At 48.0% G+C, this 143,169-nt stretch overlaps 2 protein-coding genes and 1 pseudogene across 5 annotated transcripts; 2 read left to right on the forward strand and 1 right to left on the reverse strand.

The window, feature by feature from the left end:
• The first annotated feature begins 283 nt into the window (after window positions 1-283).
• On the forward strand, window positions 284-50,119 carry USP42 (ubiquitin specific peptidase 42). Of its 4 annotated transcripts, XM_061153692.1 has the most exons (19): window positions 10,799-10,868; window positions 14,421-14,474; window positions 14,861-15,110; window positions 17,050-17,250; window positions 30,591-30,701; window positions 32,403-32,505; window positions 33,219-33,286; window positions 33,980-34,050; window positions 35,048-35,130; window positions 36,561-36,672; window positions 37,391-37,531; window positions 37,719-37,819; window positions 38,877-39,030; window positions 40,747-41,463; window positions 41,596-41,690; window positions 43,264-44,730; window positions 45,992-46,293; window positions 48,158-48,202; window positions 48,997-50,119. In XM_061153692.1, the coding sequence occupies exons 3-18, from the start codon at window positions 14,870-14,872 to the stop codon at window positions 48,163-48,165; spliced, it is 3,975 nt and encodes a 1,324-aa protein (XP_061009675.1). In that variant the 5' UTR covers window positions 10,799-10,868; window positions 14,421-14,474; window positions 14,861-14,869; the 3' UTR covers window positions 48,166-48,202; window positions 48,997-50,119. The 4 variants fall into 4 exon arrangements, with proteins under 4 accessions (XP_061009677.1, XP_061009676.1, XP_061009675.1 ...); XM_061153694.1 differs by lacking the exons at window positions 10,799-10,868; window positions 14,421-14,474 and adding an exon at window positions 284-380; XM_061153693.1 differs by lacking the exon at window positions 14,421-14,474 and having other exon boundaries at window positions 10,789-10,868.
• A 2,719-nt stretch (window positions 50,120-52,838) lies between these two features.
• CYTH3 (cytohesin 3) lies at window positions 52,839-115,086 on the reverse strand. Its single transcript, XM_061153746.1, has 13 exons — window positions 114,988-115,086; window positions 66,579-66,661; window positions 65,009-65,073; window positions 64,531-64,597; window positions 61,286-61,404; window positions 59,241-59,321; window positions 58,389-58,501; window positions 58,147-58,295; window positions 57,796-57,907; window positions 53,921-53,997; window positions 53,766-53,837; window positions 53,533-53,687; window positions 52,839-53,252 (listed from the first exon to the last, which is right to left on the reverse strand). Exons 1-13 carry the CDS (start codon window positions 115,022-115,024, stop codon window positions 53,180-53,182), a joined length of 1,203 nt encoding a protein of 400 aa, XP_061009729.1. The 5' UTR covers window positions 115,025-115,086; the 3' UTR covers window positions 52,839-53,179.
• A 4,296-nt stretch (window positions 115,087-119,382) lies between these two features.
• LOC133063252 (protein FRG1-like) lies at window positions 119,383-126,548 on the forward strand (annotated as a pseudogene).
• Window positions 126,549-143,169: the final 16,621 nt, after the last annotated feature.

A 143,169-nucleotide genomic window follows, 5' to 3' on the forward strand; every position in this document is an offset into this window, starting at 1 on the left:
AAGACTTCACCCTCCAATGCAGGGGGTATGGGTTTGATACCTGGTCAGGGAGCTGAGATCCCACATACCTCAAGGCCAAAAAACCAAAACATAAAAAAAATCAATAATATTGTAACAAATTTAATAATGATTTTAAAAATGATCCACATCAGAAAAAAAAAAAAAAAACGACAACTTAAAAAAATAACCTTGCTTAATGCTCATCCTTCCTCTTTGCTCCTAGGAGGCTGATATTCCTCCCAGCTCTGACGGACATCACTCAGGTCAGACACTCTGATCCTGTTGGGAGTGTCGGTTCCTTAGCCTTTGACCATTAGAACCTCCCTAACAGGAAGATTTCTTCTAAAAGTATATAATTTGTCTCTTCAACACTCACTGAGGTGAGTTGGACATTCTTCCTCCTTTCTCCCCATTTCTTCCCCTTGTCCCTCTCCTTCAAGCCTGCAGTGTCCTAAGAATATAAATGTTGGGTACGTATGGTAAAGTTGGTGCAGCCACAGAAGGAAATGAGAACAAGACGAAAGAAAGTTGATTATACTCACAGGTCCCAGAGCAGGGTCACCGCATGCCATGCAGGGGCAAAGGAAAGCATCAGGTTTTAGTTAAGTGGCACAAGACAGGAGTGAGGGGAAAGCCTGAGCCAGACCTTGATTGAGGTTTTAACGGGAGAAGCAAGATACAGCAGAGTGAGCGGTTTAGGATTGGCTTGTTGGGATAATTCTGGAAGACTTTGCCATAGGGGTATCTCAAGATTTCCCTGGTGGCTCAGACGGTAAAGCATCTGCTTGCAATGCGGGAGACCTGGGTTCAATCCCTGGTTCAGGAAGATCCCCTGGAGAAGGAAATGGCAACCCACTCCAGTACTCTTGCCTGGAAAATCCTGTGGACAGAGGAGCCTGGTGGGCTACATTCCATGGAGTTGCAAAGAGTCTGACTGAGTGACTTCACTATCTCAAGTTGCCTGGTAGCTGGCCCTGGGGTGATTTAGGGGACAGGAAATACTGACTCCTGTGTGAGAGTGAGATAAGGAAGAGGTGAGGTCTTTAAGCTTGGGACGGGTTGGTTTGCATGGGTTAATTGAACTCTGCTATCTCTATGAATTGGGTAGCTCTGGGACAGTCTCTCCTGGACAGCAAGCTTTTTAAGAGGTCAAAGCGTCATAAAATACAGAAAATAAGAGCACGTGATCCATCAGTGCAGATCTGGTTGCTTCTGCCCAGAATGCTCCCCAGCCCCAGCCTCCACTTCAGCCGACTTCCAGTTACTATCCCTCAGGTCTGTAACGAAATGTTGACTCGTTGCATTTGTACATGTCCTAGGACCTCCCACCCTTTGTTAGTTTGTTTGAGCCCCACCATAACAAAGCGCCAAGAGTGGGTGGCTTAAACAACAAATGAGCGTTCTCATAGTTCAGGAGGCTGAACGACCAAGGTCATGGACCACAGGGAAAAAAACCAAAAGATATCCATAATAACCTAAGCTGGTAAAGAATCCGCCTGCAGTATGGGAGACCTGGGTTCGATCCCTGGGTTGGGAAGATCCCCTGGAGAAGGGAATGGTGACCCACTCCAGTATTCTGGCCTGGAGAATTCCATGGACTGTATAGTCTGTCAGGTTACAAAGAGATGGACACAGCTGAGAGACTTTAACTTTCACATCTGGGATCTTAATTGCCTGACCAGGGACTGAACCTGCTCCCCCTGCATTGAAAGTGTGGAGTCTTAACCACTGGACCACCAAGGGAGTCCCCACACTGCCCCATTTTATAAGGATGACTGTTCCTGGATTACAGTCCAATTCAAGGATCTCACATTAACTAGATTACCTTTACAGAGACCCTATCTCCAAATAAGGTCATATTCTCAGGTGGTGGGAATGATAACATGAATGTGTTGCAGGAAGGGGGACCCCTTCCAGGGCCCAAAACTGGGCTCTTTTCTAACACTCGGAAATGAATTGTCTGAGGAGACACATCTGCTGACAAAGCAAGAGACTTTATTGGGAAAGGGCGCCCGGGTGGATAGCATGGGGGTAAGGGAACCCAGGAGAACTGCTCTGTCTCATGGCTTGCAGTCTCGGTTTTATGGTGATAGGATTAGTTTCCGGGTTGTCCTTAGCCAATCACTCTGACTCAGAGTGCTTCCTGGTGGTGCACGCCTTGTTCAGCCAAGATGGATGCCAGAGAGAAGGATTCTGGGAGGTGGTCGGACAGGTGGTGTCTCCTTTTGACCTTTCCTGAACTCTTCTGGTTGGGGGAGGTTCATTAGTTCCCTGTTCCTTACCAGGACCACCTGTCCTAACACAACTCATGCAAATGGTTACTATGTTGCCTGGCTAGGGTGGGTGGTTTCAATCAGTGTGCTTCCTATAACAAATGTATCTACTGTGTGTTGGGGGGGAACACACTTTAACCTAAAACACTCCCCTCACAGCTTTCTCTTCATCCTACTATGTTAGTGCCTCCCACTGGGCACTTCATAGCACTTTATCCATCTCCCACGCACGCTACATCCATCTCCCATGTGTGCTAAGTCACTTCAGTCATGTCCAACTCTTTGCAACCCTATGATCTGTAGCCAGCCAGGCTCCTCTGTCCATAGGACTCTCCAGGCAAGAATACTGGAGTGGGTTGCCATGCCCTCTTCCAAGGGATCTTCCCGACTCAGGGATTGAACCCATGTCTCTTACATCTACCACTAGCAGCATCTGGGAAATGCCTCCATCTCCCATAGCATTTAGCATACCTTCATTCTAGATGTTGCATTTTTGAAGCCAATTTCCCTTTCTCCCTCCAAGTCCCCTCCCCATAAAAGCACAGTGAAAACCCCATCAACACAAGCACTGTTTATGTGTCTCTTAGTCATTTTTCTCTGTATGATGTACACCCTATGATGCTCAGTGGGTACTCAATGGAAAATTGATGAATGAATGAAAGTGTGAACTGTTTGGAGGGGAAGGTGGCCCATGTAAATAACTATACTCATAAATTAATGTGTTTGTTGCCTGGAGAACATTTAAATCATTTTTACTAATTTCCAGAAGTAATCCTCTTGGGATGCATGACATTATGCTTGTAACTTAATTAAAAGGATGTATACATTTGCCCTGTAAGCAATTTATTATGTTCCAGAAAGAATCCCCTTGGAATCAATTTCATCACAGTTGCAATCTAATTTGAGATACATGATACTTATTCAATATTGTGTTATAACTGCATTCAGCAAGTATCACTCAGTTATGTTTGATCATGTTCTTCATATAAGCACTAAAGTTATTTATTATTATTTGCTATTTTGTTTCCTCTACTGTGATGAAAGTCACTGCTTCAAGCATTTCTAAGTTGTTACTGTTAAGACTTAGAGACCAATTGACTTTACATACCTATCTTTTTTAATCAGCCAACCTTTTATATTCTAATTGGGTTTCCATTGATTGTATTGACTCTTCTCTCTCATCTTATTTTTATTCTTGTTTTTGTTTTACATTGGTCCAAAAAAAAAAAAAAAAAAAAAACAAGAACTATATTAATCATCATGGTAATAATACACACTATGGTTTTGTTCAAACATAAGATGTTGTTAACATATCTTTGTTGACCAGCCAACCAGCTCCACCTTTATTTCATAGTAAACATGTTTTCACAACTATTTCTCCTCCCTCATTTGAAACCTGAGGTCATTACATCACAGTCCTTTTCTCTGTCTTCACCTTCTGACTTTTGTGTCATTCCTTTATGTTCATGGAAGGCTGCAGTCCCCGACTCTGTTTCAGCCATCCTTCTCCTCAGTCAGAATTATTACTCCCAACTTCACCATCTGTATGGATGACAAAGTCACCTTGATATATAGTTTGCACCATTTTTCAAAGAGAAGGGGGGGAAATGGAATAATAGAAGAACCAAGAGACTGGTGAACTCTCTGAAGAATTCCCTCCTCTGTTCCCCTGATCGTGTTTCCTGTATTTCCCACATGTAACATCACTTCTATATTATGCCCAAACAAAATTGGCATTAAAAAAAGAAACTCTTAAGAGTGACGTCAGCAAAAATGGTACAGTATGAACCTCAAGGGGCCGACTCTAACACTGAAAATCCTGCCAAAAAACTGTCAGAATCACCCTTATCAAAGCTCCAGAAGACAGTCAAAGGTTTTCAACAACTAAACAAATGCTTAGTGGTGGTCCAGAGACCAAGACTCCAGGTTCCCAATGCAGAGGGGCCAGGTTCTAGTCGTGGCGAGGGGGCCACTCTAGCTGCAGTGCACAGGTTTCTCACTGCAGTGGTTTCTCTTGTTGCTGAGCGTGGGCTGGAGGGCTCCCCGGGCTCTAGATCACAGGCTCAATAATTGTGACGAGCACCGGATTAGTTGCTCCGAGGCATGTGGGATCTTCCCAGATCAGAGAAAAGCCCATGTAGCCACAGAGACCCAACACAGCCAAAAATAAATAAAATTACTTAAAACAATTACTAGTATGATCATTGGTAAACTCCCCTGAGACTTGAGTCTACTGTCAGCGTTGACTGTCATTCTTCTTAAAAAAAAAAAAAAGTATTTATTATTTATCTTGGCTGCTCCAGGTCTTCGTTGGGGCATGCAGGATGTTTAGTTGGAGCATATGAACTCTTCGTTGCGGCATTCAGGAACTAGTTCCCTGACCAGGGATTGAACCCCAGCCCTCTACATTGGGAGCACAGTCTTGGCCACTGGACCACCAAGGAGGTTCCCTGATTGTCGTTCTTCAAGTCAGAAAAATGCTGAGCCTGGTGGTAGCCTCTTCCTTTGACATCCTCCACTTTGTTCAGCTGTGAATTGTTTCTTTCAAATGCATATCAAGGTGAATTACACATTCCATCTTCCTTTCCTCGCTTGATTTTCTTTACCATCTCTGTCTTGGCGTCTCTGTGTCCAAGTCTTCAAGTCACCTTGCTTATTGCCACTCAGCCCTCAGGCTTCAATCTCTCTGTACTTTCTGCAGGAAAACTGAAAGTTGCCCAGTCATGTCCGACTCTTTGCAACCCCATGGACTATACAATCCATGGAATTCTCTAGGCCAGAATACTGGAGTGGGTAGCCTGTCCCTTCTCCAGGGGATCTTCCCAACCCAGGAATCGAAGCGGGGTCTCCTGCGTTGCAGGCAGATTCTTTACCAACTGAGCCCCAGGGGAGCCCACTCTGAACTCCGCCTCCCAGTTACCCATGCCCTTCCTCCGAGCTGTTATTTTCTCCCACTCTTCTCTTCTGGAAAATTGTCCTTAATTGCTTAGCTGTTTCATATAAACATCCTGAAAGTTACTGAAGGCAGGGACAGTTTGGACTAACTCATCATTTCTCTTTCCCTGACTTCCAAAATAGATACCTTTATCTTTGGTTACTTAGGTGGATATTTGCTGAATGAATGCAAGTGTCAACTGTCTCAGGAGAAAGGAGCTAGACACAGCTAAGTGTTGAATGTGTGAACCAGTGGCTTTATTGCCCAGGTGAACATTCAGAACGTTATAGTGCGTGTCACGGGAGTCCTTTCAGAAGGCACTGCATTTGTACACTTACTTTATTTTTTTGTACATTTATTTTAATCTTTATATTACAGGCACTTTATTAAGTTCTGGAGAAAAATCTCGTTGGATCAATTGTTTGTTTAGTTGCTAAGTTGTGTCCAACTCTTTTGCGACCCCATCGGACTGTAGCCCACCAGGCTCTTCTCTCCATGGGATTTCCCTGGCAAGAATATTGGAGTGGGTTGCCATTTCTTTCTGCAAGGGATCCTCCGACCCAAGGATTGAACCGGAATCTCTCGCATTGGTATGCAGGTTCTTTCCCACCGAGCCCCCAGGGAAGCCCTATTCTTAAAATTTTTACAAACTGAAGTGTGTCTCTTCATTTAGATAGTCTTCCTTTGGGTCTTGCATGTTTTTCAAGCTTATTATTTATTCTTTAGTATTTTGTTTGGCTCTTGAGATTTTTTTCTATTTTCCTAATTTGGATATTGCTATATATAGATTTCAGGCTCCCCAGGTGGCACTGGTGATAAAGAACCTGCCTGCCAATGCTGGAGACAGAAGAGATGCAGGTTCGATCCCTGGGTCAGGAAGATCCCCTAGAGGAGGGCCACCCCCTCCAGTATTCTCACCTGGAGAATCCCATGGACAGAGGAGCCTGGCGGGCTACAGTCCATTTGGTGCAGAGTCAGACATGACTGAAGCCACTTGGCATGCACACACGCATATATAGATTTCAGTTGACTTTTTTATTGTGGTAAAATATATATAAGATTTATCATTTTAACCATTTTCAAGTGTATAGTTCAATGGCATTAAGAAAATGCACATGCAATTGACTTTTTAAATAGTCATATTAATCAGTCACTTTTCTGAAAACTCTTCAATGGGTCGTATGTATTTTCTCTTTTTCCCTAAAAAGAAGTATAACATGCTAATGAGAATAAGGTTGTCTCCACTCGAATACAAATATCTTGCTTTGATGGTGGGGAGGGGCAGACTTCCAGAACCATGTTTAATCATTGTTTAGGATAGTATGCATTCTTTTTTAAAAAAATGTCTTAATATTTTTGGCTGTGTTGCGTCTTACAGTTGTGGCGCATGGGCATAGTTGGCCCGAGGCATGTGGGATGGAACCTGAGTCCTCTGCACTGAAAGTCTGTCTTAACCACTGGACCAGGGAAGTGCCAGTGAGGCCCAATTTTAGTGATGGGTCTAGCAGCCAGGTGGGGCTTTGGGGCAGAGCCTGGAGAGCTCATGGTCCTGTGGGGTGCCTGTCTCCTTCCAGGCTTCCGTGTGGTCTTCAGGTTGTGGGGTGGGATGGGAGCGGGGCCTCTCCTACAGGCCCCAGAGCTTCAGACGAGTCTGAGGTTCTACTGCTTTATTAGGGTTTCATCCTTAGTCTCGGGGTCCCACCTCTTCCTTATCAGAGCCCTGACTGTGCTGTTGGTGAGTAACCATGACTAAGGAGTTGACCATTTCTAAAGTTCGGCTCCTTTTTAAAAAAATTATTTTTAATTTATTTATGGCTGTGCTGGGTCTTCGTTGCTGTGTGAAGGCTTTCTCTAGTTGCGGTGCCCCAGCTCCTCATTGCAGTGGCTTCTCTTGTTGCAGAGCAGGGCTTTAGAGCGCGGGCCTCAGTAGCTGTGGAACACGGGCGTAGCTGTCCTGCAGCACGCGGAGTCTGCCCGGACCAGGGATCGAACCTGTGTCTCCTGTTCTGGCAGGCAGATCCTCAACCACTGGACCACCAGGGAAGTCCCGAAGTTTTAGCTCCTTTTCAGTGAGCCTGAGCTTGGTCCTCAGAACTGTCTGCCCTTCTGGCTTTGCTGCATATTGATAAGAGATTGCCTGGAGGCAGTGGTTTTGCCTCTTTGAAGCATCAGTGGCCACCTAATTTCAGCTTTAAAAAATTTCCCCCACGTCCTCAAACACCAGAGAGATTGAATAAGCCAATGCACCCCCATCTACCACTCCCCAATCCAGCTCCCCCAAGATAATGGTCATCACATAGCTGTCAGCATCATAGCAAGCACCTGAAATCCTATCCTTAGGCTCTGCTTCTTAGGACCATTCCGGGTACTAACTCTCTTAAGCTGGGCCACTGAGAAGCAAGACTTGAGACAGAATTCCAATGCCTGCGTTACATGGAGAGAGTGTTCTGGGGAGAAAAGGAATGGCAGAAGGAGAGTCAGGAAAAGGAGTTAGGTAAGGATGCAGCCTCAGAGGGAGATGAGCTTGCTTCTGATTTCATTGGCTCCAGAATGTCAACTGCATCATCAGGGCTGGTCACAAGGTCAAGGTCTTTCTGAAGCCACAGGAGGTGAGCTATTGGCGTAGACTGAAAGGGGGAGGTGTGTGGGCTTAACGTGCCCAGGAGACAGCCCCGCATCAGCCAGGAACAGCTGTCAGAAGTGGCTAGCTCTGCGTTCGTAGCAGCCAACACACAGAGCAGCTAGGCGCCTCAGCCAGGCAAGGGGATCGAGATGGGGCATTGGCAGTGCCCGCCACAGGCTCCCTTGGTGTCCAGAGGTCCTTGGAAAACCTAGTTGATCCCTTTCGGGCACCGTTTGCTCTTTGATCACGTGATCACCTGGACTCGGAGGCAGAGCACTCGGTGTCACTTTCTGTGTGTGCGCTCAGTCGTATCCGGCTCTTTGCGACCCCATGGACTGTAGCCCACCAGGCTCCTCTATCCATGGGATTCTCCAGGCAAGAGTACTGGAGTGGGCTGCCATTTCCTACTCTAGGGGATCTTCCTGACACAGGGATTGAACTCAAGTCTCCTGCACTGGCAGGCAGAGATGTTAACCACTGAGCCACCTGGGAAGCCCCTGGTGTCAGTTCACCTCTGGCGTAAAGACAGCGTTGGTCGAGGCAACTAGCTGAGTAATTTGTGTAGGTCCCACAGCTTGTAAGAACGGAGGCAGAGTCAAATTTTCTTCCAGCAGTATTCACTTTGGGTTGAACTCTGGCCTGGAGGAAAATGAGTTTCTGTGGCAAAAGCCAAAGACCCAGCTGTTTGAAGGCAGGGACTTCCTAACATCCTTTGTCAACTTCTGCACTTATGTCATAGGTTTGCTACAGTAAGTGGCCCTGAAATTCTTTAGAGGAAGAGGGCCTCTGTGTTTGTTTTCAAGGCATGGAGGAAGGAGGAGGTAGGAGAGGGCCATGGGACAACCCCGCCTCTCAAAAACATTCTGTTCTAGATAGAGAATGCCAAGGGATTAAAAAAAAAAATCCCTGGGGTGAAAGAGGATAAGATGGTGGGATGGCATCACCGACTCAATAGACATGAGTTTGAGCAAACTCCTGGAGATAGTGAAGGACAGGGAAGCCTGGCATGCTGCAGTCCATGGGGTCACAAAGAGTCAGACACGACTGAACGACTGAACAACAATTCTACTATATTAAGAGGTTTGTGGCAGGGGCAGTTTGTCAATAGGATGTGAAATGGAAGATGAAAGTCGAACCCAGACTTCTCATGTGGCTTCCAAAGAAAGGATTTCTAAATAATCACAAAGCTCAGGTGACTATTAGGCACTTGACTCCTTAATTCCTTTTCCTTCTGTATTTAATCACCTGAAAGTCATTTGGAAAAGGCAAGCAAATTACTGGCTCCATCCCTATGGCTGTTCTGTTCTTACAAATCTCTTAATAGTGTTGCCAGGACTGTGCAGGTGAAATTTCATAACCATTCTTCATCAGGAAGCAAATTGTGGTGTTAATAATCCCCAAGTAAAGTCGCTCAGTCGTGTCCAACTCTTTGTGACCCCATGAACTGTAGCCCACCAGGCTCCTCCATCCATGGGATTTTCCAGGCAAGAATAGTGGAATGGGTTGCCATTTCCTTCTCCAGATCTTCCCGATCCAAAAATGGAATCCAGGTCTCCCACGTTGCAAGTGGATTCCTTACCGTCTGAGCCACCAGAAAGATCTTTAACCCCCAAAGTGGGTCCTGAATTTTGGAGGCTTGAAATTCACCTTTTCCTTTCTTGTTTCCTCAGACTTCAGTGTTCAGATCCAAATGCACAGCTGATCACTTGAGTGACTTCTTTCTTAACAGTAAAATTAGAGCTACTTATAGGGGGAGCAGTAAGATTCTGATTGGGGGGGCTAATGGAAGAGGCATGGAGTGGGATGTTTGTAGACAGTATCGGCTGGGCCCTAAGAGGAAAGGGAACTGGAGGCCTTCCGTGCCAGGAAGAGCAGAGACTTTTCTGTGGGTCAAGAAAGTAGCTAAAGGCTCTTAGGAAGGGAGCGACATCTGACCTGTCTTGTTTTAAAAAGAAGGTCCTGGCCACAAGTGTGAAGATTGAAAGGGCAGCAGAGTGAGTGGAAGGCAGGCGAGTGACCAGGCTAGGAAGGGACGAGAGAGCCCCCCTGGGTAGGTTCAGGTGGGAGTGACTTGATGTAGTAGGGTCGGGAGAAGGAGAGACAGAGGAAGCACTCAGGTTAGTGCAGGAGAGGGCCGCGTCCGCTCATCAAAGCAGGGGACCTCAAGGCAAGGAGCAGGCTGGTGGTGGTGGAAGGGAGATGCCACAATCAATTCTGTTCGCTGCTCGGCCTCGCGGTGGAGACATCCAATAAGCGGCTGGATCTGGCCCTTGGGAACAAGAGCCGGTCTACCTGCCCCCAAAGAAGGTGCCCGGCTCGGATCTGAGATGATCCCATGGCGGGATGGGCCGGGCCGGGGTGGTGGTTGGGGGTCTGCCTCATCTGGAGCCCGGGTGGAAAATTCTCCGCTTGCAGGCACACGGCTGGCGAAGTCCGAAGGTCCCCCGCTGGCTCCGGCGTCCTTAAATGCTGGGTCGCTAGGCTGAGGAGAATCTCTCCTGGAGACCTGCCGTTTTAGGGTGGGGGGGAACCCAGGTGTCCCCGCGCGGTCGCGTGCCCCCGGCGCGGGCCAGACCGAGCGCACGCTGGGCAGAGGCGGGGGGCGCTCTCGGGCCTCCTCTCGCGCCCCGCGGCCGCTGGGGAAGGACCTCAGTGCGCCCGCGCCGCCGCCAATCAGCGCGTCGCTCCCGCGGACGCCCCGGCGCTCCAGTGACGCGCGCGCCAGCCCGCGCCCGCGGCGCTTCGGACGACGGCCCCTCCCGCGCCCGCCCGGCCCGTTAGCTGCGCGCCGCGCCTCTTGTGCGACGGCCCCTGGGCGGCGGCGGCGGCGGCGGCGCGTGCGGGGCGCGGCCTTGGCGCGCCCCCTGGCGGCCCGGCGGGGCGCTGCGGGCGCGGCGCTGACCCGGAGGCGGCGGCGGCGGTGCCCGGATGGAGGCACGTCATTGTCCCCCGCCGGGCGGCTGGGCTGTGTGCGGCGGCGGCGGCGGCGGCGGCGGCGGCGGCCGAGGGGGATGGAGCGAGCGCCGAGCCGGGTCAGGTAAGCTCCCGCCTCCTCCCCGCCCGCCGCCGGCCGGCGTGGGCCCGGCGGATCGCTCGGCTCACCCCGGCTGCCGCCGGCCGGGCCGCCCCTCAGCCGGCGCGGCCCGCCGGGGGGCTGGCGCGGCCCCTCGCCCGCCGGCCCCGCTCCGCAGCGGGCCGGGCCGCCAGGGACCCAGCCGCGCGGGTGGCAGCGCCGCCGCCGCCGGCCGGTCCGGGCCAGGCCCGCCGGGGCGGGGGGCGGCGGCCGCGGCGCCGCGGGAGCCGGGCTGCGCGGGGGAGGCCGGGCTGCCCCCCGGTTGCCATGGACACTGTCCTCCCAGCGCCCCCGCCCGGCCCAGTCCGCCCCCTCGGGCTGTGGGCCGGGTCCGGGGCGGCCGGGCCGGCACCGGTCTGTCCTGGGTGGGCGTGTGCCGGCCGCCGGGCTCCCCCCCCCCCCGCGTGGCTGCCACCTCCCGCCCCCCGCCCCCCGCCCCGAGCGCCCCCCGGAGCCCCGGGCTCGCCTCCCCGCCCCCCAAAGAGACAAACTTTCCCACCGGGTCGGCCCGCCGCGCCAGCGCCGGTCCGCTCCGCCCTCGCGGGGCCGGCCACCTGGCCGGGTCCCCGCCGGGCGTCCCGAGTCGCGCACGCCGGCTGCTGGGCGGAGCGGGCACCCACTCGCCGGGATAGGAGGGGGCCGGCGTGGCGTCGCGGTCCCCACCCCCCGCACTCCCCAAAAGCGCGTGTGCCGGGGTCCTAGTCTTTTATCTTCGGGGCAGGAAGAGCCAGCTTACCTGGAGAGGGGGTGGCGGGAGAAGGCAATCAGATGTTTGAGAAGATTTGGCGGAACCCGAAGTTTTTACCCTCTTAGGACTTTAACCTCGCTTTACGACGAATGCAATCGGGATCGCTTTTGGTGAATAGCTCTTTTATGTTCCGGGAGGCCTTAAGGAGGGCTGACTTGTTGATGGGAAAAGCACGTTGGTTGTTTAAAGTAAACAACACTCAAATAACAGGAAAACTGGTTGAGAAACTACTTAGTTAGCACCTGTTTTTCAAAGTGAGCCCCACTGTTTTAGGTTCTTCCACGTGTTAGTGGAGTCTCAAATCTTAACTTGTATATTTGGAACATCCTCTTTTGACTATATTTATTCATTCAAAATGGATTGGTGATAATGAATCATCTGTCTCACTTGTTTGTATTTAGAACCAGTTTCACTTTCTTTTCTGTGTCATTGAATTAAGTCTACAGAGTTTGGTTTGTAGAAGTTTAAAGGTAGTCGATGTGTTTACCTACAAGTAATTAAAATCCAGGTTGTGTCTTTTTAAAGCGTATGCGTTTGAAAATGGAAATACAGCCAGAAGGTGGATTACATTATTAATATATTAAAAAGCAGAATATAACAGTTTCTTTTTGCATGTATTGATATGATTACCACAATGTCTGAGGAATGCCATAATGTTTAGAGAGATGTTTATTCTTCTAAAAATGAAAAACATATATTCTAACCTCTTGTCACCACAAGGGAGAAGAAATACCATAGGAGGGACAGCATTCTAAGACTTTCCAGTAAAACATTGTGCTTAGAGCAAGTTACACTTAAAGGAAGCACTTGTGAAGTCACTTTGTCTCATTCCTCCACACACCATCCAACCTTGATTCTTGTACCCAGTTTTTTTCAAACATGCTTTTGTAATTTTTTGTTTATCTGTCATCAGAAGATGTTGAGAAAAGTTTAAACTGTTCATTGAAGTAGTTGCTTAAAAGTCCTGAGATTTATAACAGTAATGTTTAAAAGCTTTACTGAGAGTAAAGAACACGTAACATCTGAATCCTACACAGCATAGTTTGGCTTCCAGAAAGGTTTCTCCGTAGCAGATGGAGTTTAGTTTAATGCCTGATGGTTTCAGGGTAAGAATTCCTTGGCTGAATACACATAATGAAGAAGAATGGACGGTTTTGGTTTTCCCAAGTTATAATGCTATTTGGTTGTTAGTGACTGAGTTGTATGTTTTACTTAATTTTTTTTTTTAAGAGTTGTCCCCCCCCAAAAAAGGCAACTGTAGAAAGTAAAATAGTTTTATTAGGTTGTTAGTGAATGATTGTCCTGAAAGGGATGTTCACCCCAGAAAATTAAGGTTTTTACTATTTAACATTATTGTAAATAAGGCTAGGTTAATTTGCTTCTTCCTTTTCTTCCTCCTCTACTCCTTCCTCTCTTGTTTTCTTAGTCTTGCCTCTTGTTTTGTAGTTTCTTTTGAGTGTCAAATGAGGAAAGTGTAATTTTTATTTGGATAATATGGCTCCGGCTTTCTTCCTAAGTAAGGGTCCTGTACTATATTTTATTTAGATTGTCTTAGCACTTCAATTCAGTTTTTCTTTTTGTTAAGATCCAATTAACATCTTCTTTTCTATTTCTACGAAAACTTCCAAAATGTTTTCTTTAAGGTTGTACTTTTAAGGGAGGTGATAATCTTGCTTTCATGTAAAATCACAACAAAATCAAGGCTTAAAATTTCCCTTGTTGTGAGTAGACAGTGCATCATTACATTTGTTAAGGTGTCATATACATGGGTATTTATTTCACTGTTTTGAGTATTTTTTGAAATAAGTTTTAATCCTACTTCAGAGATACTTTATACAAATCAGTCACCGCAGCCTGGTGCTACGAGCAGACACTGGTTCCATCCTCTCTTCACAGCTCATTCATCTGTTCAGCACGTTTGGGGAGTTTTCCCTGTGCCAGGTCAGGGCGTACAGACAGGAGCCTGGCAGGCAGGACAGCTCCCCCGGAAACCAACTGGAGGGTGCCCTGGGTGCTGGGGAGCTTCCAGGAGGGGTTCTCAGCCCGCCTTGGGGGAGGGGGCTGTCCAGGCAAGGGTCTAAAGGGAGCCGGGGGAGTGTTCACTGGCTGGAGGTGGAAGGGTGGGAGAGACCTGGGGGAAGAAGACCAGCCCGTGCCCAGCGGCGAGAGAGCTGGTAGGATGGGGAGAGGGCTGAGCGTGCCTGGGGAGGTTTCCGGGGCTGGCAGGGCGGGTCCAGGTGTTGGGGACCTGTGAGGGGGCAGGCTCAGCTGGAGGGGCACCTGCAGGACGGTGGCCTGCTTGAGCGTTCCTGGGGTGCTGTGCCCTGGGCCTTGGTGGAGCCCGAAGGAGGCCCGCCGGGAATGTGGGGCCTGGCGCCTGTTCCCGGCGGAGACTAGTTTGGGTTAGGGTTGCCCCGTTTCGTAGGCCCGGTTGATTCTGTCCAGTCTCTCACAGGTCCTTATGAATATTAGGTTAGTGACTAACACATGCCTAGGACGTAGAAAGTGCTCAATTAGTGGTGGTCCCAAGATTTTAGAAGGGTTCAGAGAGAAAATTACAGTGAAGTACTTTTATAACGTGTTTGTTTTCCAGTTTGATGTCAGAAATGCCTTAACAGGCTTCATTTTAAAAAGTCATGTATACCAAATGAATGAGCCTTTTCAGAAAATGTGTTTCAAAAGTGAGACTTCCTATTTTTTTTCTAAAGTAGTATAGTTCAAACAGTGTCATTTTGAACTTGAAGCTTAAAGCTCGGTTTTCTTTTCAGGTAGCTGAGCCTTTTCCCTGGGGAATTACATATGAATTGAAAATTGAGCCAAAGGTATTAGTGCATTTCACATTCCAGGTTTAAGCACAAGAGAGAAAAAGAGATACTTCATGAATGTAGAGAATTGGAAATTGAGGTACTTGATTGTAAATCAAAATATTAGATTTTCAGAGGGCATGAAATAGAATGACACAATCTAATCAAATACTTCACTGAAGATTTTATGATGAAAAATCGTTGGCATGTTCAGATTAGCACAATGGTAAATATCCCAAGAAAATTATTACAGAGCTAAAAAAAAATACTGTTGCTTTTATATTGGAGTGATTTATTGGAAAATTAGCCTAACTGCTTTTAATTATTTTCTAAGATTTAATGGTAGAATAAGTAGATGACTTTTCTTGACCTTATGAAGCAAACATGCTTTTCGTCTTTTACAGAGTTGAACAATGACCATAGTTGACAAAGCTTCTGAATCTTCAGACCCATCAACCTATCAGAACCAGCCTGGCAGTTCTGAGGCCGTCTCACCTGGAGACATGGATGCAGGTTCTGCCAGCTGGGGTGCTGTGTCTTCGTTAAATGATGTTTCAAATCACACGCTTTCTTTAGGACCAGTACCTGGTGCTGTAGTTTATTCAAGTTCATCTGTACCTGAAAAATCAAAACCATCACCACAAAAGGATCAAGGTATTACTTTTTAAAAGACGGAATCACTACAGGAAACTCCTGTATAAATGCTGTCCATAAGTTGGTAGTTTCAGAGAGGGGCTTATTTTGCAAGATAAATTATTGCCACCCGAGTGGCCAGCAGAGTTACATTATTTGACGGGCTTCATTTTCCTCTGCTTCTGCTTCAGGATTAACATACGTATCATAACAGGGTTAGATTATTCTTAGTTACTGTGAATTTCTTTAACTCCTAGTTTTTGAAGGACAAACTTTATTCTGGTGAGAACCGAGATGCACGAGCGTCTCATTAGCGTCATTATCTATCGCACCCTGAGTAATCGTCTGCCTCCTAAAGATTTAAAAACTGGTGACTTTTGACAAATGAGCTCTGCCCAACTTTGTTTTCAATTTTTTGTGTGTTTTTGCCCAGTTAAAATCATCTGTAGTCATAAAGCTCTTTGAAAGAGAGCAGATCACATAAATATTACATTATGTATCCAACCATATAAATGTGGTTACATGTGTTAAAAGTCATCCAGAGAAGTAAGACGTGGATACTTTAGCTGGTGCTCCTAAAACTTGGGGATTTGAAAGCTTTGAAATTGTGAGAAAAGATTGATTCCTACTCAGGACATTGTTCACGTAGGATGGCTTGGCCCTCGGATTGTTTGAGTCCTCTCAGTACATGTGATGCTGTGATGTGGGGTGGGGGGTGCGATTTGCTGAAGGTGTTTGGGGGAGTTGGTCTCACAGAACAGTTTTACAGAGAGGTTTGGAGACCTTTACAGACAGGACTTTGCCCCAGGACACCTTCCCGCAGACCCCGCCTCCTCTCGCCTGGCGGGGCTCCTCTCTGCCCCAGGGTGGAGTGGGTGTCACCCCCAGCCCTTTTTTGGGGCGCTTGTCACACGTTTTAAAGACTCACGTCTCTGTTCCTGATTTGGCTCTGCCTTCTTCACGAAGCTGAAGCCTGCCTTTTTGCCTACCGAAATGCTCAACATCGCTGTTGCAAGCCGAGAACCATCTAGCGGGCGTCTTAGTCTTTGGTGGCACTGAGGAACTGGCAGACTTCTGAAGAAACACTCTGGCTGCGGATGATTTTGGCCTCTCCTAAATAAGTTGTTTTTGAGCTTCACCTGAGTTTTATTAGCATAGTTGTCAATTAGCCATTTAAGTCTTAAAAATAGATAAATTCTTCGTGAATAGTGTCTTTCTGAGTATGTCACCATGCTGCCTAAAATCCCATCTCCTTACTGGTGAAGCTGGGATGACGTCACTGCCACCCTTCAGAATCGTGAGGACTCGGTCGGCGGAGGCGGGCGGCGCGGGCCGGGCTGTCCGCACCGCCGCAGGGGCCGACCGAGGGTGCTGGTGTTAGCTAAGTAGGCAGGACGACTATGGCGGAGCCTCAGGTGCCCTCCGGTCAGCCTTGTCTGTCGGCTCCTGGCCACTCGTACCTCCATTAACTCCTCGCCTCACTTCCCAACCGTTTAAAGCAAATCTCAGACTTGCTATTTCATCTGTAAATGGTTTAATGTGTCTATCTAAATCATTCTTTTCTGAAAATTAAAATGTTTTCCTATTAAAAATCCAGTCAATATTCAGATGTCCCCCGTCGTCGTAGAATGGTTTTTAACAGTTGGTCATTGAAACCAACTTCCAAACAAGGTCTACCCTTTGCATTTGTTGAATGTCTCTTTTAAGTTTTTTTAAATCTGTTAAATACTGTCCCCCCTCCCACACAGACACTTTTGTCCTTGAAATTTATTTATCAAAATAACCAAATCATTTAGAATTTCCCGCATTCTGGGCTCTTTTCTTTTAAAATGTCCCTTTCTCCCCTGTGTTTCTGGTTAGCTGGTCATAAGAATCTTGGTCAAGTTCAGGTGTGATGTGTTGTTATTTATTGAGCTTCAAAAGTGTACAAAGCTTTCCTTTTAACTGTTTATTTTTCTAGCCCTAGGTGATGGCATTGCTCCTCCACAAAAAGTTCTCTTCCCATCTGAGAAGATTTGTCTTAAATGGCAACAGACTCATAGAGTAGGAGCCGGGCTCCAGAATTTGGGCAATACCTGTTTTGCAAACGCAGCACTGCAGTGTTTAACTTACACGCCACCTCTCGCCAACTACATGCTTTCACACGAGCACTCCAAGACATGTAAGTGTCCTGACGTGTGCAGTGTTGTGGTATGCTAACCTACTTTCATTGTTTTCTCTGAAATGAAAGTGAAGAGTTAAGTCAAGAATTTGGTCATCACTAAGTTGGTTTCTTTGAGAAACCACGGAGGAAGACTCAAAGGTTTGCATTCAGGTTGCATAAAAAACATTTTGCACGTAATTTAATCTGAAATTATTTAAAAAGAAATGTGTTTGTTCAGCATTTGGTGTTTCTGAATACACTGCTGACTTTCTACACTTGCTGCAAAGCGTGCCATAAATATCTACTGCCAACAGCTGGGGACAAGCAGGGTTGAGTCCTGCCTCTCCTGGCGTCCATCCTGTGTCGAAGGCTTGATTCATTTACAGAATTTAAGCGTGAGAGGAGCCTCTGGTCACAGCTCCTGACCCCTGGAAATTTGTGCCGGACTTTCCCTTTGGTGTGTGAGAGCTCAGTTTCCAACCTAGAGGGCAGGAAATTAGTTAAAACATGTTATGTCTTTAAAAACATGTTATGTCTTTCAAAGAGCATGTTTTACTTTAACTAGGGGGAGAGCCAACTCAGTGGTCAACTAGTGAAATTCAGAATTTAGAACGTATCTGTTTTTTGTTGAGGTTTTGAACGTCTACATATAGTATTATAAATGCCCTTCACCTTTTATAAATGAAAACTCCCTGTTCTTTGATCTACGTGAATGTGTGTGTGTATGTTCAGGTGCTAGTCCTTCATTATTAGGGTGAAAAAAAAAAAGCCCTTGATTTCTTTCTGAATAGTTCTTTACTTTTTTTTTTTTGGTGGCTTGTGGGATCTTAGTTCTCTCACCAGGGATTGAACCCGGGCTCTCGGGAGTGAAAGTGCTCAGTCCTAACCACTGGAGCATCAGGAAATTCCTGAATAGTCCTTTACTTGATGGAGAATTTAGACACATTCTTTTAAAACTTTTCCCCCCAAAGAGCAAAATTATGGCTGTGTAAAGAATTTGGAAAGTACAGAAAAATTTAAAGTAACCAAAGGAAAATCACTGAGACTGTCAACCACCAAGAGGTTTTTGCTATGCCAGGGGGTTCAGATTACAGAAAGAAGATTCTCTTTGCCCTCATTTTTTCCTTTTCCAAGTCCATAGTTGGTAATTATGTTAATATCTAATAATTGACATATTAACACGGACAGTTTTCTGATCATTTTTACACTTAATAAAACTGGGGTGTGAGAGTCCAGCCGTGGCACCTGGGCATCGAGAGAGAGGGATGGAGACAAAGGTGCAGCTGCCTGGGGTTCCAGAGTCAGGTGCCCGTCTGCTACGGGCTGTTGGTAGTTTTCCCTCGTTATCAATAAACAGTAAACTGTGCATACTTAAAATACACAGTTTGATGCATCTTGACGTTTGTGCGCACCCATGAAACCACCACGATGAACTCTTTCATCGCCCCGGAAAGTCTCAGTGTGGCTTTGAAATCAGCCCTTCCAGCCCTTCCTGCCCTGCATCCCTTCCAGACCATGCAGCCACTGATGGGCTTTCTGTTTTACTGCAGATGAGTTTGTGTTTCCTAGAATGCCAACTATGGGGGATTACACAGTATCTATAATGCCTGGCTTTTTCGCTCAGCACAGTTATTTCAGTGTCACTCATTCCGTGTTGCTGCTGGATCAGCGGTTACTTTTTATTGCTGACTAGTACTCCATTGTATGGATGGGTGTACCACAGTCTGTTTCTCCATTCACCTGTTGACGGACCTGTGGGTTATTTCCCTTTCGAGGCGGTCACAAGTGAAGCTGCTGTGAGGTTTTCGTAAGGACGTGTGTTCATTTCTTGTGGGTAAGCATCTAGGAGAGGAATGGTTTGGTCCTATAATATGGGTACGCTTGACTTTAAAATACTTCCAAACTGGGAAGAGGAGTATGAGATTTTACATTCCCACCAGCTATGAATGAAAGTTATTCGCTCCCCATCTTCCCTTATCCTTGGTGTGGTCATTCTTTCTAATTTTAGCAACTCTTAACAGGTGTGTAGTGTGACAGTATCTTACCGTGGTTTGAATTTGCATTTCTGTAGTGAATAATGGTGTTGAACATCCCTCCATATCGTTCTTCAGCAGCTGTGTATTTGCTTTGCCCAAGTGCTTGCTCCTATCTTTGGCCTGATTTAAAATTGGGTAATTCTCTTCTTGTTGAGTTTTGAGACTTTTTTTATGTATTCTGGATAGAGTCCTTTATCTAGTACATGATTTGCAAACCTTATTTCTCAACCTGGAGAAAGTAGTCTCTTCACGCTGTCTTTCAAAGAGCATGTTTTATTTATGTCAGTATTTTTCTTTCTTTGTCTGTTGTGCTCTCAGTATTTAAGAAATCTTTGCCTAACCAGAGGTCGCAAAGATTTCCTCTATTTTTTTTTAAGCAGTCTTTTTTTTTTTTTTTTTAAAGCAGTCTTATAGTTTTAGTTCTTATGTTTAGGTCAGTGATCCATTTTGAGTTAATTTTTGTCTGTGGTGTAGAGTTCATGTTTTTCAATATGAATATCCAATTGTTCCAGCATTGCTTATTCAAAAGATAGCCCTTTCTCCACTGAATTGTTTTTGTACCATTGCAAAAATCAATCGATCGTATCCATATGGATCTGTTTCTGACCTGTTTTGTTACACTGATCCACATCTGTCTTGACTCCATAACACAATGTCTTTTTAAAAAATTATTTCTTTTATTTATTATTTGCCTCTTTGACTGCACTGGGTGTTCATTGCTGCACCGGCTTTCTTTATTTGCAACAGGCGGGAACTGCTCTCTTGTTGCGGTGCTGGGGCTGCTTATGAGGTGGCTTCTTGTTGCAGGACACAGCTCTAGGGCACTGGCTTAGTTGCACCACAGCCTGATAACAGCAGTGTCTGGTTACTGTGTATTTAAAAGTTTTGAAACTAGGTAGCGTTTCCAACTTTGCTCTCCTTTTTCAAAGCTGTTTCCCCGGCTGTTCTTGGTCTTCTGCGTTTCCAAATTAACTTTGAAATCAGTTTGTCAATTTCTACAAAAAAGCCTCCTGAGAGTTTGCCTAGGATTGTGTTGAATCTGTAAATCAGTTTGAGATGTATGACATCTAAACAGTATTGCCTTCTGACCCACAGGCAAGATGTACGTCTCCATCTATTTAGGTTCTGTTTGGTTTTTCTTAGTGCTGTTGCATAGTTTTCAGTATACAAGTGTAATGTGCACATTTTAAAATCCTATTTATTGCTAACTATTTCATATTTTTGAAAGCTATTATAAATGGTAATATATATTTTGACCTTCAAGTTTTGATTGTTTATTGCTAGACTGTAGAAATGCAGTTGACTCTTGTTTATTGATTTCATATCCTACAATTTTGCTAGCTCCTTAATTCTCGTATTTTTTTTTTTAATAGTTACCTGATTGGTTACCCATGTGATTGCTTAGAGGCATGTTATTCAGTTGCCAGATGTTTGGGGATTTTTCAGAAATTGTCCTGCTACTGATTACTAATTTAATTCCATTGTGGTCAGAGAAGATACTTTTATTGTTTGAATCCTTTGAAACTTGAGACTTGTTTTATGCACTAGAATGTGGTTTAGTTTGTTAAATATTCCATGTGTACTTAATAAGGATGTATATTCTGCATTGGTTGGAGTTTCTATAAATGCTGATTATGTTTAGTTAGTTGATAATGTTAAGATAGTCTTTTATGTTCTTACTGCTTTTCTGCCTACTTGTTCTATCAAATTTTGGGAGAGATACATTGAAATAAAATACACTGAATAAAATTCTTTTTTTTTTTTAAATAAAATTCTTATAAATAGCCTATAGTTCTTATTTTTTAATCCAGTCTTACAGTCTCTACCTTTTATTTTAGAGTGTAAATCATTTATATTTAATGAGAGTATTGATATGATTGGGTTTTTTATTTACCATCTTGCTATTTGTCTTCTGTTTGTCCTGTATTCTTTGTTCCCTTTTTCATCTGTTTCTGCCTTCTTTTGGAATGAGTGATTATATGATATTTCCTCTACTTTATTGGCATATCTTCTCAACTTTGTTTTCTCCTTGTAGTGGTTGCTTTAGGGTTTAACATACATCTTTAACTTACCATCTTTAGCTTACATCTTTAGCTTCCTTTAAAATACTGTTCCGGGGGGTGGGGGAAAAAAAATAAAATACTATTCCATTTCTTATGTGTTGTAAGGACTTTATGACAATATACTTTCATGACCTCTCCCTAGGCATTTGTGCTATTGTTGTCATACATTTTATTTTTACTTATTTTGTAATCACATAATACGTTGTGTTATTTTGCTTTAAATAAAATTGAAAATTTTAAGTGGTTTGTTAAAGTTTCTTTACAAATCTTTTATATTTCTTACTCTTATCATTTCTACTGCTTTTAATTCCTCTGTGTAGATCCAGGTACCATCTGGTATTTTTCTTATGCCTGGAGGAATTCTCTTAACTATTTTTGCTGATTTTTTTTTTCCCTTGGTCTGAAATGTCTTTATTTTGCCTTTTTTGAAGTTAAACTTTTTATTTTGAGGTAGGTTTAGATTTCCGTGCAGTTATAAGCAATCACACAGAGACATCCCGTGTACCCTTACCCAGTTTCCCCGAGTGGTGACTCCGCAGTTCAGTCTTGCAACCAGGATATTGATCCCGATACAGTCAAGGTATGGAACGTTTCCGTTCCTAAGGAAGTTTCCCTTTAAAGCCAAGCCCACTTCCCTCATGCCCCTACATCCTCCTTAATGCCTGGCGAACCACCCTGGTTTTCAGTTAATGTTGTTATTTCAAGAATGTTGCATCTATTGAATTATAGGGAATTGGCTTCTTCACTTAAGCCTAAGTCTTTGGATATTTCTTCACTTTGTTGTATATATTAATAATTTGTTCCTTTTTGTTGCTGAGTCGTATTCCATGGTATGGATGAACCACAACGTCTGGGTTGTTTCTAGTTTTGGATATTATGAATAGAGCCGCTGTAAACATTACTGTGTAGCTCCAATACTCTGGCCAGCTGATGCAGAGAGCTGACTCATTGGAAAAGACCCTGATGCTGGGAAAGATTGAGGACAGGAGGAGAAGGGGACGACAGAGGATGAGATGGTTGGATGGCATCACCGACACAATGGACATGGGTTTGGGTGGACTCCGGGAGTTGGTGATGGGCAGGGAGGCCTGGCATGCTGCGGTTCATGGGGCCACAACAAGTCAGACACGACTGAGCGACTGAACTGAACTGAACTGAGAGCATATGTGTGATCAGAAGTCTTTATTTCTCTGGAATAAGTGCCCAGGCTGCCGTTGCTGGGTCATGAGGTAGTTGCATATTTGGTTTTTTTTTTTTTTTTTTTTTGCATATTTGGTTTTATAAGAAATTGCCTTAGTTTCTTGGCTGACCATTTTGCATTTCCACCATCAATGTATGAAGAGTTCCAATTGCTCTTCATTGTTGCCAACATTTGATGTTGTCACTATTTTTTGTTTTAGCCATGCTTTAATTATGCATATAATGATATCTCAGGTTTTAATTTGGATTTCCCTAATGCCTAAAGGTCTTGAACTTCTCTCCATGTGTTTGTTTATCATCTGTTTACCCTCTTTGGTAAAATGTCTCTTTATGTCTTCTGTTCATTTTCTATTGTGTTCTTTTGTTTTTATATTGTTTTGTTCTTTATGTATTAGATATTAGGTCTTTTGGATATATATTTCCAACGTTTTCTGCCAGTTTGAAACTTGTCTTTTTATCCCCTTACCCTTAGCAGAATCTTTCACAGAACAAGAGTTTTCAATTTTGGTGAAGTTGAGTTTTTCCTTTCATGGATTATGTTTTTGCTGTTGAGTATAAGACCTCTTTGCATAGCCCTTGACCCTGAAGATTTTGTCCAGTTTTTTTTTTTTTTTTTCTGAAAGGTTTTATAGTTTTATATTTTACGTTTAGATATATGATCCTTTTATGTCCATTTTTATATAGCGTGAAGTTTGTTTTGTTTTTTTGTTTGTATGTTTGTGGTTGTTCAGTTGCTCTAGCACCATTTGTTGAAAAGGCTAAACTTTCCTTCACTGAATAGTTTTCATACTTTTGTGAAAAATCACTTGGGTATATTTGTGTGGGTCTGTCTCTGGGTCCCCTGTTCTGTTCTGTTAAGATACGTATCTGACCTCAGCACAGTCTTTTGTTACTGTGTGTGTGCAGTAAATCTTGATATCAGATAGAATGATTCCATCCACTTACTCTTTTTCAAAATTGTTTTTCTCTATTCTAGTTCCCTTGTTTTTCTATATAAATTATAGAATAATCTTGTCTGTATTTACAAAGAAATCTTACTGGGATTTTGATAGGAGTTTTGTTAAACCTGTATCTCAGTTTGGGGAGAAGGGACATCTTTACTGTGCTGACATTTCCAGTCTGTGGATGTGGTGTGTCTCTGCATTTCCTTAGATCTCTGTGTTGTTTCACCAGTGTTGCATAGTTATCAGCATGTTTTGTTTTGTTAGTTAAACATATGATTCTTTTATTTTTTGAGGAATCAGAGGCATCATTATATTTTTAATTTTGGTGTTAATGAGTTTATTGCTGGTATATAAAAATAACATTTCATTTTTTTAAATTTTTGTATATTGACCTTGCTGACTTCACTTAACAGTTCTAGGCTTTTTTTTTTTTTTTTTTTGTGGAGTCCTTGTATTTTTCTATCTAGAGAGTCATGCCATATGTAAATAGGGGCATTTTTACTTACTTTTTATTTATCTGTATCCTTTTTTCCCTTTTCTTGCCTTATTTCACTGGCTAGAACTTCTTGCACTATGTTGAATCAGTGATCAGAGGTGACATCCTTGCCTCATTTCTGATCTTAGGGGAAAAGCATTCAGTTTGACATTAGCTGTAGGTTTTTGGTGTATCCTGTTTATCAAGACAGGGAAGTTCTGCTCTGTTTCTTTTTTTCCCCCTGTTTACCAGTTCCTGCTTTTTATCATGAAATAGTGTTGATTTTTGTCAATAGCTTTTTCTATATCAAATTGATATGATCATGTGAATTTCTTCTTTAGCTTATTATGGTGGAATATTCTGGTAGATTTTCCAGTATTGAGTCAGCTTTGTATCTCAGGAATAAACTACATTTGGTCATGATGTTTAATTATTTTTATATTTTGCTGAATTTTTATTAAGGGTTTTTACATCTGTTCATGAGATGTATCGGTCTGTAATCTTTTGTTTTTGTACCACCGTTGTTTGGTTTTGGTATTAGGATAATACTAGCTTTATAAAATGTGTTTGGGATATGTTAACTCCTATTTTTTGGAAGAGATTGTATAGAACATTGATGTAAATTCTTATATAAACATTCAGTGTAGAATCCATCAGTGAAAATATTTTGACCTGGAGATTTCTTTTTTGGGGGGAGTTTTAAACTTGCAATTTAATTTCCTTAGTAGGTATAGGGCTATTCAGATTATTTTCGATGGGTTATGGTAGTCCACTTTTTTGAGGAGTTGGTCCGTTTCTAAGTTGTCAAATTTACATGTGTCAAGTTAATCACAGGATATATTTATGTATGTTCTCTTGTTTTTCCTTTGATGTCTGCAGGGTCTGTGTTGATTTCCTTGTTTTTGTTTCTGATATTGTTACAACTGTGAATCCCCCTTTGGACTCCGCTTTAACTGTGTCTCCAAACTTCTGATATGTTGTCTTCTCAATGTTTATTTTAACCCTTTGAACCATGGGTTGTTCAGGGATGTTACTCAGTTTCCAGGTATTTATAGACTTTCCTGTGTTCTCTCTCTCTCTCTCACTGATTTTTAGGAGTTTCCATTCTGTACTTTTTATGATTTCTGTTGTTTTATTTTTTGAGGTTTGTTTGTGGCCCAGGACATAGTCTATCTTGGTGTGTGTTCTGTGAGCCCTTGAAACACATGTGTATTCTGTTGTTGGGTGGGGTATTCTATAAATGTTGATGGAATCTCATTAGCTCTTGGTGTTGTTGAGTTCTTCTATATCCTTGCTGGTTTTCTGATTAATTGTTCAATTGTTGACAGAAGGATGTTGAGGTTTCCAGCTCTAATTGTGGATTTCTATATATCCATTTTCAGTCCTGTCAGAGTTTGATTCATGTGTTTGACAGCTCTGTTGTTTGGTACAAACACATTTAGGATTGCTTTGTCTTTCTGATGGATTGATCCTTTATATAACGTCCTTTTCTCTGATAGCTTTCTTTGCTCTAAAGTCTGCTCTGTCTGCTGTTAATATAGCCATTCCTGCTTTCTTTGGGTTAATGTTTGCATGACATATTTTTCCATCTTTCTTCTTTGAGCCTGTTTGTATCATTACATTTGAAGTGAGTTTCTTACAGGCACAGTAGTTGAATCATGTTTTTAAATCTGCTTTGTTAATTTAGATCTTTTCATTAGTGTATTTATTAATATTTAAGGTAGTTGTTCATACATTAGGACTCAAGTTTACCATTTTGTATTTTGTTTTCTGTTGAGTTATTCACTTGTCTTATCTCTGCCTACTTGTGGGTTACTTGAGTATTTTAAACTTTTGTTTAAAATTTATTTTTGTGCTTATGTTTTTGAGTGTATCTCTTTATATACTCTTTTTAGAGGTTCCTCTAGGTTTACATTATTTATGTGTAGCTTTTCATGGTTTACTAATGTCATTTTACCAATTCAAGGGAAATGTAGAAACTTTACCTTTTGTCTCCTTTATTCTTCCCTAGTAACCATGTAATTAAATATTTCCTTTACGTACACTTAGTACCACATTTATAGACAGTGTTATAATTCTTATTTCAACTGTCACATAATTTAGAAAAAAACCCAAGAGAAGGAAAATGTATTTGTCTATATTTTTGATTACCATGTTTTTATTCTTCCTTCTTGATGTTCCAGGGTTGCTTTAAAAAAAAACAAACACAACAACCAAAAACCCAAATCACTTCCTTTTTGTTTAGAGAGCTTCTGACTTAAAGAAGTCACTCTTTAAGTCGTTCCTTAAGTCATTCTTTTAGGGTAAGTCTACTGGTGACAGATTCTCCTAGTTTCGCTTCACTTGAAAGTGTCTTAATTTCATCTTATCCCTGAAGGACATTCCCACTGGGCATAGGGTTCTGGGTTTGTCGTCCCTTTTTTCCAGCACTTGACAAGTTTTGTGGCACTGCCTCTGTCCTCCATGGTTTTTGGTGTGAAATCCATTTCTATTCAAGTGTTCTCTCATAGGTAAGGTGGTGTTTTCCCATCACTACTTCCAAGGTGGTTTTCTGTGTCTTTAGTTGTCACAGGTTTGACGTGATGTGTCTTGGTGTCTGTTTCTCTGTTCTTTTTCCTGTCTGGTGTTTGCAGTGAGTTACATCTTTTGCCATATTTGGGGAAATTTCCGCCTCCGTTTCTTATACGTTGAACCCAGTCTTCTCTCCCCTCTCCTTCTGGGACTCTGATAACGTGTGTTAGACCTTCTGCCAGAGTCCCACGGGTCCCTAGGCTCTGCTCACCTTTCATGCCCAGCCTGCTCTTTCTCTGTTGTTTAGAGGACGTAAGTTCTGTTCCTCTGTGTGCATGTTTACGGATTCTTTCCTCGGTCAGTTCCATTCTTCTACTTAGCTCATCCACAGAGCTGCTTACTTTGGTTATTGTGTTTCTCATTTCTAAAATTTCCATTCGGTTCTTTATATCTTTTATTTCTTTGTTGAGTCTTTCTATATTGTTTTACTTGTTTCTAGTATATTCGTAACTTCCTTATTCACTTCTCCAGCACTCAGAAATTCTTGGTTCTTAGTCTGACGAGTGATTTTCAGTTGAAACCTGAACATTTTTGTGTTACGCTATAAAATATTGGATCTTATCTGATCTGTGTTTTGACCGACTTTCTCTTGACACCATTCTGGCAAAGGAAGAAATAGGTGGAGATAGAAGTCCAGATTCCACACTCAGCCTCTGTTGACATCTGAGGTGGGGGTTGGGCTCCACGTTCTTGCTGGATGGGAGTGGGGGTTTCCGCTCCCCCGCTAGTCTCCAGGGAGACTGCAGTGGCTTTTTACCACCGGGTGATGGCGAGAGTACTGATTCTGACACTACCCAGTGGGGAGCTGGACAGATGCTTCTTTCTTTCTCTCTCTCTTTATTTCTTGAGGTATAATTCATTACAATATTATATGTTGTTGTTGTTCAGCCACTAAGTTGTGTCCAACTCTTTGCAACCGCATGGACTGCAGCACACCAGACTTCTCTGTCCTTCACTATCTCCTGGAGCTTGCTCAAATTCACGTCCTCTGATTTGGTGATGCCATTCAGCCATCTCATCCTCTGTTGTCCCCTTCTCCCACTGCCCTCAGTCTTTCCTAGCATCAGGGTCTTTTCTAATGAGTCAGCTCTTCGAATCAGGTGGCCAAAGTAGTAGAGCTGCAGCTTCAGTTCAGTCGTTCCGCTGAAGGTTCAGGGTTGCTTTCCTTTAGGATTGGCTGGTTTGATGCTGTCCAAGGGACTCTCAAGAGTCTTCTGCAGCACCACAGTTGGAAAGCGTCAGTTCTTCACTGCTCAGCCTTCTTTACCAGGCTCTTCTTTACAGTATAGTGATTCCCAGTTTTTAAAGGTCATGCTCCATTTATAAGCACATTTATAAGACACTGGCTCTATTTCCTGTGTTGTACACTATCCTTGTAGCTTATTTTCTATACAATAGTTTGTACTTCTTACTTTCTTCCTGCTGTCACACCCTCCCCTTCTTTCTCCCCGCAGGTAACCACTAACTTGTTCTCTGTATCTGAGTATGCTACTTTTTTGTTGTGTTCACTGGTGTGTTGTACTTTTTTGACTCGACACATCAGTGTTACCTTGACAGCATTTGTCTTTCTGTGTCTGACTTATTTAAATTAGCATAATACGGAGGGATGCTTCTTTACTGCTGGGTTTGGGGGTAGAAGTCCAGGCTCCTCCTCTGATCTTCACTGACGTTGTAAGGTGGGGGTGTGGCTTGTTATCACTTAGCATGGATGGAAGTTCCCATTCTTTACCCCCCTTTTTTTAACACCATGCCAGAAGCTTTCACTGTGGCTTTGTTCCCTGGTTTTATTGGTATTTTCAGGTTGGTGGCAGCTGCTGCTCCAAGTCTGAAACACCCAAAGCAGAAAGCAAACCAGAACACTCCCTGCCATGTGGTCCCTTGGGCCCTGAAACTGTCCCTCTGTCTCTTTCTCTCTAGCTTTCACAGCTTGCTTAGGTCTGTTTCATACACAGTGTCCAGAGGGTTTGTTGTTGTTGTACTTAGTGGGAGGAATAGGGAAAAGAATCACTAGTCCATCTGAGAAGTGGAGCAGCTCATCTTTGTTTCTGAAAGATGTTTTCCCGGGGTGTGGAAATCCTGGGCTGACATTTTCCTCTTCACACTTTGGAGTTGTGGCTCTCCTGTCTTCTCTTGGCGTTGTTTCCAACAAGTCTTGTCAGTTTTACCTTTGTTCTTATATACATAATTTATTCCCACCTGCTTTAACTTTTTTATTTTTAATCACTGTTATAAGTAGCCTTCTGTTTGGGTTTTGTTGAAGTTGTTAGATCTGTAAATTTACTCTTTACATTTGTGTGCTTTTTAGTCATTTTTAAAAAATGTTTATTATAATTGTGCCCAACTCTTTGCGACCCTGTGGACTGTAGCCCACCAGGCTCCTCTGCCCATGGGATTCTTCAGGCAATAGTGGAGTGGGTTGCCATGCCCTCCTCCAGAGGATATCCCCAACCCAAGGATCGAACCCCTGTGTCTTACCTTTCCTGCATTGGCAGGACAGGTTCTTTACCACTCACATCACTTGGGAAGCCCCCAATATTTATAAGCATTAATAAATTAATGTTTATAACAATTATTATTATATGGTTAACTTTTTTTATTTATTTATTTTTTTTTGGTTAACTTCCTTACTGTACAGTTCTATTAATTTGGGGGGGTCAGTTTTACGAATTTTAATACGGGTATAGGTTCATGTAGACCATCATCTCAATCAGAATGCACAACTATTCTGCCACTCTTAAAAAAAAACTTGCTCGTGCTATCCCTTTGAAAACAATCATTTCTTAAAATATTTGTCCCATCTCTTCTCCTTCGGACTCGTTACATGTACACTGGGGACACCTGGGCCTGCTCCCATAGCTCACTGGTACGCTTTTTTCTTGTTCTTTTGAGAGGTTTTTTTTTTTTAAATTTTTTTTTTTAGGTTTGTGTTTCATAATAGATAACTTCTGTTGCTAAGTCTTCAAGTTTGCTAATCTTTCCTTCTTTTGTTTCTAATCTGTTATTAACTCTACTTGTGTTTTTCATCTCAGAAATCCTACCTTTCATCTGTAAAGTAGATTTGATTTTATTTCCTTGTCTCTCCTTAACATGCCTTTGCTTTTTTCTACATCCTTGAGCATAGAAATATATGTATACACACATAAAATGTCTTTTTTTATCATCCTTGTTTTTGAGGACATTTCCAGGTCTATTTCAGTGTCATTTCCAGATCTATTTCTGCTTATCTGCTCCCTATTATTGGTCTTTTTTGCATCTTTGCATGCCTTATACTCTTCAGTTACAATTTTATGTTGCTGGGTGCCAGATTTTCTTTTTATTCCTGTAAATATTTTTTAGCTTTACTCCGGGACACAGTAACATTAACTGGAAATAGTTTGGACCTTTTGAGACTTGAAAAGCTTTGTTAGGCAGGACTGAGCCACCTTTAGTTTTAGGTGTTTCTTGAATTCAGTGTAATTGACTTTTGGGGCCACATAATTCTTTATTGTAGAGGCTGATTACTGTAGGATGTTGACCAGCATTTATGGTCTCTATCCACTAGATGCCATTAGCACCACTTAGTATGAGCTAAGGTGGTTTTCCTATTTTTTAAAAGCTGTTAAAAAAATACAACAGAGACCTTTGTATGTGAAAAAGCTAGAACACTTGAGATTTTGAACCCTTGCACAGGAGACATTCCTTTACTGTTTGAGACAAATGGTAGCATAAGAAAAAAAATTCTTATTTCTCCAGTATAGACAATAGTTAAGAGCACAGGCTTCGAAATTAGAAGGGTATGATTTGAGCCCAATTATGTGCCTGCCTCTTAATGACTATTTGGCATTGAGCAAATTTTTAACTCTCTGAGCCTCAGTTTCCTTTCTTGTAAAATAGAGCCAGTATATATTTATCTCTTAGGTTTGTTGGAGAACTAAGTGGAAATGAGTAAAAGTATACAGCTCAATAACAGGACACACAGTCGCTGTTACCCTTGTTTCAGGAGTGTGCTTGTGTTACTTATAACACCCCTTGATGTACATATGGTGTCATGTTTTGCTAACTTGGAGGATTGTCATCTGTTATCTTTCAGGTCATGCAGAAGGATTTTGCATGATGTGTACAATGCAAGCACATATCACCCAGGCACTCAGTAATCCTGGGGATGTTATTAAACCGATGTTTGTCATTAATGAGATGCGGCGTAAGTATCCTCTCTAGTAGTTTATATGAATATTTGTTAGCCAGTTGGTCTTAATGATCTGACTGGTAAATGATGAGCTCCTTGGGTATTGCAGCAAACAGTTTATTGTATATAAATATGTCTTTAATGAATAACAGTTTTTTAGCAAACCAGTTACTATGTAAACACATTTTGAAACCTAAAGCAAAAGATAACAATATGGTAAAGAAGATGGTATTCAGTTTGATATATAAGCAAATTAAAAATGATAAAACCCTCAAATTTGTTAATGAAATTGATAACTTTTGCAGCATTTTTCCTAGATATTTGGATTTCTATGCTCAGTAATACTAACTCTAAATATTGTCCCAGCGGTTTCTTTAAATAGTTTCAGTTAGCTTTAATTCAATGAATGAGTATTACACTATAATAGTGACAGGAATTATCAAAATAAAGTTAATTATATTCTTAAAGAACATTTTATACTCAGAACTTAGCAGATTTGTGGATAAATTTCACAAGTTTCTGTATAATTTTTAATGACTTTAAAATCTCCTCTTGAATTATAATGATTCTGATAGGTTCCATGAAATTTTTTATGCACTTTCTGCATGTTTTTTGCAGTAAGCTTTTGTATTATCTTAATTAACTGAGTTGGAATAAAAAATGCTTACAAATAAAACAAAAACCTGACTCTTAATCTGATATCTAGCTGGGTAATTATAGGGATGGATAATTACACAGTGACAATTTATAATCCTTTTGCCTAAAAAGCTGCTGAAGATAAAGAAGTGTTATCTTGGCCCTTGGTACTATTAACAGGCTGGAGGAGACCATGAAAATTATTTTTTCAACATTGCTGAATCTTAACAAAATTTTAGCCAGGGGTGATTTTGTTTGTTGGATTACATGTGTATATTATATATACTGATATGCACATATATACACACGCACACATATATGGCAGACATAATTAATTTTTTTAAACCTGGTTCTTTAAGAGAATGCTACTGGTGTGTACATACATCTACGGATGTACATATATGGTTAAATATATGGTTATATGGTTAAATAATGAAATTGTTAACATATGGTTAAATGGTTATAGATGTATATGGTTAAATAATGAAATTGTCATTTTTGTAGGTCAGAACTTGTGGAATGTGCTCAATTTCATATGATTCAAGTTAATATATATTTATATATTCATTCACATAAACTTATATGTATATTTATACTTCTGTATCATTTTTCATTATCATTTTGGCTTGTGGCTATTTAGTCAATTAGAAATAGGACTGAGATGTTATTGTGCAGTGAAGAATGTATGTTCTCTAGGCTATTGGGATAGAATTAGATAGGTTCACACTTGTCTTTTATATAGATTCTCTTAGGGAATTCTAGCGCCCAAGTTAAGAGGTGTGCACTAACATAACATTTGAGACAAAATTTTGAAACAATAACAGCTAAAGTTGAGTTTATTCAAGAATCATTTTATTGCTAAAGACAGAGTCTCTGGGCTCTCAGAAACTCCAGCCCATGTGGGCTTTTAGTGGTCTGAAGGGCTCATCCTAAGTGTTCTCAGGGGAAACTTATTAATGCTATTTCCTCATAAAATAGTTATCTAACCAGTATACTGTCATAAGATACAACCTCGGGGGGAGTGCAGCCTGGGCGTATGATAGGGGATGATAAGGCTTTGTCTTTCATCAAACTCTACAGGTATAGCCAGGCACTTCCGCTTTGGAAACCAAGAAGACGCCCACGAATTCCTTCAGTACACTGTTGATGCTATGCAAAAAGCATGCTTGAACGGCAGCAATAAGTGAGTCCACACGGCATCGGTCACCCCCGCCCCAGCCCGGCTGCCCGCGGGCACTCCGCGCAGAGCTCCCTTGTCCGCTGCACCTTTTGACTTTGTGCTGCCTCTTCCTCGAGTGGTTTGCATTATTTTAAAATGGTTGAAGTTTTGAAAGGTGTGCTTCCTATCTCTAGTCTTTGAAATCTGTGTTTGTTCCCTTTGTCCCTGGGGTCAGTTACCAATCCCTGCAGTCTCTTCTTTAAAATCTAAACATGGGCTCAGGGGAAGGTTGGAGAAACAGACAAGTCGTCGCCTACTTGCTGTTGCCTTGACACCCCCCGCAGGCCTGCATTCCCTTCCCGCCGCCCCCGGCCCTGCGGCCCCCCGGCCCTGCGTCGGCCGGGCCCTCAGCATCTGGTTGGTGCTGGGCTGCAGGGCAGAGTGCTCACACTGGTGTCCCAGTCCTGCTGAGGGCGACTGCCTCTTGCTGCCTGCTTCGGGGCCAGAGTCCTGCCCTGATTTCCGGATCGCTTCTTAATATTGTCCGACCGCTTCTCCTCCTCACCCCAGACGTGTCTTTGATTGGGCAAGGCTGCTCTCTGGCTGTCACCTTACTGTGCGGCTCTCTTGCGTGAATTCTCATTCTTTTATGGATGTACATGGTTTTAGCTCAGTTACAGCACCTCTTATTTTTGCAGAATGCTTCTCTCATCTCACTCTTTCATTTTTTTTTTCAGATTGGACAGACACACCCAGGCCACCACACTCGTCTGTCAGATATTTGGAGGCTACCTAAGATCTAGAGGTAAACTCTTGGTTTTAAAGGTTGATAATTGTGATCTCTGGCTTGTGGTGTAAAAGGATGCAAGGGCTCGGAAGGGGTTAAGAAGGGCCCGTGTGTCTCCCTGCGCCCAGACTCCCATCCCCGTCAGCCCCTGGCCCAGCTTGTGGTTGTCCTCCTGGTAGCTTCCTGTTAGCTTCCTGTGCGTGAACAGCCTGGGTTCTTTTCACACTGGAAACTTTCTAACATTTTCAGCACATAAAGGTCTCACACAGCCTTTCACAGTTGCAGTAGTATTCCAATTATTTTAGTTCCCCACCAGTGAATTTTTAGGTTGTTTCTAATTTTTATTGTTATTACCACTAGCGCTTTATTGAGCATCCTGGTATACACATACCTTTATGTCCATGTAAAAATGTATATACATACGATAATTAGTTAGAATTTCTGTATCAAAGGATATGTGTTTTCAAATTCTGATTTTGCCATATTGTTCTTCCAAGAGGTTATACCAGTTTGCACTCCAGCCAGCAGTGTACATGGACCAAATTAGTGACTCCCACTATGTCATAACATGTTTTGCCTAGTCTTATAGACGAAAAAAGTACCTTATGGTTTTTGTTTTGTAAATGTATGTGTGTGTTCTGTCATTTCAGTAGTTGGTATTGCCATACTGATTATACTTTGCTTATCCTTTGTGTTTTATTTTTATTTCAGTCAAATGTTTAAATTGCAAAGGTGTTTCAGATACTTTTGATCCATATCTCGATATAACTTTGGAGATAAAGGTAAGTTTGGTAGTTGTGGTAGTAGTCAAGTTAAACAAAAATTAGTCATACTTTATATAACTTTATTTATAGTTCTCTTACAATTTAGACTACACTTGTTAGAGAATATGAATTGAAAACTTTAATATGCTAAGACTTCATTAGAGGAACTTATTGAAACTTTGTATTAGGCATCATAAAAAACTTAAAACATTTAATAATTTTATTACCCGTTGACCTTAATAAACCTGTTGATCTTAATAAAACCAGATTATGATGCCTATATCAGCTGAATTTACATGGTGGTTATTCTTTAGAAACTGTTTTTTGCTTCTTGCATTCTCTGAACTCTCCCATTTTTTGTTGTCTGTAGCTTTTGTTTTTCTCATCTCAAGTGTGATACATGCTAAGGATAAAAATGAGAAACACTGCGGAGACATGTGGGAGCCTGTCCCCAGAATGAACACTTGTTAACAGTTTGATATAAACTATTCCAGAGTGTCTGTTTACTGTTTACACTGACGGGTTTACACCTTCAGTCTTTTGGGCCACTTGCTGTTTTCATTCCATTTTGCTTGGGCCTGCTGTGTGTCATGCTTCAGCCAATTTACATGCCTGTTTCCTTCCTGGTAGATACTTTGATTTTGTTCCTGTTTTATGCTACTGTAAATAATGCTGCAGAGGGCAACCTCTATTTTTTTGCTTTGGCCACACTGTGCGGCTTGCGGGATCTTAGTTCCCCGACCAGGGATTGAACCCGGGCCCTTGGCAGTGAAAGCACGGAGTCCTAATCACTGGACCACCAGGGAATCCCCTGCCTTTTTTTTTTTTTTTTTTTAAACTGGGGGTGGGGAGGGCAGTAGCTTGGAAGTACATGTGTAAAACTGAACACCATAATGAAAAAGTTTCTTTTTACATAAAATTTGCACTTCGCTTTACACTTTGGGGCCATCTTTCTTCTTTTTGCTGACAAGCGGCAGTGAGTGGTCACGTGCTGTTGGTGCTCTTCTGTCCCCAGGCCGCTCAGAGTGTCAACAAGGCATTGGAGCAGTTTGTAAAGCCGGAACAGCTCGACGGGGAAAACTCATACAAGTGCAGCAAGTACGATGGCGGTGCCGGTGGGCGGGGAGCAGGGAGGCTTGGGCTGAAAGGGTTTGGCGGGTCTGCGTGACCAGCAAGGTTCCTGGTAGCTTCCGGGACCGCCTGGGAAGACCCTGGCTCTCTGTTCGCCGAGGGCCAGGGCATCCGAGTCTCAGTGTTAACACTCCTTAGACCTAGGGGAGGCGGGTCCTCACTCCTGGGGAGCTGGGTGGAGGCGAGGGGTAAGACCAGCCACACATTAGTGCCCCTGCGTGTGAAGGTGCTGGCTGGGGTGGGGCGTGTCAGGCAGCATCTCCAGTGACCCCGGTGTGAAGGGTTGGGGCGGGTGGAGCATCGCTTTCTCCCAGAGCAGTCAAGGATCTCTCTTTTTCATGGTTGTTTCCCAGGATTTGGGGCAGTGCCTGCCAGAATCCTCAAGTTTGAATCATTCTGTAATGTTTCCCCATGAAGTCAAGAGGGCCTACTTTAAGAAAGCCCTGTTTCTTATGGTTTAAGTAGATGTTCGTTTTAAGTCAGGTAATATGGGTAAGAGTTGTTACTGAGTAGAGCCAGACCTTGGGGATAACCGTGGGTTTGGTTCCAGACCAGCACAATAAAGTGAATCTTGCAATAAAGCAAGTTGCATGAATTTTTTTGTTTCCCAGTTTATAGAAAAGTTACTTCTACATTATACCATAGTTTTTAAGTGCAATAGCATTATGTCTAAGAAACAGTGTACAAACCTTAATTTAAAAATACTTGTTTAAAAATGCCAAAATAACTACAAGAGTAACATCAAAGGTCACTGATCATCACAACAGATACAATAATACTGAAAAAGCTGGAAATATTGCAGGAATTACCAAAATGTGGCACAGAGACCTGAAGTGAGCAAATGCTTTTAGAAGGATGGCCCAGTAGACTTGCTCCACGCAAGGTTGCCGCAAACCTTCAACTTGTGAAAAATACAGTATCTTCAAAGGGCAGTAAAATGCGGTGCCTGGGTTCATTTTTTTGGGGAGAAGTCCCCTTTTCCTCCTAAGACCAGAGGGATGTTTCCTTTGTTTTAAACCTCATGGACGTTTCTAGTCTTTACTTCCTTGCTTTTGTATCTGGGCTTTGTTTTCACAGGGTTCTTCTACCACCCAGTTTTTCAGTTTGTTTTGAACTGAGACTAACTTATATAAATCTAGTTTCTAAAGTATCAGTGATCTATATAGGACCTGACATTTCAGAGCTGTCCTGTGTTTTTCATTCATGTTAATTTAGGCATCTCCCATACTTCAGATTTTCATATTTTCACTGTTGGATGAAAAGGGTGGTATTTCTCATCCAGTACCCTTCTTTTGGAAACTTAGACTGTTTCAGAGAAATAACAAGGGTAAGATGAAAAAACAACAACCAACCCATATTAATCTTCTTAAACATCTGTTTTTGTTTTTTTTCCCAAGGTGTAAAAAGATGGTTCCAGCTTCAAAGAGATTCACTATACATAGATCTTCTAACGTTCTTACACTTTCTCTGAAACGTTTTGCAAATTTTACTGGTGGAAAAATTGCTAAGGTGGGTAGATAATATTATTAACAACTGTTTATGCTGAGCCTTTCAAGGCTTAACTGTCACCAGCTACATGGAAGTTTTATTACCTGATTTTCTAAGTTCTTCCAGCACTTGTTAGTGGAATAAAATGTCAAAGAACTGAGCTCAAAGTTTGGTGTGTGTGTTTACAGGGTGTGTGTTTTTGTCTGTATCCTTTAGCTGGCTAGACTTTCTGAAGGTCACAACCTGTGCTTATTACCAGCGTTTGGGCATCCAAGTCAGTGAAGGTGCTGAGTGAGTTCAGGGAACGCGTATGGCATTTCAAGTCCAAAGATTTCCCAGCCACACCTTGCCATTCTTTCACCAGAACTTGTTTTCTTGTTTATTCATTTGTTTTCTGATTGATAGTATACTGACTTTTCCCATTTTCTTCTCACTTTCTGAAATTGAAAGTGGTCAGAAATCCAGTATACACACGGAAGAAATAACCTGCTCCTGAATTGTTAAAAATAAGCGATGACTTCAGGTCCAGACCTGTGATTGTTAACTGTCTGCTTTGATGGGTTTGCGTAAAGGAGATGAAGAATACAGTGGGATTGCACTAAACGCACTTAGAGTCAGGCGTGCTCCGGGTTAGTTCTGTCTTCTGAAACGAGGCTCGTAAGGCTCCATGCTCTGTGAGTCTCCTGCTCTGCCTCCTTCAGAAATGATGTTCCTTTTTTCTCTCTTCATTCTTGTGTAGGATGTGAAATACCCTGAGTATCTTGATATTCGACCGTACATGTCTCAACCAAACGGAGAGCCGATCATTTATGTTTTGTATGCAGTCCTGGTACACACTGGTTTTAATTGCCATGCTGGCCATTACTTCTGCTACATAAAAGTAAGTTGTGTGGATTTTGTTAATAACTCTTTCTACAGTAAACTGTAAGATAACACTGGCATTCTTGGGAGGGAAGGGGGGCTTTTCCAGTTGACGTGTGGTAGCCCCTTTTTCTTACAGGTCTCTGAATTGGGGTTCCCCGCATACCTGATCAAATCTGATTTCACTTTTGTTGGTTGTCTCACAGGCTAGCAACGGCCTCTGGTACCAAATGAACGACTCCATCGTGTCTACTAGTGATATCAGATCGGTACTGAGCCAGCAAGCTTACGTCCTCTTTTATATCAGGTATTTTCAGGAAAGCGCATTTCCACCTTTTCCGTTAACTCAGAAAGAGCGCTTCACTTCATCAGCATGCTTAAATTCCATTGTTTGCTTAAACAGCATCTCGACCATGGGGGGAGTAAGGAAGGTGTATTTGAGAGTGGGCCATGTGTTTACTGTAGCTCCCAGCTCTTTGGCAGGTTAAAGGAACACACAGAAGAAGGGAAGGGAGTAGCCAGAGGGCTTCTGCTGTTGGCAGCAAACCAGGTGGACTGGTGGGCCAGGGAGGCAGTGAGTGGAGGCTCCATAAGGGGACTCCTGAGTACCCGGTGTGGTCACCTCTCAGCCCCTGGGCACCGGCAGCCAGCCACGTCCCCGGCCAGGCCCAGGCCAGCACCTGCCTGCTGCTGCATGTTACTGATTCGATAATTCCTTCTGGAGATGTAGGGCCTTGGAACAATCCAATGAGTGCTCCAAGGTATATCCATTGGTAGTAGCTGGAAATTCAGAACATCCTGAAACTGCCAACAATAGCAGATCACATAAATGGTAGCATGTGCATGTGATGAAATACAATGCAACTGTTAAAAGTTTTTATGTGTTTTAAAATGCTATGAGAAAGTGCTCTATATATGGAGGAAAAGCAGTTTGAAATTTTACACGCTGATGTTGAGGAGATCAGTCCAGGCTAAAGCCTACAAAATCTGGATGGCAGGTGCCTTGAAGGGGTGAGGGGGGGGGCACAGTGTCTTTGTTTCTTTCTAACTTTTCAGGACAGCACAGATCTTTCTACAGTGATATGTGTTTAGAATTAGAAAACTGGAAAACAAAAGAAAAATAGCTTTAAAAATTAAAAAAAAAAAAAAAAAAAACCTTTCAGCTAGAATACACAGATATCAGATCAGAATACACAGTGACCCTCTTTGTCTGCTGACCTGAGCTCCCAGTGCCAGCCTGGGCCGGACTGGGACTCTATGCACTTCCCCAGGTCGCGTCTCCTGTTGACTCAGGGTGGAGTGTACGTGAGCTCTTTGGGGAGGTGTCCCATGTTATCCTGAGTACTGTCACTCTCTGTCCCCAGGTCCCACGATGTGAAAAACGGAGGTGAACTTCCTCATTCCGCCCACAGCCCCGGCCAGTCCTCACCCCGACCAGTCATCAGTCAGCGGGTTGTCAGCAGCAAACAGGCAGCCTCGGGATTCATTGGCCCACAGCTCCCCTCTCACATGATGAAGGTAACCCTCCCGAGCAGAGCGTCCAGCCCTCTGCTTACTGCTGCAGTGGTGGCCCTGACCTCATCCACAGCTGAGTTTCGTGTCCACAAAAATGGATTCAGGCCGTTTATTATACTTTAAACACAGGGGAAATCTCTGAGGATGAACAGTGTGATCCAGAAGGAAGTCGGGGTGTGAGTCTGTCTAAACACTGGGAACTTGATCTCCCCCTGGACTCTGTTCACTTCACGGAGTAAATATGAGGGGTTCTCGATTCATGCTGGCCCCCAGGAGAGAGATGCTTGTAGCGGAAGAACACTTCCGTTGCCTCCGTTTAGCCCTTTCAGGGGTGTGACGTTTTCTGCCTGCCATCTGGCTGGGCCCGATCACACCCCTGAGGGCTGCTCAGAGGGAGTAGAGGGCGTGCTCTCTGGTTCCTGTGACACCGGCGTCCTCGGTGGAGGCCTGGCTTTTGCTTGACGTAAATGTTGAGACTGCGGACGTGTTGGAATAGCCTGTGCACACCGTGGAATAATCCTGTCACCTGTGCCATAGTGTCGTAACAGCCTTTCAGTCTGACAGGGAGTCACAGCCTCAGTGCTGCAGGGAGCTGGACAGCACTGGACAAGTCCTGTGCTGGGCTTGGCCTGAGGGACGTGGGACACACCAACTGCCCTGAGTGGAGGGGCCGCTGCTGTTGATTTGTCAGGAGGTGTTTTTGTTTAACTATGAAGCCTTCCCTTGTAGCTTAGTCGGTAAAGAATCTGCCTGCAGTGCAGGAGACCTGGGTTCAATCCCTGGGTCGGGAAGATCCCCTGGAGAAAGAAGTGCCAACCCACTCCAGTACCCTTGCCTGGAAAATCTCATGGACAGAGGAGCCTGGTGGGCTGCAGTCCATGGGGTCACAAAGAGTCGGGCACAACTGAGCGACTAAGACTTCTGGTGTGAAAGTGAAAGTCACTCAGTTGTGTCTGACACTTTGAGACCCCCATGGACTATACAGTCCATGGAATTCTCCAGGCCCGGAATACTGGAGTGGGTAGGCTTTCCCTTCTCCATGGGATCTTCCCAACCCAGGGATCGAACCCAGGTCTCCCACACTGTAAGCAGACGCTTTATCAGCTGAGCCATTATCCAGTGGTAAGTTAGCAACTAGTTCAGATACTTAAGAAAACATTTTGAAGGCCAGAGTTCCTCTGTGAGGCAGAATTCACTCGTGACCGCCAGTGTGCAGCTTCTGGGTTTTAGCAGCAAAAGCTGGGATGTGGAGTGAACTAACTACTCAGGTAAGAGCGGAGGTCACAGAGGCAGGGATGGCTAAGCGAGCGTGTCCGTCCATGTGACTGTCACCGCATTCCTGGGGCCCTGGGCAGTCCCTGTGGCTGGCCTGCTCCTGCCTGAGCTGCCAGGGGCTCCCAGGAAACCACGAAGCAGAACCTGTGTGACTCCATGCCCAGGAGGACCTGCTGCTTTCTGCCAGACTGGAGCAGGAAGAGTTTGGCCTGGGGGTTGTTCTCTGACAAAAGCAGTTGTCCCTGTTTGCCGGAAATTAATTCCCAGAAAACTGGGACCTGTGAAAAGTCTGTGGCGGGCAGGCCCACGTGAGAGGGGGAGGTGTTTCTCATTCCTCATAGAAAGAGAAAAGATGGCCAAAGTGGAAAAGGCCCACCGCCTCAGGTCTCTGAGTATGTGGCGGTTTCTGGAGCTCTCACCTGGCCATGGTCTGCTTGTCTCCAGAACCCCCCTCACCTGAACGGGACGGGACCGCTGAAGGAAACGCCGAGCAGCCCCCTGTCAGGTCCCAGCGGAAATTCCAGTGTCAGCAGGACTGGTCCTGTGAACGCCTCCCCGTCTGTTCAGAACTGGTCAGTTAACAGGCCCTCAGTTATTCCAGAACACCCCAAGAAACAGAAAATCACGATCAGTATTCACAACAAGTTACCTGTGCGCCAAGGTCAGTCTCAGTCTAACCTTCACAGCAATTCTTTGGAGCACCCCAACAAGCCCGCCCCCTCTTCTACCATTACCACTTCTTCTGCAATACAGTCTACCTCGAGTGCCCCCACGCCGCCTGCCTCTAGTAAGGTCCCAAAGCAGATGGCCCCGAGGGAGGCCTGCTCCAGGCCCGTGATGAACGGCAGGTCCAGGCTGAGCACTGGCGTGCTGGTCCCCTACGGCGCCGAGTCCTCCGAGGAGTCTGATGAGGAGGCCAAGGGCCTCGGCCAGGAGAATGGCCTCGGCCTGACCGAGAGCGCGTGCTCCCCTGCTCCAGACGCCGAAGACGGCGAGGCCTCCCCGCACGAGCTCCGAGAGCCCGTGGCTCTAAATGGTGCTACTGGTCCGGACAGCGACCCGACGGAAAACGGCCTGCCCTCGGATGGGGCCCCTTGCCCAGGCCAGCCCGCGCTGCACTCAGAACACCCCTTTCCCAAGGCAAACGGCCTCCCTGGGAAGGTGAGCGGCTGTGGGGTGGCGGGCAGGCGGGCTTCCCTTCTTCCCTCATGTCCGGCGGGTCGTGTGGCTGGGTTTCAGGAGGGACGGGCGTGGCACTCGCAGCTGAAAAACATCCTTGTTTTTTAATCCTAGTTGATGCCTGCTCCTTTGCCACCTCTTCCAGAAGACAAAATCTTAGAGACCTTCAAACTTGGCAGCAAAGCCAAAGGCTTGGCAGAGGAGACGAGGTAAGACGGCTGTCCCAGGGCAACGGGATGCGGGACCGGGCTGCGTCCGCTCGCGGAAGGCCTAGGATGAGCCTTCTGGATCTTGAAATGACGTGACTAATCATCTGTAGAACTCGTTGATTTTCCTGGTGGGAAAGTCAAGTACACGGTTCGCAGGGCCTGTTGGCCCGGCGCCCTCCGCCTCTCCGCAGCGCCTCCCCCTGTGCTGGGGCGTTGTCAGTACACGTCTGACCAGCCAGCACGCCCCTCAGCGCCCCAACAGGCACCCAAGGGTGTGCAGGGGGGCTGGGCAGGGAGTCCTCCTCTGTCCAGGAGCAAAGGCTTTGCTATGCTCTCTCTAGAGCGCTGAGATTAAATTAATGGTCAGTGTGGTGTCTCCATGCTTAAAAAACACACCTCAGTGTCCTGACCTCGGTGCACATGCCGCGATGGGAGCAAAGGCAGGGCCGTGAGGCGGCGGCCGCGGTCACCAGGTGAGCAGCCCGGGAGCCGGCACCTCACACAGGTCAGGTCGCGTCACCGCACGTCAGCGCCATGACATCCTCCTGGAGGGCAGCTCTCGGCCAAGGTGTGACCGTCTTTAGATGGACTCCTGGGGGTCTCCGTGAACCGGCCAGTAACAGAGCTGAGGTGTTGTCCACGTGGACCTTGGGCCGTGCGCGCCTGGCTTGTTCTGCGGAACTGCCTGCCTCAGCCGCTCCCTACTGGTGCTCTGGTCTCCCCCATCACAGGGACAACCCCCAAATGCACCCCATGGCAGAAGGGCCCTTGCGGGGGACGTGCCCTCACCAAGAACCCCAGTCAGGAATGTTCCCAGGCGAGCCTAAGAGGGGGCAGCTGAGCACTCAGGCCCTGGCGCCACGGCCGTCCTCATGTCTCCCCTCATCTGGCTCAGCTTGTCTTCAGGTGGAACGTGCGTGAGCACCTTGATAGATGGCCTGTGACGGCCACACCCCAGCCACGTGCACCCCAGCTGCACGTGCGACCTTGAGCCTCTATAATGACCTCGCGTGTCTTCTCTCTCCCAGACCAAAAAGGGGGCCCCCTTTAGGGTTTTTCTTGTTTTCTGGCAGCTTTCCTTAACTTGAGGAGTCTGTCAAAAGCATGGCAGAATTTGTTTACTGCAGCAGTGGTTCCTCACAGTTTGTTGGTAATTCAGGGAGCTCTTGGCTCTGTTGGGAGGTAACTACTCTGCCTCTGAGGCTCCAGGAAAATTCGGAGAAAAGGGATCCAGAGAAAAAGTAAGCGCCCTGTCATTATTTGACTTTTTCGATGGTCTGGACTTAGTTACTGAGAAGAATTAGAAAAATATCTTGAAAACCAGAGGCACCTAGAACTGCAGTTATTGCTGAAAAATGAAGTAGGCTTGATAGAAATTTTTACATTTGTGTATAATAAGAAAACTTGAAGTTTCCAAAAATGATAAGCCCAGCTTTAGGTTTCAGCCAGATACAGTAAAGCCATAAAATATTCAGTAAATGAATGAAGTGTTTGTCCGTCCCTGTAGTCCGTTGACAACCCAGAGAGAAAACAAGTAAATGACCCCTGTCCTTCTCTCTCTGCGGGACTGCAGGACACCTGGCTCAGAGGAGAGGCCTCTGGAGCATCCGGAGGCAGAGCTGGAGGCCAGCCACTCCCCTCCCGACGACGCCCGGGACAACCTGGAGTCTGTCTCGAGTCTCAGCAGCAAATTCCAGAAGGCTTTGCCGCCCTCGGACCCCAGCATCAAACCTACCAAAGAAGAAGTCTCTGAACGTGTTTTGGCAGAACCTGAGGAGGCCGTGCCGAGTGTCAGCACCTTTTGTAACCCCGACAAGGATGCCCTCGGGGACGATCAGCTTCCAGCACCCTGTGACCCTGGGAACTTAACAGACGATCAGAGCAAACCGTCCCCGGACGTGGCAGCAATGTTACCAGAGCGGCCCCAGGACCTGGTGGCTACGGAAGCCATGGGGAGGCTGAGCCCGGGTCCCTCTGTGCCTTCCGAGGGCGACCGTGAGCCCGAGCCCTTGGGTCACAGCGGTCGGGACAGAGGCTCGGATGCGGAGGGTCCCGCTAAGAGCACAGGGGTGTCTACAGACGAGGTGCCCTCTCCGCAGCTAGACACGATCACAGAAAACCGTCCCGAGGGGCCCCCTGAGCGCAGCAGCGGTGAGAGAGGGGAAGACAGTAAGGCTGGGCAGAAGGCCCCGGAGCCGTGTCCGGTCCAGGAGAAGGTCAGCAGCCTCAGAAAGGTCGACCGAGGACATTACCGCAGCCGAAGAGACCGCTCATCCAGCGGTGAGCGTGCACGGGAGAGCCGGAGCAGGACTGAGGTGCAACATCGGCGGAAGCGGCCCCACCGGGAGCACGAGCGGCCGCGGCCCGAGCGGCCCCGGCTGGAGCCCTGCGCCCCAGCCCCACAGCCCCCCTGCCTCAGCTCCCTGGCCAGGTCGGGCCACCACCACTCCCGGAGCAGGGGCGCCCCCGACCAGGAGTGGGGCCGCTACCACCACGCTGAGGGCGAGCACGCCTGGGCCCGGGAGAAGTACTACCCGGACAGGCTGCGCTGGGAGCGCTGCCGGTACCACCACGACAGGGCCCCCCTGTACCCCAGCCGGGAGCCCCGGGACTGGCGGCCCTTCCACGCCGAGCGAGAGTACGAGCGGGCCGGGCCCTACGGTGGCCGGCCCTACAAGGACCACTACAGAGGCCGCAAGGGCTACGAGCTCACGGCCAAAGAGAGGGACCGGCACCGCTTCAGCAGCCCCCGGGCAGGCATGGCCCATGTGCCCCCTCCCCACCCCGCCGCCAAGTACGCCCACGACAGGCTCGGCTTCGGGGCTGAAGACGGCAGCTGCGACCTGGCCGGGCGGTTTCATGAACACAACATTAAGTCACGGAAACGGAGATATGATAGCCTAGAGAATGACAGTCATGTAGAAAAGAAAGCCTGGAGAAGCTTACAGAAGGACCCTTTAGAGGAGCCCAAAGTAAAGAAGCACAAAAAATCAAAGAAAAAGAAGAAATCCAAAGACAAACACCGGGACCGAGACTGCAGGTGAGGGGGCGGCTGCACGTGGGGGGCGGCGCTCGCCCTCTGCACCCAGCCTGGGGACAGGTGAGGGCTGTGTCGTGGGTAGTTTTCATCTTGGTGGGTTTGGGACTTCCCTGTTTTTATCGATTCCTAAAACTTAACTCTATTTTAAGACGTTATCTTATTACGTGGTTTTATAAAACACCTGAAAACCTGGGCTTTCAAGATGCCGTGTTTGGTTGGTGCTTTGTAACTCTTGAGTACACGTGCGGCATTCGGGAGGTAAAGCTTGGGATTTTCCGACTTCACAGTGGCGGTGGTGTTTAGTTGCTCAGTCATGTCCGACTCTTTGTGACCCCCATTGACTGCAGCCCTCCAGGCTTTCCTGTCCTTCACCAACTTCCAGAGTTTGCTCAAACTCATGTCCATTGATTCTGTGATGCCATCCAACCATCTCATCCTCTGTTGCTCCCTTCTCCTGCCCTCAATCTTTCCCAGCATCAGGGTCTTTTTCAGTGAGTCCGCTCCTCACATCAGGTGGCCAAAGTATTGGAGCTATAGTTTTAGCCTTTCCAATGATTATTCAGGGTTGATTTTCTTTAGGATTGACTGTTAACGTGTTTATTCACAGATGTAGTTATAGTTCTACGTCTGTTAATAATCTCCAACAAATTGTTCAATGAGGTTTCAAACTGAGTTTCCATTTCTCCATTTCTCAGTTTGAAATCTCATTGGGAAGTTTGTTCTTGTATTTTTTAAAAGCTAAATTGGTCAGCAGTTTTCTTGAAAGTGACTTCTCCATGACAAGTGGACTGAGCACAGATACAGTTACTATACGGTGGTATCTCTTAAGATCGAAAGCAAAAAAAAAAAAAAGATCGAAACCCTGTGAAGAGGTTACCAGAAGCCACAGGTGAAGAGTGGTTACTTGAAGGAAAAAGAAATCAAATCTCCTTGCTTCTGTGTGCCTGAGACACCCAGCAGATACTTTTCCCTTCAGCCACTAGTTTCAGGAAAAGTTGGTGGAGTCCTTCCTTTCTCTGGTGTTTTGGCCAGAGCTCCTCTCCCCAAAGTTGAAGGCCACGGTGGGGACAGGTTGAAACTGGTGAGTTTATGACCCTGGACTGAAATTATTACAGTGAAAACTGCATGTTTAATTAGGAAAGAGCCTCACGTGTGTGTGCGTAGTGAGTGTCCACAGAAGTGGGTGTGAGTCAGAGGGAGGGCCAGCTCTCGGGGCGGTTTGCTTTCCTAGTGGTCCTACTCCTGGCTTTGTCTTCGGCAGGCATCAGCAGGATTCGGACCTTTCCGTAGCGCACTCTGACGCTGACCTCCACAGACACAAGAAGAAGAAGAAGAAGAAGAAGAGACACTCGAGGAAATCAGAGGACTTTGGGCGAGATTCAGAACCGCACTTGCCCAAGGCAGCCAGCTGTGAGACTGTGGACCATTTCCGGAGAGCCGAGGGCACCTTCCCCCTGGCAGACGGCCTGCCGCTGGAGGGCGCGGCGCCTTTCTGTGAGAAAACCAAACACTTGAGGATGGAGAGCCGGGAGGTCAGGTGTCGTCTGTCCGAGTGCGGCCAGGGTAAGGGGGCGCGCTGGGCGTGGCGGCCCGCCCTGGGGAGGAGGCGGCCGCTCGGGGAGGGAGCCTCACAGGGCGGAGCAGCTGTCAGTCTCGCTGAGCCCCGCCCCGCGGCCTCGCCCAGCTCCCGGGAGGCCTCCGCGCGGCGCCTCGAGGCTTGTGGGAGCGCTGAGTGAGGTGGAGCCAGGGACCCGTGCGGTGTGTGGCTCTGAGCGTCTGAGTGTGGACAGAACTTCTGTGTTTACGCCACGTTTGACGGAGATATTGTTGTGGGACCTCCTTTCTCTCCCGGGTCCTGAGCCTCTGCCCGTTGTGAGGAGACGCTGGAAGTCTGTCTGGTGACCGGTGCGCAGGCGTCACGCCTCGGGCCCGGCTCTGGGTCACCCCAGGCTGCCGGGCGCAGGGATTCTTGTCTGCCCTGCAGGGCTTGGTCCATTTATAACGTCCTAGCCTCTCCTGCTCTGACCGCTCTGTACGCAGCCCTTCTGGCTTTCTCAGCTGTTCCCCTGACCTTCGACCCTAGGAGGAGTGCCGAGCGTTGGAAGGGGCCGGCCGAGGGCGGGGCGCCACCTTCAGGTGGCCTGCCGGTTAGGAAGGATTTGACATTTTTAAATGGTTGGAAGACTCCAAAGAAGACTTTCATTTCACATGAAAATTTTGTGAAATTGATGTGTCAGTAAAGCTGCGCTGCAGCCCAGTCCCCGTCCATAGCCCCGCGGAGCTGGCAGAGCCTGGCCTGGGCCTTCCATGGACCAGCTTGCTGACCCCCCACCCCGACACCCGAGGTGCCGGCTTGTGACCCTGCCTGCGTCCCAGAGCCCCAGAGCCCATAGGTTCTCTCCCATGCCCTGGACCCACTGAGGTGTCATGGTGGTTGGGGGAGTACCCCCTCCCGTGGCCCACAGTCACGTGATGGTTGGTGGAGGAGGGACAGATGGCCGCCCAGCGCACTGACGTTTGGGAGCAGCAGAGAACATGAGCGAGGTGGGGTGTCTGGGGAGGGGTGGATGCTGGGCGTGCTTGGAGCGAATGAGGAGACTGTGGGGCCCCTAGGGAAGCTCCGTGTTCTCTGTTCTGTTTGTTAAGATGGCAACAATGTCCATCTCCACCTTGGTTTCCACGAACATTTCAGCGTTTGGGGCAGGGGCTTGGTGAGATGAGTCCCTTCTGACCGCGTGAGGTGAAGTGGTCCGGGCAGGTCCTCGGGAATTCTGCGCGTCTGCCTGAATCTTCCCCTTTAGGCCGCAGGTCTAAGGTGAGGACCACAGCTGGAGGCCACCAGCCCACCACGGGTGCGGCTCACCCACAGAGCTGGCTCGGGGGCCACTAGGTGGCAGGCGAAGCCCAGTAGTGGACATGTGGTGGCCCACATGCAGGTCTCCAGGGGCTGCAGGCGGGAGACCCTTTCCTGTCCTCAATCTGATGGCATCTGATGACGCTTGGACGCCCATCCTGTCCTGACCTCCTGGGAAGGGCCACCCCCAAAGGCCCAGGACCGCTGTCAGCTTTCAGAGGATGGACCTCTTTGCCTGCCTGTCTCGCCTGGCACCTTGACCACTCTTTCCTCCAGACTCCTCCTGTTCTCTGGCGCCATCAGGCTCTGGATTTCTTTGGCCCAACGTTGAAATGCTGTTGGGTTTGCTGGGATCAGATTGGGCTCTTCCCACGGGGACATGGCCCTCAGTCACCATGTAAACGCGTCTTTTCGGTGAAACCCTTGGAAGCACAGCTCGTGTAGGACTGATTTCAGGCAACAAACCTAAGTTTCTGAGAACTTCTAAGTTAATGATGTGATACACACAGAGCACAGGCACTAAAATTTTTGCAAAAAACATCATTAAAATGTTTTCTAACCTTTGCTTTCTAGGTGATTGAAAACTTGGCCTCAAAAAAAAAAAATCCACTAGTTACGGTAAGCTCTTTTCCTCTCTGCATGTTTTTCCTGACCATTTGTGGAGCCGCTGAGGGGCCTGAGGAGGGAGCTTGGGGCTGCAGGGGAGCAGGTGGGGAGTCAGCCCTTGAGGGGGGTGAGGTTCGGCCCCTTAGACATGCCCTCCCTCACTGTAGAACACGAGGGCAGGTCAGAAGCTTAAGTCACTTGAAAGATGGAGAAGCCATTTCTTCACACAGCCCTACCTGAGGGCCTGAGGGAGGGGGCCCTTCCCAAGACCCCTGTCCTTGAGATTTGTCCACCCTGCACCTGTTTCAGACAAGTGCTTGACCTGAATGAGGTTTGGGTGCTTTTTTACAGCAAATCAAAGCCTCGAGCATCATCTCCAGGCCTGGTGCTCAGTGGCCCTGGTGGGGGTGGGGTGGGGGGAGTGGTCGCTCTCCAGAGGGACTTTCGTCCAAATGTGTGACTTCTCATCAGCAAGGTGAGGTTTGAGTGAACTGTCTACAGAAGACTACCTTGCGGTCAGTTAACACTTAGCAGCATGTCCTCAAGGGGAAGCCCTGAGCCACCTTAAGGAATTCAGACTTTCTTCCTAGGGCGGCGGCTCTGAGTGCCCAGCAGAGGGCGCCCTCCCCGCTGGCCTCCCACCTACTGCCCTGGGGGAGGCCAGGGGGCTTTCCCAGAGACCTGGGGCACCTGCGAAGGGGTGCGGGGAGTGAATGGAAAAGAGCCAGCCCACCTGGGGCTCACCAGGCCCTGGGCTCCACTTCCTGCCTCCGGACCACTGACGCCAGCTGCCTCTTGTCTTTCAGATTCACGTGTTCAACAGAAGCCATCCCCAACCCAGCTTAAATTATAAATAGAGAAAATAACTTTGTTCAAATCTGCGTGGTGCTTCTTTAGTAAATACTGTACAGATTTTACCATGGAGGACTTTTTTTTTTAGTTTTTACCTTTTCTTAATTACCCTTATTCCAAACGGATGAACACTTTCTACAACTGCTGACCATTGTAAAATACTGTGTATATAAATCACATTGAAAATAACGCCCTGGACTAGAACATCTCAAATGCTGCTTAATCACAGACTCAGGTTGATCACTCGTATTCCATGCAATGCTCCTCCAAGTTAGATATCCGGTGCAAGACCAACCGGGAAACCATGGAATTATTAAAAGTACAAACTGACAGCGTGTATATTTAATTTAAAGACTTATTTAAAGATTCACAAGCTCTCAACTAGACTTTTGAGAGCAGTCTGTTTTCTGTAATGTCTGATACTAGAAACTAATTTGCTTCATATTTTAGTTGTATTCAAGATTTGAAGATGTATTTTATAGACAAGTTCTGTTTTTGAACTTTGTGGAACTATTCCAATCAATTTACCAGTTATGATGAGTATTTACATTATGAATGTATAATCCAAACATTATTTGTAAGGCCTACAGTATGTTTTTATTACATAACACTTTTTTATACAGTGTCTCGTCTTGACTATGATATTGGAGTCTTGAGTTGTCAGCTTGGTCCCTTAAAGTTTCTAGTTACAGACAAAATCATACTGTGATTTTATTTTTAATATGGATATGCTATCAAACTGTGATACACTTATAATTCACTGGTCCTGCATCAGGAGATGGAGTGGGGAAAACTGTATTTAATACAGTTTGTATCTGAATAATCTGTATGGTTTATACAGTTTGTGTTGTTCAGAGATGTCTAAAGTTTGATCTTTGTTTTTTTAAAGATTAAAAAAGCACTTGCCCCACTGTAAATATACAGCATGTAAAATTTATATAGTATATAAATGGCAGCAAATTAAACCTTTTGTGTCTTATTTTTTTTTTTACTGCTGTTTCCGCATTTGCTTGCAGACACTTCTCACAGACTTCTTTCTCTGCATTTACTTTCTTAAAACTTGTAAAGCTCCAGCCACGGGCTCTCGGCCCCACCAGTGAGAGTCAGGCGTGGGCTGCTTCACCCGACAGTCCCCCTATTTTAAAGAACCCAGCTGTAAGCAATCTTATTTTAACAATGTGTTTTTATTTAATGAACACAGTACTTGCCATCTGACAGCCATACACTCTCCAGGTTTACCATTCACTTTACAACAAAATTATCAATAGATAAAGGATATTTCTTCATGCACGTTGTAGGAGTATATACATTGAATAACAAACACTCCAGAAGTCAACATATATGTACATTATTTACATACTAACTATTTACCGTAAATAGAAATGTTTTCTAAGAAAAAATAAAACAAGAAATCACAATGTGTGGTTTCTGGTCTACAACAGACCTAACTTCTCAGCAAAGCACATCTATGTAAATATATGCAATTTAGCTTGAAAAATATGCATTGCTTTATATGCAGCATTAAATGCTGCTTCAACTATAAATAGCTCCTATTTGGACTTCGTTTGGTACCACATTAAACTGCTCAAGGATGTTCTGTGATCCTGAAGACGCCTGCCTGTCTGGGCACAGGGTCACCCACTTAAACCCCACGTGTCAGCGGGGGCGAGTGGGGCTGTGGAAGCCATGCCTCCCACCCAGCGGACCTTCTCTGCCTCCTGCCCTCTCTCTCTGCAGGTAAGCTCTTTGGCCAGAGTTGGGACAAGACGAGTAATTCAAGCACTGAGCGCAGACGGGAGGGTAGCAGGGGGGTGAAGAGGATCACACTGAAGTCCAGGCAACCAGGCCCGCCGGCCACAGACCTGTCCCCGCACAGCCCTGACCCCGTGGGGCTTCTGGACTAGGCCATCTGAGGGCTTAGTGCGGGGAGGACACCTTAAGCCTGTCAGGTTAACTAATGTCACACAAAACCTGGAATTCCATGACTTCACGTAACACTCCTAGAGCAAGGGACAGATCCTGAGCACCATGGCCTTCTGCATCATTCCGGGCAAACAGCCGTCTGGTAAGGCTCCTTCACAAGTGGTCAGAGAAAGATTTTACAGAGGTTTCCTTCTGCTCACTTCTCTCAGCCCCACCCTGATGCAAACCCAAAAGACAGACAGTCCGGTATCCCCAGGGTCCTACCTGGATCAGACAAAGGAGAGAGAGAGATCGGTTGTCCCACGCAAAATACTGATGGAGCCGGCGGCCCAGGCAACCCGGGAGTGGGGCCGGCCCGAGGGGAGGGCGCTGCCAGTCGTCGTCAGCAGTGTTTGGTCGGGTGGTCTAGGCAGCGTCTTTTCACGGAAGACGGGCCAGAGTTGCATATATGCCAGTCAGGCGTTTCAAGAATGCTGACTTGCCTTTCTCAGAACTAGAGGTTTGAATCTGAGGTATCGGTACAGTAGCAAAGCCTAAACACTTGGGAATGAACCGAAAAAGTCAGTTTGATGCCTGGTGGAGAGTCCTGTGCGTGGCCCCCTTTGCAGTCTAGTGTGACTTTAAGCTGCACGAGGCTGAGGGCCCACAGCCATTCAGTCTCAGCCTCAAGGCAACTCCTAGGAAACGTTTTCTGTTTTACCTCTCCACGCATAGACTGAGGTGGTTTTTCTTGAACCTGGCCTTTGCACAGGAAAGGTGATGACCTCTCAAATGTGCAAAATGAACAGGGTGGGTGCCTTTGCGGTAGGGCAGGGAAAGTAGGCCCCCCAGGGAAGGGACCCTCCACCGAAACAAGCCCATGTGGGCGAGGGAGTCCGTATAACATGCGGAGGTCCTGGTGGTAGAAATGAAACTTACAATAAAAAGCATGTCACTGGCCCCGCCCCGAATGTCCCACCTGTGCACCTTGGGCCATCTCTGCGGCGTGATGGACCCAGCTCCTCACCACATGCTTGAGCACCTCTTATTCAGCCAGCAGCACCTGACAACCACCTGGTCAGGGATCTTCTCCAGTCGATCCGACCACCAGTGCGTGTTTGGGGTTTTAAACTATTTACAGAAAAGCCTACGTGCTATATGCCTTCATCCGCCAGCCTGCTCTTTCCCTTCCTGTAATAGATCAAATCTCTCGAAACATGGAGGAAGATTAATTATTTCCACTTCCTTACATGTCTACACATTACATTAATACATCTGATTGAATCATTATAACCATTCGTTTGGCCAACAGGCCTTAAGTACTGAAGACAGTGGTCACAGCTGGCCTGAACCATGGGTTTGGTTGGACCACGTGACGCTGCTATTTGTGGGTGTCAGAAATGGGTCAAATGTGAGCAGTTTCATGTGGTTCAACACATACACTGTCCGTCCTGGGATTCAGCAGTTACAGGATAAACACCCCAAACCAAAATTTAATGATTTGTGTCTTTAGAAAAGTTATCTGTGGGGCCATGAAGACTGAGTTGGATGACTCAGAAGACTGGACCCCCGGAGCCCTGGGGTCCAGGACCCACTGGACCCCACTGGACCGCTACCCAGTGCGTGTCCTCAAGGACACGGGCGTCTCCCTCCGCCAGGGGGCGCCCTCGGGTTCCCCTTGAGCACGGCCCCCAACTCCCCATTGCTGCATATGTGTGTATGTAACTTGTTCTCAGTGCACAGTATATACGTGTGTCCAGAAGTTAAATTTATAGCTGCCATTCTAAAAATACTACTGTTAGAAAGTATCTTTCATTATAATTTCAGAATATAAAAAGGCGTATAAAAGCTATAATCCTATATATCTGAGAAAAAAAACTCAATAAAAAAGTGGTAGCTTTTCCTTTCCTGTTATGATACAAAACAGCGGCTTCCAGAACGGCCAACACCGCCACTGCCACCAAGGAGCACATGTGGCCTCTTGTCTGCCCCGCGGATACTCAAGGCTGGACCACCAGGCGCAGCTGCTGGCCGGGCCTTCGAGAAGAATGTCCTCGGAGCCGGGAGGGTGGCGGCGGAAAGGGGCGACAAGGCCTCTTGAGATCAGCAGGGGCTGCGGTCCCGGAAGAGACAGGGCAGGCCGTTGGGGTGGTCCAGGGTGTCGCGGGGAGCCCCCCAGTCACTCTGCTGTGGGGTTTCAGTTTACTTTTACCTGCTGCTCAGACCAGGAAAGCACTATTTCTTATTGGCAATCCTCCTTTTCCTCGTGGCCAACATGTCATAGAAAGGATCCCTGCTGATACTCGCTCTGGGAGAGAGAGGATAAAAAAACTGGATTAGGATGGGAGGGGCAGTCCCTACACACAAGGCCCCATCTCTCAAAAGCGACCCCCCCACCCCAGGCCCCGCGCTTCGGGCCCGCCCACAACCCCAGGCCCCGCCCCTGCCCCCTGGCAGCCCCAGCTCAGGCCTCACTCGCCCGACCCCGCCCCTGACACGCCCACAAACTAGAGCCCGCCCCCTTTGGCCTACCTAGCGCGCAGGCCCCGCCCCGACACGCCCACAGCCCAAGCCCCGCCTCCGCGCACCTGATGGACTTCATCCACTCCTCCTTCTCCTCCGGGCTGGGCGCCGAGATGCGGTACACCACGTGGTTGCCCTCCACTACCCGGCCGTCCGCCTCTGTCTTACAGGCTTTGATGACCTGCCCTTTGTGGCTGGGGTTGTACAGCTCGAAACAGTTCTGGTGGAGACAGACAGGGCTGTCACCAGGCGCTGGGGTAGCGGGAGAGAAAGGAGGGCGGCGGGGAAGCCAGCTTACGGGTTTCCGCGGGTCCTCCACCTCCCTGATGCTCAGGTTCTCCAGCGGGATGATTCCCCGGGGCTCCTTATCCTGGGGGACAAGAGTGCTCAGCCAGTCTCCCCCCCCCCCACCGAGGGTCCCGCGACCTGGAGGACCCGCAGCCCCGCGCTTACCGTCGTGTATTCAAAGTAATAGAGGCAGTTGTCGGTGAGGATGAACCAGCGCCGCTTCCAGGTCTTCACGCGCCCCCCTAAGAGCAGAGGGACCCCGTGAGTCTGGGCCACGCAGGCCCTACACGAGCTACTGTGCTTTTCAGAAATGCCACTGGGGCTGAACTGGGTTTCAGGCTTCCTCCTTAATGAAAACGTTTCACGTTCTGCCCCAGATCCTGGCCACGGTGTGCGGCCTGGCCCCCCGTGGCTGCCGGAGCCCGCATGCACCCCCGCCCGCCTGCAGGGCACCCAGATGACCCGAGCGTTTCCCAAGTCTGCTTCCTGCAAGAGTTAGTCGTGATGAATGGTCTTAATTTCCCCACATGGAAATGACAACAGGATGAAGTCAGCGCCGCTGCCGGTCTGTCCAGGACTTAATCCCGTTACGTCAGGGCTGTCATCGCATTACTGAGGACCTGGGGCAGCCCTGGGATGCATCAAAATCGATTATGGCGTTGGCCCAGGGAATTATTAGATTGAATTAAGCTCTTAACAAGATCTGGGACACACATGCATATACACACACATACACACACAGCTCATGTGCACCTACTCTCCTTATACTACAGAAAAGAAAATCTTTTACCCTCAAATATTCAGCAGAAACCAACTGGCTTCCATGTCTATTTCTAGTCTCTGCTTCCGACATGAAGTGTAAAAACAAAAGTTGAAAGAGAGAACATGCCCCTGGTGACAGACGTCTGCAATCCACCGGCAGGAGGCAAGCAGCGGCTGCCCCGCCCCCTGGCTCCCCTGGCGCAGGCAGGTGAGACCCTCATGGCTGAGGGTCACGGACCTGGTCCCTGCTGTTGGGAGCTTGAGGAGCGCAGACGGGGACGGGGGGACATGAAGGCTGTCCGGGAATCAAGGCACAAGGGCTGACATTTGGGGAGATCTGCGGGGAGGAGACACATGCGGACACCCAGCCGCAGGGAGGGAGCCCCGCCTGCGGTGTCAGTGCCACTGAGGGGTCCTCGGAGACTGGGACCCTCACCCTTGGGTCACCGATGAGACATCTGTCCTCATGATGGCCACAGGCTGGCTGGGCAGGCAGGGCAGGCATGTGGGGCAGCAGCCTCAGTCATGCTGTGAAGAGGGTCCCCAGGTTCCCCTGCTCCCCTAAATCTCACTTTCCATCCCTGTCAGAAGCATCTGTCCCAATTCTGCTGTCCTTGGGGGCCCTCAGACCCTGAGGCCCCTTCATGCCTCCAACCCCCAAGGCCTCCGCCTCCATCCCCTCGAGGTGTTGTCCTGAACCATGGGCAAGTCTCTCTGTTCTCCTGGAAGGCCTCTCAGCTCTTCTGCACCTAGAATCCTGCCCTGCTACACCCAAGTTCAGTGGCACGTCTGGAGGAGCCCAACCCCTGGCCCAGCTCTTGAGACCAGGTGAGCCTCTTGGGCCGGGGGCAGTGGGCATTGAGACAGAGGTGTGTGGTCAGGTGGACCCCTGAGCCTGGGCCAGCCCCGGGCCCCCCTTTCAGGGTGGCGGCAGTGATACTCGTGGTCTCTGAGCTCCAGCAGGTTTTGCTGCAGGAGACGGAGCAGCCCTGCTCATGCATGTATTTGTGGCTGGGCTTCGGAACAAGGGGACACACACACACAGACACACACACACCCCTGCAGGAAGCAGCCTGGCTGCTCCTGACTAGTATGGGTAGAAGCAGCCCTTTTCTCTTTGTAAACGCCTGCTGCCTGCATGGTTGTTAGCAGACACAGGCTCTCGTGCATACCACGCAAGCCTCTTCTCCATGCCAGCTCTGCGCCAACCACACTCCTGTCTGTATTAACACAACTGACTCACTCTCAAAACACAGTGACTACACGGTATTTACAGGACCATCATTAAGCACCATCACCACGCTCTGCTCTGGTGGGGCACCTCTAAGCACCGTCTCCTCTAAGATTAACTTACGACAACAAACCCCCAAGCAAGTTCACGCTGGGACTGCCAGTTCCTAACCTAGCACATGCGTGGCCACAGTTCTGACTTCTCTGCCTGCGTGTGCAGGCCGTTCAGGGACCCAGGAATGTGTGTCCTCACCAAGTACAGGTGTGCACCCAGGCCCAGCCTAACACTCCCTCAGCACCCACCTCCTGGGTCCCTAGGGGACCGACACCCAGGGACCCTTCGTGGGGTCAGAACCATAGGCAGGAATCTGGCGCGCTGACCAGTCGGCCGTGTGCTGGACACCCAGGGGAATGCTAACAACTCAGAGCAGAGCGGCCCCGGGGGCTGAGGCTCCGGTTTGCAGGTGAGACCTGTGCCATCAACCAGCTCTGTGGCCCTCAGCCTTGGGCCTGAGGACACAGCGGGGGGCACGGTAATGGGGGGACAGCAGACCCCAGGCCCCTGGGCACCAACCGGCCCTGTGCCTCATGTTGGGGCTCTCCCCCAACGCTGCGGTCCAGTTATCTGCATGACCAGATGACAGGCTGGAACACAAGCCCTGATGTCAGACATCTGTTTCAGTCTTCAGAGCCACCCAGCTGGCACTGGGGGCACCCTGGCTGCCAGGAGGGCCTGTGCTGTCACCACCCAAGGGGGTGCTTGCTGGCAACACACAACAGGAAAGGCCCAAGTGCAGCTGCTGCTCTTCTGGGCACCTTCCTTGTGCCCTCATCCCGGGCCCCCAGGCTGGGTGGGATCTCAAAGCCTGGTGCATCTGGAAGGTCACTCGGGCATTACTCAGGGCCATTGCTACGGTTCTGGCTTTTTAGGCAAAGATCCAGAAGTCTTCCAAACCCTGGCACAGCCAGAGAAAGATCAGAGCTGGATCCCAAATCAGGACAGCCGCCCCGTGCTACACACCCTTACACCGGCCACACTGTCACCAGAGCCATGTTCATCCTCTCTCGGTTAAAGACTCAAACCACCAGCATTCCTGTAGGCCCCAGTGTCCAACACACTGTCTGCAGAGTGCCTGTGTCATCTGCCTCATCTCACAGGCTCTAATGTCACCAGAAGGAGGAATCTCAACCCCCACCAGAATGACAGCTCCCTACCGATCCCTAAGATGGCCCAGAAAATATAGATGCTCTTCTGCTTATTTGTCAATAGTCAAGAAGTTCTTAACACGCTTCTCCCATCCAAGTACTAACCAAACCTGGCCCTGCTTAGCTTCCGAGGTCAGATGAGAGCACCCGCGTTCTAACACACGCGCCTGGACTCTGCACAGGTGGTGCAAACACGCACCGCCTGGTTAGCGGGATGGGCGGCGGGCGATGCGCTCAGGCCCAAGGACGCGGAGGGGCGAGCTGGTCTCCGCTCGGCATCTCCACGCGCCTCGGTCCCTCACTCCTCGCCCAGCCGCAGAGGGGCGACGCGGCCGCGGCACCTGGCCCTGCGTGGAGGATGAAGTGAGCCCGGCACGTCGGAAGCCACGAGGGCCAGATGGATGGCAGGCAAGTCGGAGCTTCACACGAACCGACAGAGAGAGAGGAGAGGAGAGGGCAGCTGGCAAGGAGCAAGAAGCCGCTGGGTACGTACCTCCTAACGCAGGACAAGCAGGGACAGCCCGTCACAGAACAGAAAGGTGGGAGCCACAGGCAGAAGGAAAACAACAAGAAGGCACATTTAAACCACGCATCAAAAGTCAGCCACACCGAACCAAGAGAGGCGGCCGGCGCCCGGGGGGGCGGCGCTGCCGCCGGAGCAGACCCCACGGCGGGCGCGCCTGGCCGCTAGGGGGCGGTGTGCGGGGACCTCGGGGAGCCGCCGCCTCTGGCCGCGCGGGGAGGCGCTCCGGGCACCGCGGGGGCTGCGGCGGGGGCTGCGGCGCGGGCGGGCGCAGGCAGAGGGGCCACGGCGGGGTCCCGCCCCCGGCACCGCTGCTCACCCAGCTTCAGGAGCCAGCCCTCGCGGTCGGGGTTGAAGAACGTGTGCGTCAGGTCGTTGCCGTCGTCCTCGGGGATCTTGAACGGCTCGTTCTTGATGCTCTCGTACAGGTTCTGCGCAGGGAGGGGGCGGTGGGGGCTCAGGCCGAGCGCGACCAGCCACCCCGCGAAGCCCCCAGGGGCGCGCCCGGGGACTCTCTAAAGGCGTAGACTTGGGCGCAAGGGCAGGGCCTGACGCTCCTGAGCCACAGAGGTGGGGACGGGACGAGGGGGACACGGGGGGCGTGGGGGGCTACCTGGGGGTACACGGGGAGGGCGCACGGGGAGGAGGGGGACACGGCGGCGCGGCTCACCCGCAGCAGCTCCTCGGGGAGGTCCCCGCCCTCGTTGATGCCACGGTTCATGGTGACAAAGCGCTCGGCGGTGGGCTTGTCGCGCACGTTGTGATTGTGGAGGCTGGTGTTGAGCATGATGATGGCGAAGGACAGCACGTAGCATGTGTCTGGGGGGTCAGTGCCGCGGGCCGTCAGCGCCGGCCCAGCCTGGGCAACCCCACACATCCTCCACCCACCGCGCTCCCACCGCGCGCACTCACCCGTGGACTGGAAGACGCCGGGGTTGCACAGGCAGTAGCGAGCAGCGAAGGCCTCCATCATGCGGTCGATCTTCTGCGCCTCGCCCGGCAGCCTGAAGCTCCAGAGGAACTGCCTGCAGGGGCGAGAACCCGGGGAGAGGGGTGGTGGGGGCGGGGTGGGCATCTCCAAGACCAGAGGCCCCGTCCAGGCAGCAGAAGCCGCTGACCCCCTGGACACCGAGGCGCCCCTGCTGTCTGCACTCCCCACCCATCCGCGGGAGCCCCCGCAGCTGATGGAGAGAACAGGGTCCTCATGGCCGCACCCCAGACTTGCCAGGCCTGCCCCTCCCCGAGATACAGTTTTCAAAACACGGAATCTAAAACTGGACCCGCCAGAGCGGCCTTCAGCCAAAGCCAGGGGCCAAGCCCACAGCAAGGCAGCGGCCACCGCGGTCCACGGCTGGGGGAGCAGTCACCAGGAGGGGGCGCTGCGGCAGAGGACACGGGAGACCGGCGGAGGGCAGCACCCGCCAGCGAGGCTGGGAGCACGGGCCAGGGCGGCCTCCCGGGCACACGCTGGGCCTCCACGCGGTTAGTGGGCAGAGCCGAATGTGGCGTCATGGGCCCAGGCCTGGTGGCACTGAGGCTGCACCCAGAAGTGGGAGGGGGGCACCCACAGCTGCCAGAGACCAGGCAGAGAGCGAAGGTGGAGCGACCGGGAGCGGGGCCAGAACCGGGGCCACGAGGAGGCAGGGGAGGCCCGGCCCCCGTCCCTCCCTCTGGCAGCGGACTTACCCGGAGGGTCACCGCCCGGCACTGCCGGGCCACTCGCCCGCCCAGCCTCCCTTCACTGCGCAGGGGATGAACGCTCACCTTAAGGCTTGTACGAGGTTGAGATCAGCAAACTCGTGGAGTTCCACAAAAGCCTGAAGAACTTTAATGTTAAATTCATCCCTAGAAAAGAAAATGGACTTTACAGCCTCACTGCATGTCATTTCAGTCGTCTTACTAGACATTTCCTAAAGCAAGTGTTCAAGAGATTTAATGTCATATGACTAAAAGACAAGTTATTTTTCACGGTGCGTTTGTTTTCAGGCTGAGCACAAAGGAGACCCAGTAGGATGTGGCATTTACGTCACAATCAGTACGAGTCAGGAGAAGACCCCAAATATGAGCCCGACTGCCAAGGTTCAGAGTCCCCTGTGCGGAGTGCTAAGGCGCCCACCCAGGTGCGTGGTGCAGAGTCTCAAGCTCAGGGCCACCACGAAGCAGGCGCTAGTCCCGTTCCCGCCTCCCAGGTGGGATTCTGAGGCTCAGAGCCAGGAAACGGCTCCTCCAGGGTCACGAGCCAGAAGGCGAGGTCCTGGGCTCAGAGAGGAAGACGGTTTGGAGGTGATGCCTGCCATTAATAACGAGCTCTTACAAACTAAACCGAGCAGAGTTTAGTAGAATATCAGTAGTTACTCGGTCACATGGTAAGTTCACTATTTGGAAGAACTGCCAATGACTTTCCAAAATGGTTGTACCATTGTTTTTTTTATAGCCACATGAGGGTTCCAATTTCTCCACATCCTCACCAACATTTATGATCTTCTGTAATGACAGCCATTCCTAGTGGATGTCAACGGCTACCTCACCATGGTTTTGACTGCATTTCGCTGATGACTCATGATGTTGAGCATCTCCCCATGTGCTTACTGGCCACTGTGCCTGTGGCCTTGTCACACGCCTGTGTGTTCTGGCTGCACGGGCGCTTTGCTACAGTGCTCGAGGAACAAGCTTAGTTTCCCCATGGCACGTGGGATCTCTGTTCCCTGCGCTGGACCTGCGTCCCCTGCGCTGGACCGCCAGGAAGTCCCCATCATACACCTATGCATGTATATCCTCTCTGGATGAATGTCTATTCAGACCCTTTGCCTATCTGACGACTCTTTATGACCGAGTTGTAAGAATTCTTTTTATAATACACCGGATACAAGTCCTGATTAGATTTATTTCTGATCTACAAATACTTCCTCCTATCCTGTGGGTTGTCTTCTCCCTTTCTTGATGATGTCCTACGAAGCAACTGATGTTTTGGAATTTAATGATTCTGTTTCTCTCTTTTGCTGTCATATCTAAGAAACCTTTTCCTCATCGAAGGTCACAGAGATTCATCACTAGGTTTTCTTCTTACAGTTTCAGTGCTTGTGTCTAGGTCTTTGGTGAGCGATCCAGTGCCGTTTTTCTGCATGTGGATTATCCAGCAGTCTCAGCACCGTGTGCTTGAGGGACTATCTCCCCCACCCAAACAGACTTGGCACCTCCTTTGATGGTCTATGTGAGGATCTATTTCTGGATTCTCAACTCTGTTCCATGACCTATATGTCTGTTCTTACACCAGCACACCAGACTTTCTTCGTTAGTGGAGCTTTTAGTCTGTTTTCTAATTGGGAAGTGTACGTTTTCCAACTTTGTTCTTCTTTTCCAAGATGGCTATGGCTATTCTGGGTTCCTTGAATTTCTGTATGAATTATGGGATGAGCTTGTCAACTTCTACAAAGAAATTAGCTTGGATTTTTGCTAGGGAGTATGTTAAATTTGTTTATCAAGGTGTAGGCAGTTGCTATTTTGCAACATTAAGTCTTCCTCATACCCCCAGCTAATGGGGGCAAGACGACCGCTGAGAGAGCCGAGGCTTCTGTGCCAAACACCCCAAGAAGGTCACGATGCTTTCTGGGTTGAGCAGCAGCCTCCTGGGTTCTGCCCCAGTCCCCGGGGTGAGCAGAGCCCCCCAGAGGAGCAGACCCCACCTGGCCCCAGGACTGCCCCCTGGCCACAAGGACACGGGGAGCACGGGCACCCCCGGGGCCCACGTGACAGACCCTGATGCAAGGGTTGCCCTGGGCAGGTGGGTGGCCCTCTGCCCTTGAACTCACCTCTCACCCAGGTAGTCCCCGATGACGGTCTTATTCAGGCCTTCCCCTTTATACAGGAACTGGGCCACATCCTCCGGGGAGCTCTGCAGCAGGTCGTTCTCTATTAGAAACTGGATTCCCTGGAGAGGAGCGTGAAGGAAGCAGCGCTGAGGAAGGTCCAGAGACCACTGGTTCAGACACAGCCGAACTGACATGAGAGCACGGGGGGTGGGGGGGTGGGGGGGGGGGGTGCTCCCATCGCCGAAGTCATCTCAGCCATCACAGCAAAGTGCTTCCAGGCCTCCTGGCGAGCGGCTGGGCTAAGGACACACAGGCTGAGGAGCAAGCCCTCCTAAATGTCACCAGACATTATTAAGGCAGAAGGAGCCACGACACAGAACCTCCCCAGCTCAGGAAAAGGGCCTGTGCTGCGTGTGGCATGACGACGAGAGGAGCTCGTCATACGCGGCTGGCCAACCCAACGCCGGTCCCAAGCACCCCTCCCTATCCTCCCCTCCAACTTGAAATGACCTCGTGAACAGATCGGGTCAAAGAGACAGATGAAGTCTGTGAGAAGGACCCGGGAGAGCTGCTCGTTTTCTGATAAGAGGGGACTCCTGAGCAGCACGGCTCCTTCTCCTCCTTCCTGCCGTGAGTGCAGACGTGATGGCAGGAGCCCTGGCAGCCGGCACGCAGGCAAATGGCAGGAAGAGCACAGAACCCGGGCCTGCCACCTGGGCGCCACACGATGCCTGAGGCCACCTCTGCTGTGAGAAGACAGCCTGTGGCGTGAGCCGTCTTCATGGATGTCCTGCCACCTGTGGCTGAACACACAATCGGTCACCACGCCACCGAGCTCAGGCAGTCAAATGCACACCCACGGGGACCTACGGGGACCGGCCCACAGTCTCTACGAGTGCCTGCTGGGCCCAAGCTAGCAGTGCTCTGGCTCGCGGGAAGCCCAGTGAGAGCAAAAGTCTACCTCCAACACAGCTTCTGAGCTGCTTTCAAAACACACATTAGAAAGCTTTTAAAGGAAGAGGGAATTCTGCTGTCTATTTGCCCCAGAGGTTGTTTCTACAAATGCAGAGATGGCCTTCCAGCTAAAAGTCTAAAGGCCCAAGGCCAGGGCTCCCTCGCACGATCCATCTGAAAAGTCTATTAATTTTTTAAACCCATGAACGTCCCCAACAGCCTCATTTGGAATTTTTAAAAACTGGCAACAACCCAGCAGTCAGTCAGAACCATCAAGTACATTCTAGCACATTCACATGATGGAAGACCACAGAACCCGATGGAGTAAACATGGGCATGGATAAAACCCACAGACGTGACACGGGGTAAGAAGACTCAGTATACTGTAATTCCACCTATGTAAACTTTTAAAAAGCCAACACTCAGGTGCCCTGCGTCTTGGTCTGGGTTGTAGTTACACATGTATTTGGCATTTGTTAAAATTCTTCAAGCTGTACGTTTAAAATCTGTGCACCATGTTATTCTTCAAAAGAAAAAAAAAAGTTTACTTTAGAAACCCAGTAAGTCTGACAGTCTTAAATTAACTGCCCTATATTTCTGGTGGGAGCTTAAGTGGGTGCAGCCACCTGGGTATCATTTTCAGAGTGTGAAGACACACGCCGGGACAGAGCGTTCTGATGAGAGGTGAGCCCTGTCCTCACCCAGATTCCTGGAAAACAACGCCGGAGACGAGGGCGGTGCCCGGGGGAGGGACGGAGGGAGACAGGGGAGGCGGGCTGGGCAGAGGCTGTCTGACCTCAAATCCATGCCACGGGGTCAGAGGCAGGGCCGCCCCTCACGGCCTCGCTGGTTCCTCATCGTGAGGACTCGACGGGCTGTGAGCGAGACGGTAGACTCTGTGCCCCCCACACTGCAGGGAGCTGGGGAGAGGGCCCCCTGAGGTCCCAGACACAGACTGGCGGGAGCTCCCTGGGGCGCAGGTCCCTGTGACCACGATGGCTGTGATACCAGCGAGGGTGGTGCCCAGCGGCCACCCGTGCCAGCCCCCCAGGCAGCCGCCCACAGCGGCGGCCTCCCTGCTGGGGGTGTTCGTGGCCGGGGGCCCGTGGTGAGGCCATGGCTGCGAGACTTTACTGTGAGCGCTGGTTTCTTTGCTCTCTCTCTTTTTTTTGGCTGTGCTGCTGGGTATGATCTTAGTTCCCTGACAGAGATTGAACCCTCGCGCCCCACCACCACCCACCCCCCCCGAAGTGAAAGCATGGAGTCTTAACCACTGGACCACCTGGGAAAAGGCCTTTTTAATCCAGCATCTCGCCCATGGGTTCTGGCTTAGACATGTACTATCCCAATGACTCCGTTTCTGAAGACCAGAGAAGGTCTTAGTGGTGAATGTAAATCACTTTTCCACAGACTGTGGAAAACATTATTTCATCCTTGATTCAGTGACGCTGAGGACAAGGTGGCCGTGATCTTCATTTCTTCTTAGAGAGGCTGGTCTCTCCCTGGAAATTTTGTGAGCTTCTCTTTATACACAAGTTTCCTGATATTTCACTCGATACAGCGATGTGTGCAGGTCTTTTAAAACTGTATATCCCGCTTGGCATTTGGTGAGCCCTTTCAGTCTGAGGAGCTGATCTTCCTCCAGTTCTGAAATGTTCCAGTAGTTCTCTGGAACCAGAAGGGCGCTGGAGGGACTAAGTGCTTCCTCCACACAGCTCCTGACAGTTCCTTCTCAGTAAACCTTAGTCCTCCTTATTGCAGGCGTGATGCGGAATGCATCGGATTCCTAGGCCCTGACAGCAAGCATCTCAGGCCAAGCGGGGACACCACCCTCAGCTGTCTGTTCTAAGAGAAAACCTGACTCTCTCCACGAACTGGACGGCCTCCCCTGAGCTGCACCTAAACTTAAGGCCTGGTTTTTAAAACTGCCACCTGTTAGATCATCTCCCTCCAGTGCTTGTCACATCTACTCTGTAAACTCAACTTCCAAAGAGAAGGAAAAAAAAAAAAAAAAAAAAACCTCTTGTTACAAATCCCAAATATCAGGTCATCACCAAGTTCACAAAACTGTTCCCCCGATGATCTGGAGTTGACTCACAGCTTGTCAGCAGAGAATCAGGAAGCAGCGGGCAAACTCTCACGGCGGCCTGAGCACCCCGCTAAATGAGCCGCTCCTGCGCCTACGGACGTGCTGTATCTGAAGAAAACTCCCTACGGGAGCCCTCGCGCCGGGACTCACGGCGTGGCTGTCTGTAAATAACCTGCACCCAGGCTCGTGCCTGCCCGCTTACCTTTTTGGGATCCATGTTGAACTTCTTCCTTCCCATGGCGATCTGCTTGTTCCTCTGAGTCGTTTTGCTATGCGTGTGGAACAATGAAGAAGCTATTACTGGACATCCGCACAGAGCACGGGGAGTCCGGGTCCCTTCCTGACAGGACAGCTCGGGATGGAACGGGCACAGCCCCCCAGCGCCCCTGCCCGAGGGTCCCCCAGTCTCCCGTGTGGGTGCAGCTCAGGGCGGCCACGAGGCTCTTTCCCTTCCCGGTGACGGACTGCCGAGCAGCAGCAGAGCTCCCGGTTAGAGAGTGGGCACGTCGGGGCAGGGTGCTCCTGAGGGGCATGTGCCGCGTCCTCAGCGCCAAGGCCGGACAGTGAGGGGTGCCGGAGAAGGGCCAGCCCCCCACAGGCGGCCCCCTCCCCACTGCCTTCACCACGGCGGCCCGAGCTCGGCCGGACAGCGGGCTGGAGGGGCAGCCACGGCCGCTCACCTCTCCTCCACCGACGTGAGGTTGTCGATCTCCGTCATCACTTCTGCGATTTCATACTTCAGCCTCTGTCGAGACAGACAGCGCGCGCTGTGGGGCTGACAGAGGGGCCTCCGCCTCCCGGAGACCTTTCAGGACCCCAGGTTCGAGCCGCCCTCGGGTGCGTCCGAACAACACAAGTGTGGAGAAACCAAGACTGCTTCTCGACACAGAGAGCCTCCCAGTCAGCGCCACCCCGACTCAGGAGCAAACAAAATGACCACCTGCCCACCTCCCGTCAGAACGAGAGCAGAGGGGCCCAGCAGGCAGAGTCTAGAGGGCGTGTGCGTAAAACCACAGGGGTAAAAAGAGACACAGCAAAAGGAAGCAACAGACCCCGCCACACGCCCATCTGCCATGGCTGGCACCCAGGTTCTCAGGATGGCCTGGGCCAGACAAACACAGGTCAGTACCAGGCCCCCAACCACCGCCTCTGGATGATTTCTGTCGCCCTGGGTGAGACAGGCACCATGGACAGAGCCCAGGAGGCAGGAGGTTCTTGCCTGTGGCCTCAGGCAAGCCCAGGCCTCACGGAGGGACGGGTCCTCCCCGCTGAGAAAACTCTGAGCTCCTGGGCCTTGGCGGCCTCAGCGCAGAAGTGAGGTTGTGAGAACCACACGAGAATCCGTGGGCACTGTGATCACGAACGTCCACATCGGAATGCGAGCCTTAAAACATACTTTCAACCAAAGCACACATTCTGGGTTACCTGACTTTCCCAAGAATGACAGGTAACCACAGAAGAAAAAGTTTTACAAACTGTCTTCTCAACTACAAGGAAATTTTTATCGAGACCCTATGATCTTAGGCGCCAGGACACTCCAGACTCACACTGTGAGCGCCTACAAAGGAGCTGCTGTCTGGACACGGCTCAGTCCCACGGCCAGTGGCTGGGGAGGCGGAGTGGACTTGGGCTCGCCAGTGGTTAGGGGGCTGCTCAGAGAGCAGCCGCACGTCCGATCGACTTCCCCAGGAAGCCGCTCCTCTGATTCATTCCTACAAATACCACAGGCGCTCCGACTCGGAGACTGTGGCTGACCCCCCTGCACCTCCTGTGGGAGCCCTCCCGTCCCCTGAGCTCACCAGGGTGGAAGCTGCAACGCCCGTCTGTGTTTATCTGTCCTTCTACTCCCACCAGCTGGCAGGTGCTGGGTGCGTGGCCAGAACTCGATATAGGTTTAGCCCTTTATTCAAAAGATCCCTGAGTGCCAATAACCTGCTAGGCAGTGTCCTAGGTGCTGGGGACGCTGGTCAACGAGACAGGGGCTCATCCTACAATTTCCAAGGGCAGTACATGTGACGCCCTCTGTGATGCTGGAGTCAGGCGTCACTCGCTCTAGACTCCAGTCCTGCCTTCTCCTCCACCCCGGCGAGCACCAGTTCTGTTCCACCAGCCAAGGTAAGTCCTACTCCCTGCCTCCCCATGTGGTTCGAATATGCACACACTAAATACCCACTTTTTCACATTTTCATGAAGCTACCCGATTTACAATTTTACCTAAGAGCAAAAACGAAAAGACATTTTTTTTTTTACCTCGATGTCATCAATAAGTTCCTTTTTTCTTCGACGGATGTCTAAAAGTTCTTCTCTTTCTTCTAGTGAGAGGTCTTCAGGCACTGAAATTTTAAAAAATCAAATTAAGCAATTAGACAACTCTGGAGAACAATCTGTAGACGTCCACTGAGGTTGGAGATGGGCATACGTGCAAGCTAGCAATTCTGTGCCCAGGTATTTATCCAAAGGAACCAAGGAACCTTCACTTACAGACCACATGTAGCACACTCGCAGCAGCACTGTTTTGATAGAAAAACAACCTGAGTCGCCACTAATAAGAAAACAAATTGTGGTACAGTTATGAGACATTCCAGAAGGATTGTGTGTGTGTGTGTGTGTGTGTGTGTGTGTGCGCGTGTGTGTGTGTGCACGCGCGCTGGTAGCTCAGTCATGTCTGACTCTGCGATCTCACAGACTGTAACCTGCTAGGTTTCTCTGTCCATGGGATTCTCCAGGCAAGGATACTGGAGCGGATTGCCATTCCCTTCTCCAGAGGATCTTCCCCACCCAGGGACTGAACCCAGGTCCCCAGCACTGCAGGCAGATTCTTTACCATCTGAGCTACAGGGAAGAAGGATATTAGGAAGCATCAACACAGTGGGTGAAGGCTGGCTGCTACATGGATTATTTGTTTAATTTTAATTGACAGAGTTCTTCATAATATCCTGGTATTAGTGATTAACCCCTGCAGCTCTTTCCATTCTTATGTCTATATTCTCTTTATTTTATGCTATAATTGACTTATTTCATAAAGCTTTTCAGAGAAACAGTCTTTGATTTTAATAATCCTCTACTGTGTGTTTAATTTCTATTTCATTAATTTGTTTAAAACAAACAAAATATTAAGAATCTAAGCAAACAGCAAGAGAACACAGAGTACAAATGGCACCTTTTCAGGGTGTTTGGCTAAAGTATTAATGAGAAATAATGGGACGTTCCCTGGCACACTTGAAAGAATTAGTAAATAGAATAGAAGCAGGTAATGAAATACTCGGGGCCAGTCTCTTCAAGCCATCACTGAAACATCTCACTGTCCTGTTATTTCCATCACCACCCGAAATGCACGGTGAATACCAACATTCTGCTGGTAATCAGGGACAGTCTATCAGTATCTCTCAGCATTCAAAAGAACTTGGCGACCACAGACTCTGCTCATGCACCGGTGACCTCACACGCAAGCGCAATGGGAAAAAAATGGGGAGATAAGCCACGTACAGAGAAGGTGTTCTTAATTATCACCACCTCTCCCACAACTCAGCAGCGTTCTCGCAGTAAAGGCAAAAATTGGGTTTGGCTTGCTTACCATCCATATTTTGTCACTTTGACTTTGTTAGGTAAGATGAAAGTCTACAGCTGATCTATTTTTTCCCCTAAGAACCTAGTTTGTTTTTTTTCTTTACTGAAAAAGTTATACATGGATACGGTTACACACAGCCACATGCTCTCTGAACACATACAACAGGGCATGCAATGAGACATTTCTTTCCAACCTCAATAAAAGCTCTTTTTTAAAAAAGCAAGGTAACTGAACTTGATGGTAACAATTCTGTGCAATTCACTGCAGCTGACTGCTCCAATCATGATCACAGTCTTCCTGATTTTCCAGCAGTAAGGGTCTTGCTCAAGTCTCAACACAGTGACAGTGGAGGCAGAGACACGGGCTTATTCTTCATGTCCCTTCAGGTCAGTTCCATTAGCCATGACCAGCAGGTGTGGTTATTACAAATACAAACGTTTTCACGGGGGAAAAGCAGTGTGGAAAGGTGGCAAGAAATTCCCCATTTTAGTACAGAGGTGCTGCCAGTGAGGTTTCAGATGAAGTATCGGAGCAACCTGGGTAATTCAGGCCAGGCCCCTGCCCTTCTTGAGAGGTCACTGGCTTCCCGCAAATGGAGGCCCATGGGTGGGAGGGCTGTGTTTGGGGTTTGGGATGTGTGGTTTAATTAAAGGACTGAAGTGAGAACTTCTGCTTTCAGCCCAGACGGAGTAACAGGGATAGACTTATCCTCCTGTCGGAAACAGCAGCAACAGCCGACACAGCTCTACACCCTGCCAAGTAGCTTTCAACACAAAGGTGAAACAAAGCCATCCTCGGACATTAAAATCTTGAAGCAATTTATCACGAGCTGACCTGCGCTATGCGGTGGTGGTTCAGTTGCTCAGTCGTGTCCAACTCCTCGCGGCTTCACGGACGGCAGCCCGCCAGCTCCTCTCCCCACGGGGTTTCCCAGGCAAGGATGCTGGAGCGGGCTGCCACTTCCTCCTCCAGGGGCCCTCCCGACAGGGATCGAACCTGCATCTCTTGCACTGCAGGTGATTCTTTACTGCTGAGCCACTAAGAAATGGTTTAAAGTCCTTCCGATGGGATGGGGGTGGGGTGGGGGCTGGACAGATACCAGAAGAAAAGCTGCATCTACATGGAAGAGTGGAAAACACTGTAAATGCTAACTATGGGAGTAAACCTTTTCCCCACATGATATGAATCTCTTAAGAACATTTACAGCTACCGTTTAAGGCAAAAATAACAAAGAAGTGTGCCAGGCTGATAACACACGAGCACAAAGGCTAGAGGGGAGAAATGCAACTACACTGTTAGGAGCTTCCTACCCTGGATGTGAATGAAGTGGCATGATATTATTTGATAGTAGAGTCTGATAAATTAAAGGTATCTAATATCCAAGAAGATCTACCGATTAAAAACTAAATAAACCACTAACATAAAGCATGCAAAAATAGCTTATTAGTAAGAGTGGCTCAGTCAGTAAAGAATCTGCCTGCAATGCAGGAGACGACACAGGTTCAACCCCTGGGTGGGGGAGAGCCCCTGGAGAAGGGAATGGCAACCACTCCAGTATCCTTGCCTGGGAAAGCCCATGGACAGAGGAGCCTGATGGGCTACAGCCCATGGGGTCGCAAGCATCAGACACAACTTAGTGATTAAACCACCACTTTATGATGTTCAATAAAACCTCGGATCCAATTAAATATAACATCCATTTCAGTGATGTCAAGATTTGGAAAATTTTTGCAAATCAGAATCACTGGAAAAGGGAGATTATCATACATGCTGATCAAAGCATAAGCAGATGGTATCACAAAGTATGTTCTAATTTTCAAATTATATTAATAACCTATTTAGCTAACAGATTCCAATCCACCAAGAAGCTGCAATTTGGTTTATTGCTATAGTTATCTAATGACTGCCTTGCAAATCTCACACACACACACACACACACAACCCTCTGTAAGGTTAATCAGCAGCTCTCCTAGGAGATGATCATGCTCCAAAGATGTGAGCTACAGCCAGAAACCCTCACTGTTTTAGCCACTCAACATCAAACTGATAATTTAATAAATTTTACAAATTTGATAATAGGTGATAAAACAGAGCTCAAACAAGCATGTGCAGATGCCTCACAACTGTGTATTTTTGGTACCTAGCCCTAATGGAAACTGATGTCACCTAAACCTTCATTTTACCTTGACTACTAATTAATACCAACTTTTTTGTTATGATACGGTTTTTTTCAGAGTTTTTGTCAATGCTGCAGGCACTAAGAATGCTGGCCAAGCGAGGGTTTGGCCTCTGGTCCTGTTAATTCGCTAGAAGAGAACTCTGAGACTCTGTACGGGAGTGTGGTTTAACCCAAGCAAATCACACCTCCCTGGAACACTACGAAAACCGGAGACAGGCAGTTAAAGCAGGAGTGGCCAGCTGCTCTGGCGGTGTGGCTGCATCGGGGGACACTGTGGCCATCGGCAGCCGGCCCTCCGGGTCTGGTCTCCCCAAGGACTGGCTGCCCCTTGTGAGATGACGGAGCGGAGTCTGCATGGCTAGCGGAGCCAGCGGAACGTCAGCCACATCCGGGGCCAGGCCAGCGGAAGCCACCGTTCTGCTTATCCATTCATCTATTGATGGATGCTTGGGCTGTTTCTACATTTTGGCTGTTGTCAACAATGCTGCTATGAACGTGAGAGTAAAATTTTCGAAATTTAAATCCACAAACATGGATTTGCTCCATAATCAAATGTCATACTGTACATCACCCCTCTTAGGACATTATGGTACATGTTAAATGTTAGAGAAGCCATGAAATCTGTAACCAGAGAAGAAGCATCAGCAAAACCAACTGTATTAAACTAAGAGGGTTATTTTATACGTTTTTAAAGTGTATTTATTATTTATTATTATTTGTCTGCGCTGGGTCTTCGTTGCTGTGTGGGGACTTTCTCCAGTTGCAGTGAGCGGCTTCTCATTGCGGTGGCCTCTCTTGTCAGGACTTGCAGGCTCTTGAGTGCGGGCCCAGCAGTTACGGCGCACAGGCTTAACTTGGCCTGCAGCATGTGGGATCTTCCCAGACCAGGGATGGAATCTGTGTCTCCTGCATTGGCAGGCGGATTCTTAACCACTGGACCACCAGGGACGTCCCTGAGAAGATTCCTTTTTTGTTTTGTTTTGTTTTCCTGAGAAGATTCTTAACTGACTTGATCGTGGACTCATTTTTCTTTTTTACAAAACAGAACACCTCCATGCTCTGTAGCCTGTTGAGTATAATTAGGTACAAACAGGCCTGGGTTTTTCTTCTTTTTAGATTAATTTCCGTTGGAGTATAGCTGCTTTACAACGCTGTCCTAGTCTCTGCTGTGCGGCAGAGTGAATCGCCTACACGTATACACGTATCCCCTCTTTTTCAGATCCCCTTCCCTTTTAGGTCACCGCAGAGCCCAGAGTTCCCTGTGCCACTCAGCAGGTTCTCATGAGTTGCGTTCTATATATTGCGGTGCACACACGTCGATCCCAACCTCGAAACTCACCCACCTCCACCTTCCCCACCTTGGTGACCGCAAGGTTGCTTTCTACATCTGTGACTCTGCCTCTTCTTTGCAAATAACTTCATCTCTACCATTTAGATGCAAGAGGCTTATTTAAAACCTAAGAATACCTAACAATTGAAGGCAGAAGGGTAGGGAGTGACAGACCAAGGGAAAGTTGGTCCTATGGTGTGAACGCAGGCAAAAGGGACCAAAGATCAAGTCACTGGATACTGACATTGTTCCATTAATCCCCAAATTAACAAGTCTGAAATCTACTCATCTAACACGACAGGTTCAAAACACAGACAGCAGAAACTGACAGGTGCACTTGTAAAAATGGACTCTTCCTCAAGGTGAAAGAAAGAGCTATAGATTTGACTAATTAACAAGCTGAACTAATAGGCATCCTCCGCTTTGTCAGTTTTAAGAGGCACATCTTCGCATCTCTGAAATCCAATGTGACACATACAGGTCACTGCCTTCACGTCTGGAAGTGAGCTTCCCACCGCCAGGGGCACTGCTGACGTGCCAGTCCTCAATGGTTCTGCGAAGAACATGATGGAGGAGCCATCTGAGGCAGAAACAGGAGCTGGTTACTGCTTCAGACCGCTCACGGGTACCCTCCGGTGAGATCCACCAAGGCTCAGCATGATAACCTGCAGAACTGGAGAACTCCCGAGACAGAACGGGAGGAGCCCCTTAAAAGGGCCGTGTCAGCTGTGCCCTGATCAGCAGAGGACAACACCGCTGCGTGAGCTGTGTGTGCCCGCAAACACCTGCTCTGCGTGGAGTGCGGCTCTCATTTTGAATATGTTTTAGGACCACCTCATTCAACTTATTTTGGTTCTATTTTACTCTATGTATGCATGATAGTAAAGGTTATTAGTAAATAACCTAAGCTACCACTAATAAAATAATTATTAGTAAATAATTAGTAAAGGCTATTAAAAAAATCAATGCTTCAAGTTCAAAGAACTCTTTCAATTAGTATAAATTTAAAAACTCCTAAGGGAGAAGAAATCATTAAGTCTGGTTTGACAGTCTTCTCCTTAATGGAACATAAAATGATGATGCATCTTACAATGACTGGAGACAGGTTCAATCAGACCCCGGCAACACGCAGCTGGGCGGTATGCAGTCTTGCCGGGGGATGTTTATGCAAATTGACTGCACGCTGTCCATCAACAAAAGTCTCAGGAGCTCTCACAGGACCCGAGTAGTGGAAACAAGGAGTCGGCTCCACTCCACTGAAAGGTCACAATTACACCCCGGACACTCTCACGTTTAGACTGCCAAGGATGAACCAGGCTCTCTGCGTGGGATGCACCACCCAGGAGTCCACAGGGCAGAGAGAAGCAGGGGTCCTCCTGCGTTAAAGAAGGCTTCCCGGCCGGCCAGTGAGGACGTGGAAGCAGAGCGTCTCCGTCTATAGCCTCCTCGTGCTCCTCCTCCAGGGGCTGCTAGGAATCGAGGTGGGGCTGCAGCAGAGCTTCCGGATCCAGGCTTACGGGCCCACCCCCGGTGGACCTCAATTAGTGACTCAACTCTGGAAACCTGGCCAGAGCCCAGTCCTCTAGCCATTCCAGGGCAGTGAGCAGCACCCGATTCCCTATGACATTTTCTCTTCTTGCTCCAGACACTCGGCCGGCTTCACGCATTTCAGGTGGAACTCACCGCAACAATGCTGCCGTAGAGACCACGTTCCCCAAGCACAGAGCAATTGTGTTAGAAATCAGTAAAAAACAGGGACTAGAAAAACCCATTAAACAGACGGGGAGTTGAGGAACACAATTCTAAATAATTCCTTGGTCAAAGAAGATACCATAAGATAGCATTTTCTCAGAATGAGAAAATTCTGAGTAGAGAATGATGATAAAGAAACTATGTATCAATACTTGTGCGCTCCAGCTAACCCAGTCCTTAGAAACTCACAACCGAAACGCTTCTTTAAGAATTAAGCTGAAAATGAGGAGAAGGAAATGGCAACCCACTCCAGTATTCTTGCCTGGAAAAGTCCATGGACAGAGGAGCCTGGCGGGCTGCAGTCCATGGGGTTACATGACTGAGCATGCGTGCAGAGGGTGGAGGGAGATGGACTGGTAGCAATAAAGTGGTAGAACTAAAAAAAAAAAACAGAAGCTGAAAATGAAAAGCATTCACCTTAAAGTAACAGTTTAAAACCCAAAGGAGAAAACAAAACAGAAAAGAAGTTCATTTTAAAAAGGCAGCGAAGTGCGGCCACTCTGGCAAACAGTCCGGCCGTTCCTCAAAAGGCCCGACCCCGGGCCTGCGTGGGATCCAGCAAGTCGCCCGGCAGGTGCTCACCCTGGAGAACGGAACACGTGTCCACACACACACACACGGCGCAGGGCTGTTCACAGCACCATCGCTCACAAGAGGGAAGAAGCGGAAACAACCTGAGGTCTGCCCAGCGGTGAGTGGATAAACAAAGTGCGACATACCCACAAAACCGAATATTATGCAGCCCTTAAAAAGAGCGAAGTACTGATACTTAGACATGTTATGCTCGAGGGGAAAGACGCCAGCCACAGAATACCACATTCTGTAGAGGTCCATTGATAGGAAATGTCCAGAACAGGCTAAGAACAGACAGAATGAATTGGTGGTGACAGAGAGCAGAGGAGGGGTTCGTCTGGGGTGGGGGGAGGTGGTGAATGAAGAGTCAGACAGGAGAGCCTGCTGCAGGACCACACGCCTCCTGCATTAGGATCTGGGTGGCAGACACACAGCGCGTCCTGACACATGGGGAGCAGCCGCACTCTGCGTGCCCTGGACGCTGGGCAGCGCGTTCACTGCCCTGCAGGTCTGCTTCTTCGATAAGTGGCCCCACATAACCCTCAACAGAGAGAAGGAAGAAGTTCCTTGAAAAGACACTGGAAGAGCCTTCGCGCCTGCCGTGCCAACAGAAGCGGATACGCACCCAGCTGGGGCGACGGCAGGGCAGGCTGGCCTGAGGTGCAAACCTGAGTCGGTGGCCTGGCTGCGATGTCTCCAAAGTTAGCCTATTTCAGAAAATCGAAAATCTATCCTTTATTTTTTAAATTCTTTTTCTAATCTTTTAAAATTGGAATATAACTGCTTTACAGTGCTACATTAGTTTCTGCTGTACAACATGAATCAGCTATTTTATATATATAAAATATATAGAGAGAGCAGTACATCCCCTCCTCTGAAGCCTCCCTCCCACCCTTCCATCCCACCCCTCAAAGGTCATCACAGAGTCCACTGATTATTATTTTGTGTCCTGTGAAGAAGAAAAAGCCCTAAGACTACCTAGTTTAATTTGAAGATGCCCAACTGTAAGACACATTCCAGTTTTAGAGAGGTTGAAATGTGCATCCTGGAATCAATGACAGAAGAGCTATGAAGAATGCTTCCTTTATAAAGGAACAGGATTTCTCAATTCTAAGTTGCTTTCAGAGTAGATAAAAACCACTGCTAACTGCTCTAGAAGGCAAAACCTTTGAAAATGACGGCTGTGACTCCAAAGGCTCCCTCCCCTCAGGTGTGAGCATCGATCCTGGGGTGGGCCCGTTAAGAATCACTGCTCAACAGAGACGACAGATCAAATCAGCAAGAAGCTAGGAACAAGAGCAGGCCCTGCGCGCTTTTTAAATACATGGGGCTGTGCTTCACCAAACAAGCCTCGACACTCATATAGCAACGTCCTCTGGATGAACTTGCCAACCCACAATGGGCGCTTTTCCCGGCGGGTGAAGGGCCAATCGCCACCACGGGACGGGAGGACTTCCGCAGCGGCCTGTGTGCCACTGAAGGCAGTGGCAAAGGGCAGTGACCCCCCGGCTCCATCCAGCGAAAGTACACGGACAGCCAAGGACTCAGCCAGCTCTCTGGAAGCCTCATCAATCGCGTCTCATCTGAATCAGCAATCCCAGCTCATTATCTACAGCTGTTCTCACTCAACATGGTCCACAGGGCTTCTCATCAGCAACCCATGAAGGCAGCTGGCTAAAATAGGGTTCCAAGGCCCTAGCCCATGCTTATCAAATCAGAACCTCTAGGTAGGAGGCCAGGGACTCTGAATTTTAGTGAACTTCCCAAGTAATTCTGTTGAACATTGCTGAAATGTAGCTATGCACTGCTACGTCCTTAACACAAATCACGAATGCAGTACATGTCTGTATGTATGTCTGTATTTAATACAGACATAGTGGTTAGGAGCCTAGGTCCTGCAGCCAGACTGCCTGTCTCAAAGCTTGTCTCTGCCACTTAGTAGCTGCGTGACCTTGAGCAACTTACCTAACCTCTCTGTGCCTCAGTTGCCTCACCTGTGATAGGATAGTCTCCACGTTACTCATTGAAAAGCTAATCAAAATTTAATGCTCTCCTTGAACGTTGCTTGAAATTTCAAGATAAATATTGCATCTTGAAGCAAGAAGCATTTAAACATTTTGAAAGAGACATTTTAACCTCAATCATGAATAACTAATAATAAACAATGAGACTTTCTATTTCTACCCTGGACAACTGAAAATGCAAACAACTTTTCACATCAAGCCTGCAACTGATTCTTTTTTTTCCCCAGGCAGAAGCTGTGATCGGTGGTGGACAGAGTGGGAACAGCTTCAAAAATACGCATGAATAAAAATCGTGTGAAAACAGTTCGGCAGTTCCTGACAAGGCTAAACACCACCTTACAATACGATCCAGCAATCACTCTCCCAGGAATTCACCCAACTGAGCTGAAAAACCCCTGGCCACATGAGAGCTTGCACACGAAAGCTTGCAGCTCCTTTATTCAAAACTGCCCCAGGGGTTAGTTCCCCTGGAGATCCAGTGGTTAGGACTCTGCATTTCACTGCGGAGGGCGCAGGTTTGATCCCTGGTCAGGGAACTAGGGTCCCGCAAGCCAAGGGGCATGGCCAAAAAAAAACAAAACAACTGCCCCAAACTGGAAGCAACTAAGACATCCTTCAGTAGGTGAACAGATAAACTGTGGGACAACAGACAATGGAATGTTACTCCGTGTTAAGAGGAAATGAAGATCCAGCCATGAAAAGACACGGAGGAATCTGAAATGCAAGTTACTAAGTGACAGAAATCAGTCTGAAAGGGCCACACACTGTGGGATTCCAGCCACGTGACCTCTGGGACTACGGAGACAGCCAGAGCATGAACGGTCGCCAGGGGCTCAGGGGATGGGTGAAGAGGTGAGCACTGGATGTCTGGGGCAGCGAATCTGTTCTGGATGATGCCCTGATGGTGGAGACGTGTCATTATGCATTTGTCAAAACTCCCAGAACTGGACAGCACCAAGAGCGAACCCTACTGAAAACTATAGACTTCAGGTAACAATAATTTATTGGTTCATCAATTGTAACATGATCACACTAAAGTATTAATAGGATGTCATGAACAAGGAAACCTGATATGAAGGGGACAGATGGGAACTCTGTACTATCTGCTCAGTTTTTTATTTTTAATGTAAATCTATAACTCTTCAAAAAAAAATCTATTAATAATGTTTCTAAAAAAAGATCATGACATCCAAAGCTTTCAAATAATATTCTTTAAACAATTTTATGGGAGTCAGCGCTGGGATTTTAATCAGCCCCGACTTCCAACAAGTTCCTCTAAAGATCAGACAGAAGATGAAAGCAGCGCCTCATCAGATTCCAAACGAGATTTTCAACCGTGATGTCAGAAGAACATCACCTAAAATTTAAGATGCCATTTTATTCTTTTCACTTAAATTATTTTCAAAAACTCTGCCTTTGAAAGCTTCATTAAGTTGGGAAGGTAAGAACATGTTTATAACCAGTTTGCTGAAGACAAAGGTGAGTTCTGGCTGAAAATGCATAAAATTTGCATCAAGTAAGCATGTCCCCAAAATAAATCTGCCTATGTGCATCTTCCTCCCAATCCATCTGACTACTTATCTGATGAACACTGACACCACCTCAGACATCGGCTTGACGAGGGGCCCCCACACTTAAGGAAAGCCGCTTTTCTCCTTCCAACTTTACGGATCTTTCAGAAAGAAACGGAGGAGACCAAGCGCTTTCACTGGCAGACTGCTGACTGGTAGCTTCACCACACTTAAACATGCTTAAACAGAAACTTCCCTGGTGGTGCAGGGATTAAGAACCTGCCTGTCAACGCCGGGGACACGGGTTCAATCGCTGGTCTGGGAAGATCCCACATGCCGCAGAGCAACTAAGCCAGTGCTCGGCCGGCAGAGGAGCCATCGCAATGAGAAGCCTGCGCAGCGCAATCAGAGAGGCCACCACTGGCCGCAACTAGAGAAAGCCCTGCGCAGCAAGGAAGACCCAGCGCAGCCAAAAATAAATATACATATATTTTAAAGTAAACCACCCAATTGGAAAACGGGCAAAACACAGAAAGAAACATTTCACTGAAGAGGATAAATACCAAATAAGCAGAGGTAAAGCCGATTAAAACAGCACTTAAAACAGGATGCAGGACTCTGGGTCTCTCTTACATGGCTGGTGGGAATATAAATTATTACAGCCCTCTGGAAAAACAGTTAACCGATTTCTTAGAAATGATCCACGCTAAGCATACGACCCAGCAACATCACTCTTGGACATTTATCCCAAAGAAATGAAAACTTATGTTCACACAAAAACCTATACACAAATGTCCACAGCAGTTTTACTTATAACATTTAAAAGTGAGAAACAACCAGTGTCCTACAATAGGTCGGGAGATAAACTTGGTGCATCTACACCATGATACGACTCGGCAATAAATATGAATGAACTAACTGCTAACACATGCAAGTCGGAGGGAACTCAAGAGCATTATGCTGAGTGGCGGAAAAAGGCAATCTCAAAAGGTTACATATTGTATGGTTCCATTTATATGATGCTTTTGTCACAACAATATTATAGAGATGGAAAACACATCAGTCACTGCCTGGGGGTGACTATAAACGGGCAGCAGGAGAAAAATAAAGATCTCTGTGGTTTTGCATCTTGATTGCACTAGTGGTTACATCAATGGACACAAGGATTACAATGGACACAGAGCTATACACACATCACACCAATGCCCACGTCCTGATTTTAATACTGTATTAGTTACATGAGACGTAACCAGTGAGCAGGGATGGGTGAAAAGCCAGTAAGATCTGGCTCTGCAACTTTCTGTGAATTTATAATTAGTTCAAAATTAAATGGCAATCCACTCCAATACTCTTGCCTGGAAAATCCCATGGATGGCTACAGTCCATGGGGTCGCAAAGAGTCAGACACGACTGACTTCACTTTCCTTTTCCTTTCTTTCAAAATTAAAAGTTGTTTTTTATTTCCCCCCCCAAGTTACATCACCTAAGAGGGAAAAACAGCTGTTTCTATACCCGTGTGACAGGACAGAAGGAACTCATTATACCCTTGATCTCCAGTGACCCGGGTCCCGAGAGCCACCTCAGGGAAAACTGGCAGGAGGTCCGTGAAGAGCCCTTGGCTCTAGAGCAGAAAACCGAAGGCCCCCCGTCAGAGCTCATCCCAGTCTCAGAATGGGGTGGGATCGAGTGCTAAGGAAACCCCAGCCAGACTTTCAAGAGCAGAACTGTCAAGGTCACTGAGTAAGCAACAGGGCTCTCTTCTCTTAAACATACTCACTCCATCAGATGGGAACGAGCCGTAACACAGAAGCCCCGACTCTACTAAGGGAGGCGGGGGCCTGGCTTTCCTCCCCGCCCACCTGGAGGATCGGTACCAAATTAACATCCAGGGAAGCAGCAGTCCAGACAGAAGCTACTTACTACAAGTGCTCTTCACCTGAACTGATTCAGTTACTGTAAGTCCTCATAACAAAGGAATGCTGCACGTTTGGGGGTGATGGTTGATTCTTATCTGACAACACAGCTAATATGACAAAGGAATATTTTATAAAGTAGTCCCACACAACATTTCACTTAGCCGGGTTCAAAATATCAATGAATTGCCAACGAATCAGTAATTAACAGGAACTGAACACCTGCTGGCAGACTTTACTGACAGGCAAGTAATTTTCTCCATTATCTGAAGCAGGTAAAAGTGAGTAAGAAAATTCACTTCTCCACTTGCATGCAGAGTAGGTACTTATACACAAATTAATTCTCCAAGATTTCAAGGACAATGTGTGTGACCTACAGCAGTCAAATCATCAAAACCTGTGAGTGGGGCAAATACGGTCTTCTGTTACCATGCACAATTCTCACTGATTTCACAACTCTATCCCCCATTCACCCATCTTTTAAATCTTTCTACCTCCGTCAAAGCAAAGACACATGCTCAGGCAGAAAAAGCAAATGAGAAGCAAAAGAAAAGGCAGTTACAACCCCCCATATAGAGATAACCACAGTTAGCATTCTAGATTCATCCTTCTAGGATACAGATATACAAGTATACATAGACACAGAAAGAGAAATGGAAACCTTTAAGGATGTTTAATGGGCTGATACTAGCATTACAGACTTTGACGGCACAGGCAACCTGGGATCCAGGCTGCGCTGGGACGTCTTGCTCCATTTTTAGTGCCGCTTACTTTCTTATAATAATTAGCACCTCACTGTATCACTTCTCCTGGCCACACAAACCAGCACTACACCATTCCACCCTTTTTAAGAAACTTTGTAAAGATACGATAAGCAATAAAAACAAAATTAAATCTCCTATCGCAGGACCGAGACATGCGTTTTAGGTCAAAACTAAGTTTGGTAAGTCACAATTTATTTTAGTCCTTCTTAGTTTTATTTTAAATCGAAACTCATTCCCCATAGAGAAAGACTGCACTGTACTCATTAAAGGAAAAATAGCAATTCTAACAGAGAAAAGAATGACTAGCTTTCACACATCCACTTAATTTCAAATACTTAAATTTAGCCCAATTTTCAAGCCACAACTCCACTCCCCCATCTAGATTCCAAAAACCGACGTGCGTTACTGTTTCACAATAGGATATCTCTCGCTTTCACAGGGAGTGAGCAGCATCTTCCAGTACATACAAGCCTGTGCCTTTGACTTTCTGCTTTTTTGGCTGCAGTGTGGTTTGTGGGACCTTAGTTCCCACCCAGGGACTGAACCCAGGCTCCCGGCAGAGAGAGTCAGGTCCCAACCACTGGACCACCAGTGGAGCCCTTGCCTTTGACTTTAATTCCTTTCTTCCTCCAAAATCTTGCTCCCAAAGCCACACCCTCTTTCTCTTTTACCTGTAACCTTTATCCTTCCGATCCAGCGTCTTTGGATCTACTCTCTCCAACCCCAGCCCTCTGAGCAACTGTGGTCCTCCAGCGCTGTCACACAGTCTCTTTTCTCCTCACATAAACTGTTAGAAAGACAATTTAGCCTGCACGTTCTCTCTGGTTCATAAAGACACAGATAATCTGGATATTATTAATAAGCTTATATCAGTAGGTATATACTGAAGTCTGTATGCCTTCACTGAAGCTCTAATAACAACAGTGTGGTACTGGTACAAAAACAGACAGATCAATGGAACAGAATACAGAGCCGAACGACAGAATTGTGTATAAAAAGTATTCAAAAGAACAGTCTCTTCAACCAGTGATGCTGGAACAACAAATAACGTGGATGCAAAAGAAAGTTGAATCCCTACCCCACACCATATACACAAGTCAGTTCAAAATGGATCATCGAGCCAAACGTAAGAGCTAAAACCATTGAACTCTTAAAAGAAAACAGGAAGGGGAAAATCTTTATGACCCCGGATTTGGCAAGGCATTATTTAAATATGATACCAAAAGCACCAGCAACAAAAGAAAGAAGATAAATTGGACTTTATCAAATAAAAACTTCTGTGCATCCAAGGAAATTATCAAGAAAGTGAAAAGCCAACCAACAGAATAATGGAGAAAATATCTGGAAATCATGTATTTAATAAGGGTCTAGCATCCAGAACACATAAAGAACTCTTATAACTCAAAGACAAACAACTCACGAAATACAAAGGACTTGAACAGACATCTCTCCAGAGAAGAAATACACCCAAGAAACACATGGAACGATGCTCAACGTCATTAGTCATTAGGAAATGCAAATGAAGACCACAATGAGGTGGTACTGGACACCAAGGAAGTACCTAACAAGGAAGTATTCTAACAAGTGTTGGCAAGGATGTGGAGAAATTGGAACCTTCTTTATACATTGCTGGTGGGAATGTAAAATGGTTCAGTCACTCTGGAAAACATTTTAAAGGTTTCTCGAAAAGTTGGACACACAATTGCTATACGCCCCAGTAACTCCACTAGGAATACGTCCAGAAGAACTGAGAACGGGTATTCAAACAAATACTCCACGTGAATATCCCTGGAGCACCGCTTAGAAGAGCTGAAAGGCAGCAACAACCCAGACGTCCAGCTACGAGTGAACAGGTGAACACAGGCTGTGATACAGCCACAAGATGGAGTACATTATTCAGCAAAAAAAAACCCTAAAAACACAAAAATCAACAAACAAACAAAAAACCCCACTGCTGATTCCTGCTACGAGATACGCTAAGCAAAAGCAGCCAGCTGCAGAAGACCACACACTGTATGGTTCCACTGATGTTAAATGCTACGAGGCTTGCAGAAAAGCTAAAGGCAGAGAAAATCTGTGCTGAAAATATCTTTTTAAAAAAGAAAGAGGGTAATTCTGTCTCTGAACAAAGAGAACCCCCTTTGCTTTTGCAGGTCCCTGAGATGAGGTCAAAGGGCAGCCCGAGGTCAAAGGGCAGCCTGGGCACAGGGGTGCGTGCTTCCCTCTCCCCTAAATGAGTGAAATGACAGGAGAGGCTTCTGGAAAAGGAAGAATCACCAATAGCCTAGAAATGCAGGAATCACCTCAAAGTGGAAAGCAGACAGGTACAGAATGAAGGAGAAATCAAACTCGAGGAGAAACACGTGCAGTAACACAGCTGCAAAGTCAGTGCTTTAAAGGAGTCCCAAGCATTGGGTGCGGAGAAGGCAATGGCACCCCACTCCAGTCCTCTTGCCTGGAAAATCCCACGGACGGAGGAGCCTGGTAGGCTGCAGTCCACGGGGTCGCTAAGAGCCGGACACGACTGAGCGACTTCCCTTTCACTTTTCACTTTCATGCATTGGAGAAGGAAATGGCAACTCCGGTGTTCTTGCCTGGAGAATCCCAGGGACGGGGGAGCCTGGTGGGCTTCTGTCTATGGGGTCGCACAGAGTCGGACACGAGTGAAGCGACTTAGCAGCAGCAGCAGCCTTGGGTGAGTGGATGTACAATGTGCAAATAGCTTTTTTAGAAAGCTGAACGGTACAGAAAGGCGCCTAATGAAAAACACATGACTGTCTCAAACAGACGGAAAAACAGCATTTGATAAAATTCAACAGCCCTTCCTGATTAAAAAAAAAAAAATGCAGTAAACTAAGAATAGAAGATTTGTTAACCTCGGCAAGGGATCTCTGGCAGAAACCCACAACACTCAGCAGACCTGGAAGCGCTCCCGACAAGGACGGGCCAAGACTCGGGCGCGGCCATCACGGACGCTACCTCCGACCCACACGGCTCCGTGGGGCTTCCAGAGGGAAGGAGCACTGACATCAACTAAGTTTCCAATAATTAGCAAATTTGTAGTTCTCCACCCAAACAGGCTGTCAGATTCTTTGTGCGTCTTCCAAGACAACATCATCTCGTAAACTTTACTGCAAATGTTTCTGAGACTGATACTGTGACTCCTCCAGCAGAAAATTCCACCCTGCGTGTGAACAAGTAACCTTACAGGACCCCAGCTGAACCAGGGGATAAAAACTCTAACTTTCTGGAGAACGAGAGCCGCTGACTTGCTTCGGCTCTGTGCTTTAATCAGGAGAACGTGGGAGGTGGGGCCAATTTAAAAAACCAGACCATGGCTCAGGCTCATTCTGACTCAGAGTCTCCTATTTAAAAAAAAAAAAATTATTTAACAATGAATGTAAAAATGTGAAACTTTCCCTTATTTTACATCCCCATTTCAGGGCTAAACCAAGGCTCACTGAACAACAGTCTAAGGACCTGTGTCCTTGGTTCTCCATCCCCTTTTACTATCTCACACCACCGCTGATCACCTTCTTTTCAGTTTCAGAGATAAACATTATATAGATCACACACCTTGGCATATTCATAAAACCATGTGCCCCCGGCTTGAAGGGACATTTCCATGTTCATACACATTTGCTTTAAGAAGCGGATTTTTCCATGTCTACGGGACAGAAGAACATATACGTGTCCTCTGGCCGTGCTCTGGTTCAGAAGACTCCGCTCCAAATATGGAGTATTTTGAGGGGAGGAAAGGGGTTGGAAAGAAGTCTTTGTGAACAAAGAATCGAGTTCTCAAGTTGTGTGGGAGGCTGGGACTCGGGGGTCAGGCCACACTGAAAGAGCCAGGCTGCGAGTGGAGAGACTGCCCCAAGATGACCTTAAAAATAAAAAATGAGGGTTGTAAAGCAAGTCGAGGAGGCAAAAGAACTTCTTATCTGCATCCAAGCCATGCTCAACTTTAACATTTTAGCTTCTGGAAGCCTGGGCCCCTCTCCCCCTTGGTCACCCCCACCCGCAGCCCAGATCCACAGAGGATTCCCTCGTGTTGGAGAACACTGTGTTCAAGGATGTAAAATCCGCCCTTTTTTAATGGGAGATTTCCTTCCACTTTGTCTCATCTTTTCCTCTATTCCTGCAATGGGAGAAAGGCCCTTAACTTTGTCAGACATCCTTATGGGCGATGGCAGCGCCTGAGGCTGGGCTGACCAGGGGAACAGAAGACACGGCCCAGCGCCCGTGGAGACCCTTCGGCTCCCGGCGCCGATGCCAGCAGGCTCAGAGCCGCTGTACACGTCCGCCCGCCGCGTCCTCCGAGTAGAGAGAAACAGATGTCCAGCAGCTGTCCAGTGACAGCGCAGACCAGAGGGACGGACGGTAAAAGCGGCCCGAGCCAGAGAGAGCGAGCGGGGGAATCCGAGGAGGAGACACGCGGCAGGGCGCCGGACGGCCCTGCTCTCCCCCGCCACCTCTGCAGCCAAACAAACAGAATCGGCCACACCTGTATTTTAAATATGCTCCCCGCAGATGTTCAAACACTTCTGCTTCTCTTTTTACAGACACAGGGTCTTTTTTACAGAGAAACTACCTCTCAGGGCCGCCAGGTGAGCTCATGTTCCTGAGAGGCACCGAGTGGGGTGCGCGGTCGCCAGGGCGGACCCCAGAAACACAGCTGCGGGGGCCACGGCTCTGCACCGCCCTCCCGAGCCGCAGGCAAGTCATCACACCTGGTCAGGCCTCAGTTTCCTCCTCTGTACGATGGGGCCAGTAGCCCCAATCTCAAGGACTGCTGTGAGAAGCCCCCGAAGAGCTCCTACTCCAAACACAAAGTGCCGCGTGCAACACGGGCACGTCGCAGACAATAACCGACCACTAGAACCGTCACTGCGGTTACTGCAGTTCTACAGGTTAACTAGTAACATCTTTCACCTAGAAAGACTCACAAGGCATTTCTCCTACTTCAAGCAGAGCCTCAGGCACCTGAAGCTAAAATACCTGTTCCCCTTCTTCTCGGAAGGAGAGGGGAACTTTTGGGGGGATTTCTGGCTCTACGGAGGGCATCAAATGACTCACGCAAAGGAGACAGAACCGGTCAAAAAGAAATGCTTGGAGCCCAGTCTGCATTCTACTCCACCCGCCACCAGAGTCAAGGAAGGTTCTGTCTTGGAGGACTGAAATGACAATCTGAAGACTGTTCATCACAGTGCAATTTACATGGCCAAAAAAAACCAAAAAAAAACAAAAACCAAACAAACCCAATGTAATCTACGCAATTGCAACAGGAGACAGGCTTGCATTCCAATGACCGTACCACGCAGCCAATCCAATGTGGATCTCGCTGACACGGAAGGATGTCTACGATGTAATTAAATGAGAAGAGCTGGGTAGGAAACCATAAGTATATGCAATTGTGTTCGTGTTCTAAAAAAATATATACACTCACTCACAGAACAGTCAAGCTATACAAACCAAAATGGTGATAGCAGTAGAATTATAGATGGCTTTCCTTCTCCTCTTTGTAATTTTCTGGAATTTTTGGGGGGGACCTTACACTTTTACAATCAGAAAAAAGAAAATCGATAATCTTCTTGGTATCTGAAAACAGGACACGAGCCTGTGGTGGAGCAGGTCAGGTGTGGCACTCCACGGTTCAGACGCAGCTGTCCCCACGACCTTCAGTGGGGTTTTGCCTCACTCCCGGGGTCCCCTCGAGGTCTCTGCCTTCCCACCTGCACCCCCCACACCCAGGGCTCCATTCGCTGAACAAATACCACTCAACGCCTGCCTGGAGCAGGGACCTGCTGCAGTAGGGGCCACGCACGTGAACAAGACCACAGGGCCTCCGCCCAGCTCACACATTCCGTCCAGGAAGGTAGCACTTCTCCCCTACACACACACACACACACACCAGGAAGGTAGCACTTCTCCCCTACACACACACACACCAGGAGGTAGCACTTCTCCCCTACACACACACACACCAGGAGGTAGCACTTCTCCCCTACACACACACACACCAGGAGGTAGCACTTCTCCCCTACACACACACACACACACACACACACACACTATCATTATCAGAACAGTAACAAGAGTTCTACGAGGGAAAGGACAGAGCAGCAGAACTTTAGACTAAGCGATAGAGAGGGCTGGGAGGAGGCCTGTCTCTAAGAGAAAACCACTGGTGCCCCCAAGGCTGAACTGGGAGGGAGGCAGGTTAAGGGCCTCAGGAGCTGCCCAAGTCTCTCGGAAGCTGAACGGGACGGAGCCAGAATGAAGGGCGTTCCGGACGGGGGTCCAGTGGAGCAGGGACTCGGGGCTCTTCAGGAAGCGGTAGCCCTGCTCGGACTTCACGGGACCCGGTGACAGCGTTTCGCAGAGGGGCGCCCTCCCGCCAGCGGCCTCACCCGGGGTGCTCGCCGCCGGAGGGCCCTGCAGCCCAGACGCGGGGCTTGTTTACGTGCCAGGAGTGGGCCCAGCCCTCGGGTCCTCCCACACAGGGGTCACCCTCGAGCACTTTACATTTCGAATGGGCAGGCCCGATTATCCATTTACTGTAAGAAAGACGACAGCTCATTGCTTTCATGCTGACTGGTCAGTTCAGAGGTTAACTACGGACCTATCCCAGAGGACATGCAGATACTAGAATTAATGTGATCACCACACCAGCTCCCAGGTGGAGAGCCCATTTATAACAGAAAACTGCTGTGTGCTCACTGTCGACCCAGGAAGGGGGCAGTTTAAGGACATCGGGACCTGGCCAGATGCCCCGTCCCTCCACGGGGACTGCTGACGCCCACTGCCCACACCCTCACATTCGAACGGGGTCTCACCGAGCCGGACCCCAGAGGCCAGCAAGCAGCTCTGCCTCTGTGCCCAAAGGACACAGCCCTCCTTGACTGTTTTACCAGGAGGGGATGGACTGACTTCACAGTCTGTGGCCCCAATACAGGAGCCAGCCTCCCCGTTCATGAACGCCTTGAGGACACATCACTGCTGTCCTGAGACACCCCCAACAAGCCCTCTTCCCAATTCTCCCCTCCCAGATTCTCCCCTGTTTAATCCAACAAGCTGGGGGCTCCGCTCTCCTCCACCACCTGCCTTTACTAAGCCCCTTGTCTCCTGATCTCTGCACACGCTCTGGGTCTCGTGTGCCCCACTTGGCACAAAGACGCACCTTTCTAATCCCTTCCTTACTTTCCGGCCCTTCCACCAGACCCAGTGCCAAGCCCACTCCTGGATAAACTCAACCAGCCTTTAACCCAACCAGAGACAAGCGCATTCCTGCGCTTGTACAAGTAGCACAAACCAGGAGGCGAATCAGTTCCCTGACCTTGGGAAACCCACAGCCAGACGCAGGCAGGCCCCCCGAGTCCAGGCTGCAGGGGCGGCCATAAGCCCCCAGGGGTCAAGCGCACTCCGGCCCTGACCGCGGGGCCCCGGGGCACAGGGGTCTCCTGCCTCCCACTGGCCGTTTACCCTCCCAGCTGCTGCTCCTGCCCCTGTTAAGCCCAGCAAGGGCGCGGAGCCCTCCTCCTGGCCTGTTGTGAAGGGCCCCTGCCATCAGGGAACCCACGGAGCCTCCGCGAGCTGCCCTTGCCCAGGGCTCCAGCTCACAGAGCGTGCTCCAGAAGTTGAGAGACAGCTCGCCAGTGCTGGCGGCAGCCAGGACCCAGCGGGGGCTCTGCGGCGGCCTTCTCCAGCCGCCTTCCTGGAGGAGGCTGCCTTCCGCGCAGGGCTCTCTGGCTCCCTTCTCCAGCCGCCTTCCTGGAGGAGACGGCCTTACGCGCGCTCCCACAGGTTCCGTGCCCTCCCCCATGTCTTCCCAACTGTTGCCTCTGGTCACTCAAACCCGCGCGCTCGCTGCCTTTGCCCTCACTCCTGCCACCCGGGATTCTCCTCTCCCCAAGCTCCCCACGAAGGGCTGCTCCCTGCAGCCTCAGCCTCGGGCGCCCCCCACCCCCGCGCCTCCTGACAGCTCAGCGTTGTCACCATGTCACACGGCATCGGCGGGGCGCGGGTTACTCCGGGATACTTAACTGCCTGCCAGACGTCCCGACCAGGACGTCACACAGACACACCACTGTGTCCAAAGCCACCCCGCCACCCTGAAGTCCACACGTTCGGCTCACTCTGCTTGCCTGATTCAGGTCTTCCCTGGGCAGTGCGCTAGTTATCTCCAACCTGCACCCCAGAGGTCAGCAAGTCCTGCCAACCCCACCTCGGTGTCAAGGGCTGGTTCTGTTTAAGATGGCAAGCCTGTCTCTTCATCTCTAGTCCCAGCGGGTACCCTATTTCAAGACCTCCTCACTGCTCTAAATATAACACACACAGTTATCTTCCTACATCACCCAGCTGGTCAGCGTGCCCACCCTCCCCCCCAACCACGTGTCCTGTCTGCAGAGCTGCCAGCGAGGAGAGCTTCGAGAGTCCCCAGACGGGGGGGGGGGGGGGGGGGGGACAATTCCCGGACAGGACAGACGCCCACCGCCCTGGGAAAAGGACACAAGTGACTCCTGGGTCCTGACCAAGGTCTGCCTGTCCAGGAACTCAGATGCCACTGGTCCACTCTGCCTCTGGGCCAAGGAACCTCCTGGAGGCAAATCAGAGAGGCCCTCGTCTCTCCTGTTGGAAGTTCTCAGGGAGCCCGACTGCACAGGTCAGCCAGCATGAGACACCTCAAAGCCCCCACGAGGAGGACACCATGAAAGGGTGACTCGGGCTCAACGCCACGCTGGACGCTCAAGGAGGGGGCTGGATTCAGCACAACGTGTACTGAGGACCTGAAGCACGGGGACCCAGCGGCCCCGCCACACCGCTGTGCACAGGGCGGGCCAGCTGCATCTTCCGTGCCCACGGACCGCACCCCCTCCGGCTCCCGGCCCGGCTGCGGGACAAGCCCAGGGCCCAGCAGGGCCATCCTGAAGGGGATGCGGGACTTACTCGTGCTCGGGAGTGGGAGGGCTGGGGCGATCTGTGGGCAGAACAAGGGCGTGCCGTCACTGAAGGTCCTTCCCCACCGGCCCGGCACAGGAACCGGAGCCTCCCAGGAACCGTGCAGCGCCTCGCCTCTGGTCCTGTGATGGTTCCAGCCTCTCCCCAACCCTGCCCCTAGGCTCAGCGCGCTTCCCTGCTGTCGGGGGCACGTGTCCTCCTGGCAGGAGGACCACCCGCTCGTTCTCCCAGGCTCAGTCACTGCTCGTTCCACCAGGTCGGCCCTGGTCCCTGTGGCCAGAACCGCTCCCCACCAAGGCCAGGCACCCCGTGGCGGGGCCACCGGTGCTTGTCCTGGGCTCGGGTGCCCCCACCGAGCCCCCCACTCTCCTCCTCACACGTGGTGGTCTCCTACCACATGTGAAACCCCACGAAATCTGAGATGCCACACCACAGACGGCAGCGCTCTGTATACACACATCTCCATTTCGTCTGCACAGTCTCCCAAGTCAGCCAACCTGCAGGGATGGCCAGAGTGGAAACGCAGAGAGAGCAGGAGACACAGCCGCGCGCATGGGTGTGTCTGCTCCACGTCTCTAGAACGCGGCCCGCACACCCGGCCGGCCGCGACGCTGAGCCACGAGGACGGCATCGGCCGTGGGCAGTCACCACGGCCTTCCCTCACTGTGACGTTCTGACAGGAGAAGATACATCTCAGACAGCCTCCCGACCCTGCCAAGCCTCCTCTGCCGACAATTATCACTCAGACTACACAGCTTGTACCAACCAGAAGAATGAACTATTAACATTTTAGGAACCAGCTGTATTTTAAGTTGTTTTCTTTTTAAAAGAATTGCTTTTTAAGTTCAGGTCCATGAAAATCAGGAAAAAAAACACTGTGAATCTTGAGTATCTATTTTATTGCTTCATCTGTCACCAAAAGCAAGCACCCTCGGGCTGCCGTTCAAGTGCAGTCCCCCCACAGGTAACTGTTGGAACAATTCCCACTGAAGCAACTTCTTTACTTCACTTTTAAAAATAATAAAAGGGCTGACGGGAAAATAGTGAAAGATTAAAGAAACGACTGCTAATGAACAAGATGGAGTTCAACAAAGACTAGGGAGAGTCATGTGCTTATTAGTAAAGAAAACGCAAACCACGACGCAATGTCAACAGCCTACAGTGTGGGTAAGCCTACTGAGCAAGCGAGAGGAAATTCTAAAAGCAAGCCTCTTGTGAAACCGTTGTGCTGGACGCTAGGGTGGGCACAGGTCACTAGACTTACGCCCAGACCCACAGGGTGTCCCACGCCAGAGCGAGCCCCGAGGTGACCTGAGACTCTGCGTGACGCGCCAGGGCGCCGTCTCAGGTGACCACTCGCGGAGGCGCTGTCCGCCGCAGGGGCGGGAGAGGCAGCGGGCACACGGGAAACCTCTGAAATTTCTGCTCAGTTTTGCTGTGAACCTAAAACTGCTCTCAAAATAAAGTCTACTTAAGACGAGTGGAAGAGAAGAGAGCCAGCAGCCCTTCCTGCCTGGGCTCCGCCCGTCATCGCCCACGAGTCGCCACCGTTGTCTCCAGCTCTGTCCCCGTTCCCCACTGCACTCGCTCCCCACGCCTTCAGCTAATGACTTGCAAATGTGATTCCCAGCTCTATTATCTGTCTCCTCAGCTTCAAACCCACGCCGCCTCCTCCTCCTTATGGAGGCCTCACTAGCATCTCAAAACGCACACTTTCAGAACAGGACTCCCGGCCAATGCAAATGGACAAGAGACTAAAATCATAGGAATAAAATCTGGAGAGCAGATAAAATGATCACTTGCCAAAGAAATAACTGTGGAAGGAGAGAATCTAAGAGAACCAACCAAAACTCAACGTGTCTAGAAAACAGTAATTTGGTAAGCTAGTGAGACACAAAGTTAATACACAGAAAATCAACAGCTTACATAAATCCCAACAATAACTAGTTAGATAATAAAATGGAAACAAATGGGAAAGAACACCTCAATTAGGAGAGCAATAAAACATCGAACATCCAGAAATAAATTTAATGAATGTGTAAAACTTGTAAGTGGAAGGAAAACTTTAACACATTCTTTCGTGACCTAACGGACTTAAGTGAGAAAACATCATGTTTCTGGATATAAAGATGCAACATCAGAAACACGTCAGACTCTCCAAGGTAATCTATAAATGTAAGGCCATCTCAAAGTGGCAGCTGTTTATTTTCTGCTGTAAACAAGCAAATTGTAAAGACCATGAGAAAAAAAAAAAAAAAAACAAGCAAAGAAAAAGGGCCAGGAAAACTCTGAAAAGAAAAACGAAAAGGGGGAAGAAACAACTCTAAACAATATTAAAACACCACAGCCAACGAGGAAGGAAAATTGGGCAGTACTGACATAACAGACAGACCAAGGGAACAGAACAGTTAAGTCTAGAAGGACTCAAATCAGATGGAAACTTAGTTTATGACAAGGCAGCAAGGTAAAGATGAACTTTTTAATAAATGGGGACACAACAGTCCTCTGGGGGAAAAAAAAACCTGTATGTATACATCATACACCAAAAGCAATGCCAAGTAGTTCAAAGACTTAAACGTAGAAAGGGAAACTATAGAATAAAAGTTAGATACACTCTTTTATAATCTTGGAATGGGGAAGTCATTTCTAAGTATGACTCAAAATTAAGAAGCCGCAAAAGAAAAAAAAAATACATTTGGCTACACTGAAAAATAAGATTTTCTTCATGACAGCAAAACAAGCCAACAAAATGTCATAAGCAGAGTCAAAAGAGAATCAGCAAACCGCGAGACATTTGCAGATCATGGGAATGAATGGCCCAAACAAAGACAGACCTTCTAGAAGTTGAAAAGGAAAAGACCAATAACCCAGTGGACAAACAGGCACACAATGAGAGGAAAGCAAATGAAAACTAAACTAAGATTCCTTCTCTGACCATCGGGCTGTCCAGACCCATAGGCTGGCCGGCGCTCTCTGTTGATGAGGCTTCGGGGGCTCCTGAGGTCTCCCACGTGGTTGGTGGGAGTTAAAAATAGCAAACGGGTGTGGAAGTAAGTCTGGTAGCCTCTACCAACCTCTCAGATCCATTTTCCCTTTGGATCCAGAATCCCACTTGTGGAAATTTCTCTCAGATCAATTTGCAAAACTTGAGGACCTGTAAGAGGAGGCTGAGCTGGGGACCCACGTGGTTCAGGTTCCCTGGCTCTCGGCCATGTCTGCGGGTGACGTGGCAGGACACGCGATCGGGGGGCTGACCGACAACTGAGCCCCTACCTGATGCAACCGTGGACGGCGGGCGCCAGAGGGGTCTTTACTACAGTCAGGCCTCTCGGTGCCTGAGAGGGTGAGGGCGGTGGAGGAGAACTGAGGTGGGAACTGTACCGAGTCAGAAGGCAGTCTGGGAAATGGTTCCCATCACTGGATATGTACCTTTTTTGCGGGGGGGGAGGCCTTGATGCGAATCTTACGCGACTTTAGTTGCCGGACCAGGGACGGAACAAACCCCGGTCCTCAGCAGTGAGAGTCGGGGAGTCCTAAGCACGGGACCACTGGGGACATCCAGAGGACATTGTACATAAAGCAGACTTGATTCTAACACTGAAGTCTAATCAAAATGGAAATGTTATCCTATTAGGGATACACTTGACGATTACCACAAGTCACATTTTTTTCTTCTTTGCTGTTTACTGTGAAGAACATTATTTGTGAGAATTCCAATGCGTACAGGTTTCTACACCTGCGGTCCACAACGAGCAGGTAAGTCTGCGTTGAACATGCACGTCTGACGCAGCCAGTGAATCACAGTGAATCTGGTGCATTCCGTCCTGATTAAGGCTGGTGGTGTCAGACTCCACAGATAAAACAGCACACAGGCTGCCACCTCAGTGACAAAACAGCCTGAAGAAATACGGTTTCAGGTGACAAAATTCTAAACCCGCTCATCTACACGATTCCACTATGTAACTTAACACTTAATAGAACTTGGCGGTGACGTTTCCATGCATTCCAATTGCATTTGTGCCTGCACTACCTTTAGAATAATTTGGTATGTTTTTCAGAACATTTCATCAATCAAAAGCTCAAATATATGAAGTATTCTGGTAAAATTCAAAACCAGAAACTGAAAGAAAGACTGGAAAAAGCTTCAAAATATCAAAAAAAAATTCTTGTATTACAATGAAAACTTAAAACTTTCAGTGGTCAAAATCTTGAATGAAACCTTCCTAAATTATCAGTAATTTAAATTTTTCATTCAACCATCCTAGAGGGAAAGACTGAATGATCTTTCTATTCCTTTTTTCAGTAATATACAACATTATTGTTATGTGCAGAGGTTATCAATTAGCTAGAGTAGGCAACCAAAAATGTAGGGAAACGTTTGAAGTTGTGGCAAGCACAGAAAAGAACTGGGGGGTCTGTCTGAGTTTTGACTTGTTTGTGGTTTTCTAAGCTTTCTAAAATTTCTAAGTTATGACTTCTTTCTCATTGTACACAATTTCGCTTTGATACTCAATTCAGTGATATTTTTCTTGAAGAGGGTGTTCCAAATGACGGACTTCATGTCCCACAAAAGCCGGCTCCTCCCCAGCTGGCCAAGGACGTCCGGGCTGGTCTGGGCTGGGCAGCTCACCGGGCTCTCTCCACTTCTCCGCCCGGTCCTCGCCACCCTCGGAAGGTGCGCCTCTGGGGAACTGCGTCTAGAGGGAGCTGCTGCCACACCAGAGCCACCTCACCACCTCCGATCACACCGCCCCTCTTCCCCAATCCTTTCTGCCTCCAAGACCTTCCCAAAGATCTGTCCAAAAAATCTCAAAATAGCACGGAGATGAGTCACGGAGGATCTAAACTTCTAAACAAATACATTCCACAGAATGGATAATCTCCCACTACCCCCCAAAAGGCATTTACTTCTTAAAGATTTTCCCATATGTGGGCAGAAGAAAAGCAGGTAATTCTCCTCTAAATAAATTTAAAAAGCCAATGACAAAAACAAAACTAGGCTGGGAATTCCTTGGCAGTCCAGTGATTAAGACTGTACCCTCATTTCAGGGTGCACAGGTTTGATCCCCCGTCAGGGAACTAAGATCCCACACGACCTGACCCTATCCCGTGAATTAAATTTACCTGTAATTTTCTCCCTCTAGTGATGTGGAATGTACATATCCTACTTCAAATATTCTAGAGGTTACTTGATGTTATTTTTTTTAAATCACACTACTAACTATATTTTTCCATTTTTCAAGATAAAAAATGAAACAGTAAGAGAAAAAGGCAGGACATTTACTTTGTCACAACCTCCCTGACCCCCCCATCACCTACTTCTTGGCTTGTTAGAGCAGCTTCAATCCACCTTTATTATTGCTGCCATTATTACTGAATTACTGTGGGTTGGATTTTTTTTTTCATTACATTATCTTCTCTTGCAAGACTTATGACAATTGAATTTTGATTTGTAACCAAATCTATAATTACATAGACTTAAATTTATGTTTACATGATTTCAATTCCACCTCTATTTTATATCACAACTTTCTCCTTCCTAAGTTATTCTAAGTAATCTTTTAGTGGATTGGAATATATCTTTGAAAAAGTCCCCCCACCCCACCCCCCAAGAAAAATTCACAGGTGGTCTATCAGGAAGATATTCGGTGCAGGTAGCAGCAGGAAAAAAAAAAAAAAGCTCCTTAAAGAATAAGGAAACGTGCTGGCCCTTATAATTCTTAAGTGCAAAGGCAGGGTCAGCTCCAGCAGAAGGCAGGGTGCTAGGCCTGACTTCTGTACCTTCACAGAACATGTTTGTTGCCTTCACAAATGAACAGCAATTACTGTAATTATTTAATTCTCGGCTACAATCTTTCAGCCACAAAACTCTTACCCTCCCCTCTACTATCTTCTGGCAATGCTACAGTAAAGCCTAAAGTCATCCTGATTCTTCCTTGTTAAGTAATCCCCCACCCCACCCCCCTTCTGACTGGCTGTACTGTATTTTACCTTTGAGATCTAAAACCTTCACAAGCACAGTTGCTCTTTCCACTAATTTCATCTCAGCAGAATGAGCCCTTTCAATTCACAGAAGCAGCTGTTGTTTTTTCAGCTCAAAGATACATTTTCCATTGTATCTCTGATTACTGTTTCTATTCTGCTGGTTTGGGTGGCTTCCTCAGGAACAACTTATTTAGATCAGAGCACTGATTAACTTGCTACATTGGAATGATGTTCTTCCTGCAAATGCATTTAGTGTCATTAAGGTTTCTTCCTCTCAGCTCATTCATTTCACTTTATCTACCTTATCTCTCCTTTCAATCACGTTATTTCAGAGTCTTCCTTGAATTTTATTAAATTGAATTTTTTTTTAAAAAGCACAAAGCAGATTCAACCTGAAGTTGACTCAGTTTCTATAATTAGTCTTCCTCAAAAATTACACTTTTCCTCTGCTTCAAAAAGTCTATCCCTCTTGCTTACTTTATCCTGGCAACACGTCGCTTCTTTTGCTTTTTATCATGGAACAAGGATATTCAGGTGCTATTTGCCCTCAAAACGACGGCTGGCACTGCTTAGGAAGCTGAGTTTGGTGGGCTTGTTTTTCTTCCCTTCCAGATCTAAGTCTGTGAGCTCAAGGGCCGATGCACATCAAGTTGCATCACCCATTTCGCCAGTGGTCCAGTTTCTCCGTGATTCCATCGTGTTGCTTCTGTGACCTAGTTTCTGTACATCACTCTCCATCTGGCACGGCTTCTGCTCCAGAGAGTTGGGGTGCTGCACCAGGGAGGTGGCTGTGGAGCCGGGGGACCCCCGCTAGTCTTGAGCACGGCAGCTGCCTGTGTCCTCCGGCCTCCAGCTGCTCCGAACACCGAGGCTGCGCGGGACCCCCAACCCTGCGCCCGCAGCCCCGCAGCCTCTCTCCCCGTTCCTGCGATCGGCAGAGCCGAGGGCACGTCCTCGTACACTTCTAACCCTGCACCAAGCCCTCGGGCAGCAGTCAGGAGTCAGCCCCTGGGATCTCTTCACCCTGATTTCAACTCTCACCGTTCGGTTCTTCACCTACTTTTTTTCTCCTCCATCACTTCCATCAGAACCTAGTGACCTGAGCGGGGAGGGGAGGCCGGAAGTCAAACACCAGTGCTCAAGTCCCACCTTCCGTCAAGTTTCCAGTGATCCTCTTCTCAAGGGTTCTAGCTTCTGAATCCTTCTCCTTTGGGAGGCAGTGACCCTCTCCATAAAGATTTTGTGTTGCATTTTCTCTTTCACGCTGTCAGTCTCCCCATCCGTCTGGACACGTTCACAGTAAGACGCAGCGGTGCGGCTTCCTCCAGCACTGGGTCAGGCGCCTTCCCTCCTCGACTTGCATCCTGAACGGGAAGGTTCACCGTGTTCAGTCCCGCAGGCTTCACGTTGGGGTGAAAAGCCCCCGTCACACAGCGGGGGAAACAGCTGCAGCTGAGTGCTGGTATCCACTCCGGGACCCCCGGTTCTCCCCCAGAGAACTCCATCTCCACGAAGAAATATTTGCCTGATGGCAAAGTGCTATCACCATCACCTGCCTGCCTCAAAAGAAGAAGGGAGAGGTGGGAATTCCCTGGTGGTCCAGCGGTGAGGCACTCCAACTGCTGTGGGCCCGGCTTTGATCCCTGGTCGAGATAAGAGAGGGAGCACCCCCGGGGGACGGCCTGAGTCCTCGACCACAACCATGTCCACACTCGCTCCGCTCAGGGGCTGCCCGAGGGCCCTTCTGCTCACTCTCAACCTGCATCCGGTTTTCATCTTCTTGTTGAAAGGTTCCAACTTCTTATCTCTTTCAAAGGTCTGTAGAAAACTCTCCTCTGGTAAAAGGTCCCTTTCCCAGTCTCTGCTGCTCTGAGTCTCCTATGGCCTCCTTTTTGATTGTTTGCTGGGATCTCAGGGTGAACTGGTGAACTGGTGTTTGCTGGGATCTCAGGGTGAACTGGTGTTTGCTGGGATCCCAGGTGGTGCCAGTGGTAAAGAACCTGCCTGCCAATGTGGGAGACTCAAGAGATGTGGGTTCAGCCCTTGAGTTGGGGAGATACTGTGGAGAAGAGCATGGCAACCCACTCCAGTACTCTTGCCTGGAGAATCCCAGGGATGGAGGAGCCTGGTGGGCCACGGTCCAGAGGGTGGCAAAGAGTCGGACACAACTAAAGTGAGTTAACACGCGTGCAGGGTGAACAGAGGACGGAAGTCTGGTCTCAGGTGTCCGCCGCTGGGACTGCACTTGCAAAGTCTCACTGGATCCCCACTGGGAGATTCTCTGTGCTTCCGTTAACACATTTCAGTACAGCTCACTGGGAAAGCCAGCCTCTTATACCCGTATGTTGGTTTCCAGTGTAAAGATCTTCTACAGATGATGTGGTTCTGCTCTGAAGCAACCACGCAGAGCATTACAAACACTCTAAACCAAGGCATGACGACAGCAAGGCTTCAGCGTCGTCCTTCTTCAAATAAAAATGCCGAAAGTAAACTTCAGCTTTCTCAATGGGAAGAAAACACATGCCAACTTAAAAACCTTCAAGGCAGCACACAAACCACGCTCCAACCACGTGACAGAGGTGAGTACAATCTCTCCAGCCAATCCAGGCCCCCTGCACTCCCAGGCAGAGCGCAGGCATTCCAGGCTGAATCATTCAGGGTGTGGATGAGCTCGGAGAATGAAATCGTGCTACAACGCCGAAGGACTTGCTCAGAGAAGGGAACATAGATGGGCCATGTCCATGAAACGTCCAGAACAGGCAAATCCACGGCGACAGAAGGCAGAAGAGTGGGGATGAGTAGGGAGACTTGTGCTAACAGAGATGGAGCTCTCTTTCAGGTGATGAAAATGTTCTAAAACTACGTGATGGCTACATAACTTTGTGAATACTAAAAACCACAGAATTGTATAACTCTACAAGGGTGACTCTTCAGACACAGAAAACAAAGTTGTTACCAAAGAGGGGGAGTGGGAGAGAGGGATAAATTAGGAGCTTGGGATTAGCTGATACAAACCAGCATCTGTAAAATAAACAACAAAGTCCTGTATAGTATGAGAGCTATATTCAACATCCTGTGCTAAACCATACTGGAAAAGGACATGAACAAGAACACATATTAATGTATTTACAACTGAATCGCACTGCTCTATGCCGGAGAAACAACACTGGTCATCAACTATCCGTCAATTTTTTAAAAAAGGAAAAAAATCAGGACACTTGAAAAAAATGAAGTTTGAAAAACTTTTAAAACCTAAACAGAATGAAAATAAAAAATAAACTTTTTTAAAAGGGTGACAAAATAGTATGTAAATGATGGCTCAGTTTCTAAAAAAAAAAGGGGAAAAAGAAGAGGAGGTTTCGTAACACCTTCATCAGACCCGTCGTGTCAGGAGAAGAGGGTCTCTGGTGCTCCACAGAGCAGCAGCCCTGAGACACCACCAGGCTGTTCTTTTGTTTAGTCGCTGAGTCGGGCCCGACTCTGCGACCCCGTGGACTATCGCCCGCCAGGCTCCTCTGTCCATGGGATTCTCCAGGCAAGAATACTGGCGTGGGCTGCCATTTCCTTCTTCAGGGGATCTTCCCGATTCAGGGATCGAACCTGCATCTCTTATGTCTCCTGCATTGGCAGGCGAGTTCTTTACCACTAAGCCACCTGGAAGTTTAAAAAAAAAAAGCAAAAACTATGACTAAAACTGGGACAGGACGGAGGTAGAGGAGACTGCGGGAAGTCTCTTGAAGGGTCATAAACCGTGCCCCCCCCCAGCTCCTCTCAGTGGGAGGCAGAATATAGTAACTTGTGAGGACCCAGGAGACTGAACTGTCCAGCGTAAGACAGGTAAGGATTCTTCAAACAGCGGTCCTGCGGGCACAGACACAGCAGGGTCTCGGGGACAGAGCAGACTGCTCTGCCATTTGTTAAGCTGCACTCATTTCTTCATCCACTCAAGTGTCACGGGTTTATTCTCCTCACAAGGTTTACACAGCCTTAAGACACTCGACGATATTTCTATGCTAAATAATAAACATATTTACTACTGATGACCTGAACCTCAGAAATGTAGAGAGATCATCTAAAAACAGAGCGCAGAGTTTCAAGGAAACCTGCCCAGGAAGTCCAGTCCAGAACCCACAGCTTGGACAATCACCATGGAACCCCAGGACTTCTTCACAGGCCCTGCTGGTCTCGAACTGCCCCCAGACAAGAAGTCTGCTACAACTAGAAGAAACCTGAGAACCTCCTAACATTTAAAAAAAAAAAAAAAAAAAAGAAACAAAATGTTCAAGATGCACAAGCATGTGAAAATCACTAGTCTTATGATTACTACATTGATCACAAAAACTATTAGCTGGAAACCCATAATCCATTTTCCACTAACATGTGAGGTTACGTGCCTCCTGCTTTTAAGGTAGCGGTGGCTCATACCATAAAGAATCCGCCTGCAATGCAGGAGACCTGGGTTCGATCCCTGGGTTGGGAAGATCCCCTGGAGAAGGAAATGGCTGCCCACTCCAGTATTCTTGCCTGGAGAATCCCATGGACAGAGGAGCCTGGTGGGCTACAGCTCATGGGGTTGCAAGAGAGTCGGACATGACTGAGCGACTAACACTTGTAAGACAGAGCTGATCAGAGACGAGGGCTTTTATGGGAATTATATGGAAGCGGACAGGCAAATCTGAAATCTAACTTTACTGAACTGCTGATTCTATACTAACTTGCTCTCTGGCAAATGAGTTAAGTATGAGTTCTACGGAACAGATCTAAGGAAAGAGAACACCGCTCTTTCCCCACACTGCTGCCCCCTCCGTGGGAGCATGAACAGCACTTTGAGGGGTCCCTGCCCCGCTGAAAACACGTCAGCCTCGTGCATACGCTCTGGTGACACGGTTGTTCACCTAACATGATTAAAAGGGAGAAACCGAGACGCCTGCCCGACTTCTCGCAAACAGAAGGAACACTTCAGGGTGGGTCTGGCAGGGAGACTCCGGGAACCGGTCACTGTTTCTTGAATACTTCTGTAGAGTGTCACTTTTTTTTTTCCCACCCTGCCCTTTCATTTATTGAATTTTCATACAATGAGTGTGCTATGATCATCACCGGATACACTAACAACAACAGAAAAAGCTACAGCTGGATCCTGTATTAGTCTCAGCTGCAGCTCAAGTCTACAAACATTTAAAGCCAATAGGAAGGCGCAGAGGGAAGCAGAGAGGAAGAAAAAGACTTGTTCCTGAGAGCTGGAAGGTCTGCTCTGCCTCCAAGGTTCTGGCAGCAAAGACATCTCTTCTGTGTTATGTAAATAGTTTGTCTTACTAAGTTTTCCAATTCTAAAGCTCGTTTCTTTGTGAAACCAGGGCCAAATATTAAAACAAAATCCTCAGTATGTTAAGCCAGATAACTAATCACCTCCATATGGGGGTGGGCTAACCAACCACTGTGTGCGCTGGTTCCAAGTGGGCCCACGTGCACACTCCGCTGACATCTGAGCCGGTTAGTAACTCCTTTTGGTTACCAATCTGATCCACATTTACCAAAGAACAAGAAAAATGAAGGTGGCTTTGACCTTGAATCCAGCAGATGACTTTAACATATAGTTCTTTAAATGACATTAAAGAAACCAAAGCATTCCTCTCTCCTTTTTATATATATGTCATCTAGACTACAGGATACAAACAATGGTATTAGGCAACCAGCCTGAACTCTCTTAAAAAGTCATTGTAGGAAAAAAAAAAAAAAAGGTTTTTTTCTTTTTTTTTTTTTTTAAAGACAGAGGAGACAGAACTAAATACAAAGTGTAAACCCTGATGGGAATCTAGATAGGTGAGAAAAATAGTTAGAAAAGACACTGTGGGAACAAACTGGGGAAAGCAGAAATTGAATGACATGTGAAAGTATAGTATGGGCGTACTGCTGGTTCCCTTAAGGACGGCAATGGTTGTGGTTAAGTAGGAGACTGTCCTCGGGAGATGAATGCTGTTTAGTATTCAGGGACAAAGTGTTATGTTATACATAACTTACTTTCAAATGGGTTAGCCAAAAAAAGAGTAGTATTAACAGTGTTAAGAGATAAGGCAAATGTGGCAAAATGCTAGCAATGAGGTTAACAATACATGGATATTGACAAAACTATTTCAACTTTTCTGTAGACTCGAAGATTTTCAAAATACCAACTTGAGAGAGAAAAGAAACAATAATCAACCTGCCAATCACCGGTTATTCCTAAGCCCAAACCCACAGGATCCTCCCCTCTGCTCTGCTGTGAATGTAAATGGGGGCAAGGGGCTGGCCTCTCTGATGACTAATGGCTTTAAATGCCTACTGATTGGGATTTTTGATAAGTTTTTCAGGACATATTTTCACATGGGCTTTTTCATGTCCATTTTACGTATCAGAAGACTGAGCCTTAAGGAGATTACGTCATCGACACAAAGCCTCAAGGCTGGAGGTACCCACGGCTGCAGATATTTGCTTAAAAATATGTCAACAGCAAATAACCGGTTCAAATGTTTAAACAAACCTCCCTACTAGATTCAGATTCTCAGAACAAACCACTGACGCCATGGTTGACTATCTTCTGCCTTAAACTGGGAAAACTGTCAGAAACATCCTTCAGTGGCTGACCTGATGGGGCAAACGGGCAAACCCTGAACTCTTACTGCCCAGATTTCACAAGGGAGAAGGGGGCTCTCCAAACCCCCGGGACTGAGGTTATCAGTGCAGGAGACGGTGCGTGGCTCATCCCAACACAGCCAGCCAGGAGGAAGCGAGGCCAGGACAGAAAGGCCACCCGCCACAGCGCTGAGTCACCCCACAGCCCCCGGATTCCAATAAACGGATAAAAACAGTGGTCTCTGGATGGATGAGGGGTGAGGGGGTGAAGGGGCATAACGGAACAAGAGCTTCAATAAAACATGCAGAAACAGCCTCAAAATGAAGGGCTTATGTTAAAAGACTCCCCTCTCCAGCACTTGGGGAAGGTGATCAGGTTAGCTTTCGCCACCGGAGCTTGGTCTTTCATCTCTAACTAGTGAGCACTGGGCGGGCCCCGGCTGTCAACTTACAGCTCTTTTAATTAAGGAAATGGTTCTCCCGTCAAATCTGTTTCTGAAATTCCCAGTCACCAATCTGTTTGATTGCTAAAACCAAGATAAAACCGCCCAGGCCAAGCTCATGGGATTAGAGAAGCTTCTAGGCGTTCCCCCTCCGAAGGGAGACAGCTGGGGCCAGCGACCACCCACCGGGGGGAAGTGGGCCGGGGCTCACCCCTGACTTGGGGCTCCTGGGCAGGCCTGCTGCAGGTCTCCGGGGGCTGGAAGGACTAGGTGAAGCGGATTTTCCTCTCAAGGGTGCAATGCTTCTTACCCTACCCCCAAATTTTCACAAACCCCTGGAGAAGAGAATGGCCACCCACTCCAGTATTCTTGCCTGGAGAACTCCATGGACAGAGGAGCCTGAGAGTCGGACACGACTGAGCGACTAATAGGCACGCACACATTTTCACCAACAGGAAAGGGAGAAGTAGCCAGACACTTCTGAAAACCTTTCTCAGCTTCACATGCAGGCGAGTCTGCTCTGTGCAGAAAATGGGACATAGGCCTCAGATGCCCCTCCGGGGGACGGGGCGGGAGGGAGGCCCCCGAAGGTCCCAGAGGCTGAAACCCGAAAGCCAAGAGTCTCACACTGACAGCGGCACAGCCCCCGGGGAAGCATCTTGGCTTATGTTCTTTCCAGATGAAAAAAAAATAATCACCATGTTCTGCACGTCCGGCCAAATAACCGGGCATCTGGGAGGCAGAGCCTCCACAGGGGCTGCCAGACGGGCGTGGGACCTGCACGCGCTCCCGCGGAACGTTCTCGCGAGCAAGAACCCAAGCCCCTCCGGACCAGTCTGACCCGAGGAAGGAGGGAAGAAGGCACGTGACTTTTTGTTGAAAACATCACGGTAACCGTCTGACTGGCACAGAGCTTAACTGCGATTTTCAATGAAAAGGCTAAAGCTCTGGAAACGTGCGTCTTGGGGGAACCCACAGCAGACACTGTGTGAGTCCTGGGGAAACGCAACATTTCGGAAGAACACTCACCCGACATTAATATTCCTGTTGCATGGGCGATGAAAGGCATCATTTTATTCTCAAGACGGTCCTCGCCCTCTGAGTGCATCACACACTGCATCAAAGTCTGTGGCCACTTGTCCTCCCACACTCGGGAAATACGGCCTCATCGTGTGAACAGGCCAAACCCTGAAAAGTCACTGAAATCCTCCCGTTTTCCCATACTCTAACACACACAGAAATGAACTCATCTGCCTGTCTCAATTCAAAAAAATTTTAATCTAATTACTGCAACTTGGAAAAGGACATTCTTGATCGCTTTATTTCCTCTCCGAAGAGCTCAAAGGAAGTCCTGTCTTCTAACAGAATATTAAATGGCCAATGCCTGCCGCTTCTGACTGCTGCGATTTTTTTTTTAAATCCTTCTGTGTTAAAATAAATTTAGTCATAAGGATGTGCCAAATGAAACGGTTAATGAATTTACGAGCATGTGAAAATACATTTTGTTTTATTCAATGTAGGAGAAAGTGTTCATCTCAGAAAGAAAGTATAACCTAGCCTAGTTCTTAAAGGGATAAATATATACACCCAGTGAACACGCGTGGGAGAGAGATGAGGTTTCCTCAGGCCGTCAGTGGCCAAGGCGAGATCCTTACTCTGATAAATGAGAGAATGAAACCCGCCTACTGCTCCAGCCAGCAGCAGCCGACCCCACGGCCCCTGGCTCCAGCCACCTCTCCGTAGCCCCAAAACAAGACAGGTATTTATGGCCCCACGAGACAGGACACGTGGAAACAGGAGGGGAGAGGGCCCTCCCGGGTAGATGGGACCCAGCAACTCCACCCGGCAGACCATCCTGGACAGGTTTGAGGGGCACCATGAATACAACCTGGCCGCCACCCGGGCCCGACAAAGACCGCGGTAAGAGCAGGAACTGTTTCTTCCTGAGTATTTTCCTCCAAGAAGGAAAACACTCTCCCAAGAAGTCCTCCTGCAAACTGCCTCTCGCAGCTCATGCTGAACTTGGCTTCTATATCCTTCCTTCAATCAATAAGGAAAATGGGATTACCTTTACTGGTTTAGATGGCTTAAGCAAATCAGTGTTGGTTGTTAAGCAAGGAAGAAAGGGAGGATTTATTTGGGATATGGAGCAAAATGGGCTGATACAGACTCCAACTCAGCCCTACAGACGGCCAGCCTGCACGCAGTGGGCAGCAGAGAAATGACCCGGTTGACCTGCCCTTCTCCTGCTGCCCTAAAATGTCTAGGTCCTGTTTTCCAGTTTAAAATCAAGGGTTGTTATTTAAAAGTTACATGTTACAGAAAGCAAAAATTTTTTAAATACTTCCAAAAGTCGATGCAGCCACCCTAGCACTAAATCAACTAGAGAAATAGCTAAATAGTGACTGCTTTAATGAAGCCTCGTATTATCAAATTGTGGTTTTAAAGAACTTCCAGAATGTAAAATAAATGCAACCCAGATGTTCTCTAAAAAAAAAAAAGAAAACAAGATTGTTTTTACTTCATAGCAACCAAATAGGTCAACCCATTTCCTCCTTCAGAGAATTCTCAGAGGACCACAAACTCCACTTGAAGAGCATGTGTTTCATATGCATCTGTCCAGAGAAAAAGGAAACTTTGCCGTCCAAGATAAACGGAGGATATTATATGTTCCCATGAAAGTGAATTTGAAAACTGCAGTAAGACTGTGTCTACATGTTGCCAAACATCTGGATGAAAACCGGAAAAAAAAAATCGCTATTACCCAGATATTGAGAAATACTTTCCAATTATCATTAAAATGCCCAATTTTATAGCAAACTGCCATGTTTTACGGCAAACTGCCATTTTTATTAATTACAGGAATAAGCTGCTCAAAAGAAAAGTACAATAATTTTAAAAAATTGCCTTGCTATGAGTTTAAGATAGGAACTTATTTCTCCCTATTTGAACAGTGATCCTGGTGACATTAAGTCAGTGAAAAGAGTAAATTTGCTCTATCAAAGTAAATCACAAAATATTCTTAGCCAACTGAATTGACTCAGGTGAGTCTTTTCTAATATTTACAGAAAACTGAAAGATATTTACCCAAAATAAACACTTGCTGAATTGTTTCTAGTCACATTACAAAATATGACAGGGTCTCACGTCAGTTCTATCATGTCAACTGGGAGACTGACATTAGCTGTAAAAAGCTGACAAGCTTGAGTAACTTCAAAATCAGGATGGAGGGACTTCCCTGGAGGCCCAGTGGTTAGGACTCCACGCTTCCACCTCAAGGGGTGCGAGTTCAATCCCCGGTCAGGCAACTAGGATCCCACGGGCCACATGGCCAAGAAAGACAAAAAAAAAAAAAAAAAATCAGGCCGGAGAATCATGTATTTTTCTACTCTCATTTAAATGATTTACTGTTTCCCCACAAGTCTGAAATATTTAATATACTTCATGCAGCTTTTGGGATACTATGGTAAAACCTATTTTTTCATTTCACTTCACTTCAGAAGTTTTAACAATCCTCTATTACAAACTGATGAACCTGCTTCCTGAAGGATGTGCCAATAACTTTAAGAAAACAATTTCTCTCTCCCAAAGTTATTTATAATAAGAGTGGGAGTGTGCAAACAGCGTTGTTACTCTAACTCGCCTGATGGATCACTTCTGGTCCTCCACCCGCAGGATTTACTTCAGAAGTGCCTGCCTTTCTCATCCTAAGCTCCCCGCCGCTAGCTTTCCCTCTGTTCTCACACAGCAAACTTCTAGGAAGGGCCACGGCCCAGGCCACTCCTCCACAAGGTACAATCTCTCCCGTTCACTTTTAGCCCTCTCTGGTCTAAAGTCATCAAACCCTGTAGACACGTGCCCACTCTCAGCTCAGCCCGCCTCTCGTTCAGACCTGGGTTGCCCTGGTGGCTCAGACGGTAAATCGTCTGCCCGAGATGCGGGAGAACGGAGCTCGATCCCTGGGTCGGGAAGGTCCCCGGGAGAAGGAAACGGCAACCCACTCCAGTACTCTTGCCTGGAAAACTCCATGGACAGAGGAGCCTGGTAGACGACAGCCCATGGGGTCGCAAAGAGTCGAACAAACGACTGGGCAACTTCACTGCACTTCATTCAGCACAGCCGACCACTCACTTCCTCTTCTTCAAGTGCTCCTCCTGCAATTCCAGACAGCCTTCGAGATTTTCTGGACTTCGCTGGCTACTCTTTCTTGGTCTCCTTTATTGAGTTGTCTGCAGTCCTGGATTTTCCTCTGCTCTCAACTCTCCAAGTGATCTCACTCATCCATTCCCATGAATTAAAATGAGTTTAAATCTTCCTAGCAGACTACACAGCTAAGCATCTTCTACCATCTCTACCAGGTCATCTCACAAACAGGTCCGATTCTAAACACCAAAACTGAACTCCTGAGATTCTGTTTCCAGTAAAAGCCGACCAGTTTGTTGCAGACAACCCTTCTGCCAAAAAAACAACTTAAAAAGCTGAGCACATTGTAAGAACTAACTGTCTGAAGGTATCAGAGAGCTGCCTAACGCAGTGAGGACCTAGGAGACCAGGATCCCGGACAGAAGGTGCAGAGGTGAGCCCAATCGTCTGAGCCAGTTTCCTCCTTGAGATACTTGCCAATTCAGGCAGAGAGTGAAAGGCCAAGAAGCTAGGCAGAGACAAGCAGTTGAGAATCTGAGGTCAGCAGAATCTCCAGCAGTCTGATGGGGCTGGGAGACCAAATTAGAACTCAGGGGCTGCCAAGCAGAAGAGGCGCTGGTAAACACCCCGAGCTTGCAGCTGGAACCACTGAAGAACCACAGCCTAGGAGAGGGTAGGCCACAGGGGGACCCACCCTCACGGTCCTAAAGTGGGATTTCCCTATCCTAACTGCCTGCCAGAAGCCTCTCTCGAGGAAGAGAATCTCAAACTACCCCTACCATTTTTCATCCCCACCATCCAGAATTTAATTAAAGCTTAACAGGCAATCTAGAATCAAGATCACAGGCTGAAAACCAAGGATGAAATAGACAACAGAATAAATTCACAGGATGCCCAAATGTTTATCAGACACCTATAACTGATTAATACAGAAAGTCACTGACAAGATGAAAATTTTTCACAGAAAACCGGTATCTTAAAAAAAAAAACATCAAGAACACTGAAAAGGGCAATGACTGAAATTAAGAACGTAACAGACGGATTTAAAAACAGATTAGACAGAGCCGAAGAAAGGATTAATGCACTGGAACTTAGGTCAGGAGAAAATTATGCAGAGTGGAGCAAGGAGAGATCAAAAGGATGAAGAACAGGAAACACGCCGAAGAGATACAAGGACATGATGAAGCGGTAATCAGTGTCCCAGAGAAGAGACAGGACATGCAGCCGAAATAACACACGTGGAGACAAACGCTAAGACGTCTCCGAATCTAATCAAAGAGTAAGTCGTGTCACTGCCCTGCCAAAAGAAGAACCACCACCGGCATCAACGAGGACAAATTCAAAGAAAACCACCTCTGGACACTGCGCAATCGCCGGACAGAACTAAGAACCAAAGGCAGAGAGAAAATTAAAAAGCAGCCCAAGGGGAGGGGAAAGACACACCACCGTCAACAGAACAAGCCTGATACAGCGACTTCTCAACACACGCGATGGAAGGCAGAAAGCAATGACTCGACCCTCAAAGCTTGGCAAGGGATTAACCAGCTAACCCACAGCTGCACACCCAGAGAAACTGTCCTTCACAAGTGAGAGCAGAACAATGACACCTTGGCCAAAAAAAAAAAGAAACAGAAGAACCCTCTAAACAGTCTTCTCTCAAGACTTGCCCTTCTCTTGAAGCCGCGCACCACCTTCGGTCACAGGAGCCAGAAACCGAGGCGTCACCTTCAGCTTCTGCAGTTCCTTCTCCTTTAACCTCCAAGCTGTCAGTACATCATTCTGATGCTCCAAAATACATCTAGCAAAGCCATGCAGATTAAAACAACACATTCTCTTCCCCAGGAGACAGCAAGACCTTTAAAAAGTCTCACAAATGGCAAGAGTTGATTAGAATACTGATAATACACCTAGTGAGAAAGGAACCTGCCAACATCTGGGGAAACAGAAAGCATACCTATAACCCACAACTGCGATTCTAGAGATACTAGCGAGAAACTTTCACACCTTTGTAAACGGAGATGAGCCCCCCCTTAGTGCTGTTTGTAACAATGTAAAACCAAGGGGAGAGTCCAAAGAAAGATGAGAGAAATAACACATAAACAGGGTCTCTATGGAACAGCATGGATAACCTCTAACTTGAGCTGCAGAACACTACATGCAGCACAATGTCATTTTTAACAGTTTTTAAACCCCGCCCCCCAAAAAAGATCCATGCGTTGCTCGTGGGCACACACACATACATGTTCAAGCATGAGAACCATGCCAGGGAGCCCACATCACACTCATCACGGTTGCCTCGAGGGAGCACAAAAGGCGGCAGGAGCCAGAACTGCTCGACAAAAGCAAGTTCCGCTCACTCAGTTTACGAACAAATATTTACTGATGGCCAGTTACACACAGCGGCCCTGGTCTTAGAGACACAGTGGTGGATATGAGCAGACCACAGTCCTGCTTTCACAGAACTCACATTCTGAGAAAGAAGACACAAACTATGACCTGGACAGCAGCAGGTGAGGAGCGATAAAAGCCAAGCACAAAAAAGGCGGCTGGGAAAGGGGACAGCTAGATGCTGCTTACGACAGGCTGGTCGAGGAAGACCTCTGCGGGAAAGAGACCCGTGAACAGAAGCCGGAAGGAAGGAAGCCAGGGCGTGCCCAGCCATCCAAGGGGAGACCGCCGTGGGAAGAGCAGGGGCTGGGAGGGCTCGGCAGGTTCACGGAACAGCAAGGAGACCGGCGGGGACACAAGTGAGGGGATGCATCCACGGTGGAGAGAGGGCAAGGACGGGCCGAGATAAGAGTGGTCTCTATGTTTTAAAAGGGTTATCAGCACTTCCCAGGTGACTCAGTGGTAAAGAATCGCCGGCCAGGCAGACGTGCAGGTTCGATCCCTGGGTCAGAAAGACCCCCTGGAGAAGGGAACGGCCAATCCGCTCCGCTATTCCTGCCTGGGAAATCCCACGGACAGAGGAACCTGGTGGGCTACAGTCTATGGCACCAGAGAGAGTCAGACACGACAACCACCACCAGGGCTACCAAGGAGAGCTCGCGAGAGGCCGTGTGTGGTGCACACAGCTGAAAACGCCTACTGTCGGGCCTCTTGGAGGAAAAGCGTGCAGCCCCCCGCCGAGGGCTCGGGGACCCCAGACCGCAAGTCCTGGATGCAGGCAGCAAAGGGCTCTGGGTGAACCGAGGTCAGCACGGACGTGGAGAGGAGCGACACGACCTCTGGCTGCCAGACGCCAAGGACAGCATGGGGAGGGGGAAGGACTAAGGGAGGACTAAGGCAGCAGAAGGGGAGGCCGGCACTGCGACCCCGCCCGAGCCACGACGCTGCCGGGCGCAGAGGTGAGACACGCACCTGAAATCAGGTGACAGAACACAGAACAGCTACTGATGAATCCTGGGTAACGGGAACACGCGCGCTTCACTGCTTTCTGTACTCTGCCTGCACTCCTGCCGCTCGATCCGCCTCGCCCTGGGGCCCGGCCCGGGTCCTCCCGCCCCTCCTCCCCTCGGGCACAGGGCAGGAGGGCAAGGCCTCTGGAGCCAGCACGCCAGGGGTCGAGGCCCGGCTCCACCACCTACTGGCTGTGGAGCCTGAACCGGGTTACCTGGCTTCCCTGGGCCCCCAGGGTTTCCCTTTTCACCCATAAACGGTGCTGACGTTAAGTCCCTACCAGGTTTATTGCGCAAAGTAAATAGGTTAAGATCCGTAAGGCAGGTGGGACAGAACCGACCACAGAGGCCATTCTGTAAACATTAGCTACAATTATTTAAACATAAATCAAATGTCATTTCCCAGGTTGAAACCCTTCCCCTTCATTGGCTTCATGCACCTCAAATAAAATGTGAATTCCTTACCTACTCAAACTGCCGGACACGCCCCAGTTCCCTCTCTGCTCAGGCCACACAGAGCAGCTTTGGGCCCTCTGCTGGCCAGGCCCCGGACCCCTTCAGGCCACCCCTGAAGGAGTTTTCGCTCCTCGAGGCCACCTGCCCCCGCCCCACCCACCCCACCGACCCACTCCAGCCCCCAACCTCTCACCCTTCCTCCACTCCCCTTCACACATCAGCATAATCTGCAAGGACTTGATACATCTGTTTACATTTTTTCATCAGTCTCCCATCTAAACAAAAGTCCCAGGAATGCAGGAAATTCAGCTGCTTTATTCACCATATTCACCCTTTCACACAGGACCGGGCATTTGGCAGGGACAATACCGATGTCTGCAGAATAACTGTTCTAGACAGAGAGGACTCTGAAAGCTCCCATCGAGCCACTTTTTAAGCATTCAAAAGAAAGCGGTTAATTTCTTATGCATAGGCTGAAAAAATACGTAATGTATCCCACAACTTTCTACATACCATCCTGACATTTTAAATATATAAAAACTCTCCAAAATATCGAAGCACTATGTGCCACCCCTGAAACCAACGTAACATTGTAAGTCAACTATGTTTCAAGTTGGTTTCAACTTCAAAATTTCTCTCAACAAGGGTGTTTCCTTACCAGTGTGCTATTTTTCTGGGAAAATGGTTTCCAGTTTGGGAAACAATGGAGATGGACAAGGTTTTTTTTGAACCGCAAAAACTAAAAAGGCACAGAGGGAGGTTTCGGTTTCCCTGCCTCCATCTGCCTCCCCACCAGGTAACCACTGTTATGAGTTCCTTGTTGAGCCTTCCTGAGAATTTTCATGCAAGCACTTCCTTTTTGCCCCCTTTCTGAAAACGGAAATGGTAACAAACAATGCACATTCGCTTACACTTTGCTTTTCTAACTTAGTAAAACATTTGGAAGTCTCTGCCCATCAGTTTCTAATGAGTCTCCTCATTCCTTTCTACAAGCTTACATCTTCACTCGCCATCTGGGTATATAACCTGCAACACAAACTCAGGTTATTCCCCATCTTTTGCTATTACAAACCACACAGTGAATAATCCTGTATCTCACACATGTAAAAATACATGTTAAATTCCTGAACCAGTATTGCTGCCTCAAGGATATGTGTGTGTGTGCATGCTCAGTGGCTCAGTCGTGTCTGACTCTTTGCGACCCCATGGACTGTAGCCCTCCTGGACTGTAGCCCTCCAGGCTCCTCTGGTCCATGGGATTCTCCAGGCAAAAATACTGGAGTGGGTTGCCATTTCCTCCTCCAGGGGATCTTCCCGACCCAGGGATCGACACTGCATCTCCTGCATCGGCAGGCAGATTTTTCACCACAGTGCCAAACCGCTGCATCTCTTCTGGGCCCACCCAGAGAAAACCTCTAAGGAGCTGAAGGAGAGGGAATTTAAAACAGGGGGTTGGTTACACGTGTGATAGAAAAGGCAAGGATCATACAGGAAATAGTGAGACGATGCAGAGATTAGCAAGAGGAACAAGCGGCCACCATCTCTACACTGGAGGGTCAGAGGAAGGATGGCTTTCCAGAGCTCAGGGCCTCGGTCAACAGGCAGGAGCTGGAGCCAAAAGCAGACCAACCGCCACACACACGGCCAGAGGCGGAAGGAGAGGGCGGATGGTAACCTGGAGCCTCCCTGAGCTCCTGCCATCCAGTCACCCACCGGCGCCTCCCACCGGCCAAACTGCCCCGAGGAGGTGAGGAGGTGAGCCCGGGGCAGGGGCAGGGCAAGCGATGGATCCACACCCACCAAACTCTGGTGGGCGCTGCCCCCTTGAGAGCGGTAACTGATGGATACTCTGGCCCACAGATGGTTTCAGGTGTGGGGGTTATCAGTCGTCTGACAGGCGGAATCCGGGATCTCAACCTGGTCTTAATTTATGTGAGTTTTATTGAGGGTGGAGCAGCTGCTCACGTAAAGCACAGATTTCACTCACATGTACACGGGCTGCGGCTCGGGGGTGGGCGTGGGGGGCTGGAAGAGGGAGGGGGCAGCCCAGGAGAGCTATTCACTTCATCTGCCACAGATGGTCCATGCAGGAAGTTCAATCAGACGGGCTCCCAAACTGAGCCTTAGGACGGTGGCAACAAGCCAGACAGCTTCCAAATACAGACACGTCTCAAGAACTGTTCGAGAAGAACTGAGGGGGCCAGGGCCCCCAAAGGAGTCAAAAATACCTGAACTGCACTCAACTAGGTTACAAGTAACAATGTGGTTACAAGTAACAATGTGCGCTTGTCTTCCAGCACCCCCAACCTGTTCCTCCTCAGAACAGCCTTCCAGCCTTTCCCACCACAATCCTCTCTCCTTATCCTGCATTTAAAGAACAAGAAACACCCTGGAGAAAAACTTCAATGATCAAGCAAGCAGGAGTCTCCTGTGAAGTCTCCTAACCTGACCAACATATTAGCAAAGAAGATATTTTAAATTATTTTGCCTCTGGCATGACTACTGTTTGAATAGATTATTTACCCTCTCTTGTAAACAAGCTGAAACTGACTTCCCCATATACAGTTCAAAGTTCTGTACTACAGTCTTAAAAATATGCCCAAAAAAAGTCAGACTGGCACACGAAATTATTCTCTTCCAAAGAGCTGAACTTCAGTTTTAAAAATAAGAATTTTAAAGTGAAGCGATTTTTTTTAGAAATCTAAATGGTGATAAAAACTAGCCAACTGTAGTATGTTAACTTCAAAACCCCCATCAATACAGTTAAATATAAGCACACCAAATTTATATAATAATCACTGTATAATGACTCTTCTTTCAAAACTCTTAAGATTTCCACTGACTCGAAATATTCATTCTAAGAATGTCGAACATATTTTAAAGTGCCTTTCATAAAGCAAGGAAGAAAGATTTTATAAACTGTATCAATACCTGTTAATGTTATAGGGACATTTAGCAGATAATAAGTATCCATTCACTGTTGACTGTTCCAGTGAAGTGAATCAAATGACACACACATTAAAAACAATCATATCCCTTTTCCCACTGCAGGGTAAATTTCTAATAAATTTTTTCCCCAAATTTGAAAGCAATATATACCATTCCATAAATGTGGAGAACAAAATCAGGGAAAATAAAACATCTGTGTATCCGCTTGTACATTGTTTAAACCATAATATATAAAACTGCTTATTTTTTACACTTGTGAAATATTTCATCCAAAATGTCCCATAATTTACTTCACCAATCTATTAGGCACTGTAATTTCCAATTCTGTATTATGAATAGTGTTAATGCAAGCCTCCTGTGTGGGCTATTTTTCTGACATCTCAAGACTGGATCCCCAGAAAGAGCTATGTTAGTAGCCCAAAGTCTTGAGACTTTTGAGATGTAATACTATCCTTTGCTCTAGTCCTCAAGATCTATACTGGCTTCCGTTTTTATAAACATGTATACCTGCTTTGACCTTCAAGTTTTCTTCATTTCTTGATTCACAGAATCCGAAACACCTTCGAATGAAATCGCCAAGCCAGCGTGCTCCCTGGACGCGAGTGTCAAACGTTTAAGTATTATAGTGGCTCAGTCTTCATTTTCTAAGGAGGAGCTGCTTGTCTGCCCAGACCGTTACCCCAGCTGTGACAGGCAGGAAGCAGGGAGTCCAGGGAGAATCCATCACTTGGACGCTTTAGACAGCAGTCTGGCTGGAGGAGGGTGCGCACCTGGGCTCCTTCTTCCCACAGAACTTTCCATCATAAACAAAGCCGCTGGGTGCCACGGCGCTACCCCTAGCTTCAACTAGGAGAAGTGAACTCCGCAAATGCCAGGGCTGGGCCAACTTCCCACCCTCCCAGCCCCACCGGCTCACTGCCAGGCAAACATCTCCCCCTGGAGCACTAGAAAGCACCTTGATTAACTACTTCATCCCGAAGCGTTCAATACTGCTGATTCTTACAGGCAGCTGCTCCAGCAGCCTGTAATTAAGTTTTTTTTTTTTTTTTTTTCTTTTCCCCAAACGCTCCCTTATTACAAGAGATTCTGATGATTCCGTCTGTCAGCATTTAGGAGATGTTTAGCAAAAACACATACAGAGAGATCCTTAACTTCCAGTGTTCCCGTAAAAAAACAGGGATATTAACCCTTTGCGTCCAAGCCAACGACTCACTCCATCCACCGACCTTATGCAGACGCCTTATTCGGTTTGAAAGGCGTAATTCGCAGCATGACACGACAGTAATCTGTATTCCACTAAATAATTTACAGCCAACGCGAATCTTCCAGCAAGAGGTGACTGAGCGTCTGACTAGCAGCCCGGTTCTCTGGTCCCACTTGCGGGTGGGCAGCAGCTCCCGCCTCCGACCCTCGTCTTCTCTGCCTTTTTACTTATTTTCGGCGGACTCCGTCACGTTCCCTTACTTTCTAACACGCGTGTGCCCTCGCTGCCCCCTCCTCACTTAAACGACCCCCGTGACCACTTGGGACCTAAAGCCAAGAAAACTGTCACGATGCTCAACCCTCTCTCCGCGGCCGCCCTTCCTGGACCCAGGGGATCCCCAATTCCAAACTTTGCCCTCCCGGTTTCCCGGGGTGCCCCCCTCGCAATCCGCACCACCTGGGGAAGACGCCAGGAGGGTGGTCAGCGGCGGTTGGGCTCCGGAGGGCGTGGACGCCCTTGGCGACAGGAGGCGGGGAAGGTCGCCCCCAAGGTCCCCCGCCCCGGGGAAAGCGACCCCAGAGTCCCGGCCCGAGCCTCCTGGCGACCCCGGCCGTTCCAGACGCTCGCCCAGACCCCGCGACGACCCCGCCGGCCCCCACCTCGGGGGCCCCTGGACCCCCGCCTCGGGCTCCGGGGCCCGGCGCGCCGCGGGGCCTCGGCGGTCGCCAGCCGGCAGCGCTGTTGCCCAGACGCGGTCTCCTCGGGCGGACCCGAACCCCCAAACCCCCCGAGCTGGGACCGGCCGTCCCCGCTCCCAGTCGGTCCGGCGCGTCCGCGACGCCCGCCCCCCCGCCCCGGCCCCAGGCCGCCGGGCGGGCCGGCCACACCTCCGACACTCACCGCCGCCGCCCTCGCCGCCGCCGCCGTCTTCGTCCATCTTGAGGCCGCTGCCGCAGCCGGCGAGCCCGGGGCCGGCGGGCGAGGGGCCGCGGGTGCGGAGCGCGCGGGCGGCCGGGCGGCTCCAGCAGCGCGCGGGCCGGGTCGCGGCCCGGGCCTCCTCCCGCGGGGCGGGGCGCTCGGCGCGCGGCGCCGCCGTCACGTGGCGCGCAGGCCCCGCCCCGGGCGCGGTGGGCGGGGACCCGCCGGTCCCCCTCGGGAGCGCGCGCGGCCCCGCCCGGAGCACCCGGTGCGTCTGAGGTGGGACCCTCGCAGGCAGTGGGGACAGGGCGCGGACGCCCCGCCCAGCCCGCTTTCCAGCAGCCTCTGGACCGACGTGGGGTCCGGAGCACAAAACCCGGCGGCGAGAGGCTGGGGGCGGTGGGGGTCCTCCTCGCACGTGCGCTCAGCGAAAAAGCTCGAGAAACGTATTTAAAAGTCAAGCCTTCCCCCTTCGTCCGGAAGCATTTCAGAGTCATTCCAGCTTTTTATCCCTTTCTGGGCTGTCATGGAGGCTCTCCTTTCCTGGCGATGAGTGCGCTTTGACATTCACAAAGTGTAAAGCTCGTGGGTGAACGTTATCTTAAGGCTGGAACCGAATCCCCAGCCGGCACACCTGGGGCCCACCCTCAGAGGGGTCGGCCAGACGCAGACACTCCTGCGCTTTCGCGCCAGCTGCCCTGGGCAAGCCGCCAGCTGCCCTGGATTTACGATTCAGAAGGAGCTCTGAATTCAATTTCCCGTGGGCACAGCCAGGGTCCTCGGCACAGGCCTCCTGGGCAGCAGACCTCCGCTGGCCCATGCTCCGGACCTCCCTTCCCATTCCACATCTTGCTTCCAGTAAGTTCTCTGCCTCCCCCCCCCCCCCCCGCCGCCCCCAACCATTGAATGTGACCCCTCCCAAGCTTTTCTGTTCAATTTGCTTGGACTAAATTGTATTAAAGAAAAGGAAACATTGTAATGGAGGAGATAATTCATCTCTAATACAGTTTACCAGCAACTGTTTTATATCTACAGATGGCCCATTGAGTTGAAGGAACTTTCTGCTGTCATTTATCAAAATGGGCCGTTTTCACTTTCTTTGTTCGAGGTTGTGGGATGATTCCAAAGAATTCAATCTCCTAATAATCTCAAGAGTTATACAACCAGCATTTGGGTGCTGCTCAAGGCTCCCCACATACTTCTGGGTGCAGATAAGATGTGTGGCAGCTTACGTGACAAGGGCACAGCAGAAAAAGGGTCTGGGCATCAGGTCTCAGCCCTCAGATTTGGCTTCCTGATCTTGTTCCTGTAGCCTTGGTTATCTTGGAGATAACAGCGTATATAGTTACTGAGAAAGAATGACAGTATACTTTGAACTTGATAATGTGACGCGTGGAGCTTTGAACTCATGATATTATCAATTTTAAACACTTTTCAATGTCAGTTCTGAATTCTTTAGGTGTCTTAGAGTGTGATCTGTAGATGCTTCTCCCAAGTTTGAGTCTGAAAATTGCTTCTCCAATCGCCACCTAAGCTCATGTCCATCAGAATCAACCACAGCCCAGTTATTTGTAAGCAGAGAGTTAGATCCATATTATCCCCACAGCTTAGCCAGGGCCTCCATTTCCACAAAGCCTGCAAAAACTGTTAGGAGAATAAAGGCTTGAGGTATACACCTTTATTTCTGCACTTGCATGGGGTAATTGGAAGACTTAAAAACCTGCAGTATGCAAAGGAATGAATATCTAATTGACAAATTAGAATTTTTTTTTTTACAAAAAGGAGCTGCTTTCCAGTGTCTCTTAAATCCCACCAAGATGTGCTGTGCTATACTCAGTCACTAACTCGTGTCTGACTCTTTGTCCGACTGTTTGTGCACTATGGACTGTAGCCTGCTAGGCTCCGTTGTCCATAGGATTCTCCAGGCAAGAATACTGGAGTGGCTTGCCATTTCCTCCCCCAGGGGATCTTGCTGACCCAGGGATTTAACCCGCTTCTCCTGTGTCTCCTGCATTGCAGCTGGATTTTTTACCACTGAGCCACCAGGGAAGCCCCTCCCACCAAGGTAATAGGCTTTTTAATCTGTTCACATGCAGGTTGCTCCTACAAAGGAATATTAAGTATCCTAGTTATCCACTGAGATGGGCACTCACTTTATGCCCATCTATGTTCCTTCGATGTTGAAAGCTTTATAAGTCAACCTGTAAGGAAAACAATTCATGTAGCAGACACCACTCTAAGATAGCAAGTGTTGAACCAAAAACCTTGTTGCAATCTCATTCCATAAGACAATACATATTTAGGGACTTGCTTTGTTTCAAGCACTGCCCAGCTGCTGGGAATACGATGATGAAAAGGATAGATTCCTTTCGTGCCTTCAAGGACCTTCTGTCCTAGGAGGAATGTAGCCATTAAGCAAATAATTACTCAAATAATTATTTAATTGAAAATTTGATATCCTACTCTGTTTATGGCATCGTCAACTCAATGGACATGAATCTGAACAAACTCCGGGAGAGAGTGAGGGACAAGGAAGCCTGGCATGCTGCAGTCCGTGGGGTCGCAAAGAGTGGGACGCGACTGAGCGATTAAACAACAACCCTATTTGTAGACTTTCTCTTACTGTTTTCCTGTCTACTGGCTTTGCAGCCTTGAAACTCCTTCGTAGTCTGTATTTATTATGCCTCTGTGATCCACTGCAGCACCTGGCTGTATCAGAGAAGAGGAGAAAGCAACAGTATTTGCTTGAATTGGACCTATCTGGTTTTGCTGCTGGACGACCATGGCAATCAGAAGTGGGAGACATCTTGAAAACATGTTGAAACCCATTTATCAGCCCTTTGACCATTACAGAAAGAGCTTAAGAAATCAAAAAAATGTGCACACATTCCGGAAAGGTCAGAGGACTTCTCCTTTGTACATTCATCTCAGTCCTCCAAGAGAAAGTCTATGCAGTTGGACAGAAGGGTCCTCGCGCAGCACTGAGGTCACAATAGCCCAAACTGTGCCAAGGCCAGTTTCTTCACCCTCAGCCAGAAAGAGGCAGCCCACGCTGCTTGCACAAAGCAGTTCCCGTGTCCTCTGATAACCAGTCAGGAGGTGCAGAGACAGCAGTGACCGTCAGCAGATGGAAACTTCAGCTAATCCCTTACATCTGCTCAGGGGTCTGGTCCAGCCTGGGGAAGGCGCACACAGTGGCCCGCTCACTGCCAGATCACAGTCACGAAAGGAAAACAGTGCTTTCGGAAATCTAATTTCATCTAGGAAAGAAAATGTCTCGTTGGAGTGGAGATGACTTTGTGCAGACTGGCATTCTCCACTCTGCCCAGGTGAACAACAGGGGTCCAAGTGTCAAGTCACATCCTCATTAAATTTTCAAAGGCCCAGACATCACATCCTTCACAGAGTCCATCTCCCCTTCCAGTCATTCAGGGCAGTCTACCTTGGTCGTGTTCTCTTCCTCCTTGGAGTCCACACAACTGACTTGAGTTCCGTGGCCTCACGTTACCGAGGGCAGCTTAATTCCTTTCAGATTGATTAGTCACTTGCATTTTTGCAAGAACAAAGGCGGGTCAGATTTCTCAGTAATGGTAAACTTGGTGGGGAAAAAAATAACTTGGCCACCATTTTGAGCTATTTCTTTGGAAGAAAGGCATTTCACATACCCACTCGAGGCAACGTGGATATTGAGTTCTCAAACACAAAGTCTTCTGTTATAATAAAAAGCTGTCTTATTTTTATCTTGCTCCTCATTTTTATAGGACGTCCCTGACCTACTAAAAACCAAAACAAAAAAAATGTTTTTTTCTAATTTTAAAAGGTCCCCTTCAGAAGTTGGTCAGAGTCTGCTGTGTGCAGCTTAAACTCATCAGGAAAACCCATCCCCAGGTGCAGAGTGGACTGTCGGACAGGCAACTAAAAAGGAAAAAAATGTGAAAATGACAAACATCAGGCCACAGGACATCTGTGATCCCTGTCCTCTGAATAGAAACCACTCTTAGCCAGCAGTCGAATGGCAGAACAACACCCCTGTGACCCAGAGAGCCTCACTGTGCCCGAGCAGGTGTGAGTCTGCAGTTTGACTTATCGGATGGCGAAAGCCAGCCACGAGTCCCCGTCATTCACTGACTCTGCCCAGTAAGGTCATCAGGTCTCAGCCATGAGGCATCACAGCACGTCACCTGTGCTAAGTGGACATTTCAGGCTCTAAAGTCAGACGGAGCAGGCACTTTGAGTTCTTGGCTGTGTGACCTTGGGCAAGTGACTTCAGCTCTCCTAGCTCCCTAGTTTCTGCGGCTGGAATGGAACCGACAGTGACTCTGCCCCATGCAGCTACTCTGAGAACTGGAGCTAGATGCTATCACACCCCGAGAGCGCATGGCACACAGTAAGCGCTCAATCGATGCTCATCCTTGTCGCGCACAGAAAGCCTCTGCTGCCTCTTCCACAAGCCCGCCAGGATGTAGGTGACAGGACTGGGAGGCAAGGGTGGGTCTCAGTAAGGGCTCTCTGCCTTCACTGCCACCTTCTAGCTGCTCTGCTTCCAGGTCTGTCCGGGAACACAGCTTGCCGTGCTCCACGCCCTCTGCTTGTGGATCGTCCCACACGTGATACCTCCTCAGTCGTATAAAGAACTGGGGCGACTTCCCTCGAGGTCGACTTAAGACTCTGCACTGCCGCTGCAAGGGACACTGATCCCTCGTCTGCACGTGCCACGCAGCGCAGCCGCCCCTCCAAATCTACAAAAAGCCTATAGCTACCATCGTACTTATTTTTGAAAGACTGACAGATTTTCCCCTGAGATTGGGAACGGAGCCAGGATTTCACTCTCAGCACTGCCGCTCCTCATAGTCCTAGAAGTTCGAGCTGGAAAGAACTTGCAAGAAATGCAAGAAAAGGCACACAAATGACAGAGGGAAACACAAAAGTGCTCCTAGTTACAGATGACGTGCTTGTCTACACAGAAAATTCCAAGGGATCCATTTAAAAAGGCTCCTGGGACTTAGATGTGAATTCAGTAAGGTCACAGTATGCAACAGCCACATATAAAAACTAACTGTATTTCTGTATACTAGCACCCAACACGTGCAAGTTCCCTCAGAGCGCTGCCCCCAGAGAACCCCTGGTACCTCTAACTGCTCCCCGAAGGCCCCAGCTGCCTGGTGGTTACCTGGGGCCGGGTGGTGTTGCCTGGGGCGTGAAGGAGCGACAGAAGTTTAACCTAAAAAACAAAACGAACAAAAAGAAAACCGATGAAATGATGTTGACTTAAAAGGAGGTGGTCTGGCTTCGAATCTGTGTTTCTGTGTGCCAGGTTTGCGAGTTTTGAATTTTGGGGATCCTTGCTGCCATTTATAGTTTTTGTTCATGTACCAAGCTGAATCGTGTCCCCCCACCCAAAATTCACATCCACCCAGGACCTCAGAATATGACCGTATTTGGAAGTAGAGTCTGTGCAGATGTAGTCAGTTAAGGGGAAGCCATACCGGATTAGGGTGGGCCGTAAATCCAGGGACTGGTGTCCTTATACAAGGAGAGGATGCACGTGGGGGAGATGGCCATGTGACGGAGGCGAAGCCTGAGGGAAGCAGCTAGCATCTAAGAAACACCAGGGACTGCTGCGGACCACCCACAGCCAGGAGCGGGGCTCCAGTCGGCCCTGCTGACACCTTGACTTCAGACATCTGGCCTCCAGGACTGGAAGAGAATTCATTTCTGTTTGTTTAAAAACTTTTTTAAAAACTTTTGGTCGAATGAGTGGCATGCTGGATCTTATTTCTCCGACCAGGGATTGAACCCACACCCCGTGCGTTGGAAGCGGGAAGTCTTAACCACCAAGGAAGTCCCACGTTTCTATTGATTCTAAGCACCCAATTGGTGATCGTTTGTCACTAGGAAACAAACACGGTCTGATTCTGCCTTTCTGACAATCTAGAATAAGTAGCATCTTGCTAAAGATGCCTTAGGGGGTGGGGGAATGGCAGGGTGGGGGTCCCCTGGCCAATTAGTGTGACTTCCTCACCAGGAGAGTGGATCCCAGATCCTATTTGGGAATTAAAGAAGTATCTTCTATGCCAGAAAAAATGGGGCACACCCTTAAGCACGCAGCATTTTTCTATGTGCAAAGGAAGAGTTGGAAACGCTGCAAACAAAAAAATCACATTCTTGCTCAGCCACATGAATGCACCGCCCGGGGCACGTTCGCCCGGCGCCTGCTTGCTCAGCAGAAGGCCGAGAGGGTCAGCTGGCTGGGAGCTTAGTCACGGCCTTTGGAAACCTCCTCCACAGCTTCCAAGTTCAAAGGAGAGGAGGAGCAAGTCTCCTGGACCATCCCAGAGAGACACCCTACAGATACAGGTGAGTCAGGCTGTGACAGTGTCCTCATTTCTTCAAAGGTTTTCAAGTTCTCTCGCCTTCTCCTGAGTAGAGGCAAGTTCCTCCTAGGTCTCTGCCCTGGTCTTCACCTTTTCACCTCCTTTGAATTCTCTAGACTTCCCTGGTGGCTCAGATGGTAAAGAATCTGCCTGCAACGCAGGAGACCCATGTTCAATCCCTGGGTCGCAAACATCCCCTGGAGAAGAGAACAGCAACTCGCTCCAGTGTTCTCGTCTAGAGAATCCCGTGGACAGAGGAGCCCAGTGGGCTACATCCACGGGGTAGTAAAGAGTCAGCCGCGACTGAGCAACTGTCACTTTCACTTTCAGGACTAGAACGGGCAATGGCGGTGCGCGGCTTTCCCCCGAAGCTCCACTGACAACAGCACAGTCAGTCTCTGCAACATCCCCAACATCATCCCATGCTCATTGTGGAATAAGTACACTATTCTGATAACGATTTCTAAGCACCTGCTGTGTGCCAGCCTCTGCACAAAGTCCCCTCCTAGCTGCCCTCCAGAGAGGTATTGTTAAGCCCCTCCAGAGGCCAGGAGGCTGAGTCCCAGTGACATCAATTAAAATTGTGGGATGGACTCCCCTGGTAGTCCAGTGGTTAAGACTGGGCTTCCGCTGCAGGGAGCAGGTGTTCCATCCCTGGTCAGGGAACTAACATCCTGCATGCCATGAGGTGCGTCCAATAAAAAAGGAAAGAAAAAAAAAAGTATAAATAAACTCTGTGCCTGACACCACCCAAGTAGAAAGTGGAGGCCCTGCCAATCATCTTGCCTCCACTGCCCTGACTCTTTTAAGACACTGTCCAGCCTCTGAAACACAGAAGAAAGCAAACATTCCAGTTACCCCTGGAATAGCACACATCCAGGGAGTGTCCAGCCTGCTGCCTGGACATGACTGATGTCCTCATCTGCACCCTTCCTTCTTTTCCCACCTTCTATCACATCTTTAAAGTTCCTACCACGTGGCATGGACATCCATCAAGAGGCCCGGCTTCACATGTAGCGCTGAACTTTCAAATGACTGGCCAGAGGGTTCAGGTCAGGGAGTAAGTACTCAGGGGGTACGAGGGCTCCTTTGGGGGGAGGCAGGTACTTTGGAACTAGGTGGAGGGGGTGGTGGCACAACATTGGAAAGATGCTGAATGGTGTGCTTTAAAATGGCCAGTGTGGGGACTTCCCTGGCGGTCCAGTGGTTAGGACTCCAAGCTTCCAGTGAAGCGGGGTGCAGGGGTCGATCCCTGGTCGGGGAACTAAGATCCCACATGTTTCAAGGCCGATCTAGAGGACTGGGAGGGAGGCGCAGGACGGAGGGAGTGTGTGTACACGCATAGCTGATTCTCGTCCTTATGTAGCAGAAACTAACACGACACTGTAAACAATTATACTTCAATTAAATAAATGATCCGGCTCTAAAAATAAGTAGGACAATTAATTAGTTTAATTAAATGCTTTATTTTTAGGTAATAAATAAGGACCTATCATGTAGCACAGGGACCTCTACTCAATACTCTGTTACAACCTATATGGGGAAAGAAGCTGAAAAAGAGTAGCTATATGTAAGTACATACATATATATGTGTGTGTGTATATATATATATATATATATGTATAACCTAGATAGCATATTAAAAAGCAGAGATACTACTTTGCCAACAAAGGTCTAGTCAAAGCTATGGTTTTTCCAGTGGTCATGTGTGGATGTGAGAGTTGGACTATAAAGAAAGCTGAGTGCTGAAGAATGGATGCTTTTGAACTGTGGTGTTGGAGAAGACTCTTGAGAGTCCCTTGGACTGCAAGGAGATTAAAGCAGTCAATCCTAAAGGAAATCAGTCCTAAATATTTATTGGAGGGACTGATGCTGAAGCTGAAACTCCAATACTTTGGCCATCTGATGAGAAGAACTGATTCATTGGAAAAGACCCTGATGCTGGGAAAGGTTGAAGGCAGGAGAAGGGGACGACAGAGGATGAGATGGTTGGATGGCATCACCAACTCAATGGACATGAGCTTGAGCAAGCTCCAGGAGTTGGTGAAGGACAGTGAGGCCTGGCATGCTGCGGTCCACGGGGTTGCAGAGTCGGGCACAACTGAGCAACTGAACTGAACTGATATGTACATATATAACTAACCACTTTGCTATAGACCTGAAACTAACACAACGTTGTAAATCCACTACACTCAAATATAAAATAAAAATTTAAATATATAGGGGCTTCCCAGGTGGCTCAGTGGTGACGGATCCACCTGCCAACGCAGGAGACTCGGGCTTGACCCCTGGGTCAGGAAGATCCCCTGGAGGAAGAAATGGAAACCCACTCCAGTATTCTTGCCTTGGAAACCCCATGGAATGGAGGAGCCTGGGGGCTACAGTCCGTGGGGTTGCAGAAAGTCAGGCATGACTTAGCAACTAAACACACACACACACACACACACACACACACACACACATGAAAAGAAAATGGTTGATTTTATGTGTGGTGAGTTTTGCCTTAATATAATAAATTAAAAGGGTTTGGGAAACAAAGACGAAGCAGCTCCTCGGCTGATGACTCTATGTGGTCACATCCTAAAAGCCCATCACCCGTCTTTGCTGGGTCCACAATCAGGCGGCAGCCGACTCCCCCGGACAGCCCTGGTGTTGGCGGGTCATCCGGTGACCCGCACCGGGGCACAGTTCGCTGGCACTGTCCTCCCCTCCCATGTCGGCGTCCCCAGGTGTCACACGCCGTGGTCACACTCCACTTGAAGTAGGACAGGATATCCAGGGACTTGAAAGTAGAGCTAGCCGAGAGGTGACTTGAGGAGATGGATTCTCCAACACCCGCCCCTTCAAGGCTGTGATCTCCCCTCCGCTGGCGCTTCTAGAAAACCGATGACAGACAGAACTACCTGCCCATGTCACTAGGCACCCTCCCCAGGGAGTATGATGAGGTGGCTGCCTAATTGCTGGGTGTCCCCTGACGGCTGTGACCTTCTGAGACATGTCACCCGGCGGGTTCTCCAAGAGAGGCTGCAGGAGGCCCCGGCAGGACCAACCTGGCCGTAGGTGAGGAAGGGCAGCTGCCAGCCTTCCTGATGGGGACAGGAAGGAACTGACAGCAAAGGGGCAGCCGCACCAGCCTTGCAGGGGTGCCCGGGGAGATCCCAGCCCATGCGCGGGCACCACAGCCCAATGCATGACAGCCGGAGGTGGAACAGGAAGCCGGTGAGGACGGACCGCAGAGCTCAGGGCGCTCTGCTCCATGCTCCGTGCAACCTAAGTGGGCAGGAAATCCAAGGAAGAGGGGACATGTATACATGGGCATCCCAGGTGCCACTAGCGGTAAAGAACCCACCTGCCCATGCAGGAGAACCCACCATGCCCGTCGGAGACTCGGGTTCGATCCCTGGGGCAGGAAGAGCCTCTGGAGGAGGGCATGGCAACCCACTCCAGTATTCTTGCCTGGAGAATCCCAGGGACAGAGCAGCCTGGTGGGCTATATAGTCCATGGGGTCGCAAAGAGCCGGACACGACTGAAGCGACTTAGCAGGTACACGTATGTGTACACACAGGCGATTCACTTTGGTGTGCAGCCGAAACTAACACAACATTGTAAAGCAACTGCACTCCAGTAAAAACTAATTTAAAAAGAAATAAATAAACTTTTAAGACTTCCCTGGTCTCTAGTGGTCAAGGCTCCACGCTGCCAGCTCAGGGGGCACAGGTTCCACCCCTGGTCGGGGAACTAACATGCCACATGCTGTGAGGCACGGCCAAAAATAAAGTGAAATAAACAAATAAACTTCCTAAAATAAATGATCAAATGGTAATTAAAAAAAAAAAAAACACAACAATGGCTAAGGGTGGAAACATCCCAAGTATCCATCAGCCATCAATTGAGGGTGAGTAAACGATGAGACATTGCTCATTCGTGTAAAGCAATGACACAATGTGGATGGACCCTGAAAACATGACATCCTGCTAAAGAAGACAGATGCAAAAGACCGCATGCTGCAGGAGTCCGTGTACATGAAATATCTGGAGTAAGTCAATACATAGACACAGAAAGTCAGGAGGAGGTTGCCGGGGGTGGGGGCACGGTGGATGAGGAGTGCCTGCTTCCTGGGTGTGAGTTTCCCTTCGAGGGTGATGAAAGTGTGTGGGGGCGGGTTAGAGGCAGTGGTCGCACAACATCACAAATGTGCTAAATGCTTCTGAACTTGCACTTTAAAATGGTTCGTTGCTCACTGTATTTGGGACTTCACGTTGGGATGAAAAAGGCCTGGGATGGGTGGAGACGTGCCCGCTCCACTGGTGCGCATGTTTTCGGGCAGCTCGGGCTCCATCTCCACTTCCGTGCCTCCCTCTCCCACTCCTGCTCCGGTTCACATGTTTGGCCAACCATAGGTAAATACTCCTACGTGAAGCCCACCAAACTCGTGCCCGAGGGAACCAAGGCCAAGAGTGAGAAGAAAAAGAACAAAGAGAAGAGAAAAAGAGGAGCAGATGAAGAAACTCAGCTTGATATTGTTGGAATGTGGTGGATAGTAACAAACTTTGGTGAGATTTCAGGAACCTTAGCAACTGAAATGGATAAAAGAACCTACATACATGCACTTGACAATGGACTGTTTACACTGGGAGCTTCACATAAAGAGGCTGATGAGGGCCCTAGTCCTCCAGAGCAGTTTACAGCTGTCAAATTGTCTGATTCCAGAATTGCCCTGAAATCTGGCTACGGAAAATACCTAGGTCTAAATTCAGACGGACTTGTTGGGCGTGCAGATGCAGTTGGACCTAGAGAGCAGTGAGAACCCATCTTACAAGATGGGAAAATGGCTTTACTGGCCTCCAATAGCTGTTTTATTAGATGCAATGAAGCAGGTGATATAGAAGCAAAAAGTAAAATGGCAGGAGAAGAAGAAATGATAAAGTTCAGATCCTGTGCCCGAAGAGAAACCAAGAAAAAGATGATATTCCAGAAGAAGACAAACGAAATGTCAAACAGTGTGAAATCAATTACGTAAAGAAAAATTCCAGAGCTTCCAGGACCACAAGCTTAATATAAGTAAAGAAGACAGTAAAATTCTGAAAAAGGCCCGGAAAGAAGGATTCTTACATGAAACGCTTCTGGACAGGAGAGCCAAGTTGAAAGCTGCTAGATACTGCAAGTGACCAGGACTTTTGTTTCTGTCTCCTCCTTTTGTTTTTTTCTGAATAATAAGATCAGTGTTTTTATAGAAATTTTAAAAAAAAGTTTGTTTTTTTAAAAAGTTGTATACATTTTTGTGGGGAAACCTACACAACATACAATGTACCAGGTTAGCCATCGCGAAGTCTCTGGTTCAGGGGAAGGAAGTATGTTCACGTTGTCATGCAACCACCACCACCACCATCATCCACCTCCAGAACTTTGTCATCTCCCCAAACCGAAACTCTGTCCTCATCAAACACTAGTTCCCCAGCCCCCTCCCTGGAAGGAAGGGGAGGAAGGAAGAAAAAAAACAAAGAAGCCCACCAACCCATCCAGATCCCTTTCACAGTGACTGTTTTAGGCACGGACTGGATCTGGGTCAAGGTGACCACAGCCCCTGAGGAATCCACCCTTCACCCTCCACCGTCATCCCCAGGGATGCGACTCAGTAGGCAACAAGTCAAAACAAAAACGTGCGCAGGACAGCTGCAGCCTCGGCGGGCCTGGGAGATGCTGGTGGGAGAAAGTACTGTCCTGGGTCCCAGACAACAGCTGCACGAACAACTCTGAAGTTGAAGTGCAGGAGAGAGGCGTCTGGGCTGCGGTTTCCTCTCTAAGTGTTCCAGAGCGGCCGGCTCACTCCTGCTAATGGAACGGGCTGCATCCGCTTCCTGGATTTCGTGAACGGGGCAAAGACCCAGGAGAGAAGGCGCCCGCGCCCTCGCCAATCGCACCCGGTGCGTTTGTGTGCTGAGCGTAACTTGGGGTTAATTATTGATGACGCGGCTCCAAATGAAGTGTTGGCGAGAGACCCGCTGCCTCTTCTAATTGCCAGGTTTCTGAGAAGAAGCTTCAGCCTGGAGGGATTTCATGATTAGAGTGAAAGGAAATAGGAAAAAGCAAAGTGTGCTTTGGTCTGGTCCAAAAGAACAGAGCACGGAGAATTAAAAGGGAAAATTAATTATTAAAAACCAGAATATGAAAAGAGACGGGGGATGGCGGAGGAAAGATGGTTTCTACCCGGCCCTCACCTGAGTCTCCCACAACCAGAAACCAGGGCAAGCTGCCCACTGATCTGGGCGCTGGACGTGGAGCAGACTGGTAGTTGATCCTGAAGATAAAACAGCATTAAGGTTGTCTTCTGTCGCGAAATCTCAGAGCCTGGGGTCTAAGGTAGAGAGGCCTTCCCATGAAATCAGATTGAACTTTGGTTTTCCAAAAACAGCACATGGGACACCTCTTAATTTCTAGTGCATCATCTAACCTTAAACAATGCTTTTCTATTGAAGTATAGTTGATTTACAACGTTGTGTTGATTTCTGCCGTAGAGCAAATTAATTCAGTTATACAGATACATGCATTCTTTTTTCAAATATTCTTTCCCATTATGGTTTATCATAGGAGATGGAATGGTTCCTTGTGCTATCCAGTAGGACTGTTGTTTATCCATTCTGTGGACAATCGCTTACTTCTGCTAGCCCCAGCCTTGCATCAGTCCCCCAACCCCTCCCCCTCGACAACCACACGTCCCCTCTCTGTGTCTCTGAGGCTTTCTGTTTTGTAGGCAGGTTCATTCCTGTTATATTTTAGATTCCGCATATGAGTGATATCATATGTTACTTGTCTTTCTCTTTCTGACTTAACTTCCCTTAGTATGAGCATCTTCAGCTACATCCATGTGGCTGCAAGTGGCACTATGTCGTTCTTTTTATGGCTGAGTAGTATTCCGCTGCATACACATCCCATATCTTCTTTGTCCGTTCATCTGTCAGGGACGTTTAGAGTGTTTCCATGTCTTGACTATTGTGAATAGTGCTGCTATGAACAGAGGGGTGCAGTATTTTTTTGAATTAGAGTTTTGTCCAGACATATGCCCAGGAGTGGGATTGCTGCATCATATGATAATTCTATCTTTAGTTTTCTGAGTACTGTTTTCCATAGTGGCTGCACCAACTTACATGCCCACCAACAGTGTAGGAGGGTTCCCTTTTCTCCGCATCCTCTCTAGCATTTGTTAGTTGTAGAGTTTTTAATGATAGTCATTCTGATCGGTATGAGGTGGTACCTTATTATAGTTTTAGTTTAAATCTCTCTGGTAATTAGCGATGTTGAGCATCTTTTCCTGTGTCTATTGGCCATCTGTATTTCTTCTTTAGACTTCTTTAGTCTATAGAGGTATTCTCATCTAACATCTTTGTAGCTACTTCTTACTTGGACAATGAGTACCTAGCCCTTGGATTGTCCACACCCCACAAGATCAGGAAAGCAGACAAATATAGAAGAAAGGAAAGTGAAAGTGAAAGTTGCTCAGTTGAGTCCAACTCTTTGCGACCCCATGCACTATACAGTCCACGGAATTCTCCAGGCCAGAATACTGGTGTGTAGCCTTTTCCCTCTCCAGGGGATCTTCCCAACTCAGGGATAGAATCCAGGTCTCCCACATTGCAGGTGGATTCTTGACCAGCTGAACCACAAGGGAAGCCCAGAAGAAAGGAACCACCTTCCAAACAATCCCATTTTGCTACTTAGAGAAAATTTGGTAGGGGAAGAAATGACGATGATAGTAGCTAAAATGCACTTGAACGTTACCTGTTTACTTACACATCATCCTTGTCCCCGGCCATCACTGACAACCAAGAGATGACTTGTTTACCAGTCTAAACCCCAGGTACCCTTCCCTGGAAGCAAGAAGCGGTGTATCAGGATGCAGTGAGAAGTCCCATGGCAAAGACACAAGTTGTAGCTCAGTTGCTGGAGGATTTTTTCGTCTGCATCCCACCAGGCAGGTCTGAATGCCTGTGACCTTGGAGGCACATTTTACTTCTTCACCTTTCCCTCCACACACCTCAGCAAGAACTATCCTTTGAGGTGTGGAACTTAATAATAGGCACACCTAATTATAGACACTGTGTTCACCTGTCCCGGAGAATTGAAAACAAGGTGTCTCCTGAACCTGCCTGCCAATGAAGGAGATGCAGGAGACTCAGGTTCGATTCCTGAGTTGGGGAGATTCCCTGGAGAAGGAAATGGAAACCCACTCCAGTATTCTTGCCTGGAAAATTCCATGAACAGAGGAGCCTGGCGGGCTACTGTCCATGGGGTTGCAAAGAGTCAGACATGACCTGAGCATACATGCATGATACACACAGGTGGTGATGGGTGCACAATGCTGTGAATATACTTAATACCACTTAACTGTACATTTAAGAATGGTTCAAGTGATGGATTTTGTTCTGTGTATTTTTACCACAATAAAAAAATGGGATAAAAAATTATTGTATGGGATATGATCCCAACCACATAAGAAAGCTACATGTAAAATATTATGAACCAAATAGATCAAAATAGTAACATTGGTTGCCTTTTGATAAGAGATAGATGACTTTCATTTTCTTGTCTCTATTTTTCTGTATTTTCTATATACTCTATTATGCGGGTGTTTATTGTCATATTCAGGAAAAGATAAACTTGAATTTTTAGATGCAGCCTAATGGAACAAAGGAAGAATTGGAATTTCTAACGTAGTTTTCTGCACAATTTGCTCGCAAACATAGCAACCTACCCTCTGCCTTCTTCTCAGAGATGAGAAATTTTTCTATAAAACAACTTTAAAACCCAGTATTTCAGAAGAAAAAAATATTGGAAATAAAGTCCACGTGTGTTTAAGTGTCTTTATTTGTCTTGATTTCGCTTAACCTGTTCTTTTTCCCTTGGATTCCCCATGAACTTAGAAGACACAGCCATAATGCAGCTAAGATTTTGCCTTTGCTAGTAAGTTAGTTTATGAATGTTATAAATATAACTGATTTGTAAGGGAGAAAGCACATTCTTGGCAAAAACCAAATGTCTCTTAAGATGGGCTTAATTAAAACAAAATATTCTTTAAATAGAATACCTCATCAGAATGCATGAAAATTTGAGAAGTTGAACATGACAAAGTAGGCTTAAAGACATAAGATCATTTAAATGGCAAAACATTCTTCTTTGTAAGAGTCCCAAAATATGTCTAAGGGTGCACGAAAAGTCAAGACTGCAGAACAAAGACTCTGTGTTTGAAATTTTAATGTGCACATTAAAAAAAGCCAAGAAATACGACCGTAATCTGGGTGAGATTAGACAAAACCAGGAAGGTGATAAAATAGCAGAAGGAAGTGCCTTTCAACAGAAGAATTTTAGGCTTTATGCATGAGACCTTAGCTCTAAAAATGATAGTGGCAAGCAGCCACAGTCAAGGAAAAACTTCATGGTTAAAAGACAAAGGGCATTTTAAAAAGTTATTTCCATTTTCCTCCTCTGAAAAGGCTTTATTCATTTGTTTGGTTGACTATGAAATTTTATGGAATTTCCCAAATGGTCTTGGCCACGTACCATGTAAGTAACCAGCAACAACGCTCTCCTGATTTGAATTTCTGAAACAGCTACGATTTGAAGATACACCTAAGTGCAGCCTCATACTCCAAAGGGTCAGTGAAAAACAGCCTCTGAAGACCAACGGCCCTTACAATGGATTTGCCAAAAAGCAAGCATCCCGTTTTAAGCTCAAAGTTCTATCTCTTTCGTTTGCCGACACTTAAAAGGTGAATGTTGGGGAGATGCTGGGTGGTCGGGTTCCATGGGGCAAATGTTTATTTGTCAGTAGGGACCTTTGAATGCCTAGATCTGCTCACCTGGCCTCATGAGCCCAGTGTCCCCGGCCAAATCCTTGTTTTCATTGTTGACCCACCTAAGAGTGCTATATGGTTGAAAAGCACGCAGGACTGGGACTTCCCTGGGGTCCAGAATCCGCCTTGCAATGCCGGGAACTGCGGTTTGATCCCTGGTCGGGGAACTAAGATCCCAAATGCCGCAGGGCGACTAAGCCCGCCTGCCCCAACTACTGAGCCCAAGCACTGCAACTAGAGTGTCTATGCACTGCAGTGAGAAGACCCCACACGACACGGTGAAGACCCCACGTGCCTCAGCTAAGGCTTGACACAGCCAGAGAAAGAAAGTGCATTTCCATTGCAGGGGCTGTGAGTTCGGTCCCTGGTCGGAGAACTAAAATATGACGAGCTATGTGGTGCACTAGGAAAAAAAAAGCACATAATTTTTCCATTTCCAATTAAATGACTAACTCAAGAATATACCATTTTTTACCTTTCTATCTGGAATTCTCAGGGCCTGGAGGGTTTGAAGGTGATTTTTTCATGGATCGGTGGACTCAGAATACTTACATGTTTCCCAAGTAAAGAACCTACTTTCTGTTTCTAAAAATACCATATGCTCTGAGCTCCATCACATTTTTTTTTTCCCCAGGCAGGATCAAGAGTGGGCTGGGATAAAGTGAGGTAAAGTACCTCCTGATTGTGAGTTACATTTCCCCATACCGTGAGTCTTTTAATGGAGTGATTAATTGCCCCAGACTTTGATGAGAGGTGCCTGGGAGTCATTACTTGGGTAAGGACTGGGAAAGGGGATTGGGTCACATTTGCGTTTCGGAAGGATGTGTGTGGGAGGAGGGAGGTTTGGAGGGTTAAGATGGGAGGCAGAAAAACAAGTTTGGAATTTGGTGCAGGTCAAAGGCAAAGGCCTAGTGGTAAAGAACCCGACTGCCAATGTAGGAGAGGTAAGAGATGCGGATCCGATCCCAGGGTCGGGAAAATCCCCTGGAGGAGTGCATGGCAACCCACTCCAGTATTCTTGCCTGGAGAATCCCCTGAACAGAGGAGCCTGGCGGACTACAGTCCATAGCGCAGAGTCAGACGTGACTGAAGCAATTTAGCGGCAGCAGCAGCAGCAAAGATGAAGGCGCAAGCTCGGATGGTGGAAGTGGAGATGGACAGGGAGGAGTGGCCAGATTCAGATATAAAAGGAGACAGAGGGACTTCCCTGGTGGTGCCGTGGTTAAGAATCCACCTGGCAATGCAGGGGACGCAGGTTCGATCCCTGCCTGGGGAACTAAGATTCCACATGCCACAGAGCAACTAGGCCTGCGCACTGCAGGGCCCGGGGACTCCAGGGCCCGTGAGCCACAACTAGACAGGCCGTGTGCCACAGCGAGGATCCAGCGTGCCGCAACTAAGACTCGATGCAGCCACATAAATAAAGGGCCCAGGTGGTTCAGTCCCTGGTCAGGGAACAAAGATCCCACAAGTCACACAGTGTGGCCGCCCCCCCACCAAAAAAAAAGTTATGCTGATGGAGGACCCAACAGGAATGCAAACTGTCACTGCAGAGCCACGAGTCTGATCAAAACTGTCATCTGAAAGTATCATGCTCAGTGAAAGAAGCCAGACATGAGAGACCATTACATAGTTTCATTTATCTGTGAAATGTTGGCAGATGCACAGAGGTAGAAAACAGGCTGTGGAGAGGAGGGAATAAGCTTGGGGTTTCCTCCTGGCCCAATGAAAACGTCTGGAACTAGACAGTAGTGACGGTTGCCCAGTATTCGGAATGTGTTAAGTGGCCACTAATAGTAAATTTCATGTCATGTCTTACGACCAAAAAAAAAAAAAAAAAGATCATCTCATTTCCATACAGGGAAAAAGGGATAAATTGGACCTCATTAAAATTAAAGAGATTGACTCTACAGAAGACTCTGATAAAGGGGAAAGAAAAGACACATCATAGACTGGGAGAGATTGTTTGCAAATCACATAGCCAACAAAGGACTCGTATGGAGAATACATAAGGAATTTTCAAAACTCAGCCCTAAAAAAAAAAAAACTCAGCCGTAAAAAAGAACAAATGGGCCACTTGGATCCAGTGGCAAAAGCGTGGAGGAGAAATGCCTTTCCATGGCTCTTTAAAAAGAAGTCTGTGCGATTATCTGACTGATGTCTGTGTCCCCTGTTAGAGACCAGAAATCAGGGACTTGGCCTGGTTTTGCTCAACATGCGTCCTGTGTGTGGCCCAGGGCCCAGCGCATGGTAAAAGCAGAATAAATATGAATGAACGGGCAGACACCTGGTGAGTGCCAGGCAAATGGACCTAGAACCTTTAACGCCTGATGGCTGGAGAGTCTCTGAACACAGCCCCCCAGCAACAGCAATGGGCAAAGAGGAGTGCATTCATTCATCCATTCATTCAGTAAGTACCTACTGCGTACCAGGCTCTGGGTTAAGCATATGAAATACATCCATGATCGAAACAGACAACAATTCCCGCACTTGTGGAACATAACTTTACACTAAATGAAAAGACAACAAGGCATTACTCACAACAGCCAAAAAACGGATGCAACCCTTGTCCACAGACGGATGAATGGGTAAACAGAATGCAGCCATCCACACAACGGAATGCTCTTCAGCTTTAGAAAGAAAGGAGATTCTGGCACCAGCAACAACGCGGGTTAACCTTGAGGACGTGACGCTGAGCGAAATAAAGCAGACATGAAAGGACAGATACTGTGGGATCCCACTTCTGTAAAGTCCCTGGAGGACACATTCATAGGACAGAAAGTAGAAGAGTGGGTGCCAGGGGCCGGGGAAGGGGCGGTGAACCGGGAGTGAGTGTTTAATGGGAGCAGAGCTACGGTTGGGGAAGATGAAATGAGTTCTGGAGATGAGGGCGGTGATGGGTGCCTAACAGTGTGAGTGTCCTTAATGCCCCTGAACTGGATGCTTAAAACCGGTTAAAATGGTAAAATTTTATATTAGGTGTATTTTACCACAACTTAAAACATCCTGATAATAAGATCTGTGGAGAAACGAAATTTGTGAATAGAGATCACCATCTGAAGGAGAGCAGTCAGAGTCCTGTTCATCCTTCAATTGATAAGAGGATTTAGCTGCTCTGGAGAGATAGAATGATGTTATCAATGATTGAGGGGGAAGAATATTAGTGCAAAGAAGGTCACGTAAGGGACTTCCCTGGCAGTCCAGTGGTTAGGACTCTGCTCTCACTGCCGGGATTGGGGGGCAGAGGTGGGGGGGGCAGGGGTTTGACCCCTGACCGGGGGGATTAAGATCCCACAGGCCGCAAAGCGGGGCCAAATAAGAGGAAACAAAGAGTAATGTATCTCCTTCTGTTATTGAAAATAGAGGGAGGTGAAGATTCTGAATACAGTATTCAAGAGCCTTAGGGTCTTCCTGGCCATCCGAGGGTTAGGACTGGTGCTCTCCCTGCAGAGGGCACGAATTCGATCCCTGGTCAGAAAACTAACATCCTGAATGCTGTGCAGGGACTCATTGAAAAATTGGGGCATTAAAAAAAAAAAAGCTACACCTTACACTACTGGAATATTTTTCTCCAAGCCTTTCTGTTGGCAATAAGTATAAACTGGAAGATTGTACCACTGACTCATCTTGGTAAACATACTATACTTAAAGTATCGAATCTGTTTTTTTTAAGGAACAAAGACTTGGAGGGGGAGAGGAAGTGGGGGCCACCATTGGGGGCAGGTGGGGGGAGTAGCTCAGAGAAGGAGGCTCTGAGGAGGGACACAGAGGGTGCGGAGGCTGGGGTCAGCCAGGAGGCGGGGAGGAGGTCAGGAGAGAACAGGACGCCGGTGACATGGAGCCCCGGAGGCACTGCTGGGACTTCGAGAAGTGAAAGTGTTAGTCGCTCAATTGTGTCCGACTCTTTTCAACCCCATGGACTGTGGCCCGCCAGGCCCCTCTGTCCATAGGGATTCTCCAGGCAAGAATACTGGAGTGGGTTGCCATTCCCCTCTCCAGGGGATCTTCCCGATCCCCTGGATGGGGAAGGAACCCAGGTCTCCGGCATTACAGGCAGATTCTTTACCGTCTGAGCCACCAGGGAAGCCCTGGGACTTCGACTGTTCATCTAAATCAGACGGAGAGGAAGACGCTTTGTGCAAAACGTCAGATCAATTTCCACAAAGCAGCCAAGAAAAGAACCCAAAGGTGTGTTCCCAGGGCTGGCTGTAGCTTGACGCCCAGGCCTGCTTCTTCCTGCTGCTTAATCGACACCAGAGTCAGAGGCTTCTAGAAAAAAAACACTGGGGGAGAGGAGGGTCACAGGCTCTTAAGGAAACTTGAGAAAAACTTAACAGACCATCGGTCCACATGCCTGACACCTCAGTTTCAAGCACGAGCTCAGTTAAACCTGGGTGTTGTCTTGGCTGCTAAGGGACTGAACAGCCATGTGCTTCAGGATGATAAATCTCCAACGTAAATGAAACAAAATACAATGGGAACTTTCCTGGCTTTCAAGTGAATGCTTTCATTGTAGTTTTGAAGTTTCACATGTACAACTGAATTATTATGCAGATGTTAAAAAACAGGAGGTAGGTCTCTACCAGCCGTGAGAAAACATGTCTAGGATACCTTATGAAATGGAAAAAAAGAAAAGCAATGTAAAGCAGTTTGCATTCATCTCATTTTGGTTTAAAAAAAAAAAAGTATTTACATGAATAGGTTTATAGTACATACAAAAGGGAAAAAAAATCCTCTGATATCAGTTCATATGGTTACATCTGTGCTAGAATATCAGAGAACTTTCACATTCTGTATTATATATTTCAGAAGTGCTAGAATTTTAAAAATAATGAGCATGCATGACCTCTGTGATCAGAAAAGAAAATAAAGATGTTTTCAATGGAATATCTAGAATACATAAATGTCTATCAAAATTCAGCAGTAAAAAACACTCTATGCAGAAAAATAAACAAGAAATCTAGGGAAATTACCTGGCGGTCCAGTGGTTAGGACTCGGCACTTTTACTTCTGTGATTCAATCCCTAGTCAGGGAATGAAGATCCACAAGCCTTGGGGTATGGCCAAAAAAAAAAAAAGGAAAAAGAAATCTAATTTTAAAATGGGCAAAAAAAATACATAGATATTTCAACGAAAAGTGTAGAGATGGCAAGCACATGAAAAGATGTTCAACATCATTAGTCACTGAGGAAATGCAAATGAAGACCACAATGAAATATCACTATGTATGTGTCAGAATGGCTAAAATTAAAAATAGTGACAATACCAAATGCTGGTGATGATGTGGAGAAACCAGATCACACATCCATGGCTGGTGGGAATGTGAAACGATATAGCCACTTTGGGAAACAGTCTGGTGGTTTCTTACAAAACTAAATATGTTCTTACCATATGACCCAGCAATTGCGCTCCTGGGCATTTATCCCAGCAAAATGGAAATCTATGTTCATACACAACCTGTGCATGAACGTTCACAGCGGCTCTACTTGTAATAACCTGAAGTGGAAACAATGAAAGTGTCCGAGGACAGGTGAATGGTTACACAAGCTGTGATGTATCTGTACCATGGAACAGTGTTAAAGAATAAAGGATGAATACAATGCCACAACTGAGAATTATGCCGAGTTAAAAAAAGCCAATATTGCGAAGTTACCTACTGTATGATTCTGTCATAGCGACAGAAAACAGATTAGAACTAGTGGTTGCCCACCCCCGGCGGGGCAGGAAGAAGAGTAAGGACAGCAGAAAGAGATATCTTATCATGCAGATCCCTTGTGCTGATGGAACAATTCTGTGTCTTAATCGTGACGGTGTTTACACGAATCGACACGTGTGATAAAATTGCATACAGGCACATACACACACACACAGGCACACACACAAGTAAAACTAGTGAAATCTAAACTGGTTCTGTAGATTGTATCAATGCTAGTTTCCCGGTTATTACAGCTCATGTCTATTTTCTACATGTATGTTACTATCTGTATAGAAAAATATATTACTATAGTCATGCAAGATGTCACCAATGGACAAAACTGTTTGAGGGTATAGAGCACCTTCCTGTACATTTTGAAAACTTCCTGTGAAATCTAGAATTATTACTTGTTCAAAGTTTAAAAAAAAAACAAACTCACATGGGGGGACTTCCCAGGTAGTCCAGTGGTTAAAACGCCATGTTCCCAATGCCAAGGGGCTTGGATTTGATCCCTGGTCAGGGAACTAGATCCCACCTGTCACAGGTAGGAGTTCGCATACAACAACTAAGACCCAGCGCAGCCAAATAAATAAATATTTTTTTAAAAATCTCATATGGGGACAGATAATAAAATTTGTCTGGATTAACAAAACCTACTTCCATCAAAAATTTTAAAATATTTCTCCCATTTTCATTTAAGCTATATTTTATGGGGATGAATTCTTTGGAACTTTATTGAACTATTTTATTTTATTTTTTTTTTTTCCCCAGTGGTATTGAACTATTTTAAACATATCTTTCAACTTGTGTCCAAAAAAAAAGTTCCCCATCCTTCGATCTGATGGGTTTTTATTGGATGACTCTGGACATCTGTATTTATCACCGTTTCAGAAAGTACAGTCTATAAACCACCTGGGATGAATGAAAACACGCAGATTCCAGGGCCTCCCCAATTCTTCTAAATCGAGCTCTCTTGGGATAGGATCTGGCCGTCCACACTTACTGTTTCCAGTGATTCTTTTTTCTTGGACATGCTGTGCAGCATCGGGATCTTAGTTCTCCAACCAGGAACTGAACCTGTGCCCGCTGCATGGGGAGAGAGGAGTCTTAACCAGTGGACCACCCAGGGGAGCCTTAATGGACTTTCTTTAACTTGAATTTGGGGGGATGGGCTTCTGGGCCAAGTTTATGCTCTTAATCATTGATGTAGGTGAGGTTTCTAGTTTTTAAAAAGGAAGAAAGAAAGAGAAACAAAGAAATCTTGGTTCTAGAAAGTCGTTCACTGCTCATAGACGTCCATAGCAATTCTCATTTTTTCTTCTTTGCTTTTTAGCCCAGAGAGCGTCCCTGAACAGAAGCAGCGCCCATCTTTCCCGGACTCAAGCGATTTAACAAGCAGCTATTTTGGCTAATCTTTCAGATTAGTCTTCTTAACTGCCAGAAAAACGGCGCCTTAAAAAGGAAATGTTTCTGCCTAAGAACTTATACCCAGTTGAAAATAGTCACGATCATTTAAAAAAATAATGCTGCGTAAGTATCCACACGACTTACCTCAAACACTGGTCCTAGCCAGCTAAAAATAACCTCTAAACAAATAACAAAACCTGGACGAGGCCCCGTGGAAGAAGCAGAGCCAACAGATTCTTCAGAAGTGAGGCTGGAGGACTGACCAGCTCTCAGCTTAGTCTGATCTGGTGCGAAGATCAAAGGCTGATGAGGGACACTAAAGAACAAAAGCAGAGATAAACAAGCGGGCCTCAGCTAGCTCCAAAGCTCCAGCCCAGCAAGGGAGCGCATCCGTGAAATGAAAAGTGTTAAGTCACTCAGCCGTGTTCAGCTCTTTGCGACCCCCTGGACTGTAGCCCACCAGGCTCCTCTGTCCATGGGGTTCTCCAGGCCAGAATACTGGAGTGGGTTGTCACGCCCTCCTCCAGGGGCTCTTCCTAACCCAGAGATCGAACCCAGGTCTCCTGCACTGCAGGCAGATTCTTTACTATCTGAGCCACCAGGGAAATGAAATGAAAAAGCAACCTCCAAAATGGGAGAAAATAGTTGCAATCAGCCACTTGATAAGGTCTTAACATCCAAAAGATACAAAGGACTCTCACAACTCAATAGAGTGGGAAAAAAAAAATCTGATTTAAAACTGGGCACGAGAACTGAATATACGTTTTTCCAAGGAAGACATGCAAATGACCCCCAAATACATAAAGAGGCTCAGCTTCACTCGGCATCAGGGAAATGCAAATCAAAATCACAATGAGCTATCACCACACATCTGTTAGGACGGTGATGATCAGAAAGGCAGGAGATAACAAGCGTTGGTGAGGACATGGAGAAAAGGGAACCTTTGTGCAATGTTAGTGGAAATGTAAATCGGTGCAGCCGCTAGGAAAAACAGCTTGGAGATTCCTCAAGAATTAAAAATAGAGCTGCCAAACGATCCAGCAATCCCACTTCTGGGTATAGAGCCAAAGGACATTTAAAAAAGGATATTGGCACCACCATGTTCATAGCAGCATTATTCACCATGGCCAAGATAGAGAAACCGCCTAGGTGTCCATCCACAGATGAATGGCTTCAGAAGATGTGGTGCATAAAGAACAGGATGTTATTCAGCTGTGAGAGGGAAGGAACATGGATGGATCTTGGGGCTTCCCAGGGCTCAGTGGTAAAGAATCCGTCAGCCAGAGCGGGAGACACGGGTTCAATCCCTGGGTCTGGAAAATTCCCCTGGAGAAGGAAATGGCAACCCACTCCGGTATTCTTGCCTGGGAAATCCCATGGACAGAGGCGCCTGGTGGGCTACAGTCTGTGGGGTCACAAGAGAGTCGGATACAGTTGAGTGATTGAGCACACACAGATGGACCTTGAGGGCACGATGTTAAGTGAAAAGCCAGACAGAGAAAGACAAAGACAAACATGATATCACTTATATGTGGAATCTAAAAAAAAAGTCAGACTCATAGAGATAGAAAGTAGAAGTGGTTGCCGGGGGTTGGGGGATGGGGAAAATGGGGAACCTCCCGGTGGGTCTCTATAGCGACCAGGTTGGGGGTGACAGTTTGGGCCCTTTTGCGACACACCCTCTAGGAAGCAGGGAACAATCCTTGCAGGCACTCTTTCCTCTGAGAGGCAGAGGGCTCAGAAGGGGGGGCCCAGGTCTGCAGACCTACAGGTGATAGGTGTCCGCCTCATATCGGATTGCTACGGCTGAAGACCAGAGACTGGGCGGTTTAAACAATGGACATCTATTTCTCACAGATACGGAGGCTGGAAGTCTAAGGTCAAGAAGACTTGTCTTTTGGTGAGGGCCCTCTTCCCGGCTCTTAGACGGCCAGCTTACAGATGGTCACCTTCTTGCTGTGTCCTCCCAAGTCAGAGAGAGAGAGAGAGGTGGGGGACGGGGTGAACTCCAGTTCCTTCCCCTTTAAAAAAACTTTTTTATTTGGCTGTGCAAGCCTTAGTTGTGGCACGAGGGATGTGGGATCTTTACTTGTGGCATGTGGGATCTAGTTCCCTGACCAGGAATCACACTCGGGCCCCTGCACTGGGGACATGGTATCTTAGCCACAGGACCATCAGGGGAGTCCCTCTTCCTCCTCTTATAAAGACACTAATCCTATTGTGTGGGTTGTACCTTCATGACCTCATCTAAACCTAATTACCTCCCAAAGGAACCACCTCCAAATGCCACCCTGGGGGTTGGGCTTCAACACATGAATTTGGGGGATGCACAGTTCCGTCTGTAACAGATGGTTAAGGTCTGTGGCTAGGGAACCGTAGGGTGGGGAGGGTTTGGAGGCAACTCGAATAAAAAAGTAAGAGACAGACAGGGACAGATAGAGACAAAGAGAGAAATAGAGACGGAGGCTGGGAGAGCAGTCGAGACAGGCAGAGAGGGCTCCAGGTAAGAATGGACGCCTGGAGCCACGCACCACCTGGTTGAGCTACATCGCTCAAGATCCCAGAAACTGCTATTTCTCCATTCAAAACAGATTTTTTTTTTAAGCTTTTATTGTGGTAAAATAGGTAACATGACGTTTACCACCTGTAAGCGTCCAGTTCAGGGGTTTTAAGTCCATTCACCTTGTTGCACAACCATCCACATGGTCATCTGCAGAACTCAGTCATCGACCCTAACTGAAACTCCACCCGCATTAAACAATAACTCCCCACTCCCCTCACCCCACCCGCCGTTTTTCTCTTCCTCGCCAGCTTGCATTCTCCTTTCCCCCCACAGTAAACACAGCAACATCTTCAACACAACAAAGCACTCCTGTTTGGGGGGGTGGTGACTGGGGAGTGGGGCAACTGTCTGATCTGATGGGGATCCAATGGGGAATCTCGAGCAATCAGAGTCAGAAGTAGGAAAAAAAAAAGTGCCAGGCTGCAACCACCTGGCGGTCTGGGTGCCCCCGAGGGCCAGATGGTCTGCGGGGACCCAGGAACTTCAGGGAAAACACGGAGGCTGCAGCCCACTGGGAAGACGCGAGAGAGCGAGGGATGATGAGGCCCCATCCCCACCATCATAGACACTATCATCCTCACTCCAAGAGCTCCCAGTAATTTTCTGTCCAATTTGGTAGCAATACACCCACTTAATAGCAAATCCAATTACTGTGGCTTCCCCCCATTTGTCATCTTAAGTGGGGTTTTGCTTCCATTAGGACTTATAACAAATTACTTCAAGCAGTGGAGCAAAACCTGACTCTCATCTCTTGTTCCCTGTTTGTTTTCACAGTTTGTTTTAAACAACTGAGTGGCGGCGATAACGGTCTTGGGTTTCCCAGGCGGCACTAGTGGTAAAGAACCTGCCTGCCGATACAGGACACATAAGAGACGCAGGTTCCATCCCTGGATTGGGAAGGTCCCCTGAAGGAGGGCATGGCCACGCACTCCAGTATTTTTGCCTGGAGAATCCCATGGACAGAGCAGCCTGGCGGGCTATGGTCCATGCGGTCACAAAGAGTTGGGCACCACTGAATCAACAGCGGGCACACACAAGAAGGGTCTTTCTTGGGCAAATAGCTGAGGGAGGGAGGGCAAGGCTGCTGCTGGTGTTCAGGGCGGTGGCGGGAACTGGCCCTCAGCAACAGAGGGGAGGATGGACTTGGATGACGCAGCGAGAGCTGGGGGGCTGCTGGGAGGCAGAGGTGCAGGCCGGGGCACGAGCGGGACCAGACTGTCAGCCTCTCTGCTTTCATAGCGCAGAGGCATCAGACGGCTGGATTCATCCGAGACTGGGGAACTTTGGATTTCATGGGTTGGAAGGACAGAGGCTTAGGGGTGCTCCAGTCTCTGCCCAGGACAGAGAGGCGACATCCTGCTCCATCAGCCCAGAAATGGCATTTCAAACAAGTCGTCTGTTGCAAACTGCAGCTCCTGGCACAGGCCTGGCCAGCTTCCCGCAGGGGCTCAGCACGCCTCTGTGAACCAGTTAGCTGGGCTGAGCGGAGGCTCCTGTGTTAGAAGCGCCGGTCCCCATCCAGGGCACTGGCCGGGGAGTGAGCAGGGGTCTGAGAGCCACTTTCGGGATGCCCCCCCAGCCCCAGGGAGATTCCTCAGCACTCACAGGCAATCTGGTCTGAGAGTCACTTTTCTCCCCAACCCAGGGATGGACAGAACAACTCCTGTCTTGCTCATCCTTAGAACCTGAGGTGCAGCTGCGAGGCGCTGAAGACCTTGGTTTCTTACTGCCAGTCCCGGAAAACCAATATCCCTTTATCACACAGCTCGAGCCTTGGCCTGCCCGCTCCGGTCTATTGCACCAAGTTCTCCATCACCCATCAGGTCAAGGAGCCAAACTCTGCCGTCTGCGCTAATTGCTGGAGGCTCTGAGCGCGTTCCGAGATGCCCTCACCGCTTTTATGAGTCCCACCAAGCCCAGGACAGAGTTCAGGCAGATGGAGGGCGTGATGACTCATACTTGACCACATTTGTTCATGACATCTAAACATTCAGGATCACCCGGATCCAGGCTATCTATTTTGCTGTGTAATTTCAAAGAGACGTCGTGTTTTCGGACTGAAGAAAGCAGGCTTAGAGTAAGTGCCCCAAAACATTCAATGGTGAAACAGAAGAGGAATATCCCTCCCAGCCCACCTCCCGGGGACCCGGCGGGCCTGGCAGGGAAGCATTCACTTCCTGCCTATGATCAAGAGATGTATTATGTCACACGGGGGAGGACTTCCAAATCCTATTTTTAGAGGTGATGAGGGGGAGGCCGAGTCCAGCCTGGAGCTG

The sequence above is a fragment of the Dama dama genome, chromosome 10 (genome assembly GCF_033118175.1).
Source record: "Dama dama isolate Ldn47 chromosome 10, ASM3311817v1, whole genome shotgun sequence".
Taxonomy (NCBI): domain Eukaryota; kingdom Metazoa; phylum Chordata; class Mammalia; order Artiodactyla; family Cervidae; genus Dama; species Dama dama.

What these genes read in the sequence shown, in the direction of transcription:
- USP42 (XM_061153694.1), top strand. Translation starts at nt 14,870, where the DNA reads ATGACCATAGTTGACAAAGCTTCTGAATCTTCAGACCCATCAACCTAT. An exon ending in ACACGAGCACTCCAAGACAT is followed by an intron (nt 17,251 to 30,590) that starts GTAAGTGTCCTG and finishes GTTATCTTTCAG; the next exon opens with GTCATGCAGAAGGATTTTGC. An exon ending in CTGGTGGAAAAATTGCTAAG is followed by an intron (nt 36,673 to 37,390) that starts GTGGGTAGATAA and finishes ATTCTTGTGTAG; the next exon opens with GATGTGAAATACCCTGAGTA.
- CYTH3 (XM_061153746.1), bottom strand. Translation starts at nt 115,024, where the DNA reads ATGGACGAAGACGGCGGCGGCGGCGAGGGCGGCGGCG. An exon ending in AACTTATTGATGACATCGAG is followed by an intron (nt 65,074 to 66,578) that starts GTAAAAAAAAAA and finishes CTGTCTCGACAG; the next exon opens with AGGCTGAAGTATGAAATCGC. An exon ending in TGGAGGACCCGCGGAAACCC is followed by an intron (nt 53,688 to 53,765) that starts GTAAGCTGGCTT and finishes TGTCTCCACCAG; the next exon opens with AACTGTTTCGAGCTGTACAA.